The sequence below is a fragment of the Oncorhynchus clarkii genome, chromosome 1 (assembly GCF_045791955.1).
Source record: "Oncorhynchus clarkii lewisi isolate Uvic-CL-2024 chromosome 1, UVic_Ocla_1.0, whole genome shotgun sequence".
NCBI classification, from domain to species: Eukaryota; Metazoa; Chordata; class Actinopteri; order Salmoniformes; family Salmonidae; genus Oncorhynchus; species Oncorhynchus clarkii.
In genome coordinates, this window is record NC_092147.1 from 19,798,095 (window position 1) to 19,942,273 (window position 144,179).

Here is a 144,179-nt window from a genome sequence, read left to right on the forward strand (position 1 = left end):
ACTCTTTAATGGCATCAGACAAAGGCTCTGCATCTATAATTGTGCTCCTAAACCTTACTGTCGCTTGACACCATCAATTACCACATTATTTGGGAGAGATTGGAAACCATAATTGGCCTATGTGGACAAGTTCTTGCCTGGGTTGGATCTTATGTCGGAAAGATAGTCAGTCAGTCTCTGTGAATGGTTTATCCTCTGACAAATCAAATGGTAAATTTGTGTTCCTCAAGGTTCCATTCTCGGACCACTATTGTTTTCACCATATATTCTACCTCTTTGTGATGTCATTGGGAAACACAATGTCAACTTTCACAGCCACACCAATGTGTCAGAGGAAACACCGTTCAACTTACAGGCTCCCAGTCCACCGCAAGGACTACAAGGACTCTCTAGTGCATGATGAGCCATGGAACAACCCCTGGCCAAACCCGTCGCTAACCCGGACAATGCTGGGCTAATTGTGTGCCGCCCTATGGGGCTCCCGGCCACAGCCGGCTGTGATACAGCCTGGGATCGAAAATACTCCAGCCACCCAAGTCAGAATGTTCTCTGCTACCGCATGGTAAGCGGTACTGTTGCACTAAGTCTGGGACCAAAAAGCACCTGAACAGCTTCTACCCCGAAGCCATAATACTACTGAACAGTTAATCAAATGGCTACCAGGACTATTTACACAGCCAGGTTACCCGTGATACAGGCTAGTATTCAACGTCCATCTGTGTCTGGGGACATTGAGAGATAATGTAGAATCCGGCCACTAGGGCAAGTGAGCGCTGTTACCTTCAAATAGGTTTTGGTACGGCTTTGTGGACAGGGATGGCAGATGGGCGTAAGCATCTGCCTATAATAACACAGGGCAAGACCCAGATGCAGACACAGGAGGCAGATGGTTCGAGTCTCTGATATTTATTGAAATACAAGGGACAGGCAGAAGTTTATTAACCAGGTCAGAGTCCAAAAGGTACAGTGGGGGCAGGCAGACTCAAGGTCATGGCAGACTGAATGGTCAGGCAGGTGGGCTCAGTGTCTGGGCAGAATGGGCTAGAAAAACAGAGACTAGGAAAACAAGAGCACGGAAACACACTGGTAAGCTTGACAAGACAATCTGGCAACAGACAAACAGAGAACACAGGTATAAATACACTGGGGATAATGGGTAAGATGGCGGACATGGAGAGGTTGTTGGAGACAACCACAGACAAATTAAACAGATTAAGGTCTGTGATTCCAAAGGTTACAAGTTCAAAGAATCTGCCTCTGATTCCAAAGGTTCGTTTCCAGCGATAGAAAGTTATTTCGATTTTTGTTAAGCCTATCCCAAATTTTATCCATTCAGAGTTACTGCCTAAACTTAAACCTAACCTTAAATGTGTAGTTAATACCTAAACTCGTCGAAATTTGATGTTTGAAAAACATGGATGAATGTCTAATCCGGACGTGAGACTGAGAGCCAGTTGATTTAAAGTGACCTCCTTTATTACTTAATCTTAATTGTTTTGCACTGACCCCCTCCCACTGGCTCTAGGCACACTCACTAGACTCTACCCACACATACCACACTGTCAAGTCAACACACAGACACACTTCATAAATCAAAATCAAATTGTATTTGTCACATACACAGGGTTAGCAGATGTTAATGCGAGTGTAGCGAAATGCTTGTGCTTCTTGTTCCGACAACGCAGTAATAACCAATGAGTAATCTAACCTAACAATTTCACAACCACTACCTTATACACTCAAGTGTAAAGGGATGAAGAATATGTACATAAAGATATATGAATGAGTGATGGTACAGAACGGCATAGGCAAGATGCAGTAAATGGTATCGAGTAAGTATATACAGTGGGGCAAAAAAGTATTTAGTCAGCCACCAATTGTGCAAGTTCTCCCACTTAAAAAGATGAGGCCTGTAATTTATCATAGGTACACTTCAACTATGACAGACAAAATGAGAAGAAAAAAAATCCAGAAAATCACATTGTAGGATTTAATGAATTTGCAAATTATGGTGGAAATAAGTATTTGGTCACCTACAAGCAGGATTTCTGGCTCTCACAGACCTGTAACTTCTTCTTTAAGAGGCTCCTCTGTCCTCCACTCGTTACCTGTATTAATGGCACCTGTTTGAACTTGTTATCCGTATAAAAGACACCTGTCCACAACCTCAAACAGTCACTCTAAAATGTACATATGAGATGAGTAATGTAGGGTATGTAAACATATTAAGTGGCATTGTTTAAAGTGGCTAGTGATACATGTATTACAAGATGCAGTAGATGGCAAGATGCAGTAGATGGTATAGAGTACAGTATATACATATGAGATGAGTAATGTAGGGTAATGTAGTGGCATTGTTTGAAGTGGCTGGTGATATATTTTTTACATCATTTTTTTCATTATTAAAGTGGCTGGAGTTGAGTCAGTATGTTGGCAGCAGCCACTCAATGTTAGTGGTGGCTGTTTAACAGTCTGATGGCTTTGAGATAGAAGCTGTTTCAGTCTCTCGGTCCCAGCTTTGATGCTCCTGGACTGACCTCGCCTTCTGGATGATAGCGGGGTGAACAGGCAGTGGCTCGGGTGGTTGTTGTCCTTGATGATCTTTATGGCCTTCCTGTGACATCGGGTGGTGTAGGTGTCCTGGGTGAACAGGGAGTACAGGAGAGGGCTCAGAACACACCCTTGTGGGGCCCCAGTGTTGAGGATCAGCGGGGTGGAGATGTATTTACCTACCCTCACCACCTGGGGGCTGCCCGTCAGGAAGTCCAGTACCCAGTTGCACAGGGCGGGGTCGAGACCCAGTGTCTCGAGCTTGATGACGAGTTGAGGGTACTATGGTGTTAAATGCTGAGCTGTAGTTGATGAACAACATTCTCACATAGGTATTCCTCTTGTCCAGATGGGTTAGGGCAGTGTGCAGTGTGGTTGCGATTGCGTCGTCTGTGGACCTATTGGGGCGGTAAGCAAATTGGAGTGGGTCTAGGATGCCAGGTAGGGTGGAGGTGATATGGTCCTTGACTGGTCTCTCTGCTGCAGCTCCTCTGTTAATTATACATTCTGATTGCCTAGTCACTTTTACCCTTACTGTCACATTCGTCATAACGAGGAGACCAAGGCACAGCGTGATAAGAATACATTCTTCTTTTAATTAAACAAAGAACACTTACCAAAATAACAAAACGCTACACTAACAAGTGCTAACAGGCAACTACACATAGACAATAACCCACAAGACCAAAATGGCAACCTAAATAGGATCCCCAATCAGAGACAACGATAAACAGCTGTCTCTGATTGGGAACCAATTCAGGCCACCATAGACCTACATATACCTAGACATACTAAAACCCCATAGATATACAAAAAACCCTAGACAGGCCAAAACACCTAGACAGGACAAAAACACCTAGACAATACAAAAACTAAACCACACCCTGACCTAACCAAAATAATAAAGAAAACAAAGATAACTAAGGTCAGGGCGTGACACTTACCCACATGTACATACAGTATTACCTCAACTACCTCATATCCCTGCACATTGACTCGGTACTGTAGTCCTTGTATTTAGCCTCGTTCTATTTTTTATTGTGTTACAATTTCCTTTTTATTTAGCTAATATTTGTCTTATTTTTTAAACTCTGCATTGTTCGGAATGGGCTCATAATTAAGCATTTCACTGTAAAGTCTACACCTGTTGTATTCGGCACATGTGACCAATAAAGTGTGATTTGATTTAAACCTGTTTCAGAGAAATCAGATTGTAAACCTCAGTCACAGAAGCAATGAAATAAGAGGTAGACATCCACTTTCTCCTGGTAATCTCATTCACTACCATCTGATGTGCAGATGAGCATCAGTCTGGAGCTGCCTCTCACAGGGGGAGCCCAAAAGCAAACAACTATTGCATTACAGTTTTTTTCGATTGCTAAACGACAGTGGGCACAACTGGAGTCACATGTGCAAAACTCTAACTACAGTCTGCACTACCAACAGTCACCTGAGCTAAACAGTTCACATCACCTGCAAAACTCATTCCAAGCAACACAACTCTTAACACATGGCTCAAAACACGCTCAGTGCAGCCAAACACTATGCACAACCCTCACTGAGATAACACACACTGTCACTCAGAACACACTGAGAGTAAAAACACTAGCATCAAACACCAATACAGAAAATACAAACTTTTCATCTTTACAGTTTGAACAATTTCAGTGACTTCATACAAAGTAATATTTTCTTCAAAGAAAAGAGTGACATTCTTTCACATGATTTATAAATGTTTTTTAGAACATAACAATTCTTTAAGGTAAATGAAAATTAGCAGTTTGCTTCAATAGTCTGTAGTAATTTACGGAATTACAGTAATGAGAAAAAAAGGTAGAAACTAAAAGTACATACTGTAATTCGAACAAATAATTGAGGGGCTAATCCTGCCTCTCTCTAGCATCAGGCCACAGGTTTTCTTCAACACATCTAATGTTTTCTCTTGCCATGCACCTGGGGAAGAACCTTCTGGAGTGCCTTATCCATCCCTGGCAGTCCTCTGGACTCGTGTCCTCACATCCGGCACGCATGGCTTCCAAAAGAGACATTTGGTCATGTGGGTGGTGACCAAACACTTTCCACCCCCAGGCAGAGAAAAACTCCTCTATTGGGTTGAGGAAGGGTGAATATGCAGGCAGGTACAAAACCATAAATCTGTGATGTGCTGCAAACCAATCTGTGACAGCTGCAGAGTGGTGAAAAGCAACGTTATCGCAAACTATGACAAAAACTTGGGGGTTTCTTACTGGCTCCCGCTGTTCTGCTGGCACTAGCTGAGCATAGAGCTGTTCTATGAAAGCTATAAGCATTTCTGTGTTGTATTGGCCAATGAGTGGTGTGTTGAGAAGCAAACCATCATTGGCCATTGCAGCACACATGGTGATATTTCCCCCCCTTTGGCCTGGAACCTCCACAGTGGCCCTTTGACCTAAAACATTCCTTCCTCTGCGCCGTGTTTTGGCAAGGTTATATCCAGCTTCATCGATAAATACAAATGAATGTGGTCTTTCCAGTGCTTCCACCTCCATTACTCTCTGAAAAACAGTAAGTGCACAGTTTTACTGTAAAAATGCTGGTGTTTTTTTTTACTGTAAATATTTTGTATAGCTGTGTACGTAACCTCAGACGTCTTACCTGGACATATTGGTATCTTTGCTCTTTTACCCGTTCACTGTTTCTCTCGAACGGTACAGTGTACAACTGTTTCATTGTAACTTGGTGTTTCTTTAGGACTCGAGCAATAGTTGTTGTGCTGACAGAATTAACATTTTCAAATATATCATTATCAGCCAGCACTCTATCTTGAATCTCCCGCAGTTTTATTGCATTGTTGACAACAACCATGTCAACAATAGCATTTTCCTGCGCATCTGAAAATATTTTTCCTCTTCCCCCTGTTGGGGGCAGCCTTTGGGTCCTGTTAACTTACTGTAATATATATCTGTGTAAATATTCTATAATTGCAATACAAAATAGATTCCTGTAATGTTTTCATTTACTGTAAGGATGTAACTCTCACCTGTTTGCATGATGGAAAATTTGCATTACAGATGCCACTGTGGATCTTTGCAGATTGGGTTGCACCCTCAACCCTGCCTCTCTCAATGAGAGACCATGGTTCACGACATGGTCTATAAGTGTAGCCCTTATTTCATCTGAAATAACAGCTCTTTGTCTTCTTTGTCTTCCTCCACGCATCCGCCCTCTCCCTGCCACCCTTCTCCCTCCACGAACCCATCTTCCTTGTTCCATTTCCAAAATGAATCGTTCTGAGCTCTACCTATATATACTGTAATATGTGTGTGTGTTCACTAACAAGTCTAAAACAAGACACCTGCTTAGCCTTTCAGCTGAAATTGCAATCAGCAGTGTTTGAAAGGCACAAGGCTGAAATCTATTCCGTTTTGAATGTGTGGTTCACAGTTTTGACAGCAGTGTGTTAGCATTTGAACAAAGTGCTGTAAATCCACAGTGTTGTGCAGGTTGTGGTTAAAGTCATGGGATAAGTGTGTAGAGTTTTGAAAACTGTGTTCAAGCAATGAAAAACGAACTAGAGTTTGGTCCACATGAACTGCTGCTGTGCAGACTGTAGTTAGAGTTTTGCACATGTGACTCCAGTTGTGTCCACTGTCGTTTAGCAATCGTAAAAAACTGTAATCTTCTCCTAACACATTTTGAGTTACTCAATTATTTCACAAGTCATTATTTTGGCACCAGATGTATATTTTTGATCATTTCTCAAATGCGGTTTATTTATTCAATCCGTCCCATTTTCATGAACGTGTTCCTTTTAAATCTATAGGCCTACCACTGTTTAGTGTTTCAATATGGACATTTTCACCAGCACCAATAACATAACATTCCACCTACAGTATTTGGAAAAATATAGTATATTTTTTCAAATCCAGGTTTCTCTGGAGACATACCAAATCAGAGAGTGGACGAGGGGGACCTTATCAGCAACCTGTATCAGTGATTTTGACCAAATGTCACCTGCGGATTGAGCCTCCCATGTAGGCCTACTCGCATAAGGCAGTTTGATGAAACACATACAGTATCTGGTGGGAAAACAGTAACTGTTCTGTACACAGTATTAGGAATTAGAACTCTCTATGCATTGGTAGCTTAAGGGTGTCAAAAGATACAAATAATGACAACCTGCTAATTAAAAGTAATAACGTTACTGCCATGTGCTACAGATGTCTGGTCAAAACACGTGATGGTAGGTAAACTTTGCGTTTCAAAGGAAACAAAGTTAAACTTTTCTTAAGAAAGACATTTTCTAAATGAATATCTTAATGTTACTCTGGTATGTGTTCTTTGAATTTACTATGCACAGTGTTTAAACACGACCAGCAATAGCAGTTAACAAGACCTAGCAATTCATTTGTAGCTAATTTTGCAAACAGTGAATTCATGTGGGGAGGATTAAGGGAAATGTCAAACAACTCGATAGCACAGGTACATCCTCACAGGAGTATCCTAGAATTATATTTTGTTGGTGGGTATTTTATCCTGGAAAATTTGATCAATTTGCTACTTTATAACCCCTACATTCAGGAAAAGGCGGGCCAAACATGCCCCAATTAACATCGACGGGGCTATAGTGGAGCGGGTCGAGAGTTTCAAGTTCCTTGGTGTCCACATCACCAACAAACTATCATGGTCCAAACATACCAAGACAGTCGCAAAGGGGGCACGACAAAACCTTTTCCCCATCAGGAGAATGAAAAGATTTGGCACGGGTCCCCAGATCCTCAAAAGGTTCTACAGCTGCACCATTGAGAGCATCATTACCGGTTGCATCACCGCCTGGTATGGCAACTGCTTAGCCTCTGACTATAAGGCGCTACAGAGGGTAGTGCGAACGGCCCAGTACATCACTGGGGCCAAGCTTCCTGCCATCCAGGACCTATACAATAGGCGGTGTCAGAGGAAAGCCCATAAAATTGTCCGACTCCAGTCACCCAAGTTATAGACTGTTTTCTCTGCTACCGCACGGCAAGCGGTACCGGAGCGCCAAGTCTAGGACCAAAAGGCTCCTCAACAGCTTCTAGCGCCAAGCCATAAGACTGCTGAACAATTAATAAAATCGCCACCGAACAATTTACATTGACCCCCTCCCCCCTTTTTGTACAGTGCTGATACTCACTGTTTATTATCTATGCATAGTCACTTCAACCCACCTACATGTACAAATTACCTAAATTAACCTGTACCCCTGCACACTGACTCGGTACCGGTGCCCCTTGTATATAGCCTCGTTATTGTTATTCTTATTGTGTTACTTTTTATTATTACTTTTTATTTTAGTCTACTTGGTAAATATTTTCTTAACTCTTCTTGAACTGCACTGTTGGTTAAGGCCTTGTACAGTAAGTAAGTATTCACGGTAAAGTCTACACTTGTTGTATTCGGCGCATGTGACAAATAAAGTTTGATTTGATTTGACATTCAAGATAGAAAATGTGTGTTTCTTTCCATCTTTATATATAGTCAGACCTACTGGTCATAGTTAGGACCTCATCATAACCTGGTAATGACCACCTGGCTACAGTTTATTACCTCCCGTATAAAGTATTACAGAGGATAAAGTTGGGTATTGAAAACCTTGTTCATTACATTTCTATGTGTTTCCATAGTAACCAATAAAGTTAAAAGCTGCAACATATTCATGCATTTAAAATATACTGAACAAAAATATAAATGGAACATGCAACAATTTCAACAATTTTGCTGAGTTACAGTTCATATAAGAAATCAGTCAATTGAAATATATTCATTAGGCCCGAATGGATTTCACATGGGTGGGCCTGGGAGGGCATATGTCCACTCACTTGGGAGCCAGGCCCAGCCAATCCGAATGAGTTTTTCCCAACAAAAGGACTTTATTACAGACAGAAATACTCCTCAGTTTCATCAGCTGTCTGGGTGGCTGGTCTCAGACGACCCCCCAGGTGAAGAACCGGATGTGGAGGTCCTGGGCAGACATGGTTACACATTGTCTGGGGTCGTGATGCCGATTGGACATACTGGTAATGTAACGCTCGTCTGTGGTGGAAGAAGAGGAGGACCAATGCGTAGCGTGGTAAGTGTCCATATTGATCATTTATTATCATGAAAACAAAAATAACGAGAACGAACTAAACGAAACAGTCCTGTACGGTGAATACACAAAACAGAAAACAATCACCCACGAAACACAGGTGGGAAAAGGCTACCTAAGTATGATTCTCAATCAGAGACAACTAACGACACCTGCCTCTGAGAACCATACCAGGCCAAACATAAAACACAACATAGAAAAACGATCATAGACAACCCACCCCAACTCACGCCCTGACCAACCTAAAACAAAGACATAACAAAAGAACTAAGGTCAGAACGTGACAGGTAAATTCTCTATAACGACGTTGGTAGTGAAATTATGGTAGAGAAATTAACTCTGCAAGACATCTGTGGCGTTGTGTTGTGTGACAAAATTGCACATTTTAGAGTGGCCATTTATTTTCCCCAGAACAAGGTGGACGGACCTGTGTAATGATCATGTTTAATCAGCTTCTTGATATGCCACACCTGTCAGGTGGATGGATTATCTTGACAACAGAGAAATGCTCACTAACGGGGATGTAAACTCATTTGTACACAAAATTTGAGAAAAATAAACTTTGTGCGTAATGAACATTTCTGGGATCTTCTTTTTCAGCTCATGAAACATGGGATCAACACTTTACATGTTGCGTTTATATTTTTGTTCAGTAAAGATCAAGCAATAGCAAAAACAATTCTACATCACAATATTTTGCACATCTGCGTACAGTAATTGTTTCGTAATTCACCCACAGACATTACATGAATAGAAAGACTGGGACACAGACTATATAAAGGCAGGTTGTTGATTAATAAAAGTGGTGCGATGAGTCAGATCTGCAGTGAAGAGAATCAGTAAATTACAACTTTACCAATTTGAGATTTTAAAAGAAAACTAGAAAAGGACATTCCTGAAGAAACTTTGTGGACGTTGTGGCTAAAAGTATTTCCGAAGAATTTCCATGGTACTAGTTGAAGAAGTTTGTGTCAGTTATAGCTTAGAGATGTCTTCAAAAAAGAGTAACTCCTCCTCCACCCTGGCGGTCAGGGGCATATTTTGGACTTTCAAGAGGGCTTGCAAAAACTACGAAAATAATAAAACGATTTGCATAATGTGTATATACAGGACACGACAGAACAGTAAGGCACAGTAAAATCTACAAAAAATGTCTCATTGTCTATGTCAAATGTCTCAACTGCTCACATTTACTTACCAATTACAATGGAGAACACACGAGTGGTAGCAAAGGCATGTTCACTCCTCTGTCCCTTCATATTGAAGTGGGACATTAATTCATTGATCATCAATCTGAAACATTTTAAGAAAGACGATATCAAAATTAGACAGTAGTAGATGGATAATTAACATTTTTTAACTCATCTCTAAATGGCAAAGTTTCGCTTAATCCTAAAACATGTTGTAATATTCAAACAACTTTGTATAAACACATTGCTCCATAATCCTGAGGACATTGTCCCGGACATTGTCCCAGACAGAGATTTTGCCGAAGATTGTATCACCCCCAAGAAAAGTAAATGCAAAAATATAAGTATGTGTAAAGAGGCATTAAAGAGACAATCAAATATTGTCTTTTTCAAAAGTGATGTCTGTCATATCATTCCTGCAACAATCATTGTTAGAAATGACTGTAATTGGCTAATCTCTTCCTCTTCTCTGCAAATGTGCACACGTGAGTTTGAGTGAACGACATGGAGAATGAGTTAGAGAGAAATGGGAGAAGCTATACATGACTCACCAAGGGTCTGTTGAATCAGGACACATGGGTGTTGCACCTGGGAAAAAAAGGCAAGTTAAAATAATATTTGGTTTGCTTTACAAACGTATGTTAGAACCATTGCTATTTCAATTAGATCTACTTACTTACTCTCAGAAAAAAGGCTTACAAAAGGGTTATTCTGCTATCCCCATAGGAGAACCCTTTTGGGTTCCATGTAGAACCCTCTGTGGAAAGGGTTCTACATGGAAACCAAAATAGTTCTACCTGAACAAAAAAGAGTGTACAAGGATCCCTGATGAATCAAGAAAAACGTAATATTTGGGGGTACACATTTTAAAAAATTAGGCTAACTTAAAATGTCTCTCAAAGGTGGTCTGCAGAAGAGCTGGCATGACCCAGGTTACAACACTGCCTGTGTTCCTCCTAACTGTGGCATGGTACACAGTAGGCTGGAAAATAACTGTGTCCGGGATCCAAACCGCATCACTGTTTGAGGTATTATGAGAAAGTGGTGATGAGGCAAAGGTGATGATTATGAGGAAAAGGTGATAGATTGTGAGGAAGAGGAGGGAGAAGAAAAGGAAGAAGAGGACAGAAGAGGACAAAAGGAAGAGAATGAGGACACTGAGGAAGAGGACACTGAGGAGGAGACCATGCAATCCGTTTTCCGAGCTGGTCACTGGTGCACCTCAGCCACGCTCAAGGTCCTAAACGATATGATAACTAACAATGATAAAAGACAGTACTGCGCAGCTGTCTTCATCAACTTGGCCAAGGCTTTCGACTCTGTCAATCACCGTATTCTTATCGGTAGACTCAACAGCCTTGATTTCTCTAATGACTGCCTCGCCTGGTTCACTAACTACTTCTCAGATAAAGTGCAGTGTGTCATATCGGAGGGCCTGTTGTGCGGACCTCTAGCAGTCTCTATTCGGTGCCACAGGGTTCAATTCTCAGGCCCATTCTTTTCTCTGTATATATCAATGATGTCGCTCTAGCTGTTGGTGATTCTCTGATCCACCTCTACACAGACGACACCATTCGGTATACATCTGGCCTTTCTTTGGACACTGTTTTAAAACTTCTTAGGGCTGCAATCCCGTTAAAGGGATTGATATGACAACAGCCTGTGAAAGTGCAGAGCGCCATATTCAAAACAACAGAAATCTCATAATTAAAATTCCTCAAACATATATGTATTTTGTACCATTTTAAAGGTAATCTTGTTGTTAATCCCACCAAGGTGTCCGATTTCAAATAGGCTTTACAGCGAAAGCACCACAAACGATTATGTTAGGTCAGAGCCAAGCCACAGAAAAAACACAGCCAAAGAGAGGAGTCACAAAAAGCAGAAATATAGATAAAATTCATCACTCAACTTTGATCAAATCAAAATCAAATCAAATTTATTTATATAGCCCTTCGTACATCAGCTGATATCTCAAAGTGCTGTACAGAAACCCAGCCTAAAACCCCAAACAGCAAGCAATGCAGGTGTAGAAGCTCAGTGGCTAGGAAAAACTCCCTAGAAAGAACAAAACCTAGGAAGAAACCTAGAGAGGAACCAGGCTATGTGGGGTGGCCAGTCCTCTTCTGGCTGTGCCGGGTGGAGATTATAACAGAACATGGCCAAGATGTTCAAATGTTCATAAATGACCAGCATGGTCGAATAATAATAAGGCAGAACAGTTGAAACTAGAGCAGCAGCACGGTCAAGGGGAATGGGGACAGCAAGGAGTAATCATGTCAGGTAGTCCTGGGGCATGGTCCTAGGGCTCAGGTCAGTTGAAACTGGAGCAGCAGCACGGCCAGGTGGACTGGGGACAGCAAGGAGTCATCATGTCAGGTAGTCCTGGGGCATGGTCCTAGGGCTCAGGTCCTCCGAGAGAGAGAAAGAAAGAGGAAGGAAGGAGAAGGAGAGAATTAGAGAACACACACTTAGATTCACACAGGACACCGAATAGGACAGGAGAAGTACTCCAGATATAACAAACTGACCCTAGGCCCCCGACGCATAAACTACTGCAGCATAAATACTGGAGGCTGAGACAGGAGGGGTCAGGAGACACTGTGGCCCCATCCAAGGACACCCCCGGACAGGGCCAAACAGGAAGGATATAACCCCACCCACTTTGCCAAAGCACAGCCCCCACACCACTAGAGGGATATCTTCAACCACCAACTTACCATCCTGAGACAAGGCTCAGTATAGCCCACAAAGACCTCCGCCACGGCACAACCTAAGGGAGGGGGGGGGCGTCAACCCAGACAGGATGACCACATCAGTGAATCAACCCACTCAGGTGACGCACCCCCTCCAGGGATGGCATGAGAGAGCCCCAGTAAGCCAGTGACTCAGCCCCTGTAATAGGGTTAGAGGCAGAGAATCCCAGTGGAAAGAGGGGAACCGGCCAGGCAGAGACAGCAAGGGCGGTTCGTTGCTCCAGAGCCTTTCTGTTCACCTTCCCACTCCTGGGCCAGACTACACTCATTCATATGACCCACTGACGAGATGAGTCTTCAGTAAAGACTTAAAGGTTGAGACCGAGTTTGCGTCTCTGACATGGGTAGGCAGACCGTTCCATAAAAATGGAGCTCTATAGGAGAAAGCCCTGCCTCCAGCTGTTTGCTTAGAAATTTTAGGGACAATTAGGAGGCCTGCGTCTTGTGACCGTAGCGTACGTGTAGGTATGTACGGCAGGACCAAATCAGAGAGATAGGTAGGAGCAAGCCCATGTAATGCTTTGTAGGTTAGCAGTAAAACCTTGAAATCAGCCCTTGCTTTGACAGGAAGCCAGTGTAGAGAGGCTAGCACTGGAGTAATATGATCAAATTTTTTGGTTCTAGTCAGGATTCTAGCAGCCGTATTTAGCACTAACTGAAGTTTATTTAGTGCTTTATCCGGGTAGCCGGAAAGTAGAGCATTGCAGTAGTCTAACCTAGAAGTGACAAAAGCATGGATTCATTTTTCTGCATCATTTTTGGACAGAAAGTTTCTGATTTTTGCAATGTTACGTAGATGGAAAAAAGCTGTCCTTGAAATTATTAATTAAGATTAATTGTCAGATTCAACAGAAGATCTCTTTTTTTCTTGGGACCTAGAACAAGCATCTCTGTTTTGTCCGAGTTTAAAAGTAGAAAGTTTGCAGCCATCCACTTCCTTATGTCTGAAACACATGCTTCTAGCAAGGGCAATTTTGGGGCTTCACCATGTTTCATTGAAATGTACAGCTGAGTGTCATCCGCATAGCAGTGGAAGTTAACATTATGTTTTCGAATGACATCCCCAAGAGGTAAAATATATAGTGAAAACAATAGTGGTCCCAAAACGGAACCTTGAGGAACACCGAAATTTACAGTTGATTTGTCAGAGGACAAACCATTCACAGAGACAAACTGATATCTTTCCGACAGATAAGATCTAAACCAGGCCAGAACTTGTCCGTGTAGACCAATTTGGGTTTCCAATCTCTCCAAACGAATGTGGTGATCGATGGTATCAAAAGCAGCACTAAGGTCTAGGAGCACGAGGACAGATGCAGAGCCTCGGTCCGATGCCATTAAAATGTCATTTACCACCTTCACAAGCTTTGATGATGTTCATCAGATGAAACTCATAGGACTTCATGTTACACAATATATGTATGTTTTGTTCGATAAAGTGCATATTTATATAAAAAAATCTTATTTTACATTGGCGCATTACGTTCAGTAGTTCTAAAACATGCAGAGATTTTGCAGAGAGCCTCATCATTTTACAGAAATACTCATTATAAATGTCGATGAAAATACAATTGTTAGACATGGAAATATAGATACACTTCTCCTTAATACAACCGCTGTGTCAGATTTCAAAAAAGCTTTACGGAAAAAGCAAACCATGCAATAATCTGAGAACAGCGATCAGAAAACAAATAGAGATATCCGCCATGTTGGAGTCAACAGAAATCAGAAATAACATTATAAATATTCACTAACCTTTAATGATCTTCATCAGAATGCACTCCAAGGAATCCCAGTTCCACATTAGATGTTTGATTTGTTTGATAATGTCCATCATTTGTGTCCAAAGAGCTACTTTACTTAGCACATTTGGTAAACAAATCCAAAGTCATGAAGCGCGTTCCCTAGTTGCAGACGAAATGTCAAAAAGTTACGTTACTGTCCGTAGAAACAAAACAAAACGAAACGAAACAAAATCAAACAATGTATGGAATCAATCTTTAGGATGTTTTTAACATAAAGCTTCAATAATATTCCAACTGGAGAATTCCTTTGTCTTCAGAAAAGCAAAGGAACGCAGCTACCTCATGTGAAATGGGCATGACCAGCGCGTGACTGCTGGCAGACCTCTGACTCATTCCTCTCTCATTCGGTCCCACTTCACAGTAGAATCCTCAAACATGTTTCTAAAGACGGTTGACATCTAGTGGAAGCCTTAGGAAGTGCAACATAACCAATATCCCACTGTGTATTCAATAGGGGCAGGGAGAAAATCGACCAACCTCAGATTTCCCACTTCCTGTTTGGATTTCTTCTCAGGTTTTTGCCTGCCATATGTGAGTTCTGTTATACTCACAGACATCATTCAAACAGTTTTAGAAACTTCAGAGTGTTTTATATCCAATACTAATAATAATATGCACATATTCGCAACTGGGACTGAGGAGCAGGCAGTTTACTCTGGGCACCTCTGGGCACCTTTTCATCCAAGCTACTTAATACTACCCCTGCAGCCATAAGAAGTTTCAATAAACCTCCAAACAAGGTTTAAATTCATACAACACTCCTTCCTTGGCCTCCAACTGCTCTTAAACGCTAGTAAAACTAAGTGCAAGCTTTTCAACCGATCACTGCCCGCACCCGCCCGCCCGCCTAGCATCACTACTCTGGACGGTTCTGACTTAGAATATGTGGACAACTATAAATACCTAGGTGTCTGGCTAGACTGTAAACTCTCCTTCCAGACTCATATTAAGCATCTCCAATCCGAAATTAAATCTAGAATCGGCTTCCTAGTTTACAACAAAGCCTCCTTCACTCATGCTGCCAAACATACCCTCGTAAAACTGATTATCCTGCCGATCCTTGACTTTGGCGATGTCACTTACAAATTAGCCTCCAACACTCTACTCAGCAAATTGGATGCAGTCTATCACAGGGCCATCGGTTTTGTCACCAAAGCCCATATACTACCCACCATTGCGACCTGTATGCTCTCATTCGCTGGTCCTCGCTACATATTCTTCGCCAAACCCACTGGCTCCAGGTCATCTATAAGTCTTTGCGAGGTAAAGCCCTGCCTTATCTCAGCTCACTGGTCACCATAGCAGCACCCACCTGTAGCACGCGCTCCAGCAGGTATATTTCACTGGTCATCCCAGAAGCCAACACTTTCTTTGGCCGCCTTTCCTTCCAGTTCTCTGCTGCCAATGACTGGAACGAACTGCAAAAATCACTGAAGTTGGAGACTTATATCTCCCTCACTAACTTCAAGCATCAGCTGTCAGAGCAGCTTACCGATCACTGCAGCTATACACAGCCCATCTGTAAATAGCCCTTCCAACCAACTACCTAACTCATCCCCATATTTTTTTCTGCTCTTTTGCACACCACTATTTCTACTTGCACATCATCTGCACATCTATCACTCCAGTGTTAATTGCTAAATTGTAATTATTTTGCCACTATGGCCTATTTATTGCCTTACCTCCTTAGTTTGCACACACTTTATACAGATTTTCTATTGTGTTATTGACTGTACGTTTGTTTATCCCATGTGTAACTTTGTGTTGTTGTTTTTGTCGCACTGCTTTGCTTTATCTTGGCCAGGTCGCAGTTGTAAATGAGAACTTGTTCTCAACTGGCCTACATGGTTAAATAAAGGTGAAATTTAATAAAAGAGAAAAGAATTAGGAAAAATAGGTGGATTATGAAGATTGGTTACAATTGGTTGAAGAGTGGCTTGAAGAGCATGATGATTCTGATGAAGAGGATTATTATGGAGATGACTATTATGATGAAGATTATTATTATTCTGAAGAAGATTATGAAGATGAGGAAGTTGATGAGGAAGATAATAATGAGGAAGAAGAGATGGTATTGAGAGGAGGATGAGGGGTCATGGTAACTGGTGGTGTCTTCGAGGCAGAGGTAACAGTCATGGTAACTGGTGGTGCCTGCCACGTTGAAGGGACAAAAACCACCTGGTGACCCGATCGTTTGTGTCTCTTCCCAAGGTCATCCAGAGGAGCATGGTCCGTGACCAGGGTGAAGTGGGTACCTAACAGGTCATATTTGAGAGTGTCTAGCGCCCACTTCACCGCTAGACACTCCTTCTCAACAATAGAGTCATTTTTCTCTCTGGGTAACAGCTTTCGGCTGATGTACATGATGGGGTGCTCCTCCCCATCGTGTATCTGGGACAGAACGGCACCTAGTCCCGTGTCACATGCATTCGTCTGGCTGAATGCCGCTTCTGTCTTGTCCATCCATTTCACTGTTTTCGGGAGGCGGACCCTGGTTAGATCGGTGAGGGGAGAAGCTATAGCCGCAAAGTTGAGGATAAACCAGCTATAGTATCCTGCCAGTCCCAGGAAGGACTTGACCTGTGTCTTGATGCGTGGAAGGGGCCAGTCACGTACCGCGTGAACCTTCCTCTCCTGGGGCTTGACGTTCCCCCGTCCGATCAAATACCCCAGATACTCCACCTCCTCGAACCCTAGTTTGCATTTCTTGGGGTTCACAGTCAACCCGGCTTGTCTGAGCGTCAGGTGCTCTTCCCACCTTGGCTGTGGATGATGATATCATCCAAATATGCCTCTGCATACTGCTGGTGTGATCGAAGTACTTTGTTCATCAGTTGCTGAAATGTGGGCGGGGCTCCATGGAGACCAAACGGGAGCACCCGGTACTGATACAATCCATCTGGTGTCGAAAACGCTGTCTTCTCCTGGGCTGCCAACGGTACCTGCCAATATCCTTTGGTCAGGTCAAGGGTGCTGATGTACCGGGCCTTTCCCAATCGGTTGATGAGCTCGTCCACCCTCGGCTTGAGGATCTCGTTCGGGATGCCCACCCGGCTAAAGAGGTGGAACAGCTCCCGGGCGATTCCTTTGGATCCCGCCGCCCGTAGGGGAATGGCCTCGGGATACCGGGTGGGATAGTCTACAATTACCAGGATGTACCGGTGTCCTCGTGCTGTTTTTAACAGGCTGGGCTCATCCTCCCGTGGTACCCCAGGGGGGTCGGGTTCCAGCACCCCCTCCGACTCTGACTCCGGACCCGTAGATACAGGTTGATCAACTGTTTGCTTCCGGGACACACAGGTGATGGGTCATCCTCGCTCTTGTCTTTGGATGGCTCGTAACTCCTTCCTCAGCTTGTGTCCCCAAAGGGCTGCAAACAGTGGACAATCTCGTCCCACTAGGAGAGGTACAGGCAACTCAAACTTGTGGCATCACGATGTTGGCCCATATGGTTGGATACCGCTTTGCGTCCCCGTGAACATAGGAAATGAACATCTCCCTACCATGTTTGGTCTCCTGGTTCAGCAGGCTCGTGGTTACGAGGGTAACCATACTTCCGGAGTCTAATAGAGCTTCCGTGTCGTGTTCGTCAACCTTCACCGGGACCATGGGTGCAGTTGATTTGTGGTGTGCCCAACAGGAGGTGAATTAGTTCACTGCGTGACCCACCTCGCTTCTGGGGATTGCTGATGGCATCGACTTCTCTTGAGCCGGGCAATTTCAGGTAATGTGCCCCCGGGCGCCACACTCAAAACACCTCCTTTGGTCTCCATCTACCTGGGGTTGTCGGTAGCGGGTCAGCCCTACCCCATCCGTCTCTCCACGGGTTTGCGGTCCTTTGGCCCTGCCGACTGTCGGTTCGGTGTACCCTGCAGTGGGGCTGTCCTTCCGACTCCTTGAATGGGTTGCCGACTCGGCCCGGCTCCCACTCAGCAGGGCCTGAGTGTTCTGATGCGTCTCCACTGCTTCCAGGAGACACTCCAATGTCTGGGGTATGCATAGACTCGCTGCCCTCTTCATGTCGTGGGGTAGTGCCCATAGGAAGCGATCCAGGTCCACTTTGTCTAGGATGGAGAGGGTGGGTAAGTTGGTTAGGAGCCATCCCCTGGTGATGCGCAGTAGGTCGCTCATCTGGGCTCGGAGGGATGTATCGCTATGAACCTTCAGTTATGGAATAGCTGAGCCCGTTGGGCCAGGCTGTACCCGTAGCGGCTGAGTATCTCCCGTTTGAGTCCGTTGTAGTTAGCCACCTGTTCATCGTTCACTTCTGTCAAATCAAATCAAATCAAATTTTATTTGTCACATACACATGGTTAGCAGATGTTAATGCGAGTGTAGCGAAATGCTTGTGCTTCTAGTTCCGACAATGCAGTAATAACAAGTAATCTAACTAACAATTCCAAAACTACTGTCTTGTACACAGTGTAAGGGGATAAAGAATATGTACATAAGGATATATGAATGAGTGATGGTACAGAGCAGCATAGGCAAGATACAGTAGATGGTATCGAGTACAGTATGTACAAATGAGATGAGTATGTAAACAAAGTGGCATAGTTTAAAAAGATACACTGCTTCTTTATGCAACCGCTTTGTTACATTTATTTTTAACGTTACAGAAATCGCACACTATTCAATATGCTGAGACGGCGCTCAGATACAAGCTACATTTCTCCGTAATGTTGGAGTCAACAGAAACACAGATTTAAGCATAAATATTCCCTTACCTTCGATGGTCTTCGTTCAGAATGTTCTGGAAGGGTTCATACTTACCCAATACATCGTTTGGTTTCAAGTCTTGCGTCTTTGTATTAGCTACTGCTAATAACATCAGCTGAAATGCACCCAAAATGTCCTCTGGTCCGGAAAAGTTGCGCATCAAAACTTCAAAATTACATTATATATTATTATATGTCGACTAAACAGGTCAAACTAAGTGCAAAAGCAAGCTTTATGATGTTTTTAACACACAAAACAAATTTCAATTCAACCGGGCATCGTTTGCTCTTCCCAGGAGTGCTGGAACAAAGGAATGGCTGTGACCAATTCGCGCCCTAACGCACAGGTTTTTTCTCGCGGCACTTACTCAAATCACTCCCATAGGGCCAATTCTCGCGCGATTTGAACGATTAAACGCTCTACAGAATGAGGACATCTAGTGGAAGAGATAGAAAGTGTGGTTGGGAAGCGTGGGGGCGATGACGTCAAAGTTGCTCCAACTTTCATGACCACAAAACTAGTTTGGAAGAATGCATGCCCTGTGAGTTCTGCTATACGTACAGACATAATTCCAACGGTTTTAGAAGCTTTAGAGTGTTTTCTATCCAATAATAATTATTATATGCATATATTAGCAATTTTTGACAAATTTTTTTTCAGTTTACTAGGGGTACCCAATTTCTCCAAAGGGGGCGTAAATCTGCCATGTCCTCAACAGGAGTGGCTAGTGATACATGTATTACATAAGGATACAGTCGATGATATAGAGTACAGTATATACGTATGCATATGAGATGAATAATGTAGGGTAAGTAACATTATATAAGGTAGCATTGTTTAAAGTGGCTAGTGATATATTTACATCATTTCCCATCAATTCCCATTATTAAAGTGGCTGGAGTTGAGTCAGTGTCAGTGTGTTGGCAGCAGCCACTCAGTGTTAGTGGTGGCTGTTTAACAGTCTGATGGCCTTGAGATAGAAGCTGTTTTTCAGTCTCTCGGTCCCAGCTTTGATGCACCTGTACTGACCTCGCCTTCTGGATGATAGCGGGGTGAACAGGCAGTGGCTCGGGTGGTTGATGTCCTTGATGATCTTTATGGCCTTCCTGTGACATCGGGTGGTGTAGGTGTCCTGGAGGGCAGGTAGTTTGCCCCCGGTGATGCGTTGTGCAGACCTCACTACCCTCTGGAGAGCCTTACGGTTGAGGGCGGTGCAGTTGCCATACCAGGCGGTGATACACCCTTCCCGTAGTGCCTTCTGTTCAAATGTACAGAGGTAGGTTTCGATGTCATCATCTTCTGTTAGCTTGATTAAAAACTGGTTTGGATGTGATTCAGTAGACACTCCTTGTAGCTTCCTGATTTCCTCAATGAGGTGGACGTTTTGTAGCCGCTGTTCCTCCGCTGTTCGTTCTTGAACCGTCTGTTGGGCTTGTTAGGCCCGGATGAACTGAGCTCCTCAGAACCGGATCAACTCATCCATGCTGATGCTGCGTAAACGTCAACACTGATCTGACCACGTTGTCAGGATGCCCGCATTCTACACCACTTGTGACAGACCAGGGGGTTGGGTCAAAACATTTACACAGATCAGACACGGACAGAGTATGATTAGCTCAGTTTCAAAGGTGTTTATTAAAATAATAGTTCTCATGGTCTCCCCCATGAGACCATCTCCGGGATACCGTCTTCTGTGCTCCGGGTCCTGCTGTATCCTGTGGGGATCAAAAACTGAACTCCCTCCTGTTACCTCTGGTACCATCCCCAACTATACAGGAGTCCTTTCCTCCCCCAGTCTCTCCCCTGTGTGCTGCCCTTCTGGCAGCTTTATGGGACTTGTATAGCTGGTGAGCAATCAGCCCTTGATTACTCACCAATCCCCAATCAGCCCCAATTAGTCCTGGCCGGAGAGACCTGCCCGTCGAGACCTGGCACATCCAGCAGATGGAGCCATCTTCTCGTGATGTATACTCCATCTGTCACCAGGCCTCGACAAGTCTCCCCTGGTGGCTGACCTGCTGTAGTTGATTAGGGAAAGTAAATCATTACAACAAAACAGGATCCTTGCTGATCACATTCTCTAGAAAAATAAGTATGTTTTTCATGTTTGTTTTTGTTGTCTTTTATTTATTGTTTTTACTGTATGCTGCATCTTCACCTCTGTTTAGGTGTCTATTTTAAATGTTGATTTTGTATTTGTTGATTTCTCTGTAGATGCTTTTGGTTCCGAGTTGTGACGATACCAGTATCGAAAGATTCTTCTCCTGTCCACTTACATCCCCACTTCCATTTCATTTCAGTACAATGATTCACAGCTTGAGACTGACTTCAGAAGGGTTGGTTACCACCACTCACTAAATTGGTTTTACTCTAAATCTCCAATTCACATTTAAAATCCTTTCAATAAACCTGTTTCATAGAAATCGGATTGTGAACCTCAGTCACAGAAGCAATGAAGTAAGTGGTAGAAATCCACTTTCTCCTGGCAATCTCATTCACTACCATCTGATGTTGCCAAAGTGAAATCCTCATCAATCCGATTTCTTGGTTTTGTACGAAATCAATCTTAGATTTTACTTCTCACATTGTGTGTCAAGATGTAGGCCTATTTTTGTACATGCGACAAACGGACCACATTAATCCATCTGATTATGTTCCCATTATAGCTCATCTCTACACTGCCTTTGACTCTAAGAAACAGCATGACAGTATATATTCACAAGACTTGCAAACATTTGAACACTTATCCTGGAAGTAGAAATCCAATCTTAATGAGGTATGTAAATCCAGACTGATTTGTCCACATGACTGTAACACAGAATCTAATAATTGGGAACATGATGTAAGCTATAGAGATCAAAGGATTGTTTAGATCAGAAACACAAGCAGAACCCAGGATTTATACACGTTCAGCAGAGAGGTTTCACAAGATTACACACACACACATACACACACACACACAAGGGGGAAGGGGAGGTGTGCACACTCATCCATGCATTAACAGTTCAGATTAAGGAGAGGACTTTCCAATCATTTCACTCCTTCTTCCACATCGCAGTTTTCCACTCTGTGACCATTCCAGACCACTGTTCTGTATACTGTACAGGAATCCTCATCCAAGCCCAACATGAGCAGGTCAAACTAAATGGCCTGGGCTGAGCACACCACCTCTACAGACAACCTATTACAGACCACTTCAAGACAACATCATCCTCTGCCCAAGTCATTAATGTCAGTCAGGTATGTCAGGGTTAGGGGCAATATCATTTAAATTCAGTCAATGTTCAGTTCAATAATTGAAAAGTGTTATGTGACTGACTGGCAATATCTGTACAATAGCTTCAATGTTTTACACAAGTCACTGTACTGTACACATGGTCACAAGATGCATTGTTTCGTAATGCGACTGGCTGCCGGTAGCTTACAGCCCAGTTTTTCCAATGTGGCATGCAACTAACTGTACTGCACAGCACTACCCAGTTGATGCCTTCTTTCCTTCGCCACAAGTTACAGTAACAAGCTCTGCGGTCAGGGACTTGTATGTGGTGATAAGCGCTGATTGGGCTGCATGGGAGGAGAGGCCCTGAGATAGATGGATCACTTGGAACCCCTTCTCCTGATGGATTGCTCATGTGCTTTTTGATGCGGTAGTTAACTGGGATGGCCGAAGGGTCCTCTGTCACGGGGAACCCTCCACCCTGTAACCCATTCAGGAATAATCGCTCACATTTTCAGCTCATCAGAAGAATAGGAGGATGATTGAAGAAAACAGGGGATGGGGATAGAGTATTATTTTAGGTATGAGTTGAATGATTCTCATTTTGTTATTTTAATGCTGCAGGTTTGTGATATACATGAGGTAATTTCCCTTCTACTATACCAAGAGTGTAGACATGAGGAATTCAGATAACCCTGAGCATTGAGAGCAGTAATGTCTATAAGCAACAGGATGTGCAAGCCACTCATTGAGGACAATGGAAGTTGAATAGAACATGCGTATTTCTAAAAGCCTTCACCAGGGTGCTTGAGCAATGGTATTTTGTGTATAAGGTGACAGTTATATCATTACACACACTTATATGGATGGATGCACGCATGACTATGTCCCCACAGTAGACCACTTAATATCACAGCCTCTCCGGTAGTTACAGATAACCATTCCATCAAATTTAGTCCGTGGGGATATGATATGCTATTCCTTCTTGATTTGTGACAGAAATGTGTATAAAGTGACAGTCACAACATACTTATGGATGCGTACAGTACAAGCTATTTCACCAGAGTACGAATACACCACAAACTCTCTCATAGTCATCATATTCAACCACTCAACCCAACCTTCTTTCTTGTTTGGTTGTGAAAATGGCTCAAGTACAGAAGCTTAGCCTACTGTAAGACCTCTAAGAAACAGATCTGAGGGTCTCTGCTGCTGTGCTAACTCAATTTCAGAGGACAATGTCTTGATTTCTAAAACACAAATTTACATTCAGAGCCATGGCACCTGTCTGGAGGGTTCATCTTTACATTGGCAAGGGGCTGCAGGGGGAGAGGAGAATAGGTCCACATTATGGGAGGCTAAGGCACCGGGATTAGATTGAAAGTGAAACTGTTTGAATTGCATTCAAATGGAAATAGGGAGGGAGCAGCACTTATGGCCTGGGCTTAGAATCCATTGAGACGGATCTCAATTGGATTTGACCAGACAGAGCAGCTGAATAAAGGTGGGGGGACCTGAGAAGGAATCGACCCAGACAATGACGTAGTGGGTGATGGAGGCAGCTCCAGGAACCCCCCTTCACCCAGGACTCCAGTCCTCAGCCCCCAAATCCCCCTCCTCCCACCGTAGTTGTATTATCACCTGCTGGCCTGGCTCTCCTCTCCACAGTCTCCCAATTACAGCGTTGCCTGCCTATGCTGAAGAACAAGCCAAATACCCCCCTGCCGTCCTAACTCCCCCCTCCTCTCCGCAACCCCATAACCTCCACCTCCTCCTCTCTGCCTGCACACAGTGTAGAGAGAAAAATAGTGGGAGAGAGAGAAAGGCAGGTGTCTGGTGCTCCTGTCTGTTACACCATCTGCAAGAGTCAGCACTAATGAGAATGAATTTGCAATTTGGTGATAATTGCGGCAAATATTATTTGGCGGAGTTAAACTAAGCTGCCCTGTTCGGGTGCATAGATGCAGGCAGAGTTGTATTCAGGTGTCTAGACACAGGTAGAGTTGGATTCAGATGTCTAGACACAGGCAGAGGTGAGTTATAAAAATAAAACAAATGTAACCTTTATTTAACTAGGCAAGTCAGTTAAGAACAAATTCTTATTTACAATAACGGCCTACCAAAAGGCCTCCTGCGGTGGCGGGGGCTGTAATTAAAAATTGTAATAAATTAAATAAAAATATAGGACAAAACACACATCACGACAAGAGAGACAACACTACATAAAGAGAGACCTAAGACAACCACATAGCATGGCAGCAACACCTGACGACACAGCATGGCAGCAACGCAACATGACAAGAACATGGTAGCAGCACAAAACATGGTACAAACCAAAAAATTATATATGGCGATGGTTCCAAAAACAGACAAAGCAAATAATAATGTTCATATTTACACATCACCTTTCAATACCCTTGTGTACTACAGAATAATGATGAACTGCTTTTGACCCTGGACTAAAGAATATAAAGTGAAATATACAGATACTGCATAAATATCCTTTGTAATATCAATGGGTTTATGGTTGTATAACTGAAATTCTGCTCTACAGTCAGTATTTAATCACAATCATACATCTTTCAATTTTAACAAAGATACAGAGTACAATAGTAGAGTGATACAGTGTAGCCTTGCATGATAACATAATAACACAGAGTACATAACCTCCATGTATCCATGACTCTACTTCTATCCCTATTATAGTACACCTTCCCCCTCCTATTTGGGTAGGTTTGCAAAATCTTCCATGCATTTTTCCAATCCTGAACCACGGCATTTCCCCCTGAATTGTACAGATTTGCCCACATAAATCCATAGGTGTTAGAGAATTTCATGCCTCAGGTGTTTCTTGCACCTAGCTGTGCCTGGTGTGTGTGGGCATGATTACGACTCACCTTCTTTCCAAGCAGGGTTACACTTCTCAAGGACATGTTGATCAAATGCTATCAAGACATCAACGGCGCTGGGAGTTGCACAGAGGAGAGGAGGAGGAGAGAGTAGAAAAGAAGAGAATGAAGAAATTAGAGGAGGAGAGGATGTAACTAATACCTGCAGAAGATATCTGAAGGTCACAGTCAATGAGAGCTTTACTGTCTCTAAGGGTCTAATGTCTTGTATCTCAGGAAGGGGCTCAGCTCCTCCCTCAATTATCAATGTTAGATGCTCTAACTACCACGGCACAGCAAAGAAACAAGCCTAGGGTTTTGTTGTCTTACCTTACAAGAGGTCATAGGAACTGAGAAATGGACTTTGGGTGTCTGGTGGTATCCATGGCTGATCGTATAAAGACAGTGTGCCTGTGAATAAAGAGAGATATAAAGAGATCATGGTGAATAAGGAGAGGATAAACCATGCTACAGAGGTTGTCCCTGTCTGTAATAATAACACAGGAAAGGGTTAGTTCTTAGCCTCTGTGTCATTCTAGAGTGCCTATGACAGAGGTCGCTTTTCAATTGACTTCAAAGAACTGATTTCCATGCTAAAACTTGCAGGATCAAGCAGTGATCATCATGTTAAATTAGGCTTATACCATAATAACTCATCCGGTTAGTTCCGAATGGATTGATATTGCCAATAAACCCAGGTGCAATTCACCAAGCATGAGATCAATATTACATCCCCATGACCACCTTTATGCCCTAACCATGATGTGACATGCAGCAGATGTAGGTGTACAAGGTATATTTCAGCTATATCCCCAAGTGAGAGCTCCTGTAGAGCTCCTGTCATTACGACTGACCCTATTCCTCCCACAGACATCAGCTGAGGCTAAGGCATGTCCTGTGGGCATCCAACCACATCATGAACAAGTGGGGATTCTTGGCTGCTGGAGCATGAAGTTAGATTAAGAACAGCCATACATTCTGCACATGCATTGCTTTATTCAGGAATAGCACAAGGAATAAAAGTTACTTTTTCACACAAGATGAACCTTTGTCATACTACAGAGTTTTAAAACATTATATTATTAAGCCTTAGGCTTTCCAGTGTAAAGCATAGCTTGGTGCAAGGTCAGTGATTAATACTTCCACTTAATACTTATATATTCTAGTGTTTATGTGAGGGAGGCACTAGGCAGTGACTTGGGATTGACCTTACCGAGTTCATGAATGTACACATACAAAACACAAAGAATCTCAGTTCAGTCTCTACTCCTATAATCTATTGCAGGGATCATCAACTAGATTCAGCCGCGGGACAATTGGCACGCCCTGGCCATAGAGAGGCTTTTTATTCTCTATTTTGGTTAGGCCAGGGTGTGACTAGGGTGGGCATTCTATGTCCTTTTTTCTGTTATGTTTTGTATTTCTATGTCTTGGCCTGGTATGGTTCTCAATCAGGGACAGCTGTCTATCGTTGTCTGATTGAGAACCATACTTAGGTACCCTTTTCCCCCACCTGTTTTGTGGGAAGTTAACGTTGTAGTTGTTCAGGGCACATAACCCAAAGCGTCACGGTTGTTTTTTTGTTCTGTCGGTGTCATTTTTAAATAAAGGTCAAATGTACGCTTACCATGCTGCACCTTGGTCCAGTCCTTCAGCCAGCCGTGACAACAATTTTTTTCTTGAGCGGATGATCAGGAGGCCGGAACTGCAATCTGACTGCAAGAAGCCTAAATAGATATAGTTGACAAAAAAATGATCATTTCAAACCTTGCTTGCACTTGTATACGATCACATATACTGTATCTCTTATATTATGCGTGGGAAAAAATTAAAATCACTTGCAGCTGATTTGCTGATGTTTATACATTCTTCTGTCCACATTTATTGATTTTTTAAAGAAACTTGGGGGGCCAAATCAAATCAGTGGTGGGCCGCCAGTTGGGGAACCCTGATTTATTGCATGGTTCAGAGAGAACATGAGGTAACTCAACATTGCACACTCCACTTGCTCTCCAGCAACCATAATGGCCTGAAATGAGCATTTTGCTTTTCACCTAAGGTGAACTGAGGTACAAGCACCACTGTCAATTTCAAAATAATATTTTGTCTGACTCAGTATCATACACTATGAGATATGAATTAATAAGTGTGTACAGCAGCACCACAGTATTCAGTTGTTCAAGGTCCTCTAAACATTAAGAAACATCTCATCCATGAATACACTTCCAGTTTCATGTATCATTCTTGATTTAGCCATGTTTTGGCATTGTACTCTCTTGTATTGTAGTCCTAAAAAATCATCTTTGTAAACAACAAAAGGCAATTACAGAACACTAGGAGGTTCTTCTGCTGTCTATCATTCTTCTTTGTAATTTAGAATAGTGTAGGCATGCCTGTTCTCCTTTACCCTTGGCCAATAATGAAAGCCTGCTACTCCTCTGAAAAGCAGGAAAAGCTTCCACACAATAAGGCAGACAACGCATGAAAATCCATTGCTTGAAGTTGTAAGCGAATACATTACAAGTGATTGCGATTTATAATGAAGGCAGCAGAGCATATTGTGCAAATGCTTTGCTTCTTAATGGTTTAATTAAGAACCTCACTAAATTGAAGAAGAACATTCTAGTGTTGAGATGAGCGAGTGGCTCTTCCAGATACAGCAGCACAGACTCCACCACAAATGTGACCACAGATGTGACGTACAGTGTTGCCCATTTTCTGCTTATTTAAAAAGAGGGGAGCCTCAGAGCACGGCAAATGTTGTCTAAAGCAAATTATTTACAAATGCATAACATCGTCGTGTCACTCTCATGTCCTTCCCCAATTCAACAAAGGCCTGCGTCTGGGCCTCTGAGCCTCTCAGAAACTGTGTTTTAGTTTAATTAACTAAAAACTAACACAACTGCCAAACTAAAATAAATACATGAGGGGAGGTGCATTACCTTTTCTTTTTGTTTCACAGTGTTTTCAATCCTCGTTAGTCCAGCCTTCACTAATACGCCCATTCCCACATAAGCATTCAGGTTTTCCCTCCTGGCTGACTTTTAACTAGCAGAACTGCAAACAGGGTTAGTTCATTCAACCTGTCAGCTAGTGAGTTCATTTATCATTTACCCAGGCGCTGCAGACCTAAATCTGCTTCCTGCTGCCAGGCAGGGTCCTCTGTCCCTCAGTAAGCAACTGGGATTAATGATCCTCCTCATCAGGACAATCTGCACAAGTGCCCACAGCTCGTAAACCCTGGCTGGGATAGATCAAACCTCAATCCACCCTGTAAGACTTATTTATCTCCCCAGTGACCGGTAAACAGACCCACACTCCTTACTCTTTTCTCTCTATCTACAAGACCATCTCTCAACCATTCTCTCTATTCTCCATCTCTCTCAACCTCTCTCTCTATCCCCCAACAACTGTTTGTTTAGTCCAATACACAGGTTGCAGGGAATAGCATTTAATATAATAGATTTAGATCTCTCATTCTCTATCTCGTTCTCACTCCCTCTTTCACACAGCCCCAGGACATCTTGGCTTGAGCCAGACTGGCATATCATCAATCACCCAACCCCAATCTGGCCACTCACTGTGTTGTTGAATCACTGTGGTGAGGTACAAGGGAAGATGTGAGGAGGACAGTCCCTGCAGTTTTGCTAGTCCAACCCCTATAACCTCCACCCCCCATTGGTGGCAATTGTCATACAGACTTAACTCCATCAGGTTTTGCAATTCAGACTTATTGATTATCTGCAGAGCGGGGAGCACCATGCCAAAATCTCAGCAGGAGGTTCATCTGGGGTGATAATGAGCTCCTATGAAAACACAACATCCTCTATCACCTCTTCTCCTTCTAGGTGTTATTAACCAAGAGACCTATGTAAAGGATATAGCAAGCCCTCAAATCTACTTCATTTAGCTTTAAAAGCTACAAAGCTGGCCTCCAAAGGGTGTATTTAATTATTCGAAATGGCTTTAAAGACATCTTCATTGAATGTGAAATGTGAAATGTCTAAACCTTAGGTCTGCCATAGCAGTTTGTCCCACATCTAAACCTTAGGTCTGCCATAGCAGTTTGTCCCACATCTAAACCTTTCATAATATGATGGAACTGTGTTATCTATTAAAATGGATGCTTGAAGATTGCAATTTTGTTGATCAATGCACCTTGTTTGTGGTTGGTTGGCTTCAGCTCCAATCCCCTTTGATCAATTGTAATTTAGATGACCTTTCATCCATTACCTCAATATCTCTTGGCACCAATGTATTGATGAAATGGTCTGAAGAACGCACTATTTTTAAATGCCATTTTAAACCATTTTACCTCAATTACAGATAGCCTATAAACCATGGTCACATAAAATTGGGATTCATATCTGGCTACAGTAGGCCTATGTGGATCGCCTACGGCACATTGATTCTGAGTTTAAACCTTGGCCTTAAAAGGAGGAATTAGATGCAGTGGAAAACTGAAGTACTAGTGTAACAACATAGGATTAAAAATATAACAAATCTTGCGCTTTCTTTAATAAGGAGGATGCCCTTTAGCGCTGACCTCGTCCATCTTCTGCACTGCATGGAAGAGCAAAACCCCACATGAACCTAATCTTTGGCAAAACGGCAAATAATGTCATGAATGGAATAAGAAAAAAGCCAAGGAACACGATTGCCATCTAGCGGAGAAAGAGGTAATCGTGTTGAATTCCTATGCCAGTACTGTCGTACATCGAAGTGCTTCATCTCTGTTGTAATACGGCAATTTGCCTTCATTTAGGAAATCAGACATGGCTTCCTCAGTGATTTGCAGCGAAACACAGAGCAGGGCAGAAAGCGTGTTATAGTTCGACATTTTAACAGATGTAGGTGCGAGTTAGATGTTTTTACTTTTATATATCATCACATTTGATAAACAGTTCAAAATAAACGTGTGTTGTAGATGTAAAAAATAAAAAGACGTCTGGCATGCAACGCTGAAATCCCCCTTGAACGTTCCACAACAGACCAACGATGTATATAAACCCGGAATTGCTGACGTTATGGCCATTGAGTGGCTTTGAAGCCACCGATCGGCCATATTGGCACTCCCCAGAAGGAACAGTCTATAGGAATGAAGGCAAGTCTACAGTACTTAGATTAAATGTTTCAAGGACAAAATTGCATGCCTTGCAGTCCAAACACAAAGTAGACGGGATGTCGGGCTTAAACCCTCAGCCCTTGAATGACGTTATACATCGTCACATCTTGAGTGTCTCTTGTCCAAGTCAGGGAAAGTGATCGGAGAGGCAACGTCTTTGGTGGAAATCTTGAAATGTATCTTAAAAACAACCAACCTAAAGATATTAATGTATGTGTGTACCAACCCACAAATGTAAATAACTTTGCACAAATGTAAATCACTATCCACAAATGCAATTTACTAGCCACAAACAAGCAGATTTTTTTTATTTTTATATAGCTGCAGATATACAGGTCATTTCCAAGGGCCTTAAGAAAAATCACTGCCATTGAGATTTGCATATAGGAGAGTGAAAGATTATTGTGGGTAGCTGGACAGGTAGGATGACTGACAATAGTCAAGGTGAACAGGTCATGTGACAGAGGAATGGATGAGACTGAGGCAGGAATTCCTTTAACCACAAAGTGGTATATTTACTGGGCAGTTTGCTGCATAACAAAGGAAACAGAATAACATGTATCCAATCAAATTCAAATCATGAAGTCAAATCAGAATCATTCTCATTATTAACCGAATGAGATAATTCAGAAATAAGGTTCCATAGGAATTCAATATGAAGAAGAATGGAGTAATTTAGGATCATATCCATTCATTATAATAATGAGAAGGATAATGCTTATAAATCTATCTGTTATCAGTTATTCAATCTATAATCTCCAGTTGATATCAGAATTTATCAGTTCAGCAAACAATTACATTTAATATTTCATCCTTCCAGCTTAGTCTTTATATGTACATGTAATTTCATTACATTTTAACCATATTTCAATGGCATAATTGGCCTGTGATGATCTGTAGGGCTGTGATCATTTTCCATTTACATAACACAATATGTTTGAAGCGTGCGCTCCAAGCTGCTCTCCGCGGTAATAACTATAAACAATAACTGATGGCCGGCTCTCCCAATCGTAACAGATAGTTCAGATGAAAGGTAACAGATGAAAGGTAACAGATTCGGGGGATTTACGTTAATTCACAGACGCACAGAATGTCTGGATTAAAAAGAGTTGAGGAAGAGAAAGCAGCGAGGTCGGGCGATGGCGATTTCCTCCTTTTTAATGAGTTGAGATCTGTCAGACATTTTCACCTCGCCTAATTAAAGCGCCCCTGGCCCAGCTGAGCATGTGGCCATGAATTAAAGGACGATTCCACCAACTCCATGGGCCTTTCTATAGAGATATATGCGCAAACATGACAGATTTGGAAGCGCTTAGGTCACCTAACTTTGGCGATTTACATAGCAACAGAATCAACTTCCGGTAGACAGGTGTAGTTCTAGTATGCTTAACTGAAAGGATACTGTTCGTTTACAGTATACTAAAATTAACTTATGTAGTGTATATACTCATTAAGTATGTAGTACACAGTATTTTTAGTGTGGGTATTCGAACACAGCTACCGTTCATTTACAGTATACTCAAATTAACTGATTGTGTACAGTATGTTAGTATGGGTATAAGAACATAGCTCTTCACTCGCTCCCTCAAGCTAATTTGCGGGCCGAAGGGGTAACGTTTGTGAATTTTTCATCCACTAAAGATGGCAATCAAACTGCATCCGGCTTTGACGAGGGTAAATGGCTAGCACGAGGGCTGAGGGGGTAAAATGGCTAGCACGAGGGCTGAGGGGGTAAAAGGGCTAGCACGAGGGCTGAGGGGGTAAAATGTCTAGCACGAGGGCTGAGGGGGTAAAATGTCTAGCACGAGGGCTGAGGGGGTAAAATGGCTAGCACGAGGGCTGAGGGGGTAAAATGGCTAGCACGAGGGCTGAGGGGGTAAAATGGCTAGCACGAGGGCTGAGGGGGTAAAATGGCTAGCACGAGGGCTGAGGGGGTAAAATGGCTAGCACGAGGGCTGAGGGGGTAAAATGGCTAGCATGAGGGCTGCAAGGGTAAAATGTCTAGCACGAGGGCTGAGGGGGTAAAATGTCTAGCACGAGGGCTGAGGGGGTAAAATGGCTAGCACGAGGGCTGAGGGGGTAAAATGTATGTGTTTGTACTGCAGCCCCTGTTTCTAGTTTAATAATTTCACTACATCCGCTAGCTAGAACATCTGCTAAACTATGTACACAACCAAAAAACTTTGATTTGAAAATTATACTTTCAGGACAATGTTTTCTAGATGTTTTATTTATTTAAAATGATGCTTAGCATACATAATATAATTTAAAGTATGCATTAAGGTGTCTGTACTAGAATAAATGTGGCAAAAACAAATATAGACATTAGTAAATGCATTTCTATAGCTTTCAAAATATTTTTTACACTGGTGAGGGAGTGCCAAGATGGAGAGGCATGGTGGCTTCAACACAGCGGCCCCTATCAGTCAGCTAGTGTATACAGTATACAGTGCCTTGCGAAAGTATTCGGCCCCCTTGAACTTTGCGACCTTTTGCCACATTTCAGGCTTCAAACATAAAGATATAAAACTGTATTTTTTGTGAAGAATCAACAACAAGTGGGACACAATCATGAAGTGGAACAACATTTATTGGATATTTCAAACTTTTTTAACAAATCAAAAACTGAAAAATTGGGCGTGCAAAATTATTCAGCCCCCTTAAGTTAATACTTTGTAGCGCCACCTATTGCTGCGATTACAGCTGTAAGTCGCTTGGGGTATGTCTCTATCAGTTTTGCACATCGAGAGACTGACATTTTTTCCCATTCCTCCTTGCAAAACAGCTCGAGCTCAGTGAGGTTGGATGGAGAGCATTTGTGAACAGCAGTTTTCAGTTCTTTCCACAGATTCTCGATTGGATTCTGGTCTGGACTTTGACTTGGCCATTCTAACACCTGGATATGTTTATTTTTGAACCATTCCATTGTAGATTTTGCTTTATGTTTTGGATCATTGTCTTGTTGGAAGACAAATCTCCGTCCCAGTCTCAGGTCTTTTGCAGACTCCATCAGGTTTTCTTCCAGAATGGTCCTGTATTTGGCTCCATCCATCTTCCCATCAATTTTAACCATCTTCCCTGTCCCTGCTGAAGAAAAGCAGGCCCAAACCATGATGCTGCCACCACCATGTTTGACAGTGTGGATGGTGTGTTCAGGGTGATGAGCTGTGTTGCTTTTACGCCAAACATAACGTTTTGCATTGTTGCCAAAAAGTTCAATTTTGGTTTCATCTGACCAGAGCACCTTCTTCCACATGTTTGGTGTGTCTCCCAGGTGGCTTGTGGCAAACTTTAAACGACACTTTTTATGGATATCTTTAAGAAATGGCTTTCTTCTTGCCACTCTTCCATAAAGGCCAGATTTGTGCAATATACGACTGATTGTTGTCCTATGGACAGAGTCTCCCACCTCAGCTGTAGATCTCTGCAGTTCATCCAGAGTAATCATGGGCCTCTTGGCTGCATCTCTGATCAGTCTTCTCCTTGTATGATCTGAAAGTTTAGAGGGACGGCCAGGTCTTGGTAGATTTGCAGTGGTCTGATACTCCTTCCATTTCAATATTATCGCTTGCACCGTGCTCCTTGGGATGTTTAAAGCTTGGGAAATATTTTTGTATCCAAATCCGGCTTTAAACTTCTTCACAACAGTATCTCGGACCTGCCTGGTGTGTTCCTTGTTCTTCATGATGCTCTCTGCGCTTTTGACGGACCTCTGAGACTATCACAGTGCAGGTGCATTTATACGGAGACTTGATTACACACAGGTGGATTGTATTTATCATCATTAGTCATTTAGGTCAACATTGGATCATTCAGAGATCCTCACTGAACTTCTGGAGAGAATTTGCTGCACTGAAAGTAAAGGGGCTGAATAATTTTGCAAGCCCAATTTTTCAGTTTTTGATTTGTTAAAAAAGTTTGAAATATCCAATAAATGTCGTTCCACTTCATGATTGTGTCCCACTTGTTGTTGATTCTTCACAAAAAAATACAGTTTTATATCTTTATGTTTGAAGCCTGAAATGTGGCAAAAGGTCGCAAAGTTCAAGGGGGCCGAATACTTTCGCAAGGCACTGTATAAATAATTGGAAAAGATACATAGTCCTTCTGCAGCAGGATGAAGTAATGACTGTAAAATTGCCACAATGTATCTTACAGAGTAAGCTCTGTTCTGAACAGAGATGTTAAGCAATTCGGGAAGAAGTACATGACTCATATGAAGAAGCGTGCTGGAACTCTGACCAGGTAACTATAATTACATGACAGGTGCGCATGCCCTCAAGAGGGACAGTATTGGCGTATGTGTGGCAACAACAATGATGAAAACGTGGGTCCCAATTATTAGACTGGGTGCCAGTCTGTTTCTGCTCTCTTGCCAACTCTTATGGAATTTTTAATGCCAATGTTTTGCTCGACAATAACAATGGAGTAGGCAAAAGTACAAACAGATCTGGGACCAGGGTACCCAATCATCTCTCCTTTCTTCTGAAGTATGCACCACTGCTCTTCATGGATTTGAAAGGAAATTACTGGTATATGGAAACTCCCTTTAGCCCATGCCAAGACCAATCCAATTATTTTACATTTGTGGGAAGTAGTGAAAAGTGTTAAAAATAAAATTACCAGCCTTTCGTGAACTTTTTTCCCCTCTCACAATATCTACTTTTTTGAGGAAAAATGTACTTACTATGACTGATATGTGATTTGTGGTTGTTCCACCTAGCTATCTTAAGATAAATGCAATAACTACACTGAGTGTATAAAACTTTAAGAACACCTTCCTAATATTGAGTTGCAACCCCACCTTTTCCCTCAGAACGGCCTCAATTTGTCGAGGCATGGACAAGGTGTCGAAAGCAATATACGGATGCTGGCCCATGTTTACTCCAATGCTTCCTTCCCACAGTTGTGTCAGGTTGGCTGGATATCCTTTGGGTGGTGGACCATACTTGATACACACAGGAAACTATTGAGCGCGAAAAACTGAGTTCTTGACACAAACCGGTGCGCCTGGCACCTACTACCATTCCCCGCTCAAAGGCACTTACAGTGGGGCAAAAAAGTATTTAGTCAGCCACCAATTGTGCAAGTTCTCCCGCTTAAAAAGATGAGGCCTGTAATTTTCACCATAGGTACACTTCAACTATGACAGACAAAATGAGAAAAAAAATCCAGAAAAATCACATTGTAGGATTTTAAATGAATTAGCTTACAGAGATCACAGAGACACATTGACTGGCACACAGACATTGTGGAGCCAAGAGATACACGCTTGACCTCTCCCCTCTCTCCGGCCCAAGTAACTTAGTCTTGACATAGAACAGATACTGCAACCCCACCACAGTATTATACACAGATAAACATTCTGATGAGAAGTAACTTACAAACATATGATGAATATAAAACATCTTACCTATGTTACCAACTAATTCTGATTATTCCCCAACATTCCCCTCTCAGGGACATTGTCCCTTCTAAAGATTCAGAATATGAATTACATACTCAATATTTAAAAATAAAAATTCAAATACCCTCAATGTCAAATACCTTAGCTTATATGGAAGCTTTCTCCCTTCTGAAACTAAGTTTACAACCTTTATTCTACAAGACAAACTTGCACATGTTTAATTACACAGAATAAACCATTTTGAGGAAAATAAAAACATAACCAATATTTAGAAATGCTCCCTAAGTTACATGAGAACCAGTGTCTAAACACAGGCCTCCTCACAACATATAGGACAGACATCCCTCTAAGTCCTCATGCTCAGAAATATACTCAGGAATAGAGAATAGGTCAGTGAAATCATTCATATTCCAAATCATAAGTAACAACCCAACTATTTATCCAACCAATATTTAGAATAGTATTCCTCAGTGATTCAAATTTGTCTTATCACAAAGTTAAAACCTCAATTTAACACACATCAATATTAGCAGATTTACATACAGTATAATTATCCCATAATTCTACTATTAACTTTTTTAATCATGATTATAATACAGATCAGTATCTCAATGCATTCTTAATCTAAATGACTACAATTTACATGGTGTAGACCTCTTCAATTAACCTGATACCACAAAAGTATAAACAATTTAATAGCACAGTTGACTTGGCCATTCTAACACCTGGATATGTTTATTTTTGAACCATTCCATTGCAGATTTTGCTTTATGTTTTGGATCATTGTCTTGTTGGAAGACAAATCTCCGTCCCAGTCTCAGGTCTTTTGCAGACTCCATCAGGTTTTCTTCCAGAATGGTCCTGTATTTGGCTCCATCCATCTTCCCATCAATTTTAACCATCTTCCCTGTCCCTGCTGAAGAAAAGCAGGCCCAAACCATGATGCTGCCACCACCATGTTTGACAGTGGGGATGGTGTGTTCAGGGTGTTGTTTTTATGCCAAACATAACGTTTTGCATTGTTACCAAAAAGTTCAATTTTGTTTTCATCTGACCAGAGAGCACCTTCTTCCACATGTTTGGTGTGTCTCCCAGGTGGCTTGTGGCAAACTTTAACCGACACTTTTTATGGATATCTTTAAGAAATGGCTTTCTTCTTGCCACTCTTCCATAAAGGCCAGATTTGTGCAATATACGACTGATTGTTGTCCTATGGACAGAGTCTCCCACCTCAGCTGTAGATCTCTGCAGTTCATCCAGAGTGATCATGGGCCTCTTGGCTGCATCTCTGATCAGTCTTCTCCTTGTATGAGCTGAAAGTTTAGAGGGACGGCCAGGTCTTGGTAGATTTGCAGTGGTCTGATACTCCTTCCATTTCAATATTATCGCTTGCACAGTGCTCCTTGGGATGTTTAAAGCTTGGGAAATCTTTTTGTATCCAAATCCGGCCTTAAACTTCTTCACAACAGTATCTCGGACCTGCCTGGTGTGTTCCTTGTTCTTCATGATGCTCTCTGCGCTTTTAACGGACCTCTGAGACTATCACAGTGCAGGTGCATTTATACGGAGACTTGATTACACACAGGTGGATTGTATTTATCATCATTAGTCATTTAGGTCAACATTGGATCATTCAGAGATCCTCACTGAACTTCTGGAGAGAGTTTGCTGCACTGAAAGTAAAGGGGCTGAATAATTTTGCACGCCCAATTTTTCAGTTTTTGATTTGTTAAAAAAGTTTTAAATATCCAATAAATGTCGTTCCACTTCATGATTGTGTCCCACTTGTTGTTGATTCTTCACAAAAAAATACAGTTTTATATCTTTATGTTTGAAGCCTGAAATGTGGCAAAAGGTCGCAAAGTTCAAGGGGGCCGAATACTTTCGCAAGGCACTGTATATATATATATATACACACACACACACCCATAACTCCTTTGGTCAGTGTACCACCATGAAGAACAATTCACATGTGAAATAGGACAAATAAGTACTCACCAAATTATTTATTATTAAGGTATTATTTTCAATGATTCTTTGTCATACTATGCTATAACACGTCATATGTAAAAAAAGAGACAGACTGTCAATGATCCTGAAAAGGCTTTCACTTGTGTTCCCGTCAAGATGCCCAAAAGATGGAGACTTGGCTAAAATCAAGACAGCAGCTCACTACAAATATCCTTCAATGTATTATTAAATGTCTCTAAAATCATACCAGTTCAAATTAGTTGTAGTAAGTCTTGTTCGAGACAGAATGGCCTTGTAATTCAAACGTGAGGCAGCTTGATGTAGAACTACACCGCCTGGACAGGACACTAGTCTTAGTTGTAATAATTGCTTAAATGAGTTGTAATAGTACAGAAAAGTTATGCCTGGACCTAAATACTGTAATAAAGAAATGTTGATTTTAATGCATAGTAGCTACAGAGAAGCTTTCAATTAACATTGTTCTGTGCCGTTCTCTTTCATTACTCCTCTGCTTATCTGGTTCTTAACTCCACACCCCCAGATTTCCCATCCAGGAGGTCCCCACGGTGCACAAGCTACAAATAGTGTTTGAGAACAGTGCCGACTTCTTTGGCAGAATAATTGTTTACTCCTTGGACATCCTGGGGGAAAGAGCTTTGTGACGTTTCTGTTTCTGCGTGAGAGAGGGAGACGTATAGGGAAAGAGAGGGTATAGTGCCATTGAAGAACATGACTGCTGGAAGACTACCACCCCAAATTAATTGTTTTGAATGGGAACCATATCTGACTGCTTTTGGTGAGGACATTTTAAGTTGGTTACCTGCTTGCGCACACAAGCAACAAGGAAAAAGGGAGGATTTGGCTCAGACAAAGAATCTGGATTTTATTGCAGCTTTCCAGGCTTTAAGGTCACGCAACCACCTGCATATTCAAATGCTTGTGCTGTGCATTTGATTTCCCATTCCAAATGAACATCGTAAAATGTGTATGCATTTTGTTTTTGAACATTTGATTTCCCATTCCAAATGAACATCGTAAAATGTGTATGCATTTTGTTTTTGAACATTTGATTTCCCATTCCAAATGAACATCGTAAAATGTGTATGCATTTTGTTTTTGAACATTTGATTTCCCATTCCAAATGAACATCGTAAAATGTGTATGCATTTTGTTTTTGAACATTTGATTTCCCATTCCAAATGAACATTGTAAAATGTGTATGCATTTTGTTTTTGAACATTTGATTTCCCATTCCAAATGAACATCGTAAAATGTGTATGCATTTTGTTTTTGAACATTTGATTTCCCATTCCAAATGAACATCGTAAAATGTGTATGCATTTTGTTTTTGAACATTTGTTTACTATCCATTGGTGCAAAACCTCCAGTTTTTTTAAATAGATATTTAAAGATAGTTTGCCCCCCCCCCTCCCCCCCAAAAAAGAAATATAAGCATTTCCATTATATAAAAAACATGTTGAATAAATGTACAAGATAAGAACCACAGTGTCCCTTAACGTTGGAGCTTCCGTTCCAAGTGTCTTCACTACCAACCGCCTTTTGTGGCTTCAGTGTTTTGGTCAACCACCTCACCACTGATGCCAGCAGGTGATCCTCTGTTCAGCACAACGTCCTCTCTAACCACATCCTGGTGCCCTTAGCTGGTGTCATGCTTTTTTCTTCAGGAGTTTCAGAATATGGTCCTCTAACACCTTTTGGACTGAAACAACACATGATTTACAAAACTTTTTTTACTTGATTACATGATTTACTTTTGCCAGGGAAGTTTAAAAAAAAATGTTGTTGAAGATGACAGATTAGAGAGGGTGCTTACCTTGTTTGTGTCCGAGGGCAACAGCTAAGGCCATTGGACTATACCCAGAATCTGCCTCAATGTTCATGTCTGCCCCTTTATCTGAATTACAATCATAAGACCATCATATGTATTTGTGCCACTTTGAGATGACTACAGTATTTTGGTTTTGGAGATCATTAATTAAAATGACCTGTGTGCAGGGGTATGAGGCAACGTACCTAAGAGGGCCTCAGCACACTTTACATGGTTCCCTCTAACAGCGTAAAGGAGAGGAGTACCACCATTCTTAAACATACAACATCCCATGAATAAAATCACCCAAAAACATATTGAAGACTGATGTGTGATATTTCTGAAGAAATCAAGAATCCTAATTTACACCCTTACCCAGTCATAAGCATTGATATCTACTCCATGTTCAAGAAGACGTTTCACTATGACTGCATAGCCTCCTGAGCTCGCCAGGGTCAAGGCACTCTCCCGTTCCCATGCTATCGTACTAGGATCTGCCCCCTAAGACACAAGGTCATAGCAGCCACACAGGTTACAATCAACCACCACCCTGTTTATGACTAAACATTGAATTCAATGAACAAGGGTCTAGAAATATCACAAACGTTTTCCAGGAGGAAATCCACCATGGCTTTCTCTCCAAACGCTGCTGCCCACATGAGAGGAGTTAAGCCCCGTTCATCCTGGCGGTTTAATAATGAACTGTCTGCAAGGTCAACAAACATTTTAATTTTTACACAGGACACTGCCTACAAGTCATCATGCTGGTTCCACAATACTACACAAGTCAGGCAAGTTCTACTCTTTGCACTATTGGTAAGTGGATATGGACATTTCTCACCTTTGCTCAGGTGTGTGGACACCTGTAAGACCTCCCCCTGGGCAGCTAGCTGGTGGATGGACAGAACTGATGAGACATCAAAGAGTCAGTGTTTTGTACATTTCATTGTCCATATACTAAATGATATGCATAATATACCTTAATCTCCCTCAGTTATATACAAATACAAAGGAATATACATATACAGTGTACATAAAACCACAGAGATATTTTAGGGTCATTCCTGTAACATTCCTGTGCATTATCTAATAGATTATGAATGAGAGTGCATACACAGTAGTGTTTAAGGTAATTTGCCATAAACAAAGAGTTGATTGTGTTTTCTGAGTTCAGACAGACATACTTACTGTCTAAAGTAGCTGGTCTGACTGTGACCTCGTTCCCACGCTGCCTATTCGTGAGGGTGGTGGAGTATTTCAACAGGCTCTCCTCCTCATCCACACCCATGTTCTCTGTAGTCACCATCACACCTGGTAGCAAGGAGCAATACAGATATTTCATCACATTTGCATACCCCAATGCCTATAATCATTTGAGACTTTATGCAAACTGAAAATGGTGTTGACACATTCACTGCAGACAAATGGACAAGTGTGATTACTGTATGAGAAAGCCTATAGACCATGCAAAACCAGCAAAGAGTTGTAGGACTGACAGTCATACCATTTAACCGCTCTCCTCTGGCCTCCCCTGATAGACATGTAGTGGATTCCAATGCTAGGTCATCTGAGAATATGTGTAAACTGGCTGCAAGATCTGGTATCTCAACACCATCTGTGCCATCCATGGTCTATTGAATCAAAGTAGAGATATATATTACTATATTGATTAGCTTTAGCCAACAGAAGTCAATAGAACAAATATGGAACAAATGTCTATGATTATCTCACCATCTCTTACTTTTCAAAGCTGAAATGATGGAAAACCATTCCACATCAGCTCTTGCAAAATAGGAAAGTCTCAATGGAACATTATAAATAGATTCATTTTTACCGTTATGTCGCAAGCAATGGTTTATATGTCCAGCTCACAATATCGGATAAAATAGCAACATCAATGTTTTATTCTTCACTCCAACTTCCTGATATCAAAACTGAAAGTGAGTTTATTTACAAAATCCCATGATGCAATTGATAATGGTAAGCCGCCCGAACTGTCCATCCATTCATTACATTGCTTATAAATAACTTTATCCAATTAAGTGTTTTTGAATGTGTGCATGTGTAATGTATGAAATTGTTTGACTGATTTTATATACGATAATTGTTCAATTCACCAGTAAACGCGAGATATGTCGAGAGAATAAATATCTAGGAGCTCATTTTTTAATTCGTGTTGCATTCCGAACATGATTTGTGATGCGCATGACACTAACACGGAAACTGCATGTTTATTTTTGATAACGCTTTAACACGAATTAAACCCTTGCAAATATTTAATTGTAGACTTAGATACTGTGTATAAGATGGAGGACCAGGAGATGCAACTGAAAGTTAAAAGAGGTAATTAGCGAATACTTTATAGTACAATTGTTTGCTAAAGTCAACAGTCATCACCAACTAGCTAACCTTAGCTAGTAGCTGCATTAGCTAAACAGCTAACGTAGCTATTTCTCGTAACAGTATATATTATATTATTATATGTTTATCTCTGCAGTGACTGACAAATTCACGGAAAACATGTACGTGTTGGCTAACGAGCCATCAGTGGCTCTTTATCGACTGCAAGAACACGTTAGAAGGTCCCTCCCAGAGCTAGTACAACACAAAGTAAGTAACGTTAGTGAATCCAAAGCAGTTTAGCTACATATTAACTTGCTAAGGAGAATACATGTAGTTTTGTTACTTTACAGCAGCTATAATGGGCTGTCCAAAAACACGTCTAAAAACTAAATGTATACCGGTAGCTACTTTTGCAGTAACGTAATTCATAATATTATTCTCTGATCATCTCTTCCAGACAGATATGCAGAGCTGGGAGGAGCAAAGCCAAGGAGCAATCTACACTGTGGAATATGCATGCAGGTAATCTAGCCCAAGATGTACTCTTAAGGAGCCTCAATTGCGATACGGTTCTAGAAACAAAGTCCTTTACTTTCATTTCGCATCACAAATACACTTACTCTACACTGTTTTAACTGGCTTAATCACAGTTGCAGCCAACAGTATTTTTCAGTGACAACATGTTTTTGGTGGCCTTCTTCTGTTACAAACTGGTGTTTGGAGCATGCTAGATAGCTAATTAGCACAGGTGGACCCTCTGTCTGTAGTAAACATGCGCAGTAACATGGAGATATGGCCGTGTGGGAACCATTTAAAGGTGTGTATCAATTTAAGTATTTCTCGCTGATATGAAAGATAAGGTCCTTATGCTTCCAAACCTGTACCGCAAGTGATGTGTGTTAATGTTCAGACCAAGCGTCAGGTGTCTTAACAAAACTCTCTCGTACAGAAAACGCCTTCGTCCAGTGACTTCTGTGTAATTTTAATAGAACTGCGAGTCAACCCCCTTTTGGGTTCTCAGCTGAAGGTATGGACCACAGCTGGCTCCATGTGAACTACAATTCTGACACTTTGTTTTAACGAATAGAAATGTTAATAATCCTCGCTTGTGATACGGTTTTAGAAACAATGAGAGAGAATATACCAATGAGAGAGAATATTTCAAATACGCATTTTAACAAAGTTGCGCCTGGCTGTAGTAAAGCATGGTCTTACTTGGGTCCGACACATAACAAAAAAGACATTACAGACAAAAGACTTTACAATTGACATGCATTTAAAAACAACATGTAGTGTGTGTGTGTGTGTGTGTGTGTCAATCTTAGTTACACATACATATCAGTACATACACACAAGTAGGTCACATGGGGAGAGTTGTTGTGCCGTGATACCAGGTTTGCTGTTCAGTTGTGCTATATAAAATGGAAGGGAGTTCCATGCACTTGTGGCTCTGTATAATACTGTACATTTCCTTTAATTTGTTTTGGTCCTGGGGACTGTGAAAAGACCCCTGGTGGCATGTCTGGTGGGGGAAAGTGTGTGTACCAGACCTGTGTGTAAGTTGACTATGCAAACCATTTGGAATTACCAACACATTAATGTTTGTTATATAAAAAAAAAAGAAGTGACGTGTTCTTTCCTCAACTATTAGCCAAGAGAGCATGAATAGTATTAATATTAGACCTCTGATTACAAAGAGGGGCAAGACGTGCCACTCTGTTCTGGGCCAGCTGCAGCTTAACTAGGTCTTTCTTTGCAGGACTTCATCATATAACTGGACAATAATCAAGATTAGATCAAACTAGAGCCCGCAGGACTTTTTGGAGTGTGGTGTCAAAAAAGCAGAGCATCTCTTTATTACGGACAGACCTCTCCCCATCTTTACAACCATTTAATCTATGTTTTGACCTTGACAGTTTACAATCTAAAGTAACACTAAGTAATTTAGTCTCAACTTGTTCAACAGCTACACCATTCATTACCAGATTCAGCTGAGGTCTAGAACTTAGGGAATTATTTGTACCAAATACAGTGCTTTTAGTTTTGATGTTCAGGACCAGGTTCAGGACCAGTATATTACTGGCCACCCATTCCAAAACAGACTGCAACTCTAAGGTTTTCAGTGACTTCATTAGCTATGGTTGCTGATGTGTATGTGGTTGAATCATCAGCATACATGGGCACACATGCTATGTTTAATGCCAGTGGCAGGTCACTGGTAAAAATAGAAAAGAGTTAGAGGGCCTAAACGCAGGTCGATGTGTTGCAATCCGGATGTTTGCTCATGAACGAAGGCAGGTGCACAAGACGGAAGTACATACTAACAGGTGTTTACAAAGTCGGAAGTTTACATACACCTTAGCCAAAAACATTAAAATCAGTTTTTAACCATTCCTGACATTTAATCCTAGTAAAAATTGGTTAGGATCACCACTTTATTTTAAGAATGTGAAATGTCAGAATAATAGTAGAGAACTATTTATTTCAGCTTTTATTTCTTTCATTTTTTTATTTATTTTACCTTTATTTAGCCAGGCAAGTCAGTTAAGAACAAATTCTTATTTTCAATGACGGCCTGGGAACAGTGGGTTAACTGCCTGTTCAGGGGCAGAACGACAGATTTGTACCTTGTCAGCTCGGGGGTTTGAACTCGCAACCTTCCGGTTACTAGTCCAACGCTCTAACCACTAGGCTACCCTGCCGCCCATCATCACATATCCAGTGGGTCAGAAGTTTACATACATTCAATTAGTATTTGGTAGCATTGCCTTTAAATTGTTTCACTTTGGTCAAGTGTTTCGGGTAGCCTTCCACAAACTTCCCAAAATAAATTGGGTGAATTTTGGCCCATTCCTCCTGACAGAGCTGGTGTAACTGAGTCAGGTTTGTAGGCCTCCTTGCTCGCACATGCTTTCTCAGTTCTGCCCACAAATTTTCTATAGGATTGAGGTCAAAGCTTTGTGATGGCCACTCCAATACCTTGACTTTGTTGTCCTTAAGCCATTTTGCCAAATCTTTGGAAGAATGCTTGGGGTCATTGATCATTTGGAAGACCCATTTGCGACCAAGCTTTAACTTCCTGACTGATGTCTTGAGATGTTGCTTCAATATATCCACATAATTTTCCTGCCTCATGATTCCATCTATTTTGTGAAGTGCACCAGTCTCTCCTGCAGCAAAGCACCCCCACAACATGATGCTGCCACTCCCGTGCTTCACGGTTGGGATGGTGTTCGTTGGCTTGCAAGCCCCCCCCCTTTTCCTCCAAACATAACAATGGTCATTATGGCCAAACAGTTATATTTTTGTATCATCAGACCAGAGGACATTTCTCCAAAAAGTACGATCTTTGTCCCCATGTGCAGTTGCAAACCGTAGTCTGGCTATTTAATGGGGGTTCTGGAGCAGTGGCTTCTTCCTTGCTGAGCGGCCTTTCAGGTTATGTCGATATAGGACTAGTTTTTACTGTGGATATAGATACTTTTGTACCTATTTCCTCCAGCATCTTCACAAGGTCCTTTGCTGTTGTTCTGGGATTGATTTGCACTTTTTCGCACCAAAGTATATTAATCTCTAGGAGACAGAACGTGTCTCCTTCCTGAGCGGTATGATGGCTGCGTGGTTGCATGCTGTTCATACTTGCATATGCATACTTGGTACCTTCAGCCATTTGGAAATTGCTCCCAATGATGAACCAGACTTCTGGAGGTCTACAATTTTTTTATGAGGTCTTGGCTGATTTATTTTGATCTTTCCCATGATGTCAAGCAAAAAGGCACCGAGTTTGAAGGTAGGCCTTGAAATACATCCACAGGTACACCTCCAATTGACTGAAATGATGTCAATTAGCCTATCAGAAGCTTCTAAAGCCATGACATCATTTTCTGGAATTTTCCAAGCTAAAGGCACAGTCAACTTAGTGTATGTAAACTTTTGACCCACTGGAATTGTGATACAGTGATTTATAAGTGAAATATTCTCTGTAAAAAATAAAAAAAAACTTGGAAAAATTAGTTGTAAATGTCCTCCCTGACTTGCCAAAACTATAGTTTGTTAACAAGAAATTTGTGGAGTGGTTGAAAAACTCCAACCTAAGTGTATGTAAACTTCCGACTTCAACTGTACATGGACTTGCGCATGTGCCAGGTGATATAAATTGTGTTGTACCGGTGCCCTAAAAAGTTGGGGAAACAATACTTTTCTGTGGATATTTTGTTTAAAATTTCGAGCAGCTGAAGGACCAACCACACAGACAACCGGTAAAGTTCAAATGTAATTTATTCAACATTCTGGCTTGTCATTAAACTCTACGATTTTGCAGTGCTTTGTTTCAGACTGTATACCAAGAATTGGTATAAAAGTCAGATTTATTAGGCAAGTGTTACTCAACGCAGCCAGGTGCATCGGGCAGTGCCAGGGCATTTCCCACAAGGCTAAAGGGGGCGTCCAATGACCCAAAGTTATGCGATGGAATTGGAGTCATGGTTTAAAGTCTACTGGTTAGGATTTTAATTATATTGAAAACATTGATCGGCAATTCAATGTTGTATTTGTTAACACACATTCATATTTTCATTTCCAGTGCAGTGAAAAGCATGACAAACAGCAGCCTGTACTTCAAAAGCATTGATGGCCTCCTTCGTCAAGCCATCAGCATGAAGGAACAGATCAGCACCTCCCAGGGGCGCAGGTAAGAGGCAGTAAACAACCACTCACTTTGGCTCTGGGAAACCATAATAACACTCCTTTACACAGTAACAACACTGTATCCTTCATTTGTCTGATTACCCATAACCCACTCATCACTGCTGAGGAGAAAAAACACAATCTCCCTGCTCAAGGGTGGAGTTGATGAGGCTTATGAACTCCTTTTGAGTGAAAGCCAAGGTAACTTTTTCATAGACGTGGGCCACCATTTCTTGTTTGTAGTTATTTTCCTTTGCAATCATCCTTTCTTTGCATTATTTTCTTTGCCATTTTTGTGTCTCAGTTCTGTTTACTTTATTATTTCCCTCCATTGGCACATGCATGCAGCGCACATGAAGCGACCCCCTCTCCCATTCCCCCTGCCACTCCACCACATCCACCATCCACTTCCTCCTGACCTCTGGAAGACACTGTCCAAGGTTAGTCGTTCCTCAGGCATCACTCAAAGCTATACTTGGACTCAAGGACTTCTAGGCACTCTCTTGACTTTCAAGTAAGTGCACTAGAATGAAGCTGAATGTGCTAATACTGGTTTACTTAAAATGCTCCACTTTATTTTTTACACAGTGTTTTGTATCAACATACTCACAACCTTTATTCAAAGTTATGACTTATGTTTGTTTCACAGTATGCAGACTAAACACTACCAAATTTATCTACACATTGTGTAATATACAGTTTTGGCAATATATTTCAAAGACCACCTTTGGTCTTTACCAAACAACTTTGAAAATATAAAGCATTTCTCTGCCACTTGTTAAATAGTATAATCACGTAGCAACTATAGCATTAGCTGTAGCTATAAGTTACTAACATTTTCCATTGGAATACCAGTAAGTAAACATTCTAGAGGGTTTAATAGTGATGGTTTCTGTGTAAAAAGTCAATACAAAGGCAATAAGGGAACGAGATGTTAGGAAAGGTGTATTAAAATGACAGTTTCACTGTATGTCTGTATTGAAATGTACAGTAATAGTATTAGTGGTGCTTGGATCATGAAGGGATAGCTCAGAGCTTTTAAATAGCTTCAGATATTTTCTATCCATACTGTATTCTTCGGAACGTTTGATGGTTGGTTAGGAATGTACTAACTGCTAAGATTTTGTAGGTCAGGTCACACCAGAGTAGAGTCTTTACTGGAGGCTCCTGACTTGCGGGCCAGCACGCTCCGCATCTCATTGTTAATGCCATTCCAGGGCTTAGATGGAGACTGCAGCAGCCCTGACTCTGTTGACGGGGTCCTGTGCATTCTAGAACCACTTCCACCACTACTGTAGCCCTCCTTGTCACTGCTGTGGCTCTGAGGGCTATGGGATGGGGAGTACTGATGCTGGTGATGCTGCTTAGGGTCGGTGCAGGGAGGGGGGTAGGACAAATGCCGGTGGAGTTGGGAGTTGTTGCGGTGCCTCCTGGGTTTTTCCCCGTCTTGGAGCTTGCCTTGCCGGGCAGCAGGGGTGCTCCCACCGTGCTGGTTCTGGTACAAGGTGTCAGTGTGTTCCCCATCGCGGTAGTGTTGGGCGGTACGGGCGGCTTTGACCAGGGAGTGAATCACGATCATCAGCAGAATCAGGATGCCCGAGGCCAGTACGCATGCGCTCGCTATGCCTGTCTCTACCTCAAACACCAGCAGCATGTAGATGGACATAGCTGCAGCAGAGAGAGAGGGATAGAGAGAGAAAGATAAACAGAGTAAGAGGGGGAGATGGACACAGTGACAGGTACAGAAAGATGAGTCTATACACTGTAAGAAAGATCACTTTTCAGATCCCTTTTTCTCCCTGGGGTGGATAACTAATGTAGTGCATTGCCACGGTTGTGTTTTTGACCTATTTTACTATATTGGACATCTCTCAGCAGGAGAAGAACCACAGACCCAAGAGTGCTGAAGGAAGGAGGAGAAAAACACAGCTCTGGGACATGATGATGATGACGACATTGTGGCATTGCAGTGAGGCTCTGGCTAAGTTCCCTCTGAAAAGGAGCTGTGGGGTCAGGAGGTCATTCACCCTACCATCACAATGGTGCCCTGCCCCCACCACCTCAACAAGAGACTCAATGGAATGGAAAGCCAGCAGCTTTGCTTTGCCAGCACATGCATTAACATGTCAAAGTCATTATTTTGGGCCTTGTGTATGAATCAATTGGAGGGACTCTGAAAGTAGTGACTTTTGCCTCTGCTGCAAATTAACTGGAATATATCTGTAGGAATCTAAAATAAGTTTTCCTTTCTAGGGTCACAACTATTTGGTAGAAGCTGTTAATTGTTTAGCCGTTGGTCTAAACATATGTAATGTCTGATAATTTAGCTAAAGCAGATTAATTTAAAAGCTTGCACGTGAGGTTCATTTGTATTTATTATGGAACCCCATTAGCTGCTGCCAAAGCAACAGCTACACTTCTTGGGATCCAGCAAAAATGAATGCAGTAATATATATTAGAATATAATTTTAAACAAAAATAAATGTTACAACATATTAACTGTCTCTCTGCAGGCCACTACTCTAATGCAACACACTATCCAGGTGTGTGCATATGTGTGTGTCAGGTACCTGTGTGTGTACATATGTACCCATGTGTGTGTGACCCTTCAGTCCTCACTGTTCCATAAGGTGTATTTGTCTTTTTTAAATCTGATTTTATTGCTTTTGGGAGTTACTTTATGTGGAATAGAGTTATGTGGGCTGACTACTGTGTACATAACGCTACCAAATATGTAGCAGTTTGTTACTTTTGATTTTGCCAATGAGTTTGGGGTGTTAAGACCAGCTGGATGCAGATTGCTTTGGTCCACAATATGTTCTGGTCATTAACTAGGCCTTACTGTTGTTGGTCTTACCTGCTAAGTATACTGAAACTCCAAGGCAAAATAGTCCGATGGCCACATGTCGGACAGCTCGGCTATCCAATAGGAACCAGTCTGCTCTGTGGGCGGAAATGAAGCAAATGCAATCAGTTACATGACCATACTATTTGTGGAAAGTGCTAAATTATGTATTTAGACCAAAATAAATAAATTCAAGTTTGCAATTAGGCCTTCTGTCCATAATTGTTCTATCATGTGGGATACTTTTCTGCTCAAAATCGATCGTTTTAAACAGAATGCTTTGTCATTACTTGCACTGGAGTGCACAGAAGCTAAATTAAAGTACATTCATAAGCCAAAGTGGGAAAGAGCAGGGCCACTGAGGCCAGGGGCCGTGCACTGGGTGCATAATGAGGAAATGCTATTGTTTGTCCAGGATTCATACCAAGTTTAGAGATAGGGGTCGGTCATTTAAGCAGCCTCTGCACACACTGAAAGTTATGAATGTATAAGAATGTAGTATTCTTTAATTTCTATCAATGTCAAACATTAATATAGGCTAATTAAAGCACATTATTCAACCAAATAAACTACTGGTGTATCACTGATGTTAGCCTACAACAAATAGCATCCTAAGTATAGGTGTGTTGATGGATTTACCTTTCAGTATCATCTTCTCCTTTGCATATCTCGGTTGTAAAGTAGCTGTGCAGAAGGCAGACCACGGCAGAGCTCAAATTGAGCGTGAGAGACAGAGCAGAAAGCACTGTAGACACTGGCTTCAGCACTGCCCAAACATTAGTTGGCACGATGGAGATGGTGGGGGGAGATTCCTTCACAGCAATCTGTTGTGTTTGTAAATGGAAAATCAGATTGACCGATAGCAGAGACATAATCCCTGATAGGATCCCTAATAAAGCAAGGACCATCAAAGACCGCTGGCTGTAAACCGTCATATTTGGGTAATAAATCACGGACTGACGTCGACGCACTTGTCTTCCTTGGAAAAAGTTATCGCGGTGGGAATCCACTTTATCCTCCGGATCCTTCTTGCGGTCCTCTTTTCCAAAGGCTTCAAACTAACATAAAATGTCGTTTTAAGTGTAGAAAAATGTTTTGAATAGGAAAAGGTAAGAAACCTGTGATTTAGAGTCCGATCGTGGAATTAGAGTGTTATTTGCGTATTGTGCGCGAGCACCCACTCCCCCAGCCGAGCATGTGATGTTCTTTAAATCCCCAGATTAAAAACTTCGCAACAACAATGGACTTTTCACTTGGATTCTCCGGAACAATGCGTTGATGTGCTCGTCCGAAGCAGTCCACAGCCGGGGGGAAACTATACAAATTTATACAAGTTAGAAACTATTCACTTTCCCTTCCAAAACATGAATTACACCGGCATGAAGGCATTTTGGGAACGTTAACACAATTGCAGTAGTGCGCATTGAATTTAAACCTCAAATACATTTTACATATGAAGAAACCATGCTCCAGAAAACAAATATTTTTATTTGTATATTATGACTTGGTTTTTATTTATGTTGGGTTGACTTGGCCACAGTCATATTTGTGGTGCAGACATGCTATTAAAATGAATAAGGATCCATCAAGATACATTCTTTAGTTCTCAATAGCTCTTTAATTAAGCATTGTTTGTTTAATTAATCAATAGTAGCCTCCTGAAAATAATCAAACTAAAAGTGTCTACATTAGTTATTGTTTCGCTTATCATGCACGAGCGTCTGAAATTGCCAAAATATGACGCAATGCCATCAGCTCGCGATTGTGCAACGCCCCAAGAGGTCCTGGGAATTTGAAATGGGGTGTCCTGCCCTCTCATTCATTCTCCCCGAAATCTCCCTCTTTGAATCCAATTAACTTTTCAGTGGTTGCCTTGGAAACACACACTGTTTACCCAGAGAGCGCACTGCTGTTGCTCTGTTGATTTGAGGCTAATGCCCTGTGCATTCACTCACCCACCTTTCATGTTTGGCTTTAGGAAACGTAATTCATTTCACCATTGACCTGTTATTGTACACTGAATCAAAATATCAATGCAACATGTAAAGTGTTGATTTCATGAGCTGAATTAAACTATCCTAGAAATGTTATATACTGCACAAAAATATTATTTATCTCAAATGTTGTGCACAAATTTGTTTACATCCCTGTTAGTGAGCATTACTCCTTTGCCAAGATAACTAATCCACCTGACAGGTGTGGCATATCAAGAAGCTGATTAAACAGCATGATCATTACACAGGTGTACCTTTTTCACTTTTGTTACAACACAATGCCACAGATGTCTTACGTTTTGAGGTAGCTAACTAACTGCAGGAATGTCCACCAGAGCTATTGGCAGATAATTTAATGTTAATTTCTATACCATAAGCCGCCTCAAATGTCGTTTAAGAGAATTTGGCAGTATGCCCAACCGGCCTCACAACCACAGACCACATGCCAGCCAGCCCAGGACCTCCACATCCAGCTTTTTCATCTGTGGGAGCATCTTGAGACCAGCCACCCGGACAGTTGATGAAACTGTGGGTTTTCACAAACAAAGAATTTCTGCACAAACTGTCAGAAGCCGTCTCAGGGTAGCTCATCTGCGAAGTCGTCGTCCTCACCAGGGTCTTGACCTGACTGCAGTTTGGCGTCTTAACGACCTCAGTGGGCAAATACTCACCTTCAATGGCCGCTGGCACGCTGGAGAAGTGTGCTCTTCAAGGATGAATCCTGGGCCTCCCGGGTGGCGCAGTGGTTAAGGGCGCTGTACTGCAGCGCCAGCTGGGTTCGCGCCCAGGCTCTGTCGTAACCGGCCGCGACCGGGAGGTCCGTGGGGCGACGCACAATTGGCCTAGCGTCGCCCGGGTTAGGGGAGGGCTTGGTCGGTAGGGGTGTCCTTGTCTCATCGCGCACCAGCGACTCCTGTGGCGGGCCGGGCGCAGTGCGCGCTAACCAAGGTTGCCAGGTGCACGGTGTAGCCTCCGACACATTGGTGTGGCTGGCTTCCGGGTTGGATGCGCGCTGTGTTAAGAAGCAGTGCGGCTGGTTGGGTTGTGTATCGGAGGACGCATTACTTTCAACCTTCATCTCTCCCGAGCCCTTACGGGAGTTGTAGCGATGAGACAAGATAGTAACTACTACAACAATTGGATACCACGAAATTGGGGAGAAAAAGGGGTAAAAATAAAACAAATTAAAAAAGGATGAATCCCAGGTTTCAACTGTACCGGGTAGATGTGAGCGAGGGATTTGAGCATGTTTGGGATGCTCTGAATTTACGTGTATGACAGCGTGTTCCAGTTCCAGCCAATATCCAGCAACTTCGCACAGCCATTGAAGAGGAGTGGGACCACAAGCCACAATCAACAGCCTGGTCAACTCTATGCGAAGGAGATATGTCACGCTGCATGAGGGAAATGGTGGTCACACCAGATACTGATTGGTTTTCTGATCTCTGATCTCTGATCTCCCCTACCTTTTTTTTAAGCTATATGTGCCCAACAGATACATATCTGTATTCCATGTCATGTGAAATCCATAGATTAGGGCCTAATGGATTTATTTAAATTGACTGATTTCTATATATGAACTGTAATTGTTGCATGTTGCGTTAATACTTTTGTTCAGTTTACAGTATATTGAATTTCAGAAAATACTTGATTGACAGTAAATGTGTCCTATTGGTGATCATTGTGACCTCTATGGATTGCACCACTTAACAAAAAAACAATGCCTACAGTTTGATGAATTAATATTCCTACTATTTATTTCCATCATCCATATTTAGACTATGCCTATGTCTCCATTTTCTGAAGTTACTTTAATTACATGGATACCTCCCTAGTATGCAAATAGAATACCTTTTTGATTTCATGCAAACAAGCATGGTTGTATTTGATCCATTCTGAAGTGTATAGCACATGTTAAAACCCTACAACAACAAAAGTTCCAAGAAAACCCAAGCTTAATTAGGTATAATTCTATATGTGTATGTACTGATGCTGATCTCTAGTAATAAGGGGTAAGGGAAATGTTATCTGCATGTGATTGTCTTGAAGACAGCAGGACACCTGTAGTGCAGCTAAAGCTGTTCTGATGGAGATAAGCTTGCAGCTATAAAAGTACACACATGAAGAATTGCTCTCACATATGCACACTGACCATGGAGTCTATTTCTGAATTTGACAGCCTCACCACACATACTAAAATGGCAGCATCTGATGTTGTCGAAAGCAGAAGTGAGCAGTTTCAGGAAAACAAAAAATAAGTCTAAATGTGAACACTTTCCAAAGGCTCCTTCATCTGACTTAGAATATACTCTCTTCATGTGATTCATAAGGCTTTTGGGGAAACATACTTTGGCATGTCTGGCCTCAGAGGCATGCAAAATATATTTTACTTATTTCTGAACACCTCCAAGATGTATGATACCTACTGATGGTCTAGTTTAGGGAGGTTTGTCAGTGAGGATGGGTGGGTGAAATCCGCAACAGTCTAGCAATCCAAAGGTTGCATGTTTGAGGGGTGTCAGGGACAACTGTAGTATTTTAGCTAACCCTGATACTAAACTTAACCCAATTCACTAACCTGCTACGTAAATTCATCTAACCATTTTATTTTTAGTTCTCCTAACCTTTGTCTTTAGGTTCCCTAACCGCCAATGTAAATTCTCCCCCTAATTATCTTATGTTGTTACAGCGCAAGAAGCAACCTGGTCTCAGATAAAGACGTGCAATACTATACGTCATCCAAGTTGTATGCTATTGGATGCTATTGGACAACCGTGTAAGATGTATGATACTATACATGCATTAATTCACATGATAATGTCGACCACTATTCCATTTATAATGTAACTGAATGTAACATAACAGATCTCCTCTGCCCTGTCTTTGAACCTAAACCTCCATAATGAATAACTTTTAGACAAAAGGTCAACACAGCTTCTATGATTCTTAGCAGGTGGTTTACTCTTTTATTTAAAGGTGATGGTGTTGTGTGTTTTCTCCACTGATTTGGTGAATCCAGCTGCACACAGGGATGTAGCCTATCGCCAGGGTGGAAGCGGCCTTCTGGGATGTTGCTAACTCTTGCATCATGAAAGGCCTCCTTGGAGATCAGTGTGGGTGTGTGTTTCTGTGATTGTTCGATGTTAATAACACTGGTCCTTAAATACTTTTTAGGAGTGTCCAAAGCAATGTGCCACCTCCCAAAATAGTCAAGAATAGTGTAGCTCACATAAATAATTGAGTAATTACCTCTAAATATACCGTATCTATTAAGATAGTATGTGGACTAACTTTTGACATCTTTGAACTGACAAATGCATGCTATATATAATAAACCATGACAGTACTATGTTTGGCCTAAGGGATGTGGCTAGATTATTGAAGAGTAATAAGCCTTGATTAGCTGTGTGAGTTCAGTAAAACGGTGAAAAATATATTGTAGATCTAACAAAAGCAAGCACAACCAATGTAAGTAATACTAGCTGGAAAAGTATGCAGTGAGATTCAATGCAGATTGTGAGAAAGTGAGACATTAAGGACAGAGGTATTGGATATTTGATGCTCTTAGTGCCAATCTATACACTCACCAATTGAGTTACCTATCAAATTGTTTTATGTACAGTAGTGTACCTCTGTTTGGAGCATGTTATTATATTTTTTTGTAATTTTATCCACCACTATCCCCTTCTGTTCTTAGGCTGTATTATTGACATCATTCATCTTGAATTACCTTTTTACTGACACACAGCCAATGTACGTGAGTTAGCAAGCAAGTCAGCAAATAGGGAGCTCCTAGAATTTGCTCTGAACCAAAATGAAAGGATTATTTCACTTTTCATCATGGAAAGAAAATGGGTCATTTTTATCCACAATCCAACTTGAGTTGAACTCTTGTCATACAGTGCCTTGCGAAAGTATTCGGCCCCCTTGAACTTTGCGACCTTTTGCCACATTTCAGGCTTCAAACATAAAGATATAAACATTTATTTTTTTGTGAAGAATCAACAACAAGTGGGACACAATCATGAAGTGGAACGACATTTATTGGATATTTCAAACTTTTTTAACAAATCAAAAACTGAAAAATTGGGCGTGCAAAATTATTCAGCCCCTTTACTTTCAGTGCAGCAAACTCTCTCCAGAAGATCAGTGAGGATCTCTGAATGATCCAATGTTGACCTAAATGACTAATGATAATAAATACAATCCACCTGTGTGTAATCAAGTCTCCGTATAAATGCACCTGCACTGTGATAGTCTCAGAGGTCCGTTAAAAGCGCAGAGAGCATCATGAAGAACAAGGAACACACCAGGCAGGTCCGAGATACTGTTGTGAAGAAGTTTAAAGCCGGATTTGGATACAAAAATATTTCCCAAGCTTTAAACATCCCAAGGAGCACTGTGCAAGCGATAATATTGAAATGGAAGGAGTATCAGACCACTGCAAATCTACCAAGACCTGGCCGTCCCTCTAAACTTTCAGCTCATACAAGGAGAAGACTGATCAGAGATGCAGCCAAGAGGCCCATGATCACTCTGGATGAACTGCAGAGATCTACAGCTGAGGTGGGAGACTCTGTCCATAGGACAACAATCAGTCGTATATTGCACAAATCTGGCCTTTATGGAAGAGTGGCAAGAAGAAAGCCATTTCTTAAAGATATCCATAAAAAGTGTTGTTTAAAGTTTGCCACAAGCCACCTGGGAGACACACCAAACATGTGGAAGAAGGTGCTCTGGTCAGATGAAACCAAAATTTAACTTTTTGGCAACTATGCAAAACGTTATGTTTGGCGTAAAAGCAACACAGCTGAACACACCATCCACACTGTCAAACATGGTGGTGGCAGCATCATGGTTTGGGCCTGCTTTTCTTCAGCAGGGACAGGGAAGATGGTTAAAATTGATGGGAAGATGGATGGAGCCAAATACAGGACCATTCTGGAAGAAAACCTGATGGAGTCTGCAAAAGACCTGAGACTGTACATACAGTGCCTTCAGAAGTATTCACACCCCTTGACGTTTTCCGCATTTTCTTGTGTTACAAAGTGGTATTAAAATGTATTTAATTGTCTTTTTTTGTCAACGATCTACACAAAATACTCAAATGTCAAAGTGGAATTTTTTGGGGAACATTTGTATTTTTAAAAAAATATGAAAAGTAAAACTAATAAATCTTGATTAGATAAGTATTCAACCCTCTGAGTCGATACATGTTAGGATCATCTTTGGCAGCGATTACAGCTGTCTTTCTGGGAAAAACTCTCCAGTCCTTAACGATTCCAAGCATACCCATAACATGATGCAGCCACCACCACAATGCTTGAAAATATGGAGTGTGTGAAATGTTACTTGGTGCAACACCAGCCTAAGCTGTTAATATGCAACTTAAATAAGGCGTTGAACTCATTAATATTATTTACAATACAAAAATGTTGTGAAGTTGAAACGTAACTGTATATTACAGCATCAAAGGCCTACAGTTAAATCCTGTGTGATAAGTGTTTGCGAAGTTAGGTATATCTTGCACAATAGATTCTTAATCAATTACAGTGTCCAGGTCTAGCATCTCTCTGTCACACTTGCATCACCACATTTTTTGTCAGAGAAATTGCTTTATACCATTGCATCATTTGGTATGGCCACCAATAGCTTGAGTAAAATGGAATAAGTGTCCAACAATTTTAAAAGGGAACTACACCTGCTGATTTTGCCTAGTTTTTTGGCTTGCTCCTCAAGACATGCTGGCGGCCATGACAGAATCAATACGTGAGTTGGCTTGGGGGTATGTCAGTGTTTCTTGGGTGTGTCCTTGCCACCGCCAAGCCCATCTGTCAGAACCTTGCCCGCAGCTGTTTCCCAGCCGATAGAGATACTGTGCCTATCTGCATTTTGTCTGGCGGTAATCAGGATAACTTGGCAAACATGTCAGAGTTGGCTAACCTTGGTAAACATCTTCCTGTGTGGTGTCCTGTATACAACTGTCACGATCATCATAATAAGTGGACCAAAGCGCAGCGTGATCTGGGTTCCACATCTTTTTATTACTAAGTGAAACTCACAACAAAACAAAACAATAACCTCAACCGAAACGTGCCGCTAACATTCAAGTATCCATAGTCAAGATCCCACCAAACACCAAGAAGGAAATGGCTGCCTAAATATGATCCCCAATCAGAGACAACGATAAACAGCTGCCTCTGATTGAAAACCATACCAGGCCAACTTAGAAATATAAATCACCTAGATGGCACACCCTAGTCACACCCCGACCTAACCAACATAGAGAATAAAAAGCTCTCCATGATCAGGGCGTGACAACAACAGGAGTTCCCTGATCCTGGTACAGAATACACAGGGTTTCTCCCACCTCATATTGACTGATACTATTTAATTCAATAATTTAAAAAAGACAACACAAGTAAAAGTTGTGTCTAGTATCATTTTAATGTACAGTCGTGGCCAAAAGTTTTGAGAATGACACAAATATTCATTTCCACCAAGTTTGCTGCCTCAGTGTCTTTAGATATTTTTGTCAGATGTTACTATGGAATACTGAAGTATAATTACAAGCATTTCATAAGTGTCAAAGGCTTTTATTGACAATTACATGAAGTTGATGCAAAGAGTCAATATTTGAAGTGTTGACCCTTCTTTTTCAAGACCTCTGCAATCCGCCCTGGCATGCTGTCAATTAACTTTTGGGCCACATTCTGACTGATGGCAGCCCATTCTTGCATAATCAATGCTTGGAGTTTGTCAGAGTTTTTGTTTGTTCACCCGCCTCTTGAGGATTGACCACAAGTTCTCAATGGGATTAAGGTCTGGGGAGTTTCCTGGCCATGGACCCAAAATATCGATGTTTTGTTCCCCGAACCACTTAGTTATCACTTTTGCCTTATGGCAAGGTGCTCCATCATGCTGTAAAAGGCCTTGTTCGTCACCAAACTGTTCCTGGATGGTTCCTGGATGGGAGAAGTTGCTCTCAGAGGATGTGTTGGTACCATTCTTTATTCATGGCTGTGTTCTTAGGCAAAATTGTGAGTGAGCTGAGAAGCAACCCCACACATGAAAGGTCTCAGGATGCTTTACTGTTGGCATGACACAGGACTGATGGTAGCGCTCACCTTGTAATCTCTGGACAAGCTTTTTTCTGGATGCCCCAAACAATCGAAAGGGGATTCATCAGAGAAAATGACTTTACCCCAGTCCTCAGCAGTCAAATCCCTGTACCTTTTGCAGAATATCAGTCTGTCCCTGATGTTTTTTTCTGGAGAGAAGTGGCTTCTTTGCTGCCCTTCTTGACACCAGGCCATCCTCCAAAAGTCTTCGTCTCACTGTGCGTGCAGATGCACTCACACCTGCCTGCTGCCATTCCTGAGCAAGCTCTGTACTGGTGGTGCCGTGATCTCGCAGCTGAATCAACTAGGAGACGTTCCTGGTGCTTGCTAAACTTTCTTAGGTGCCCTGAAGCCTTCTTCACAACAATTGAACCGCTCTCCTTGAAGTTCTTGATGATAAATGGTTGATTTAGGTGCAATCTTACTGGAAGCAATATCCTTGCCTGTGAAGCCCTTTTTGTGCAAATCAATGATGACGACACGTGTTTCCTTGCAGGTAACCATGGTTGACAGAAGAAGAACAATGATTCCAAGCACCACCCTCCTTTTGAAGCTTCCAGTCTGTTATTCAAACTCAATCAGCATGACAGAGTGATCTCCAGTCTTGTCCTCGTCAACACTCACACCTGTGTTAACGAGAGAATCACTGACATGATGTCAGCTGGTCCTTTTGTGGCAGGGCTGAAATGCAGTGGAAATGTTTTTGGGGGATTCAGTTAATTTGCATGGCAAAGAGGGAATTTGCAATTAATTGCAATTCATCTGATCACTCTTCATAACATTCTGGAGTATATGCTAATTGCCATCATTCAAACTGAGGCAGCAGACTTTGCGAAAATTTATATTTGTGTCATTCTCAAAACTTTTGGCCACGACTGTAGAGTGCCAAGTCTCTCTCCATTCAGAGACATCAGTATCAAGCCCGTCTGTCAGTCTGGACTTCCTCACCAACCTAATTGCTGCGTTCACCTTTCTATTTCACTTCAGATATCATAAATTGGAAGTGAAATATAATGGTGAACACAGTGATCAGGCTGGTTCCATCAGACCAGGTTATGCACTGGACGTTATATGCATCTAAGAAGTAGAAAATAAGCAACAAATTATGTCAGTGTACATAAATTATGTTTCACAATTGGGTTATCAAAGTAATGAAGTGGGTTAACTTCTGTATTTGTACAAATTATGAGCCTGTGAAAGCTGTTGCTGCTGACTGGTGAAGGCTGCTGGCCAGATACAGCCAACATGTGGCTGACTGTTTCATTCATAGGAGTGCTCACAGCGAAGGCATGTCCGCATGATGCTGATAAGGTCCCCCTTGCTGGCCTTCTCTATGCTGCGTGTTCGGCTGCAAACTGGAATCCTCTTGAACAACTGCAGCAGGCAATCTTATGAGGTGGTGTTGAATGGAAGGGTCTGTGACAGGATTATATAATAGACAGCCAAGTGGTAAATTGCATTTTGTTCTAAAGAAAGGACAAAGCTTTTTGCTAATGCACTTCACAACCAAAATGACTCTACTGGTTGTATCTGCTTGGCTGGGGAATTAGCCAACTAGTTTATCAAGCAAGGTATTTTTGAATATAACTTTTGAATATAACTTTTCACATAATACACATTACCTGTCATTGTTGATGAAGCCACTGTGTCATTAAGGCAGTAACTCGGGTCACTATTAGAGGCCACATGATGGCGTATCCTTTTCATAGTAGTCGAGGGGGACTGGCAACAACATAGGAGGTGTAACAAGGGTACTTGTGTCGCATAAACCACTTTCATTCTGAGGTCTTCCCTGACAAACTGTGAAAATAGCAAGTGAACAGTGAGTGAAATTATTTTGGAGGTCTAAACCATTGCAATCATATTGCTGGACATGTTATGATACCCACCTTTGTATATTTACAGTGGGGCAAAAAAGTATTTAGTCAGCCACCAATTGTGCAAGCTCTCCCACTTAAAAAGATGAGAGAGGCCTGTAATTTTCAGCATAGGTACACTTCAACTATGACAGACAAAATGAGAGAAAAAAAAATCCAGAAAATCACATTGTAGGATTTTTAATGAATTTATTTGCAAATTATGCTGGAAAATAAGTATTTGGTCAATAACAAAAGTTTATCTCAATACTTTGTTATATACCCTTTGTTGGCAATGACAGAGGTCAAACGTTTTCTGTAAGTCTTCACAAGGTTTTCACACACTGTTGCTGGTGTTTTGGCCCATTCCTCCATGCAGATCTCCTCTAGAGCAGTGATGTTTTGGGGGTGTTGCTGGGCAACATGGACTTTCAACTCCCTCCAAAGAGTTTCTATGGGGTTGAGATCTGGAGACTGGCTAGGCAACTCTAGGACCTTGAAATGCTTCTTACGAAGCCTTACGAAGCCACCTCCTTCGTGTGTTTGGGATCATTGTCATGCTGAAAGACCCAGCCACGTTTCATCTTCCATGTCCTTGCTGATGGAAGGAGGTTTTCACTCAAAATCTCACAATACATGGCCCCATTCATTCTTTCCTTTATACGGATCAGTCGTCCTGGTCCCTTTGCAGAAAAACAGCCCCAAAGCACGATGTTTCCACCCCCATGCTTCACAGTAGGTATGGTGTTCTTTGGATGCAACTCAGCATTCTTTATCCTCCAAACACGACGAGTTGGGTTTTTACCAAAAAGTTAGATTTTGGTTTCAACTGACATTCTCCCAATCTTCTTCTGGATCATCCAAATGCTCTCTAACAAACTTCAGACGGGCCTGGACATGTACTGGCTTAAGCAGGGTGACACATCTGGCACTGCAGGATTTGAGTCCCTGGCGGCGTAGTGTGTTACTGATGGTAGGCTTTGTTACTTTGGTCCCAGCTCTCTGCAGGTCATTCACTAGGTCCCCCCCGTGTGGTTCTGGGATTTTTGCTCACTGTTCTTGTGTAAATTCATCATTTTGTCTGTCATAGTTGAAGTGTACCTATGATGAAAATTACAGGCCTCTCTCATCTTTTTAAGTGGGAGAACTTGCACAATTGGTGACTGACTAAATACTTTTTTGCCCCACTGTAAAACCAAATACTTTTAGACTTTTACTCAAGTCGTTTTTACTGGGTGACTTTCACTTTTAATTTTCCATTAAGGTATCTTTACTTTTACTCAAATATGACAATTGGGTACTTTTTCCACCACTGGTCCTTTGGCAGGGCATGCAAACCAGTTAGCTGTGCATCCTGCTGGAAGCATGCATGCATGGTCAATCCGTATAGGGCTTTCAGTCTAAAACGGTCATGATCCTTTGAACGCATTGCAGGTGATGAAACAATGGAGCCCCATTCAATGAAGGGAAGCATAGTGGTCTGAGAGGCGATTTGCAGGAGGAGTTTGGCAAAGGGGGGCATTATTTGATGACATAATTGTAATCCAAACCCAACCTTAATTTAGGCCTACTTGTGACGCACTGAGGTTCCAAACTCCGTTTTAGACGAGACTGACTTTATGACCAAAATTATCCTATTTACACTTTTTAGTACATTTTGACACTAGAATACATGTTTCTGACTAATTTTGATGCCAATTGGGCTGTTTTCAAAATGATTAGTTGGGTTTTAGTGCCAGTTGCTCTTTAATCTCATAATACATTTCCCTAATTTATTCCCATGTGTTATAATATAACATGTCCATGTCTTGTCATGTACAGTAATGTGTATGATGAAAATATCACATCTAACAATAACATAAAAACTAAGAAGCAAGCATGTCATATTGACACACACTATTTGGGGCATCAGTTGTGACAGCCTTCATTGAATTGTAGCCTTCTTCTGTAGTCTCTCGTCAACTGAAATGTTGGCTAGCGGAGGCGGATGAGTGTATCAGCGCTAAGCCAATGGGCACAGCCGAGGGGGCGGTATATATGGTAATTTACAAATGGGCTGCAGCCAGCTGTTGCTGCCGGAGATGTGCGCGATGTTGGAAGGAGCGCCCCAGAATCATCATCCTCGAGCATCAAGTGGACACCTCTAGCCACGGAACTGCGTATTCTATTCACTTCAACGAGGACGAAGAGCTCTTGAATCATTTTGAGACAGGAAACAAACTAGTAATATACTCTGCTGTCGTATTTCTCAGTAAATACCGGGTCAAACGCAGAGCCTACAGGAAAGAAAAAGGGAAAAACGTGACACTGGAGAAACATCAAAGAATAGGTGAGCTGAGCGCATACCTTTGTTGTTTTCCTCTGTCAAAACAACATTTAACACAGTTACTCTCCGAGTTGCCTAAAATACATGTTATATTCTGAGGATACTGTAAGTTGTTGCATAGTCACATGCTATTACTATGTAAGTAACTTAGATAGATACTTAGGAATGCCTAACTCTGGGACAGGGCTATTATTAACCGAGTATTTTTGAATGACGTCAGCAATTCAGTCATTATTTGGCAGTCTTATTTATTATTAGCAACAACACACGCAGGCCTCACAGCTGTATTTATAGTGCTGTTGCCCAGTTGTATAACTACGTAAGACTGTCATGTGCCTGCGTATGCTGTGCTTGACACAGTATTTCACTTGATACATTTAATGGGCAATCACCAGTAGGTCTGTTTTTATTGATGGTTTCATTTTGGTGGAAAGAGATAGATAGTTATAACCCCCTGATAGGATCAAATATATGATTTTTCAAAATGTTAGCAAGAAGCTAATAGTAGTGTTCGAGCAGTTGAAAAGTGAGATGTCACCCAATGAAGTAAAAGTAATGGAAAAAGTAGGCCTAGGCTAATGCTTGCATGATAAATAGTAATACATGTTCATTCTATAGCTGTATCCCACTGAGTCATACCTCAGTCAGATCATATTTGTGTTAGAATTGAAGATGAAAGGAAAGGGATAGCAAGAGTAATGCCCCAAGTATACCCAACAAGACATGACACTTTCAGCTAATTTATCTACACATCATAATAATGACTGACAAATATAACATTTATAGTGTGCATAAATAATGGATATTTGGGGTGAGGGGTGTATTGTGTGTGTTGTTATTTAATTCCCATTGCATGTACAACATTTTGTTAAGTAATGCATATGTTATGGTGCATTTTTAAATGCTAGAGAACATTTATACACTGTTTTTTGTAAGCACTACATCTATTGTAGATGATGCCAGTGGCTTAGTGGGTGTAAATGATACTGTCACAATAGGGAGGCAAGCTTTTCTATCCTGATGGAAAGATTCTCTGTGCTGCAAATATATTAAGTGGAATCTTGTCCAGTGGCTGTTTAAATGCATTTTCTTAATCCTTACACTTTAATCTCATTCCGTTTTGCAAAACTCTTAACTTGCATCCAAGCATTGCCAACAGAGAGTGTGCAAACAACAATAGAAAGGCACACATTATGTGGTTAGGATCCATAAAGAAAAACATGTATTCAAAGTAGAATATTTAAGAATCAACAGTTTTCTGTAAAATACTGAAATATTTCCTATGCTCAATTGCAACAAATATGTGTTTATTGCATACTGAACAGTTCAAATTATTTGCATGACTTGACAACCTCTGTGTTTGTTATTCTTGTGGTCAAATTGCTTTTCCATGGACAGCAATATGTTTGTTCTGAAAGAGAGCATTTTTTACCTCTTTGTTTCATAATAAAACCACAAAACTTGGTCACTCAGTATTGAACCTGTTGCCCCTTGTGCAGTCATCATGAGTACCTCACTGTCTCTCTCTGAAGTTTTCTAAGCTGAGACATGACAGTATAGTCTTGACATGACACTACTGTGGTCATCAAAAATCCCAAAGCCAGTCCAGAAAAATTAGTTGTCCTACCCATAGTGTGTTTCTATTCTGTCTCAATCCAAAATATCCAGGAAATGTAATTATCTCCTGTTAAAATTAGCCAAATATTTTCACACCTCAGTTTTGCAAAGGTCCAGCCAGGGAGTGATTGAATATGACGAAGCGTATGAACTTTCTGACCCTGCTATATCACTAGATTTTAAATACACATGGGGTAAAATGTCGATTTTTCAACCATAAATCAGTCTCACAAATTTATACTGTATAAAAAAAATATATTTCTGTCTTTATCCCAGATTTCATGCAAACCTTAATGTGTGATACATTCAGCAATAAATTAAGTGTTATCTTCATGCATCACAAGTATTTTTTTACATTTCAAATTTTGATAATTGAGGTTTGTTGTTGATAATTGTGTAGAGTCAATAAATGTTTGCGTCGGCATGGTTGCCTTGGCTTAGGGGCTTTATGTATTGGGTTATGCAAATAGGATTCCTGCCTTCTATTTTGAGACCTGGTTTCTCATCTTGACATTGAGCTGAAATGACTGGCAGAAGCATCAACAACTAATACCGAAAAAATGTGTTGGGCTTTGGCCTGGTCAGGTGCCATATGCTCTGCTTGTATGCTTATTTCCAGCTAATATTGTATGGATCATACTGTAACCTAAACCTATGCTTCTCTATTCAAAGTTATAAGCCTAAACGGGTAAATATATAGTTATTGCAAAGAGTAAACATTAGCACAAAACATATTTATTTTTAATGGAAGGTGCATGACACAGTTATTATCGTTGTGTAAAGATACAGTAAGTATCAGTGTTCATGAGTAAGTTCCCATTTAACATTCAGTGGAATTAACATTCAGTGTGTTAGTGAGAAGTAATGCCTCTGTATCAAGTCCCCCACTCATGAAGTAGTGCTACAGCTTTGACTGGTAATGACACAACAGTGTGTTGTTGGTGTTCACCCTGTGTTGTCTCAGTGAGACCCTCAGCAATTAGTCTTTACCTGTCTCCAGGGACTGCAGGGTGTCTTTGGGAGAGAGAGCCTGACTGTGTTAGAGGCCTGCTCTGTTAGTGTGTAATGGTCTCGTTTCCACTGTCTGGCCTCCGGGAAGATGTCAGAGGAAGCTGCTCACGGTCCCTAGGAGCTGTAGACCCTGTATGTGTGCAATTATTGCACTATTCCCTCAGAACAGCCTCAATTCATCGGGGCATGGACTCTACAAGGTGTCGAAACTGTTCCACGGGGATGCTGGCCCATGTTGACTCCAATGCTTCCTATAGTTGTGTGAAGTTGGCTGGATGTCCTTTGGGTGGTGGACCATTCTTGATACACACAGGAAACTGTTGAGTATGAAAAATCCAGCTGCGTTGCAGTTCTTGCGTCTGGCACCCACTACCATAACCTGTTCAAGGATACTTACATCTTTTGTCTTGCCCATTCACCCTCTGAATGGCACATATACACAATCCATGTCTGAATTGTCTCAAGGCTTACAAATCCTTCATTAACCTGTCTCCTCCCCTTCATCTACACTGATTGACGTGGATTGAATTCAATAAAGGATCATAGCTGGTCCTGGTCGTAGATACCAGGATCTCTGGAGTGTAAAAAAGTGTATGTATAGGGTCATCGGAAATTAAGACCATAAAATGTGGTCATTAGCTCCCAAGGCAGCCAAATGTATATTCTCATCAACACTCCAATGATTTTACAGACAGTGAAACTCTTGCTGACAGCTACATTGCTGTCTTACTTGGCTGTTTTTAGCCTTTTTGAGACCTTGAGCAGCAGTTGTCATACAGACTGCATTATCCAGAATTAGATGACATTAGGCGTGTGCGGATTTGCTGGCAGTAGTGGTTTGAGAAACATTCAAAACCACTCTGAGAAGGCCAAGTCCTCACCGTTAGGGGAGGTAAATGCTATATTTGCCTGGCTGTGTGAGAGGGGAGGTTGTCTGTGGTGAGAAGTTATATCTGAGAGAAAGGAACTTTTTGTAAACCCCTATGTGATAAAGATCTCTGGCTTCTCTTTAGCTCAGATCGCCCACTTCCCTCTATTCTCTTAATTTACATCTGAGGTGAGATACTATCTTCTGCAGAAGAAAATGTAGGCCTGCTACATTCCAAAAAAACGCTGGTTTGTTTGGTTGACCCAACTGCTGGTTTGTTTGGTTGACCCAACTGCTGGGTTGCAGGCGTTGGTTCTCTTAGTTGGGTTCTTTTCTATAAAAACTGCTTGGTTGTTAGTGCTGGGTTATTGAGATATGACCCAGCGGGTCAGATCAGTAGGCTCGAGGCGTAGTTTAGTAGGGGCGTGGCATTCAGACAGTTCTTTTTAACCACCCATGAGGGTAAATGTCATTCCTGTTCATCTGTTCTGTTGCATAGTTGTCAAATCAAATCAAATGTATTTATATAACCCTTCGTACATCAGCTGATATCTCAAAGTGCTGTACAGAAACCCAGCCTAAAACCCCAAACAGCAAGCAATGCAGGTGTAGAAGCACGGTGGCTAGGAAAAACTCCCTAGAAAGGCCAAAACCTAGGAAGAAACCTAGAGAGGAACCAGGCTATGTGGGGTGGCCAGTCCTCTTCTGGCTGTGCCGGGTGGAGATTATAACAGAACATGGCCAAGATGTTCAAATGTTCATAAATGACCAGCATGGTCAAATAATAATAATCACAGGCAGAACAGTTGAAACTGGAGCAGCAGCACGGCAAGGTGGACTGGGGACAGCAAGGAGTCATCATGCCAGGTAGTCCTGAGGCATGGTCCTAGGGCTCAGGTCCTCCGAGAGAGAGAGAGAAAGAAAGAGAGGAAGAGATAATTAGAGAGAGCATACTTAAATTCACACAGGACACCGGATAGGACAGAAGAAGTACTCCAGATTTAACAAACTGACCCTAGCCCCCCGACACATAAACTACTGCAGCATAAATATTGGAGGCTGAGACAGGAGGGGTCAGGAGACACTGTGGCCCCATCCAATGATACAGGGCCAAACAGGAAGGATATAACCCCACCCACTTTGCCAAAGCACAGCCCCCACACCACTAGAGGGATATCTTCAACCACCAACTTACCATCCTCAGACAAGGCCGAGTATAGCCCACAAAGATCTCTCAAGGGGGGGGCGCCAACCCAGGGGGGGGGCTCCAACCCAGACAGGAAGATCACGTCAGTGACTCAACCCACTCAAGTGACGCACCCCTCCTAGGGACGGCATGAAAGAGCACCAGTAAGCCAGTGACTCAGCCCCTGTAATTGGGTTAGAGGCAGAGAATCCCAGTGGAAAGAGGGGAACCGTTGCTCCAGAGCCTTTCCGTTCACCTTCACACTCCTGGGCCAGACTACACTCAAACATATGACCCACTGAAGAGATGAGTTTTCAGTAAAGACTTAAAGGTTGAGACCGAGTTTGCGATTCTCTAATGGGTAGGCAGACCATTCCATAAAAATTGAGCTCTATAGGAGAAAGCCCTGCCTCCAGCTGTTTGCTTAGAAATTCTAGGGACAATTAGGAGGCCTGCGTCTTGTGACCGTAGTGTACGTGTAGGTATGTACGGCAGGACCAAATCTGAGAGATAGGTAGGAGCAAGCCCATGTAATGCTTTGTAGGTTAGCAGTAAAACCTTGAAATCAGACCTTGCCTTGACAGGAAGCCAGTGTAGGGAGGCTAGCACTGGAGTAATATGGTCAAATATTTTGGTTCTAGTCAGGATTCTAGCAGCCGTATTTAGCACTAACTGAAGTTTATTTAGTGCTTTATCCGGGTAGCCGGAAAGTAGAATATTGCAGTAGTCTAACCTAGAAGTAACAAAAGCATGGATTAATTTTTCTGCATAATTTTTGAACAGAAAGTTTCTGATTTTTGCAATGTTACGTAGATGAAAAAAAGCTGTCCTTGAAACAGTCTTGATATGTTCGTCAAAAGAGAGATCAGGGTCCAGAGTAACGCCGAGGTCCTTCAGTTTTATTTGAGACGACTGTACAACCATTAAGATTAATTGTCAGATTCAACAGAAGATCTCTTTGTTTCTTGGGATCTAGAACAAGCATCTCTGTTTTGTCCGAGTTTAAAAGTAGAACGTTTGCAGCCATCCACTTCCTTATGTCTGAAACACAGGCTTCTAGCGAGGGCAATTTTCATATTTCATGTTTCATTGAAATGTACAGCTGTGTGTCATCCACATAGCAGTGAAAGTTAACATTATGTTTTCGAATGACATCCCCAAGAGGTAAAATATATAGTGAAAACAATAGTGGTCCCAAAACGGAACCTTGAGGAACACCGAAATTTACAGTTGATTTGTCAGCCTTTTCAAAACATTTTGAGAGGAATGGAAGATTCGATATAGGTCGATAGTTTTTTATATTTTCTGGGTCAAGGTTTGGCTTTTTCAAGAGAGGTTTTATTACTGCCACTTTTAGTGAGTTTGGTACACATCCGGTGGATAGAGAGCCGTTTATTATGTTCAACATAGGAGGGCAAAGCACAGGAAGCAGCTCTTTGAGTAGTTTAGTTGGAATAGGGTCCAGTATGCAGCTTGAAGGTTTAGAGGCCATTATTATTTTCATCATTGTGTCAAGAGATATAGTACTAAAACACTTGAGTGTCTCTCTTGATCCTAGGTCCTGGCAGAGTTGTGCAGACTCAGGACAACTGAGCTTTGAAGGAATAAGCAGATTTAAAGAGGAGTCTGTAATTTGCTTTCTAATAATCATGAATTTTTCCTCAAAGAAGTTCATGAATTTATTACTGCTGAAGTGAAAGCCATCTTCTCTTGGGAAATCTTGTCACATGTGAAGGTTGGATATTACAATTTTTGTAGTTTCAATGATGCTTACAGAAGTGTATGAGCTTCCTGAAAGTCTATGTAAATCCCTTTGTTGGGATGCAATAAGGTGGTATATCTTAATACGTAATAAATAATCAAAATATTAAAGAAGAATGTGTAAAAAAAAAAAAAATGGAAAAATGGACTTTGCATTATGCAAACTTAACCTACATTTATTATTATTGGTTGCCAATAAGAGCTTGCTAAAAGCCACGCCACTACAAGCCACACCTCATGAAAATACACTAAAGATTGCATTAAAAAAGAAACAGCTGCTAGGTCAACCTAGCATGAGAGTAAAAAATATCCAAATGATGCTTAAATTAACCCATGTTTGGGTAATCCCAACATCCCAACATGTTGGGTTATTCACGCAACCCAACTAGCTATGTCAAAATAAGCTGTGTTCTGTCCACTATTTAACCAGTGCTGGATTACCAAATAACTCAAATTGGGTTGTTTTTAGCCCATCATTTTTATAGAGTGTATTCATGTACAGTGTTATGGCCTGGCTCATAGTTCGTAACAACAAAAATAAACCACGCCTGACTTAAATGTTAAAAGTAATACATGTATTAAACTAAATAATGCTAAATAGAAAAATATAACATAAACAATGTAGGATCAGTAGTGTATGCAGGGTGTTGTATGGTGAAAACAAACTAAAAACCCAGAAGGTGGTGGAAGCCAACCTGCCAGTCAGGGAAGAGAGAGTGTTGGCTGATGTGCTCACCCTTAATAGCCTGTAGGCCAAGCCTTCCCAGGTGCGCCACATCAACTGACAATCCTCCCAGCTCTGCCCACTGGGCTCCTGCAAAACGCATCCCAGCAGACAGGGTGGGAGGTATGTCACTACAGTTGGTTGTATAGTGTAATGGCGCCACAGTTATTTTCATTCAGTACAATGCAAGGTGATGCAATCATAAATGGTGCAGTCATTTGGTGTGTTATTGGTGGACGTCTTGCTTTTATGCAATCCAATATCAGAGCAGTTACTACTAATTTGGCCCAGTATCTGTTACTAGTACGCTGCACTATAGATTTATGAGACTTGTCTTCTTTCTAATTTTGTCAGTCTTAATAAAGCGGTATTATTCGTAAAGAGTTTTCATTCATAGAACATTTTGTGAGTGCCAACGATTTATGAATGAAAACATTGATTCTGTTGTGTTTTACAGTTTGATAGGTGAGAGTGTCTTGTCTTAGAGGCTGACTCCAGTGGATACTTTATAAGGTAATGATAGGTGCACAGGGGTGGATTCCTCAGAAATGCCCATAGTGCCTGTGTGCCAAGCATGGGCGAGGGGGCAGCGGGCACTCTGGGGGACTCTGGGGGTCGTGGGAACACCGGCACCATATCCGTTCACTCACAATTTGGATGTGACCTCTAAATATAGAGAAGGTCATACATGCCCAATTTGAGAGGAAAACGAGGGGAATACTCCTCTGGGCTTTGTATCAGTAGAGACAGTACAGTTCAGTCAGCTGCTTAGACAGCCTGCAGCTACGGCCAATCCAGCTGAGGATAGGGATGCAGAGAGCTGCAATAGGCCTCACTTTCTGATCTCAACAATCAACTTATCTCAATCAATAAAACACAAACATTTTGTGTGATATACGACCGGTATTGTTATCACTTACTTTGCAGTAAGGTGCTGAATGTGATTTCTTGATCTTGATCTGTAACTTATTGGTGTGCTAACAATACAAGCATATACTGTACCTTAAAGGGCAACTCCGCAACTTTTCAACCTCAAACTCATTATCTTCAGCACCATACCACTGTCTATAATACAGTGCATTAGGAAAGTAGTCAGACCCCTTCCATTTTTCCACATTTTGTTACATTACAGCCTTATTTTAAAATGGATGAAATATATAATTTTCCTCATCAATCTGCACACAATACCCCAATAATGACAAAGCGAAAACAGGTTTTTATACAGTTTTTGCAAATGTATTAAAACTAAATAACAGAAATACCTTATTTACATAAGTATTCTGACCCTTTCCTATGAGACTCGAAATTGAGCTCAGGTGCATCCTTTCCCTTGAGCATCCTTGAGATGTTTATACAACTTGGTTGGAGTCAACCTGTGGTAAATTCAATTGATTGGACATGATTTGGAAAGGCACACAACTGTCTAAGGTTCCACAGTTGAAAGTGCATGTCAGAGCAAAAACAAAACCATGCGGTCAAAGGAAAAAAATCGAATCAAACTTTATTTGTCACATGCGCCGAATACAACAAGTGTAGCCCTTACTGTGAAATGCTTACTTACAAGCCCTTAACCAACAGTGCAGATGTAGGTAGGGGTGAAGTGACTGTGCAAAGATAAACAGTGAGTAGCAGCAGTGTACAAAACAAATGGAGGGGAGCGGGTGATGTCAATGTAAATAGTCCGGTGGCCATTTGATTAATTGTTAAGCAGTCTTATGGCTTGGGGGTAGAAGTTGTTAAGGAGCCTTTCGGTCCTAGACTTGGCGCTCTGGTACCGCTGTATGTGAAAACGGCGTGTTTCTATGATCTGTGGTTAAAACGGGGAAAAAAGGTCTTACATTTTTTTTCTCTGTGACATCTGCCTGAAAATGGGAGAAGAGGGGGTGGTTTGCAACTTTTCCTGTTCTAAAACACACTTTATTTTCCTTTGCTGTATTCGACCTTACAGGGAGCTGGCTGGTGTACACTGGTCCCGGGGTAACCCAGACTAGGGGAGTGCCAGCCCTGCTCTAACTTTAGCCCCTATCGCCTCATCAGTGTATAAATAAATAGGCTGCCATGACGAGGGGGAAGGGTTAAAGAAAACAGATGACATTTTCCCATACTGTATGGTGGTTGGTGCTCTTATTTTGATACGGTTGAGTGACAGCACTGTGTATGGGCCTACCCTGCACAGAGACTGTTCTCTTGCTTTGTTTGCTCTTTTACATATTATGTCTATCTCTAATAAGCTACCCATGAAAGGGCTGAAAATAATATAATTAGCCTTAGAAATAAGGTTCTGTTACGTTGTTCGTAATAATGATGGTCGGACCAAGGCGCAGCGTACGTAGAGTTCCACATAATTTTAATGAAACAAGTGAAACTTAAGAAAATACAAAACAAATAAAGAATAAACGAACCATGATGACAATGCACTGCTAATAGGCAACTAACATGAACAATATCCCATAACCCACAGGTGGAAAAATGCTACTTAAGTATAATCCCCAATCAGAGACAACGATAACCAGCTGCCTCTAATTGGGAATCATACAAATCATCAACATAGAAAATCAAACCTAGAACCCCACATAGAAAGTATAAACTAGAACAAAAAACCCTAATCACGCCCTGACCTACTCTACCATAGAAAATACAGGTTTACTATGGTCAGGACATGACAGGTTCATGAAATCAATAACTTGCTGACATCAGATAATATGAATATATTAGCCATTTCTGAGACTCAGTTAGATAATTCATTTGATGATACAGCAGAAGCAATATAAGGATATAACATCTATAGAAGAGACAGAAATGCTTATGGGGGAGGTGTTGCTGTATATATTCAGAGCCATATCCCTGTAATGCTTAGAGAGGATCTAATGTCAAGTGTTATTGAAGTGTTGTGGTTGCAGGACTCTCGGCATATCTAAAGCCTTTTCTTTTGGAGTGTTGCTATATTGTTCAGGTTATTAATCCACCTACCAAGGTGTTTACAAACACTACAGGAACGAGATTATCCACATGTATCGATCACATTCTTACTAATTCTGTAGAACTTTGTTCTAAAGCTGTATCTGTACCCATTGGATGCAGTGATCACAATATAGTGGCTATATCCAGGAAAGCCAAAGTTCCAACAGCTGGGCCTAAAATAGAGTATAGAGATCATACAAAAGATTTTGCTGTGACTTATGTGGATGATGTTAAAAATATTTGTTGGTCTGATAAGGAGTATCCAGATCCTGCACTTGATGAATTTATGAAATTGCTTCTTCCAATTGTTGATAAACATGGACCTGTTAAGAAACTGACTGTTAGAACTGTTAAGGCTCCATGGATTGATGAGGAATTTAAAAACTGTATGGTTAAAAAAAAATTGGGCAAAAGAAGTGGCTAATAAGACTGGCTGCACACCTGACTGGTTGACTTACTGCAAATTGAGAAATTATGTGACTAAACTCAACAAAAAGAAGAAACTGTATTATGAAGCCAAAAAATTATGGAAAAAAACATTGTACTTTAAATAAAATTATGGGCAGAAAGACAAGTTCAACTCCATCTTTCATCAAATCAGATGGCTTATTCATCACAAAACCATTTAATTATTATTTTATTGGCAAAGTGGGCAAACTTAGGCAGGAAATGCAATTAACGAACAGTGAGCCATGGTATTCATACATAAAGAAACGAATAATGAAAGAAAAGCATTACAAGTTTGAATTTTGTAAAGTTAGTGTGGGAGAGGTGGGAAAAGGATTGTTATCAATCAATAATGACAAACCTCCTGGCATTGACAACTTAGATGGAAATCTAGTGAGGATAGTAGCTGACTCTATAGCCACTCCTCTCTGTCATATCTTTAATCTGATCCTAGAGGAATGTCTTTGTCCTCAGGCCTGGAGGGAGGCAAAAGTAATTCCACTGCCCAAGAGTGGTAAAGCGGCCTTTGCAGGTTCTTGCTGCCAGCTCTTAGCAAACTGTTGGAAAAAATGGTGTTTGACCAAATACAATGCTATTTCTCTGTAAACAAATTAACAACAGACTTTCAGCATGCTTATAGAAAAAGGTACTCAACATGTACTGCACTGACGCAAATTACTGATGATTGGTTGAAAGAAATTGATAATAAGAAGATTGTGGGAGCTGTAATGTTAGATTTAAGTGTAGTATTTGATATTATTGACCATAACCTGTTGTTGAAAACCTTGTGTTATGGCTTTTCAACCTAAAAGATCTTGGATGCAGAGCTATCTATCTAATAGAACTCAAAGGGTTTTATTTAATGAAAGCTTCTCTAATGTCAAATGTAAAGTGTGTTGTACCACAGGGCAGCTCTCTAGGCCCTCTACTATTTTCAATTTTAACAATGACCTGCCACTGGCATGTGTGTCCATGTACCCTGATGATTCAACCATATACACATCAGCAACCACAGCTAATGAAGTCACTGAAACCCTTAACTTCTTACGGCTGAAATCCCGTAAACTGGATTGATTTGACAACAGCCAGTGAAAGTGCAAGGCGCCAAATTCAAACAACAGAAATCTCATATTTAAAATTCCTCAAACATACAAGTATTATACACCATTTTAAAGATAAACGTGTTGTTAATCCCACCACAGTGTCCGATTTCAAAAAGGCGAAAGCACACCATCTGATTATGCTAGGTTAGCGCCTAGTCACAAAAAAAACATTCTAGTCACAGAAAACCATTTTCCAGCCAAAGACAGGAGTCACAAAAAGCAGAAATAGAGAAAAAATGTATCACTAACCTTTGATGATCTTCATCAGATGGCACTCATAGGACTTCATGTTACACAATACATGTATGTTTTGTTCGATAAAGTTCATATTTATATCCAAAAATCTCAGTTTACATTGGCACGTTATGTTCAGTAATGTTTTGCCTCTAAAACATCTGATGATTTTGCAGAGAGCCACATCAATTTACAGGAATACTCATCATAAACGTTGGTAAAAGATACAAGTGTTATGCATAGAATTATAGATATACTTCTCTTTAATGCAACCGCTGTGTCAGATTTCAAAAAAGCTTATTGGCAAAAGCACACCATGCGATAATCTGAGTACAGCGCTCGGCCACCATACAGATACCCGTCATGTTGTGGAGTCAACAAAAGTCAGAAATAGCATTATAAATATTCACTTACCTTTGATTATCTTCATCGGAATGCACTCCCATGAATCTCAGTTCCACAATAAATGTTTGTTTTGTTCGATAAAGTCCATAATTGATGTCCAAATACCTCCTTTTTGTCCGCGCATTTAGTTCAGTACTCCAAATGCACAACGCGAGCACAAAGTCCAGACAAAAAATCTAAAAAGTTCTATTACAGTTCGTAGAAACATGTCAAACGATGTATAGAATCAATCTTTAGGATGTTTTTATCATAAATCTTCAGTAATGTTTCAACCGGACAATTCCTTTGTCTTTAGAAATGAAAAGGAACAGAGCTAGCTCTCACGGCCACACGAGACTTAGCGCATGGCATTCTGCCAGAACCCTGGTTCAAACAGCTCTTATTCGCTCCCCCTTCATAGTAGAAGCCTGAAACAAGGTTCTAAAGACTATTGACATCTAGTGGAAGCCTTAGGAAGTGCAATCGGATCAAATGTACACTGTATCTTGGATAGGCAAAGACTTGAAAACCTACAAACCTCAGATTTCTCAGGTTTTTGCCTGACAAATGAGTTCTGTTATACTCACAGACATCATTCAAACAGTTTTAGAAACTTCAGAGTGTTTTCTATTCAAATCTACTAATACTATGCATATCTTAGCTTCTGGGCCTGAGTAGCATGCCGTTTACTCTGGGCACCTTATTCATCCAAGCTACTCAATACTGCTCCCCAGCCATAAGAAGTTAACAAAGAGTTGCAGTCTGTTTTCAAATGGGTGGCCAGTAATAAACTGCTCCTGAACATTTCTAAAACTAAGAGCATTGTATTTGGTACAAATCATTCCCTAAGTTCTAGACCTCAGTTGAATCTGGTAATGAATGATGTGGCTATTGAACAAGTTGAGGAGACTAAATTACTTGGTGTTACCTTGTAAACGGTCATTGTCAAAACATATAGATTAAATGGGTGAAAAGATTGGGAGAGGTCTGTCCATAATAAAGAGATGCTCTGCTTATTTGACACCACACTCCAAAAAGCAAGTCCTGCAGGCTCTTGTTTTGTCTTATCTTGATTATTGTCCAGTCTTGGGGTTGAGTGCTGCAAGGAAAGACCTAGTTAAGCTGCAGCTGGCCCAGAACAGAGCGGCACGTCTTGCTCTTCATTGCTGATATAAATACTATGCTTCCAGTCTCCCTTGGCTAAGAGTTGAGGAGAGACTGACTGCATCACTTCTTCTTTTTGTAAGAAACATTAATGTGTTGAAAATCCCAAATTGTTTGCATGGTCAACTTACAGCTCTGACACACACACTTACCCCACAAGAGGGGCTATTTACACAGTCCCCAAATCCAGAACAAATTCAAGAAAGCGTAGAGTATTACATAGAGCCATTATTGCATGGAACTCCGTTCCATCTCATATTGCTCAAATAAACAGCAAACCTGGTTTAAAGAATTACGGCACAACGCCTCTCCCCTATTTGACCTAGATAGTTTGTGTGTATGTATTGATATGTAGGCTACGTGTGCCTTTTTTATGTGTATGTAGTTCTGTCCTTGAGCTGTTCTTGTCTATTAATGTTCTTTATTATGTCATGTTTCATGTTTTGTGTGGACCCCAGGAGGAGTAGCTGCTGTTTTTGAACAGCTAATGGGGATCCTAATAAAATACCAAAGTGCAGTGGTCTCAACCATATGGTTTGCTTTTTGAAAGTTTGTCAGGTTTGATTGTGTAATTGTTTGTTGATGTTGCCATGAGATCTACAAGAGATTATTTATCGCAATGGGATATCCTGGTGAAATGTTCTCTCTATTATGTGATGAAAAGGTGATGAGTTAAAATGATTGAGTTTTGATGAAAATGTGATATTTTTTCACAGTGTAAAGCCACCTGTCAGACTGCGATCACAATGGGAAGGAAAAAAATACAAATCTCTCGTATCCTGGACCAGCGGAATAGACAGGTACAACTCTTTGATTATTTCTATCACTTTCCATCATTATTGTATTTGCCATGGTTTAGTTAAACAGTCCCACATGATAAATAATACATTGAACCAATATGTTTCTGTCCCCAGGTTACTTTCACCAAGCGTAAGTTTGGCCTGATGAAGAAGGCGTATGAGCTGAGTGTGTTGTGTGACTGTGAGATTGCCCTCATCATCTTCAACAGCACCAACCGTCTGTTCCAGTACGCCAGCACTGACATGGACAAGGTCCTACTCAAGTACACAGAGTACAGCGAGCCTCACGAGAGTAGGACCAACGCAGACATAATGGAGGTAAGCCTATGACATTACTAGGTCCACACATTACTCAACATGTTCTCCTATACAGTATGTATGTTTAGTCATTTGTTATGTCCAAGGTTCCAATTACATTAATTTGTTAGCTTTGATGTTTAAATGCTTAAGCTTATGAAATGCTTACTTGGGCAACCCTATAACGCATTGAAAAAACAATGTTGGTACAGCCCACTTCTGTATCATTAGGTCATCCCAAAGAGGCAATAGTATAAACAGGCTGTGATATCCTTGAGGTAATGTCTGTGTGCTGCTCTTTTCTCTGTCCTGTTGCTGTAGACTCTGCGGAGAAAAGGCCTGGGTCTGGACGGGACAGAGCTGCTGGACACTGAGGAGCACATGCAGGTTGCAGCAGAGAAGTTCGGTCCACTAAGCGAGGGCATGGACCTCTCCCTGGCCCGCCAGCGCTACTATGTAACTACTCACACTTGTCTTATGAGACACATGCTGTCTGAGCCAAAGGCTGTAAATGGACTAAAGCTGTTTCATTGATTTGTTGTATTCAGTGAAGAATGCCAGTTTGAGAAAATGATTCTATTGAACGGTCAAACCATTAATTTGACTCAGTGAGCACATTTTGTACTTAAAGAGATACTTTAGCAGTACAATGCAGCTGCAATATACCTAACTTTCTGATCTCAACTGAAACAGACACTCTCCCATATTTCTCCTCAGGCCCCCTCCCTGCTCTCACCCGAGGCCCAGTTCCTTGTGACTGCTGGCTGTGAGAATGGATACCCCAACTCGTCCAACCCCAGCCTGAGCTCCCACAGACCCCCTGCCTTCAAGCCACTGGGCCCCAGACCAGGCTCAGTCAGCCCTGCAGGGCCCCACAGCCACGCTGCCTTCATGTCTCCACACTCAGGTAAGACCTGGCCCCCTAGTTCTTCTTTGCAAACATTCCTAGAGGGTTAGAGGTACCATTCTTGTCATTGATTGCCTACAGACTGTGAGGCCACCTCAGTGCTGTGCAGCTGGCTGTTCAAACAGGAAGTGTGTGTGTGTGTGTGTGTGTGTGTGTGTGTGTGTGTGTGTGTGTGTGTGTGTGTGTGTGTGTGTGTGTGTGTGTGTGTGTGTGTGTGTGTGTGTGTGCGTGTGTGCATGTGTGTGTGTGTGTGTGTGCATGCTTACGTGCTGTGTGAAACAGTCCCCCCCCACGAGTGAAACAGCGTCTGGAGGCTGATCTTTGGTTTCTGAGCAGTGAGTGTGTTGCACCTGCTGGTCATCTCAGTTGAGCTCAACTCCACTTTTCATACTCTATAGTTAGTAGTAGGGATGCCACTCAATGGTTTGCCATCGCAGCTGAACTATGTAGTCAATTAACGCTGCATTTTGAAATGCTTTACACTGTATGATGTTTGTAATTTTCCCTTTTTATCAATACATATCAGACCAAAACATATGTAAAAAAAGAATGCTTATGCTTACTGACTTAATGTAGTAATTATCAAGGAGTGAATACATTTTTCATCATGAGGTTAACATTAACAATGTATGTTTTGGTAATCTGAAGTGCCACATGTCTACAAGAGATAAAGTTTAATCCTAAAAAATAACTTCTGTTTTACAGGTGGAGTGAGTGAGAGAGATTGAGAGAGAGTGAATGAGTGTACTGTCTGTGAGTGAAACATTATTCTACCCACATCTTGTTTCTCACTTCCTATTTCTTTTCTCTCTGTAAAGGTATTGGCTACTCCATGTTCTCCCATGGCAACCTGAGCCGGGCCTTGGAGATGAAGACTCCTCCCCCTTTGAACCTGGGCAATGACAACCGGCGGGCAGAGACCTACCCTGGTATTGGTGGCATTCGCGCCAACCTCAACAGTGCTGTAAGGATCTCTTAAATCCTACTTGTCAGTCATAACAAGAGGTTAGCAGGAGGTTTTGCAGTACTGCAGGCTATAGAATATAGTTTCACTATCACTCATGGTCCTTATCAAGGACCAATCAGAGAGCAGGGTTATGACAATGTCATTACAAAGGGACCAATCAGAGAGCAGGGTTATGAGGATGTTATTATGAAGGGACCAATAACAAATACATTTTTATTTGTATTATTAGGATCAATAGTAGTCTACCAAACTTGATAACTGCCTGGTACTCAGCACTCTATTGTCCCTCTAGTCACTCTGACATCAATGAAAATGTATTCGAAAATCAAATCAAACACTTAATGAGAGCCCATGAGCTCATGTTGCGCAACATTTCTGTAGGCTATGCAATTGCGTAAGAAAACAGAGTTTTGATGGCCTCTATTAAGGAGGATCCCATCAGTTTATTTCTCAACTTTCTCAACTCCTAATATTAAGCACATTGCTTTGCTTTACAGCAGGAGAATAGCTTATCTGGCTGGCATGAAAAGGAACCATGGAATAAGCGTCCTACATTTGCTATTTACAGTGTATTTGGAAAGTATTCAGACCCCTTCTCCTTTTCCACGTTTTGTTACGTTACAGCCTTATTCTAAAATGGATAGAATACATTTTTTTCCATTTGCAAACAATACCCCATAATGACAAAGTGAAAACCGGTTTTTAGACATTTTTGCAAATGAATAAAAATAAATAAATGGAAATACCTTATTAACATAAGTATTCAGACCCTTTGCTCTGAGACTTGAAATTGAGCTCAGGGGCATGTTTCTACAACTTGATTGGAGTCCACCTGTGGTAAATTCAATTGATTGGACATGGTTCTGAATACTCATGTTAATGCTATATTTCATTATTAATTTTTTTATACATTTGCTGAAATTTCTAAAGACCTGTTTTTGGTTTGTCATTATGGGGTATTGTGTTTAGATTTTAGAATAAGGCTGAAACTTAACAAAATGTGGAAAAAGTCAAGAGGTCTGAATACCGAATGCACTGTAAGGTCATAGGTGACATGTCTTTTTTCCCCTGCCCCTGTTCCGAGACAGGTGCATGATAATGGTCCATTCTAAATCAAAACTAATTCCACACAAATATTATTTTGTATATGTAAAGACAAGATTAAATCAAGAATAGTCTGATGGGTGACAGTGTTAGCCTATCACTTGTTGATGATGTATTATAATTTGTGAATAATGCCCAGCTTGTGTGCAGTAAGGCAATACATCATAGTCCCACACCACAGGTAGCCTAGCCCATGGGCCTATATGTTTTGATATGGTTTGTATCACAACTAAAGTGGCCATATAACTTCTTAAAATTAAGCACATTCATCCGCTCACAACTGGTGTTGCTGCGCTTATAATGTGAAGAAATAGCCTAATATTTTATCAGCATTGTAAGATTCATGTTCTAATCTGTTGCATCAGCCTCTTTTAAAAGGTTTTTGATGTGAGTGGTTGTATTAATTTGGGATCTATCGCATCCCACTGTCACGCCTGCCTCCACTTCCCCTCTCTGGCGCCAGGCTGCCCTTCATTACGTACACCTGTCACCATCATTACGCACATCAGCACTCATTGGACTCACCTGAACTCCTTTACTTTGTTGATTGCCCCACTACATCTTTCTGCTCCTCAGTTTGTTACCCGCGTCAGCATTATTGTCATTTTGTTTTCCCCTGTCCAGATGCTGTCCATATTCTGTTCCTGTCCGTGTTTCATTAAATGTTCACTCCCTGCACTTGCTTTTTGTCTCCAGCGTCTGTCCTTACACCCACAACTGCCCCAGAAAATGTTTGGAATATTTATTTCTCGCACAGAAGGACAAGTTGACCAATAGAAAATGTCAACTGTTGTACTATGGTGGATAGTAGATTGACATAGGCTAATGCTTTTGCTGTTCGTTAGGCCTACTCATCTTGTTGGCTGACGAAAAGTAAATGTGTAGAGTTCTTCTAACATCTTAAATATGCGCCTTGGAATTCGATAAGAAGAACGCTCACAGTTGCGTCCCCGATGTGTCTGTCTTCACTTGTAGCCTACTTTGGAGCTGTGGAGCCTGTGAGAAGAACCCGATAATGTGACGGGCATTGGCTTATAAGAATTTTGATATCTGAGAGAGCCATGTGAGTGAGAGGTGCATCGGAACATGTAGCCAGGAGAAGTGAATTATAATTATTATATTCAGCCCAAGGGCACAACGGCCACTGGCCGCATAAGGCATTTATTATTTTAGGGGGCATTACAGCCACACCAGGGGGTTTCTGTCAAGACATTTGAGGCATTATCAAGTGCTTGACAACTTGTGAATGAGAGACTGATGAAGTGTGTGCAGCCTGTGCAAGAAACAATGCAGAGCTCATGCCTTTCATGCAACTTTTATCATCATTAGAGTCGCTTCATGTAGCCTTGGAACGTATTCAAAATCTAAACATATAGCTCAATGTTTGTATGACAACTAAAGTTGCATAAATAGCTCTAAATTAAGCTTATAGAGGGACCTATTTCTTTGTTAACTACTCAATACAGAATAGCCGCATGTGCGCACGCCATCAGAAATCGTTTGGAGAAAACATCCTTTCTATTTTATTCAGCTATATTCAATTGTATTCTTCATACTATAAAATAATGCCACGTAATTCTAAGCAATTCTTGTCTGATAAATGAACTAGTGAAGCCCACAGCCATATGGCATAGCCAGATCAGGACCTAACATAAGGACAATTCCGAGTATGCTATTCTGTTTTTTTGAAATATACAACATTTTCTTCATACCATGTTTCTTTAGACCTGTCTAAAATAAATAAAGGATTCATTGTGAAGGTGTTGGCTATATTACATGGATTTATTTGACTTATTCAAATGTAGATGTTCCAAAGATCTGCATCAGTGGCTTGTAGGCTATGAGTGGAAGCCAGGAGATGCTAAATGTGTTTATGTTAATTAAAGGTCAATTACCATGAGACCGGCAGTTATTTGCTTGACAATCACCGGCTGACAAAATTGAATGACCTCCACAGCCCCAGTTATGATGACGTCCTAATGATAATGTCATAATGAAGGGACCGATCAGAGAGCAGAGTGATGACGATGTCATTATGAGGATGTCATTATGAAGAGACCAATCAGAGATTAGGGTAATGACGATGTCATTACGAAAGGCCAATCAGAGGACCAACCACACTCACGCTTGTACACTTTAATTCTCACTCTCACACTTACTCACATGGCCTGTATTTAAGCAATAAGGGGTGTGGTATATGGCCTGAGGGGGTGTGGTATATGGCCAATATACCACAGCCAAGGGTTGTTCTTACGTAAGATGCAACGCAGAGTGCTAGGTCACAGCCCTTTGCAATGGTATATTGGCCATATATCACAAACCCCTGAGGTGCCTTATTGCTATTATAAACTGATTACCAACATAATAAGAGAAGTAGAAATAAATTGTTTGTCATACCCATGATATAGGGTCTGATATACCACGGCTTTTAGCCAATCAGCATTCAAGGCTGGAACCACCCAGCTTATAATGTTTTGAACTGAGTAACTGCTTCTCTCTCCATGTAATGTTAAGAGAGGCATACTGTACCAGGGCATGCACCCAGGGAACCACATGCTGACCATGGGGAAGGCAGGTCTGCTGGGCCAGAGTCTTGGGGGCTACGGCCTCTCTGCTGGACCATCTGGTAAGACTGCAGCTCTGCTCATCTGACATCTGTATGTGCTTCTTAGTTAGTGATATAAAATAATCATTCTCCTCTGTCCCAGACTACAGCCACCCAGGTTTTTCCCATGCTGTGAGTCTACAGCGTGGTACAGTGAACCCGTGGCAGACGGCACAACAGCAGGAGCAACATGTACCCCACCTCAGCCCAGCGTAAGACCACTGATATGAAACGTTACTCAATTACTAAGTGTTAAACATTGAACAAGGATGGACCATGATACTGTTGTGATGAGTCTTTTAGTGCCCTTTATAGGAAAAATAGCATGTGGGGATTTATTTCATGCTCTATGTCCCTCAAACTCAACTTTTGACCTCAAAGCCAGTTCCACTGCGTTTTTTCAGTGTTCCCCTCTAATCAGGGACTAATTTAGACCTGGGTGCAATTCATTATCAGGTAGAACAGAAAACCAGCAGGCCTCGGACTTCGTAGGGTATGAGTTGAATACCCCCGCTCTATGTGATGCATATTCTCTTCCCTTTTCTCTGTCTGCTTGCTGTGTACCAGGATGTCCAGCGGAGGGTGCTCTTTTCCCTCTCAGGCCTCCACCCCCACCACTCCTCCTCACCCCTCCCTCAACCTCAGCATCAAATCAGAGCGAGCCTCCCCGGAGCGCATCTGCTCTGCGACCTCTCCGCCGCTGCAACATCTGAGGCAGCACTCTCCAATGAGCACCCCCGATTCTGCTCGCCACACCCCCCAGGAACCTTACCCAGCCAATGAGAGAGAGGAATTCCCCAAAGGAGGTTTTCCCTACCCGGCTCAGCAAGGGGCAGCGGAGAAAGGGGGGCTAGCCCTGAGGCAATTAGAAATTAGCGATGGGTGGCAGAGATAGTTGGCAGCGACTACCACACACCACCCACCCTCCTTCAAGCCAAAGCAAGCTTGCCACATGGTTGCCCACTCACAGAGAGAGGAGGATGGGGAGATGAGGTTCATTAATTCACATCATCGAAGAGGAAAGAAAGACCCCCCTTAGAGCTGGGCTGGACTCTCCCTTGTGGGTGATGAACATGTGTCACTGCCTCTCTGATCCTGATATATTGCTGGGTGTGTTGTTGGGTTTTGTTGGTTTGTCTGTGTGTTGGGGTCAGAGGGTATGTCAAACCACATATCAGTGTGGTTCTCTCATCCTGTTTGAGCTACAGAGCAGAGGGTAAGGGAGATTCAGTCATTTAGCCATGTTCTTAGAGCACTGTGTTTCAGAGTAGTACTTTACATTCAGGTCCCCAATTACAGTGCCTTCGGAAAGTATTCAGACCCCTTGACTTTTTCCACATTTTGTTAGATTACAGTCTTATTCTAAAATTGAATAAATTGTTTTTTTTCATCAATCTACACACAATACCCCATAATGACAAAGCAAAAACAGGTTTTTAGCCATTTTTAACATGAATTCAGACCCTTTACTCATTACTTTGTTGAATCACCTTTGGCAGTGATTACAGCCTCAAGTCTTTTTGGGTATGACGCAACAAGCTTGACACACCTGTATTTGGGGAGATTCTCCCATTCTTCTCTACAGATCCCCTCAATATCTGTCAGGTTGGATGGGAAGCGTTGCTGCACAGCTATTTTCAGGTCTCTCCAAAGATGTTAGATCAGGTTCAAGTTCGGGCTCTGGCTCGGCCACTCAAGGACATTCAGAGACTTGTCCAAAAACACTCCTGCATTGTGTTGGCTGTCTGCTTAGGATCGTTATCCTGTTGGAAAGTGAATCTTCACCCCAGTCTGAGGTCCTGAGTGCTCTGGAGCAGGTTTTCATCAAGGATATCGCTGTACTTTGCTCCGTTCATCTTTGCCTTGATCCTGACTCGTCTCTCAGTCAATGCCGCTGAGAAACATCCCCACTGCATTATTCTGCCACCACCATGCTTCACCATAGGAATGGTGCTAGGTTTTCTCCAGACGTGACGCTTGGCATTCAGGCCAAAGTGTTCAATCTTGTTTTCATCAGACCAGAGAATCTTGTTTCTCATGGTCTGAGAGTCTTTGGGTGCCTTTTGGCCTTTTAACTCCAAGCAGACTGTCATGTGCATTTTACTGGGGAGTGGCTTCCATCTGGCCACTCTACCATAAAGGCCTGATGGTGGAGTGCTGCAGAGATGGTTGTCCTCCTTGAAGGTTCTCCCATCTCCAGAGGAACTCTCTAGCTCTATCAGAGTGATTATCGGGTTCTTGGTCACCTCCCTGACCAAGGCCCTTCTCCCCCAATTGCTCAGTTTGGCCAGGCGGCCAGCTCAAGGAAGAGTGTTGGTGGTTCCAAACTTCTTCCACTGAAGAATGATAGAGGCCACTGTGTTCTTGGGGACCTTTAACGCTGCAAACATTTTTTGGTACCCTTCCCCAGATCTGTGCCTCGACACAATCCTGTCTCGGAGATCTACCGACAATTCCTTTGACCTCATGGCTTGGTTTGTAAATAAGGTATATACAGTGCCTTGCGAAAGTATTCGGCCCCCTTGAACTTTGCGACCTTTTGCCACATTCCAGGCTTCAAACATAAAGATATAAAACTGTATTTTTTTGTGAAGAATCAACAACAAGTGAGACACAATTATGAAGTGGAACGACATTTATTGGTTATTTCAAACTTTTTTAACAAATCAAAAACTGAAAAATTGGGCGTGCAAAATTATTCAGCCCCCTTAAGTTAATACTTTGTAGCGCCACCTTTTGCTGCGATTACAGCTGTAAGTCGCTTGGGGTATGTCTCTATCAGTTTTGCACATCGAGAGACTGACATTTTTTCCCATTCCTCCTTGCAAAACAGCTCGAGCTCAGTGAGGTTGGATGGAGAGCATTTGTGAACAGCAGTTTTCAGTTCTTTCCACAGATTCTCGATTGGATTCAGGTCTGGACTTTGACTTGGCCATTCTAACACCTGGATATGTTTATTTTTTAACCATTCCATTGTAAATTTTGCTTTATGTTTTGGATCATTGTCTTGTTGGAAGACAAATCTCCGTCCCAGTCTTAGGTCTTTTGCAGACTCCATCAGGTTTTCTTCCAGAATGGTCCTGTATTTGGCTCCATCCATCTTCCCATCAATTTTAACCATCTTCCCTGTCCCTGCTGAAGAAAAGCAGGCCCAAACCATGATGCTGTCACCACCATGTTTGACAGTGGGGATGGTGTGTTCAGATGTGTTGCTTTTACGCCAAACATAACGTTTTGCATTGTTGCCAAAAAGTTCAATTTTGGTTTCATCTGACCAGAGCACCTTCTTCCACATGTTTGGTGTGTCTCCCAGGTGGCTTGTGGCAAACTTTAAACGACACTTTTTATGGATATCTTTAAGAAATGGCTTTCTTCTTGCCACTCTTCCATAAAGGCCAGATTTGTGCAATATACGACTGATTGTTGTCCTATGGACAGAGTCTCCCACCTCAGTTGTAGATCTCTGCAGTTCATCCAGAGTGATCATGGGCCTCTTGGCTGCATCTCTGATCAGTCTTCTCCTTGTATGAGCTGAAAGTTTAGAGGGACGGCCAGGTCTTGGTAGATTTGCAGTGGTCTGATACTCCTTCCATTTCAATATTATCGCTTGCACAGTGCTCCTTGGGATGTTTAAAGCTTGGGAAATCTTTTTGTATCCAAATCCGGCTTTAAACCTCTTCACAACAGTATCTCGGACCTGCCTGGTGTGTTCCTTGTTCTTCATGATGCTCTCTGCGCTTTTAACGGACCTCTAAGACTATCACAGTGCAGGTGCATTTATACGGAGACTTGATTACACACAGGTGGATTGTATTTATCATCATTAGTCATTTAGGTCAACATTGGATCATTCAGAGATCCTCACTGAACTTCTGGAGAGAGTTTGCTGCACTGAAAGTAAAGGGGGCTGAATAATTTTGCACGCCCAATTTTTCAGTTTTTGATTTGTTAAAAAAAGTTTGAAATATCCAATAAATGTCGTTCCACTTCATGATTGTGTCCCACTTGTTGTTGATTCTTCACAAAAAAATACAGTTTTATATCTTTATGTTTGAAGCCTGAAATGTGGCAAAAGGTCGCAAAGTTCAAGGGGGCCGAATACTTTCGCAAGGCACTGTATGTTTTGTCATGATGAGGTATTGTGTGTAGATTGCTGAGGATTTTTTCTATTTAATACATTTTAGAATAAGGCTGTAATGTAACAAAATGTGGAAAAAGTCAAGGGGTCTGAATACTTTTTGGAGGCACTGTATATAACTTTAGCCCAAAATCAATGAAGTGGTCAGCTCATAGGAGACCGATTAGGGAGCACCAAGGTTCTACTCATCTATCATAGTGGCACGCCCTCTGTGATAGTGAGTGGGAAGTTAGTCTGGATAGGAATTGATTAAAGAAAAACAAAGATGCAATCTGCACTTATGGATTTAAAATCTGTGCATCAATAAGTCTCTCAGGGATTTGGATCATTGGTTCCATTATACAGGGTTAGTGTTGCTTTTTAAGGCTAGAAAATTACTGAGCAAAGCTGTTTGTTTTTGCACTATATACTACATAGTTAAAGTCTTTATTTTTGGACACTGGCCTTAGTAATGCAAAATTCTGACAAATTTAAGACTAAAGGGAATGTAACATGTGCTTTATTTCTTATAAATGGATATTGTGTTCAATTTAATTATTTGTGAAGCAATATCCAAAACAAGCCAACATTTAGCATATAATGGTGTATAAGAATCATTACTAGTCATCATCATACATCTTCAATCTATTCCTGCTTGTGATGCTCAAGGTCCATATTCACTATAACCATTTTATAAAGTTGAGCTTTACTACTTTCAGCACTGTTGTATTTTGTTGAAATAAATTCCAGTTATTTATTCATTCCTGAAAAGGAAACACATTTTCAGTGGGTCAATGGGAATAGGGTATGTTGACAATCAGACACCTATCAAATAAACTGCATAAATTAACTTTTGTCTATGGAAAGAAAACATTAAGACACATTTTATTGCTCGTAATGATTTTTGTGTTTTATGCAGATCATTTGTGGCGTGTTATTGTTTCATTTATAAATTTAATGTTTAAAAAGTCACATGAAAATAGTTCATGTAAAATTATCTTGTATCCGTTTAGTTTCTTGTGGGTTTGTGTGTAGATTGAAGTGAACTCCTTAGTCCACAAGAGGTCAACGTATTTCACACTATCACTCTGAAGGCAAGACAATGCAGAAAGAATCAGCCATTAGTGCTTCTACTGGCAATTAATTATCTGATTTTCCATGGCAAAAGTGACAAGTTAATGCAGTGCAATGTGATGGTATTCAGATAAAACTGCATAATTAGTGTATTGAAGACATACAGAGGGTATATGGGCAGGTTCTGATTGACAACATGGAATTATTGCCAGGAGAAATGTTTATGTGTCTGACACAAACTATTTCAACTGTGGATAAATGTAGAAAGGTAAAAACAGTAACTTCAGTTACAAACAGTATTCTCACAGACACATTCAAGTTATTTTGACATATTTTTGAATATAAGCACGTGTCAGCGCTGGCAGTATTTATCAAAACAACCCATGGCTTTATACTTATTTTAATGATGTGGCTGCCTTTCAATTAGCAATATTTGATTTGTAAGTTATTTTGACCCGAAGGCTGTACATATAATTGACTAATTTAAAAAACGTTGATTCAGAAGTCACAGCATTTCCTTTGATGTATATTTATCTGAAGACTGATAAAATGCTATCTACTACGTGTATCTTTCATGTGTCCATTTATCTAGATTGTTCCACTGAATACATCTTGTCACTCACTATCATGTCAAACCACTAGGTTCCAACTAAGGGGGGAACAAGAATGAAGGAACACTAAAACCAGACAAGCTTTATATAGTGTGCATACAATACAAAATGCCTTACAATAACAGCTGGACATCACATACAGTGAATATGTTCTTCCCTCTAGAGCATTTCCCTACAATTTAGAATAACCAGAATGAAATTGGCTAGAATTATCCCTCTCCCACCCGTCAGCATGGCCTCTGCTCCCCAAATGAAAAGAGTCACAGGGGTGGTGTCTGGGCAGCTCCCCTGAGGATAGGGCCAGTCTGCAGGGCATGACTGAAACCTCCGTTGTCTGGTCGCTGCCTGGTCCCTATAGCAACAGCCATGGTGGCTGCAGGCTGCAGACTGGGGGCCTCCAAACACATGCACATAATTAATGTGATTATATAGATATGTCAACCCTGTCACCTTCCAGTTCATTAAGCCAGACACTCTCCCAGACCTGTCAGAGGCTAGTAAAGGCCTGAATCTGCCTGGCCTTAAGAGCAGAGCAACCCCCGCCACATACATTTTATATAGGCCTTATACCAGGAGGAGCAATAGAGGGTTAGGTAGAAAATTCTCAGAAGGATGTCAAAGTACTCATAATAGCGGTTTTGACATCATTGTAAAATGCTCCGTGATCTGAAAAGTATTTTTTCAGAAATTTCACTCAAATTATTTAAAAAAAATGTTGTCAAACAGAAAAAGATTGTTAGTGAAACAGACATTCAAGATCAGAATCTCAGCCATCCATAACAAAGTTCCAATGTGTTATCTGGTCCCATCTAGTTCTGTGCTCGAGCACTATCGATATCCTCCAATGAAACATTCCCACCTCACCAGCACGTGAAGGCTCAGATAAGTCAGTCCCTCCCGAAATCTTCAATAAATCATTGGGGCGGCAGGGTAGCCTAGTGGTTAGAGCGTTGGACTAGTAACCGGAAGGTTGCAAGCTGACAAGGTACAAATCTGTCGTTCTGCCCCTGAACAGGCAGTTAAGCCGTCATTGAAAATAAGAATTTGTTCTCAACTGACTTGCCTAGTTAAATAAAGCTAAAAAAAAATAATGTTTTAAAAAAAAGGGCCTTTCTGGCTGTGTCTGAGGGAAGGTCCTGTTCCTTAGCACTGTACAAGCTGGTTTTACCAATATTATTTCACAGTAAGTGATATCCACAAAAATATGTCAAATTTCTCAAATTGTATAAGTTAGCATCACATTGCTACAAAGCTATATGATATTGAACAGACTACGATCTAAAAATCTAAATATACTTACAAATATTTGTCTATATCAGATTGTTGAGACACAATAAGTGCAAGGCAATTATCAATAATTAAGGTCAGAGGTGAATGCCCAATTCAGCAGCTATACTCACCGTTGTCATGCATGGTCTTTTGTCAAATGATTAACTTTGAAGGACCCCCATCTTTTATCACCCTTATCTCCTATGCTTTATAAGAACGAAAAAGGTGTCATTGGGAGAAAATAAAATCTGAAATGTACAATTTGCTGGGATAATCAAAACATGTGATTTTGGCATACTAAAAACTAAAGATTGAAAAGAATCATAACAATATTCAATTATTGTTTTATTAAGCCACACAACCAAATAAAAACACTTGTACACAACTAAAGTTACCGCCATGCATTCAGAAGTCTCTTAATTGTAAAAACAGCATCTTCATACAAACCACACACACCGTGAAATGATTAGCGAACATTCAATCAAATAAATCACGTGCCATAAACCATGACCCAAACGTACAGCAGCACGACACCTGTACCTTTCCAACACAATATGACCAGGGGCAATAGAGTAGAAATAAATACATTAAAAAACAAAACGTTGACACTACAATCAGCAACGCATTTCAGACCTAGGTTTAAGTTAAGTGAGATTTGTTCTAAGCCTACATCTGTAAATTATAGTTTGGCAGCAATAAAAGACAAAGTACCTTGTTCAAACAACAAACTTTGCTGAGACTGAAAGATGGTTGATAACAGGTAAATTTGGCCAAATCCAGTCTGGAGTGTTATCAAATGATACAGATAAATGTCTATCACCAGTCTACCATTTTACAGAGAAAAAAACATTTCATGAAAAAAGATCATATCATTGACTTAAAATCCCTGAGTTTCCAGGCACTTGGAATTCCTCTTTGAATACCTTCATTAAATAAACACAGTAACTGATCCTCTGTGCTTCGTTTTAAAAGGTGGATATAAATGATTAAGGAGAATGAACAGGCGAGGCCCGAGTTTGATCAATCAATACACAAGTGGTGATGACTGCTACATAGACTGAACTCCATGGGTTCATGACAATCGGTACGGTATTAGCAGAACTATAGGACGACAATTTTAAAAACCATCAAGAGCTTCTGAATCTGTCTAATAGAAAACTAGGCTGTAGTGTAGTGGTACCTTTTTCCTAATAGTAAAGTCTCATTTGCAGCATTTAACAATATTATGTGATGAAAAATGAATAAGGTTAACACTGGCATAAGAGAAATGTGTTAAGTAGCAAGGGACAGAGTTGACCCATTATACTGCATCTCCATCATAGTCCCCAGGCAGTCACAGGCAACATGATCTGTGTCCCACAGGACAACAAAGTAGTAGTGTGTCAGAAGAAAGCCTCGTGTCTTTTTTTCTTCTTTTTACATCCATGACACCTTAGTTACAGTAAGACAAGAGCACCCATCCTGTCCTTCTGTTGTGTTAAAAGAGTTTTACCTGCCTACATCACACTGGGCTTGTGTTAGCTAGGTATTGTGGATAGTGTAGTTCTGTGTATTCTTCCTCAGTTCTGCATGAGGTACTGGTGGAAGTAGATGCCAAACAGGCTGCTGATGACCTGGCAGGCGGCCACCCACCAGGTAAGGAAGGCAAAGAGGCCTCTGAAGAAGAGTGGGGTGAGGACGGAGCGCAGGGCTGAGAAGCCCTCTGTCAGACGAGCCACCGTGGCCTGGATGTCCTCCTCCATGTACTCCACCCCATCCTCGTCCTCCTCCAGCCCTGGCAGGACAGGAGTGACCGTTGGCATTACCAGGGCAGGAGTCACCCCCGGAGCCTGCTCCGCACCACTCCATGAGAAGTCACCTGACATACAGAACAAAAACACAGCAGAAGGCCGTTACCACATGAGACATTCTAAATGAACAACTTACAGGCTACAAATACAGGTAACTGCCAAAATATAGGAAACACCAACATAAAGTGTCTTAATAAGGTGTTGGGCCACCATGAGGCAGAACAGCTTCAATACACCTTGTCATAGATTCTACAAGGGTCTGGAACTCTTGGAGGGATGCGACAATTCTTTCATGAGAAATACCACCATTTGGCGTTTTGTTGATAGTGGTGGAAAACTACGTGTCAGGCACCGCTCTAGAATCTCGCAAAAGTGTTCAATTGGGTAGAGTTCCTGCTTACTGACACACACCATGTCTGAAATGTCTTGCCTACTTCTAACAGCATTTGCCCACAACAAAAACATTTTAAAAAACGCAACAATTAAAAAAAAAAATTTAAAGTTACAACTCAAATAAGGAAATCAATCAACTGAAATAAATTAGGCCCTAATCTATGGATTTCAAGACTGGTAATACAGACTGCATCTGTTGGTCAGATGCCTTCAAAAGAAAAGGGTGTGGATAAGAAAACCAGTCAGTATCTGGTGTGACCACCATTGCCTCATGCAGCGCAACACATCTCTTCAATGGCTGTGCGAAGTTGCTGGATATTGGCAGGAACTGGAACACGCTGTCATACATGTCAATCCAGAGCATCCCAAACATGATCAATGGGTAACATGTCTGGTGAATATACAACAGGGAAATTTTCAGCTTCCAGGAAATGTATACAGATACTTGCAACATGGGGCCATGCATTATCATGCTGAAAGATGAGGTGATGGCGGTGGATGAATGGCAAGACGATGTTCCCCAGGATTTGTTCACGGTATCTCTGTGCATTCAAATTGCCATCAATAAACTGCAATTGTGTTCGTTGTCCATAGCTTATGCCTGCTTATACCATGACCCCCCCATGGGGCACTCTATTCACTTTGTTGACGTCAGCAAACTGCTTGCCTACACAACGCCATGCATTTGCCCGGTACAGTTGAAATCGTGATTCATCCATGAAGAGTACACTTCTCCAGCGTGCCAGTGACCATCGAAGGTGAGCATTTGCCCACTGAAGACCCTGGTCAAGACGATCAGCACACAGAAGAACTTCACTGAGACAGTTTGAGCAGAAACTCTTTGGTTGTGCAAACCCAGCTTCATCAGCTGTCCGGGCAGCTGGTCTCAGACAATCCTGCTGGTGAAGAAGCCGGACGTGGAGGTCTTGAGCTGGCATTTTTACGTGGTCAGCGGCTGTTAGGCCAGTTGGACGTACTGCCAAATTCTCTAAAACAAATGTTGAGGCGTTGAGAAATTAAAACACTCAATTCTCTAGCAACAGCTCTGGTGGACATTCCTGCAGGCAGCATTCCAATTGCACGCTCCCTCAAGACAACTGTGGCATTGTGTTGTAACAAAACTGCACATTTTAGAGTGGCCTTTAATCGTTTCGAGCACAAGATGCAACTGTGTAATGATCATGCTGGGGATCTTTTATTTCAGCTCACGAAACATGGGACCAACACTTTACATGGTGTTTATATTTTTGTTCTGTATATACTTACGGTCAAAAGTTTTAGAACACCTACTCATTCAAGGGTTTTTCTTTATTTTTTACATTGTATAATAACTGTGAAGACATCAAAACTATGAAATAACATATGGACTCATGTAGTAGCCAAGAAAAGTGTTAAACAAAATATTTCTTCAAATAGCCACCCTTTGCCTTGATGACAGCTTTGCACACTCTTGGCATTCTCTCAACCAGCTTCACCTGGAATTATTTTCTGACAGTCTTGAAGGAGTTCCCACATATGCTGAGCACTTGTTGGCTGCTTTTCCTTCACTCTGCGGTCTAACTAATCCCAAACCATCTGAATTGTGTTGAGGCCAGGTGATTGTGGGGGGCCAGGTCAACTGATGCAGCACTCCATCACTCTCCTTCTTGGTCAAATAGTCCTTACACAGCCTGGAGGTGTGTTGGGTCATTGTCCTGTTGAAAAACAAATGATTGTCGCACTAAGCACAAACCAGATGGGATGGCATATCGCTGCTGAATGCTGTGGTAGCCATGCTGGTTAAGTGCGCCTTGAATTCTAAATAAACCAAAGAGTGTCACCAGAAAAGCACCCCCAACTCCATGCTTCACGGTGGGAAATACACATGCAGAAATCCTCCGTTCACCCACACCGCATCTCACAAAGACCCAGCGGTTAGAACCAAAAATCTCCAATTTGGAGTTCAGACCAAAGGACAAATTTCCACCGGTCTAACGTCCATTTCTCTTGTTTCTTGGCCAAAGCAAGTCTCTTATTATTATTAAGTCCTTTAGTAATGGTTTCTTTGCAGCAATTTGACCATGAAGGCCTGATTCACACAGTCTCCTGAACAGTTGATCTTGTAATGTGTCTTACTTGAACTCAAACATTTATTTGGGCTGCAATTTCTGAGGCTGGTAAGTAACTCGCCGTCTTCCATTCCTGTGGCGGTCCTCATGAGAGCCAGTTCCATAGCGCTTGATGGTTGTTACGACTGCACTTGAAGAAACTTTCAAAGTTCTTGAAATGTTCCGTATTGACAGATCTTCATGTCTTAAAGTAGTGATGGACTGTAGTTTCTCCTTGCTTATTTGAGCTGTTCTTGCCATAATATGGACTTATCCCTATTTGGTAAAAGGCCATCTTCTGTACACCACCCCTACCTTGTCACAACACAATTGTCTCAAACACATTAAGAAGGAAAGAAGTATCGCAAATTAACCTTTTAACAAGGCACACCTGTTAAATGAAATGCATTCCAGGTGACTACATCATGAAGCTTGTTGAGAGAATGCGTGTGCAAAGATGTCATCAAGGCAAAGGGTGGCTATTTGAAGAATCTCAAATACATTTTGATTTGTTTAACACTTTTTTTGGTTACAACTTGATTATTAACTTGTTATATCATAGTTTTGATGTCTTCACTACTATTCTACAATGTAGAAAATAGTAAAAATAAAATCCCTTGAATGAGTAGGTGTTCTAAAACTTTTGACCAGTAGCGTATACTGTGTACTAATCGTACTATACACACACACACACACACACACACACACACCTCTTCAGAACGTACTGTTTAGTCAAAATGAACACAGTAACCAAGAAATATCAACAAAATAGGCTCACCAATCCTGAGAATGTATCATCTAACGCACAATTGCGTTGATTCCCGCCATTTGTTCATTTGGGTACAGCGGGTCCCTTTTTCTCTTTATCAACGGATTATCAAACAAGCGTGAGTCTGGAAAGATAATTCTCTTCCTCAAAATGTCACATTCTATAAAAAACAACACCTATGCTCCTTTGAGATGCCTCTTTCAGTCACTGAGATCTCTTCTTCTAGCCATGGTATCCCAAATAATGGCCAACTAGCCATCTCTATACATGACCCTAAGCATGATAGGATGTTAATTGCTTAATTAACTCAGGAATCACACCTGTGTGGAAGCACCTGCTTTCAATATACTTTGTATCCCTCATTTACACACGTATTTCCTTTATTTTGGCAGTTACCTATAACATCAGGCATTATGGTGAAGCGGTTGGTAAATTATCATGACTCCCCATTTTTAAATTGTAGAATGCAGATTCTCAGCAGTCACTGAAGGCCTCACTGAGATTAGAGTTGTTGCTTATGTTGTTAGGTGCTGTACATGTCTTACCCAGGACCTTCAGAGCCAGGGTAGAGAAGAGGAGGAGTAGAACAGGGATCACGTACTGCAGGGTGACTATGGTCAGGTAGCAGAACACTCGGGTCACCTGGAAGGACAACAAAGACTCATGGATACAGGTTTCCTCTGTCAACTAAGGTTGGGCAGTACCTATATTTTCAAACCATTTCTGTACCATACCAGGGTATACGGTATTACCGGAAGTGCACACAAGGGGCGCTATTTCTAAAACAATTTAGGCAACAGGGATCTTGAGCCAACAGAGATTGTATGTCTCTGCTGTAAGCAAGAAGCTTGATCTTGCCACTTAGCTAGAAATCTAGCCAATTAGCTAGAAAGTTAGCAAAGCAAATGCATAGCTGGAGCCCTGAGCTGGAGATAGATTTCTTAAGGTGTCGAATTATAGTTATACTTACCTTATAGTTTAAGCAGTGGCGTAAAACGCCCCAGCCCAACCCCTCTGCCCCCCCAAAAAGTGTATGTATGCATGCATAACTTTTTTTTTAAAACAGTATTGAAAATCATATTGTTGGTAATTCGAAAAACAAAATGGCTGGTTTAGAGGTTTAGGCATCTTTACCTTCCTCTGGATGTCGATGGCAGCGATGCGTCCTGCCTCCTTCTTCATCTGGTCCACCCACTTCTGGGACAGGTTGAGGTAGGCCTGCATGTGGTAGCGGGTCAGGGCCAGCCTCAGGCAGCACAGCACCACCACCGTCCACAGACGAACACTGTCAAACATCGCGCTTGACATACTGGGATGACACACAGAGACGTCAACACTAGGAGTAGAGCTGTTGCGGTGACTGCAATACCGCCACACTGGCAGTCATGACCACAGTCAAATTCCACATGACCATTGAGTCACGTTAATCTCCTCTTATGCATTCTGGACATGTGTTGTTAGTACCCAACTGCTAATGGCAGTGTACTCCGATCTCTATAGTCCCTCTAACCACTGACATCAATGCAAATTGGATCTCAAATCATAGCAAACACTTATCAGAACAGTTTTTAAAACCCACCTCACTGATCCATCAATTTAAAGAAAAATTCAATAACAGGTTGAATCGGAGTGGAAAACATGGTCATTGTGGATGTTGTTTCAAAGCCAAACAATGAAGTGGACAGTGCTTTCTAAGGTGATGATCAATTCAAAACACCCATACACATATTAGACCTTATGGATACATATAGGCTTGAGCCCAAGCCCGAAAAAACCCTGAATGAAAATTATTTTTCCTTATACAATACATAGCTAATAGCCTACCGCTTACGACACACGACAGATTTCTTTATATATATATATTTTTTTTTTATACATATTTAAGATTTTTTTGGTATATAATTGGTCTAGCCAATACTCTAAAATTAAACACATTATACTAGTCACCTTTGAGAGTGGACTATATACACTTATGGATACTGGATGGACTGGTTACCTTATGCTATCCACGAGTCTGGGAAAGTACACATAGGCAATACTGTTGGTTCATTGATTGTGTAAGGCGGCTTACAGTTAAATACAAATTCACAAATTGTAGGCCGTTATATTTTCATAATGAATAGGCTGACACTTCCTTTAGCTACACAATCTCACCACTGTGCGTTTCCATCTCCTCGCTCTCTCCTTAATTCCTTTCGAGAGCGCAGAGATCGGGACTGTCAGTTTAATTAAATATGTTTCATTGTAAAAACATTTTACTACCTATATTCCTTAACAGATTTAACTTGCCTTATCAAATTAAGCACTAGAGAGCTGCAAGAACATGGTTGGAGAGCCCATGGCATACAAAGTGTGGGCGCAATATCACCTGTCACACAGCAAGAGGCTGCATGCTCCTCAAATAGTGGCTGTTGCTTGGAGTGAAATAAGTGTTATAAGCCCAGACATCTCTATATGCAATCTTGTGTGAAAGCAGAGTTGAGATGGTTGCCACTAAAAAGACGATCCAAGCTGCTACTATATTTATTTCTCAGCTGCTTATATTAAGCACATGCGCTGCTATAAAACCAGAGTAGCTAGCTGGTCTGGTTACAAAACAAACCGCGGGAAAGTGGCCTTCATTCGCTATTCGAGTGCCCATTTGATAATGGGCCATTCCAAATCTAAACAAATGTGACATACTAGTTAATTGAGACTATCATCAATAGTCTATAGGTCGCATCATGCAGCTCATAAATGTTAGTATTGTTTGACATTCTAAGATTCGTATCATTCACAACTAGATTAACTCTAAATCAAGCGTATAGGACCTTTCAAATGATCACTTGTACACTCAGCTCCAGAATGGGAAAAATATCCTTTATTTTTACTATAAAATCATATAATATAAAATGGCACAGGACTAAAAAGCATATCTTGTCTGCTAAATTAACTATCCTAGAACCTACGCATGGCCAGATAACATACAGTAGGCCCACTCATAAAATCGGTTCTTCTGAAATACTGTACATTCTCTTCATATGTTTCTTTAGACCTACCCAAAATAAATCATGGATTTATTGAGATGGTGTATATTAAATGGATTTGTTAAACTTCTTTAAAAATGTACTGTAATGTTCCAAAGGCTAGCATCAGCGGCTTGTATGTGTGGAGACGCTAAACGTGCTGATGTTAATTAACGGTCAATTACCGTGAGACCGGCAGTCAATTGCATGACAATAACCAGCTGACTAAGTTTCATGACCGCCACAGCCCTAAGAAGGAATGAGCACAAGGGTGCCAAACAGTCATAATTGTAATATTTCATAATTGAAGTATAGGAAATCAGGGGATGCACAAGAGTGGAATACAGCAAGTATATACATATACTACATGACCAAAAATATGTGGACACCTTCTTGTCAAACATCTCATTCCAAAATCATGGGCATGAACATGGAGTTGGTCCCCCTTTGCTGCAAAAACAGCCTCCACTCTTCTGGGAACGTTCCATTAGATGTTAGAACATTGCTGCGGGGACTGGCTTCCATTCAGCCACAAGACCATTAGTGAGGTCGGGCACTGATGTTGGGCGATTAGGCCTGGCTTGTAGTCGGCGTTCCAATTAATTCCAAAGGTGTTCGATGGGGTTGAGGTCAGGGCGTTGTGCAGACCAGTCAAGTTCTTCCACACCGATCGACATTTCTCTATGGACATTGCTTTATGCATGGGGACATTGTAATGCTGAAACAGGAAAGGGCCTTCCCAAACTGTTGCCACAAAGTTAAAAGCACAGAATCGTCTAGAATGTCATTGTATGCTGCAGCGATATGATTTCCGTTCACTGGAACTAAGGCGCGTAGCCCGAACTATGAAAAACAGCCCCAGACATTACAGTTGGCACTATGCATTGAGGCAGGTAGTGTTCTCCTGGCATCCACCAAACCCAGATTCATCAGTCAGACTGTCAGATGGTGAAGCGTGACTCATCACTCCAGAGAACACATTTCCACTGCTCCAGAGTCCAATGGCAGCAAGCTTTACACTACTCCTGCTGATGCTTGCCATTACGCATGGTGATCTTAGGTTTGTGTGCAGCTGCTCGGCCATGGAAACCCATTTCATGAAGCTCCAGACAAAGTTATTGTGCTGACGTTGCTTCCAGAGGCAATTTAGAGCTTGGTAGCGAGTGTTGCAACCAAGGACAGACGATTAAGCACTTCAGCACTCGGTGGTCCTGTTCCGTGAGCTTGTGTGGCCTACCACTTCGCGGCTGAGCTGTTGTTGCTCCTAGACGTTTCCACTTCACAATAAAAGCACGTACAGTTGACCGAACTGACTTGTTGGAAGAGTGGCATTCTTTGGCGGTGCCACGTTAAGTCACTGAGCTCTTCAGTACGTGACATTCTACTGCCATTGTTCAGCTATGATTATTGCATGCCGTGTGCTCGATTTTATACACGTCAGCAACGAGTGCGACTGAAATAGCCAAATCAACTAATTTGAAGGGGTGTCCACATACTTTTGTACATATAGAGTACCAAGACACACACTTACAGCGTGACCGAGGTCTTCCCCATGGGAGCGTTCCCCAGGAAGTCCCTAGCGATGGGTTTGATCCACAACACGATCACCACCACTGGAGCCAGAAAACTAATGTGCAACAGAATCCTACAGGAAGCAGATAACACCGAACAGGAAGACATCACTAGTGGAGCCAAGTGGTTATTTGGTTTCACAGCTAAATCTGTGTTAGTGTTCTTACTGGATGAATGGGCGGTCTGAGTTCATCTGAACTGCGTCCAGGTGGGTCTGGGCTAGGCGGAGGCCAGGGAAGGCCAGCAAAGCACCAATAAAAGCACAGATGGCAGCCAGACCCAACTTCACAGTCAGCTTGGTCACCGGGACTCTGATGGGAGTTCAAATATAATAAACATTAGAGAGAACATTTGCCAACACACAGATCACTAAAAGCATATCATCAGTCCATTAATGACTATTCTATGGACCCAAGTTGTGATTTACATATTTATTTTAAATAAATTTAAGCTGTTCAATGAAAAGATACTTACGACCACTCAGCAAAGCCTTGCTGTTTTGCGAAAACTTCAAGGTTGTCAAAAAGACTGTTAAAACCTGCAATACAAAAGCAGAAAAATTATAAAATGAACTAAACAAATCACTGTTGTGTGTTATATATATTTGTTTTTTTATTACAAACACACACTGTACAGAACATTAGGAACACCTGCATGGGATCAATATCATGCCAAATGTATTGTGAACACACAGCATGCATTTTGTATTCGTGTATCATGATCTGTACCAACCCACAAATGTAAATCACTATCCACAAACAAACACCTTTTGATTTGGTATTTGTAAATCTATATATTGCATTATAATTTTTTTTTAGAACAGCAGATATGCAGGTCATTTCCAAGGACCTTAAGGAAAATGACTGCCATAAAGATTTGCACATAGAGATATGCGCAAACATGACAGATACGGCAAACCTGCAACTCCATATTTGGAAGAGCTTAGGTCACCTGAATTTTGTCAGGGATTTGACAAGAAAAATACAAAAAGTTATCAAGCTTAAAAAGCGATTTGTAGTCGTATGGGGGGGGGGGGGGGGGGGGAAGGCTTTGTACCCGTAGAAAGAGATTTCTATAAAATCGCTGGCAGCCTCTCGTTCGGCCATGTTGATGCCTGCCTTTCAAGGCTGCAGAAATGATAGTATGGTAACCATAATGTTAACCATATGTGTACAATGTAAAGAATCGAAACCCTAGATTACTCTATATTTGCAACACTATTGCAGTGTACACCCGTTTGTAAAGCTCACCGCAAAAGTAGTCAATGCCATATTTGGGCGATGAACACACAATACATTTGGCATGATCCCATACAATTGCTATTTCCATGACAGAGTCACCTGGTCAGTCAATGATCCCTTATTGATGCCACAATTCCACTTCAAAATCAGAGTAGACGAAGGGGAGGAGACAGGTTAAAGAACACATACATTTTAAGCCTTGAGACATGGATTGTGTCAGAAGTTTACATACACCTTAGCCAAATGCATTTAAACTCAGGTTTTTCCCAATTCCTGACATTTAATCCTAGTAAAAATGTGTCTTAGGTCAGTTAAGATCACCACTTTATTTTAGAGAGAATGATTTAGTTCAGCTTTAACTTCTTTCATCACATTCCCAGTGGGTCAGAAGTCTACATTCACTCAATTAGTATTTGGTAGCATTGCCTTTAAAATTATTTAACTTTGGGCAAACATTTCAGGTAGCCTTCCACAAGTTTCCCACAATTTTTGCCCATTCCTCCTGACAGAGCTGGTGTAACCGAGTCAGGTTTGTAGGCTTCCTTGCTCACACGCTTTTTCAGTTCTGCCCACACATTTTCTATAGGATTGAGGTCAGGGTTTGTGATGGCCACTCCAATACCTTGACTTTGTTGTCCTTAAGCAATTTTGCCACAACTTTGGAAGTATGCTTGGGGTCATTGTCCATTTGGAAGACCCATTTGCGACCAAGCTTTAACTTCCTGACTGATGTCTTGAGATGTTGCTTCAATATATCCACATCATTTTTCTGCCTCATGATGCCATCTATTTTGTGAAGTGCACCAGTCCCTCCTGCAGCAAAGCATCCCCACAACATGCTGCAGCCACCCCCGTGCTTCACGGTTGGGATGGTGTTCTTCGGCTTGCAAGCTTCCCCCCTTTTCCTCCAAACATAACGATGGTCATTATGACAAAACAGTTCTATTTGTTTCATCAGACCAGAGGACATTTCTCCAAAAAGTCCCCATGTGCAGTTGCAAACTGTAGTCTGGCTTTTTTATGGCGGTTTTGGAGCAATGGCTTCTTCCTTGCTGAGCGGCCTTTCGGGTTATGTTGATATAGGACTCATTTTACTGTGGATAGATACTTTTGTACTCGTTTCCTCCAGCATATCCAAGAAGTCCTTTGCTGTTGTTCTGGGATTGATTTGCACTTTTCACACCAAAGTACATTCATCTCTAGGAGACAGAACGTGTCTCCTTCCTGAGCGGTATGACGGCTGCGTGGTCCCATGGTGTTTATACTTGCGTACTATTGTTTGTACAGATGAACGTGGTACCTTCAGGCGTTTGGAAATTGCTCCCAAGGATGAACCAGACTTGGAGGTCTAAAATAAATTCTGAGGTCTTGGCTGATTTCTTTTGATTTTCCCATGATGTCAAGCAAAGAGGCACTGAGTTTGAAGGTAGGTCTTGAAATACATCCACAGGTACTCAAATGATGTCAATTAGCCTATCAGAAGCTTCTAAAGCCATGACATCATTTCTGGAAAGATTCTAAGCTGTTTAAAGGCAGTCAACTTAGTGTATGCATGTAAACTTCTGACCCACTGGAATTGTGATACAGTAAATAATCTTTCTGTAAACAATTGTTGTAAAAATGACTTGTGTCATGCACAAAGTAGATGTCCTAACCGACTTGCCAAAACTATATAGTTTGTTAACAAGAAATCTGTGGAGTGGTTGAAAAACGAGTTTTAATGACTCCAACCTAAGTGTATGTAAACTTCCAACTTCAACTGTACATGTGCCATTCAGAGGGTGAATGGGAAAGACAAGATATTTCTTCCCACAACTGTGGGAAGCATTGGAGTCAACATGGGCTAGCATCCCTGTGGAACGCTTTCGACACCTTGTAGAGTTCATGCCCTGACGAATTGAGGCTGTTTTGAGGGGGGAAAGGGGGTGTAACTCAATATTATTAAAGTGTTAAATGTTTTGTACACACAGTGTATATCCCCATGGGACTGCTGTAGTACGGGTTAGTGTCGTGGACATACCAGGCTCCAGGCCAAACTCCAGGTAGTCTTCTCTGACCACTAGCACCAACATGGCCACCAGCAGAGATAGGAAACCAAAGGCCAAGCACACTGAACGCTCACCCCCCTCATCAGACCGGAAATAGTGGCCCATCAGGGAGTGGAGGGTTTTCCTGTGAGAGAGGGTTAAGGGCAACACAGGGACAATCGGGCAGTCCCTCAACAAACAACTCCAATCAAGGAGGAGCACAACAGGTGCATTTGAGTGTTTTTTTGGCAACCGTGCATGTTTAATAGCAAGAACCCCCTCTTCAGTTTAGAAAATGCTGTCATAATGCTGTGCTGATAAACATTTGCAATACATGTTAACACGCTATACTTCCTGTTGCAAGTTTCATACTGTTTTTGAATGGGCGTCAAGCTTATATCATCAAATTCATGAAAACTTGCTCACTTAAGATACATGTCAAATTATATTTGTGGATTAATTTACTTCTACCTGATGCCTTTCATGAAGGTTTGACTGAATTTTTATTTTTCCATAATCAAAAAGCAAATTAATTCAAAAATACAAATATCATTTCACATACTGTATCTTAAAATGACCACGTTTATGATTTTGATTATAAGCTTGAAGCCCATTCAAAAACAGTACGGGACTTGCAACAGGAAGTAGGCGGGACTTTCATAGGGTTATTGATGTATACAAGGAGCCCACTTTGTAGAAATTGACACCAACAGTTTTTACATGGTGATAACACTGACAAGTACAGTGAGTACAACTTAAGTCTTAAGAATAAGTTAAATTCCATTTTCAAGTTAAAATTGTAATACAACTATGGGATCTCAGAGAAGGTGAACTGAAGGATACAGGCAGCAGAGAACAGTCAGCACACACCAGACGGCCCCAATGTGGACCTCCATGGCAGGGTCAACTACACAGAAGTAGCCCTCAGTGAAAAGGTAGATGCCCATCGCATACACTGCAAAGTCAATCAACCACTGGTACTCCAGGAAGAATCGCAGTACTGAGAATGGGAAAGGAGAGACAAAGCAAAAATATTGTAAGGAAAAGATAATGCAAGGGCTTGGAGGGCTTTTCAGTCAGCAGTAGTGGTCATGCTTTTGTTTTATTTACCAAGGGCATCAAGGACACCAATTGGAGCTTTTTCTAAGTTAAGGTCGATGTCCTTCGGCACTGTGAGAGGCTTGCTGTCCCCATTCTGTCTCCTACAAAGAAGAAGTCAGCAAACCTTCCCTGTAACAGCACAGTCTACTATCATAACAGTGATACAAAATAAAAGACACCACTTATACTGTATCATCATGCCCCCTCCTCAGCTCACACCTGTCTCTCCTGCTGGGCTTGCTGGGCATCTGTTTGCCTGCCAGGGCGCACAGCTCTCCTTCAGAGGGGTGTTTGAACCGGAATAGACTGAAAGGATCAAGTTATATTTGTTTTAAACATATATACATTGCAAGTAGTTGGCTAGTAGTATGACTGTTGTTTTACTCAAATCTATTCACTATGATTAGGCAATTTCTCATACCATCATGATCTAACAAGGAATAACTCCAAACCACTATCAGGATGTCTCTACAACCAACCTCCAAATCCACTTCTGCATGACATTTGTGTACATTACTTTACCTGCCATTGCATAGAAGCCAGCGGGCAAAAGAACAGTGTGGAGTCATTCTCTGCATGATGCTAGCAGCCAGCAAGCTGACCACCAGCTGCACTCCAATTAGCGCCTGTTCAGACAGACAGACACACACCTTGTTAATCAAAGTAGCTACAGTACAAAAAGGGGTCAACCGAACGTTTGTAGACAACCAACATGGAGTTTCCTGAGAATTGTTTCAGCCGACACAACTGCTGCGTGTCTCAAAGGTGTCGCTACTACACGTGTCGAGAGTGGGGGGTGCCCTCTTACAACTGTCAGTCATTCAGCTTTTCCAGGAAGGAACCAAGTCCTCATAAGCCAATGAAAAAAATGACCCAAGATAGCCATGACATGGGGAAGTGCTAGCTTTGAAGGTTACCATCCATGCTAGCAGCCCAAGTAAGCTAGCTAACGGTGTGCAACGTGTCCATGGCTAATATAATGCAATAGCAATTTATGCTAACTTCAAACTGACATATAGCCAGCTCTCAATTTGAAGATAACCTGAAGCAGTAACTGTGACCAGTAGCGACATTTTACCGGTAGCTGACATTTCTAAGCTAGCTACCTAGCTATTTTGTAGCCAAAAAGTACCTGCCGCAGAGGCTAAACGCTATAGCTACAAGCATTTGAATTAGCTAGCGAAGCATTACATACTGGTTGCAAGTGGACACAGATGAAACATCTAGCTACTCACCATCTCTCTTCAACGAACTGAAGTATATGTTCGTAGTGTTAGCGACACACATGTGTAGTTTAAGTGTCTTGACAACTGATCAAAGATGGCAGATAAATTAAGATTGTTTACCATTGAACATAAATTGTAAGTTCAGGTCTCCTTAACTGACACCAATGCAATAGCAGATGGGTCTGGTCTTCTTAGTTCATTGCCTTTAATTTAACTAGGGGGGGACGCTTCCTTTTCCGTCTCTGAGCTGATGACATTATGCTACTGTAGGCAGGCCTGGATTTGGGTTCCACAAACCGCAGAAAACAAGCGGTTTCATTGGCTCGAATAGATGTCTGTTCACGATTTCTTTGGATCCCGTTACAAACTATGCCAAAAGTGGTGGAAGACGCCTAGTAAGAAAATATACCTCAATCACAATAATAATGTATTTTCTAATGTAGAAAATAAATAGTTGAACCTGCTTAGCAATAAAAAAAAGCCTAGTTTTATAGATACTGTATCATAAAGCCAAGTATACGTAGACTACTTTCACAGCTGTCCAAACCAATCACACTGGGCTTATTATTGTGGGAGTTGTAGTTTCTCATACAAAGTGATGAGACGCTTAGTCTTTTCGCTATATTTTGCAGTTTTAGCAAAGATAATTTACAAACTTTGGTTGTATAAATACACCTAGTACGATTTTATTGAGAAAGCACGCCACTTTTGTCAAAATTGAACATATGCAGCAGATTATGAAAATGAACGCATCAAGTTAGGTGAATGAGAATGAAGTTAGGAAAAGGGTTAGCTAAAATGCAAGAAGAAAAAAATCTACTTTTGACATCAATTTGACCGAAGCTGTATCGCTTCTAGACATGACCAGCTAGTACCCATACCAAACCACATTTGCTAGTACTGCAGGTGAGACTTATGAACACTGAAAAAATATATAAACGCAACATGTAAATTGCGTCCCATGTTTTATGAGCTGAAATAAACGATCACAGAAATTTTCCATACGCACCAAAAGTGTATTTCTCTCAAATTGTATGCACACATTTGTTTACATCCCTGTTAGTGAGCTTTTATCCTTTGTTAAAATAATCCAGCCACCTGGTAGGTGTGGCATATTAAGAAGCTGATTAAACAGCATGCTCATTACACAGTTTCACCTTGTGCTGGGGACAATAAAAGGCCACTCTAAAATGTGCTGTTTTGTCACACAACACAATGCCACAGATGTCTCAATTTCTGAGGGAGTGTGCAGTTGGCATGCTGACTGCAGGAATGTCCACCAGAGCTGTTTTTAATTTCTACCATAAGCCACCTCCAAATTCGTTTTAGAGAATTTGGCCGTACGTCTAATCGGCCTCACAACCGCAGACCACGTGTATGGTGTTGTGTGGGTGAGCGGTTTGCTGATGTCAATGTTGTGAACAGAGTGCCCCATGGTGGCGGTGGAGTTATGGTATAGGCAGGCATAACCTACAGACAAGGAACACTATTGCATTATCGATGGCCATTTGAATGCACAGAGATACTGTGATGAGATCCTGAGGCCCATTGTAGTGCCATTCATTCACCACCATCAACTCATGTTTCAGAATGATAATGCATGGCCCCGTATCACAAGGATCTGTACACAATTCCTGGAAGCTGAAAACGTCCCAAGTTCTTCCATGGCCTGCATACTGCCTTAATTTTTTAACTGCCTTAGTTTTGCTAACTGCCTTAACTTTGCTGAACAACAGGAAGAGTAGCAGCTGCTTTGACAGCAGCTAATGGGTATCCATAAGAAATACAAATACGCAATAGACATGTCATCCGTTGAGCATGTTTGGGATGCTCTGGACTGATGTGCACGACAGCATGTTCCAGTTCCCGCCAAAATCCAGCAACTACGCACAGCCATTGAAAAGAAGTGGGACAACATCAGCCTGATCAACTCTATGCAAAGGTGATGTGTCACGCTGCATGAGGCAAATGGTGGTCATACCAGAAACTGACTGGTTTTCCGATCCACGCCCCTACCTTTTTTGTAAGGTATCCGTGACCAACAGATGCATATCTGTATTCCCAGTCATGTAAAATCAATAGATTAGGGCCAAATTAATTCATTTCAATAGACTGATTTCCTTGTATGAACTGTAATCTTTGCATGTTACGTTTATATTTTTGTTCAATATACTTAAGGGTTATTTGTGTGTTTAGGGATGTGTTGTTGCTGTGCTAGTAATTTGTTTGAAAGCCATTTGAGGACCACCAATGTTTGGGGTGTGGTCAATTGTACTCAAATGTACAGTGCCTTGCGAAAGTATTCGGCCCCCTTGAACTTTGCGACCTTTTGCCACATTTCAGGCTTCAAACATAAAGATATAAAACTGTATTTTTTTGTGAAGAATCAACAACAAGTGGGACACAATCATGAAGTGGAACAACATTTATTGGATATTTCAAACTTTTTTAACAAATCAAAAACTGAAAAATTGGGCGTGCAAAATTATTCAGCCCCCTTAAGTTAATACTTTGTAGCGCCACCTTTTGCTGCGATTACAGCTGTAAGTCGCTTGGGGTATGTCTCTATCAGTTTTGCACATCGAGAGACTGACATTTTTTCCCATTCCTCCTTGCAAAACAGCTCAAGCTCAGTGAGGTTGGATGGAGAGCATTTGTGAACAGCAGTTTTCAGTTCTTTCCACAGATTCTCGATTGGATTCAGGTCTGGACTTTGACTTGGCCATTCTAACACCTGGATATGTTTATTTTTGAACCATTCCATTGTAGATTTTGCTTTATGTTTTGGATCATTGTCTTGTTGGAAGACAAATCTCCGTCCCAGTCTCAGGTCTTTTGCAGACTCCATCAGGTTTTCTTCCAGAATGGTCCTGTATTTGGCTCCATCCATCTTCCCATCAATTTTAACCATCTTCCCTGTCCCTGCTGAAGAAAAGCAGGCCCAAACCATGATGCTGCCACCACCATGTTTGACAGTGGGGATGGTGTGTTCAGCTGTGTTGCTTTTACGCCAAACATAACGTTTTGCATTGTTGCCAAAAAGTTCAATTTTGGTTTCATCTGACCAGAGCACCTTCTTCCACATGTTTGGTGTGTCTCCCAGGTGGCTTGTGGTAAACTTTAAACAACACTTTTTATGGATATCTTTAAGAAATGGCTTTCTTCTTGCCACTCTTCCATAAAGGCCAGATTTGTGCAATATACGAATGATTGTTGTCCTATGGACAGAGTCTCCCACCTCAGCTGTAGATCTCTGCAGTTCATCCAGAGTGATCATGGGCCTCTTGGCTGCATCTCTGATCAGTCTTCTTCTTGTATGAGCTGAAAGTTTAGAGGGACGGCCAGGTCTTGGTAGATTTGCAGTGGTCTGATACTCCTTCCATTTCAATATTATCGCTTGCACAGTGCTCCTTGGGATGTTTAAAGCTTGGGAAATCTTTTTGTATCCAAATCCGGCTTTAAACTTCTTCACAACAGTATCTCGGACCTGCCTGGTGTGTTCCTTGTTCTTCATGATGCTCTCTGCACTTTTAATGGACCTCTGAGACTATCACAGTGCAGGTGCATTTATACGGAGACTTGATTACACACAGGTGGATTGTATTTATCATCATTAGTCATTTAGGTCAACATTGGATCATTCAGAGATCCTCACTGAACTTCTGGAGAGAGTTTGCTGCACTGAAAGTAAAGGGGCTGAATAATTTTGCACGTCCAATTTTTCAGTTTTTGATTTGTTAAAAAAGTTTGAAATATCCAATAAATGTCGTTCCACTTCATGATTGTGTCCCACTTGTTGTTGATTCTTCACAAAAAAATACAGTTTTATATCTTTATGTTTGAAGCCTGAAATGTGGCAAAAGGTCGCAAAGTTCAAGGGGGCCGAATACTTTCGCAAGGCACTGTATGTGTTTGTTTATTCAAGTGTGACATTGAAAGTGTTAAGTTATTCCACAGTAATGATGTATTTTATTGAAAGTTTATTTCATGAGTTTGGAGAGTGTCAGAAGGGAGTGTTTTGACTCAAATTCTTTCTTTCTTCAGAGGTTTTGTCACTGTTTTTGGTCCTACACATACAGTTGAAGTCAGAAGTTTACATACACCTCAGCCAAATACATTTAAAATCAGGTTTTTCACAATTCCTGACATTTAATCCTGGTAAGAATTCCCTGTCTTAGGTCAGTTAGGATCACCACTTTATTTAAGAATGTGAAATGTCAGAATAATAGCAGAGAGAATGATTTATTTCAGCTTTAATTTCTTTCATCACATTCCCAGGGGGTCAGAAGTTTACATACACTCAATTAGTATTTGGTAGCATTGCCTTTAAATTGTTTAACTTGGGTAAAACGTTTAATTAAGGTAGCCTTCTTCAAGCTTCCCACAATAAGTTGGGTGAAGTTGGGTGTAACTGAGTCAGGTTCGTAGGTCACCTTGCTCGCACACGCTTTTTCAGTTCTGCCCACAAATTGTCTATAGGATTGAGGTCAGGGCTTTGTGATAGCCACTCCAAGACCTTGACTTTGTTGTCCTTAAACGATTTTGCCACAACTTTGGAAGTATGCTTGGGGTCATTGTCCATTTGGAACAGCCTACCTGATTAAATAATAGTGAAATAAAAAAAGAAATGCTTGGATTCATTGTCCATTTGGAAGACCCCATTTGCGACCAAGCTTTAACTTCCTGACTGATGTCTTGAGATGATGCTTCAATATATCCACATAATTTCCCTCCCTCATGATGCCATCTATTTTGTGAAATGCACCAGTCCATCCTGCAGCAAAGCACCCCCACAACATGATGCTGTCAACCCTGTGCTTCACGGTTGGAATGGTGTTCTCGGCTTGGCAGCTTCCCCCTTTTTCCTCCAAACATAATGATGGCTATTATGGCCAAACAGTTCTATTTTTGTTTCATCAGAACAGAGGACATTTCTGCAAGAAGTACAATCTTTGTCCCCATGTGCAGTTGCAAACCGTAGTCTGGCTTTTTTATGGCGGTTTTGGAGCAGTGGCTTCTTCATTGCTGAGCGGCCTTTCGGGTTAAGTCGATATAGGACTCTGCATTTGGAAATTGCTCCCAAGGATGAACCAGACTTGTGGAGGTCTACATTTTGTTTCTGTGGTCTTGGCTGATTTCTTTTGATTGTCCCATGATGTCAAGCAAAGAGGCACTGAGTTTGAAGGTAGACCTTGAAATGCATCCACAGGTACACCTCCAATCGACTCAAATTATGTCAATTAGCCTTCACAGAAGCTTGTGAAGCCATACATAATTTTCTGGAATGTTCCAAGCTGTTTAAAGGCACAGTCAACTTAGTGTATGTAAACTTCTGACCCACTGGAATTGTGATACAATGAATTATAAGTGAAAAGATCTGTCTGTAAACAATTGTTGTAAAAATGACTTGTGTAATGCACAAAGTAGATGTCCTAACCGACTTGCCAAAACTATAGTTTGTTAACAAGAAATTTGTGGAGTGGTTGAAAAACGAGTTTTAATGACTCCAACCTAAGTGAATGTAACCTTCCGACTTACAACTGTAGTTGTATGGACTTGGTCAGACTTGGTCTAAAGTCTATGAAGGCACTGTTGTATTGGCAGTGATGAACCATCCAGAAGCTATAGAACTGAGAACACCCTGTATTCTCCAGAAGCTGTAGAAATGAGAACACCCTGTATTCTCCAGAAGCTATAGAACTGAGAACACCCTGTATTCTCCAGAAGCTGTAGAAATGAGAACACCCTGTATTCTCCAGAAGCTGTAGAACTGAGTACACCCTATATTCTCCAGAAGCTGTAGAACTGAGTACACTGTGTATTCTCCAGAAGCTGAAGAACTGAGTACACCCTGCATTCTCCAGAAGCTGTAGAACTGAGTACACCCTATATTCTCCAGAAGCTGTAGTACTGAGTACACCCTGTATTTTCCAGAAGTTGTAGTTTGGCGGGAGTGACCCCAAAAGTCTCCTGCAAGGCAGAGTTCAGTGCAAAGCGAAATTCAGGAAGATGCTGATCCCACCTTGTGTGCTGATCCCCCTCTAATGAAGCAATCATCCCCTTCAGGGTTCGGTTTACCCTCTCGGTCAGGTTGGTCTGAGGATGGTAAGCTGTGGTCAGCTTGGCAATTACACCCCAGTAGGTACAGAGCTCTTTGTATATTCCTGATATGAACTGCGGACCTCGGTCAGAGAGGATTTGGTCTGGAATTCCGAATCTGGTAAAGACCTCCCGTCGCAGAATTAGAGCAATGGCTGATGCAGTGGCTTTGCGGAGGGGAAACAACTCCACCCACTGTGTGTAGTAGTCCAATACCACCAATAAAAATCCATGAGGTCAATTCCCAACATTTCATTTGGATGGTTCACCACGGTCTGCTGCATTTTCCCGGCAGGTCTGCCAATGTCTGGTTTGTATTTCTGGCAGACTTTACACTGCTGTACAAACTTCCGGGTATCAACCCGCATGCCTGGACAGTAAACCACCTCTTGCAGTCTTCGGTAAGTCTTAAAAACTCCAAGATGGCCATTCATGGGATTAGCATGATAAACTTGGATTATCTGGTCACTCAATGTAGAAGGAATGAAGACGCGATAATGGGTGCTGTGTATTCCATCTCCTCTTGGAGTTTTTCGATACACTTTATCCTGAATTATGCTATACTTATCATTGAAGAGACTCTTTGAGTCTTCTTCAGACAGACTCTTGTGGATCGCCATGATGGCAGCATCCTTCTGCTGTGCTCTCCATACACTCTCATCATCCAGAGGAAAGGAATCATCCAGACACTTAGCGGTAGTGTAAGTGCTGCACAAGGGAGGACAAACATTGGCAGTCTCTGTAATCCGAGAAAGGGCATCTGGTACAACATTCAATTTTCCTTTGCGATACTCAATGATGAAGTCAAACTTCTGCAGTCTGATAGACCAGCGAATAAGACGGCTGTTGGTCTTGCCTGATGCCAGAACCCACTGCAGAGCAGCGTGGTCTGTGACAACGGTGAAGATCTTCGCCTCCAAGTAGTAGCTCCATTTCTCCAAAGCCCAGACCACAGCGAGGCACTTCCTTTCAGTTGTTGAATAATTCCACTCGGCTGAATTAAGGGTGCGACTTGCGTAGGCAAGAACTTCTTCTGTTCCAAGTCCCTGTTTAGGCGGCAATTCTGTAGCGGTATTTATTAGAGAGGGGTTAAGAAAGATTTTGTTCGGGCGTCGGCCTAGAGTGTAGCCTGTTTACCAGATAGCCAATGGAGAGAAAAGAGAATACACACCCTATAAAACCCACATCACAGCACAGGGGTAACCCCACCAAAAATACCTCATACAATAATAATAATACTACTACTAATAATAATGGCAGAGCAATTGAATAGCAACTTCATACAAGAAAGAACCCAGTCATCAACAGAGGATTTGCAATAACCTGTATTATCTTCCAGTGGAGGAGTGCAGAGGGTATGAATGTGGGGGGTGTTCATAGACACAAAGGCCTTAAAAATGTCCACAATCTTCTCGGCCACATGTCTTTATTACACCCCACCTCAATACAGTTCAAATAACAATACACAACTTACAAACAACCTCACTTTTAACTAAAATGTCCACCCAAATACTTCTGGCAGGGCAATAATAGTCCAGCTCTAATGAACTTCAATGGGAAGTGCATTTGAGAAATAGAAAGTCTGGCTGCAGGGTAAAGCACTGGAACAATAGCGGGAAGAGAAAGAGAACAAGAGAGATCTTAGCTGTGGTCTTCAGTCTTGCCGGTGTACTGCCTGACCGTCCAATGGTTTGTTGGTTTGTATGTCAAAGCTTCGCAACAATGTTGCTACTAATCCATGCGATCCATAACCTGCGCGGTCCCAAACGATAACAACCACGACCTAGACCTGTCACACTGATGATTGAGTTATATACTTTATAAACTACACACGCTGAAAATAAACCAAACTTCCCTGCTGGAAGATGGCACCGACAGAGCCCCCTCTAGGCGTCCGCGGGTGACCAGCAGGTTATCCAACCGGATGGACAAATCCACCAGTTGGTCGAAGGAGATGTTGGCCTCCCTGCAGGCCAGCTCACGTCGAATGTCCTCACGCAGGCTGCACCGATAGTGGTCGATGAGGGTCCTATCGTTCCAGCCTGCTCCAGGCGGCCAAGGTCCGGAATTACAGGGTGAATTCCTGGGCGCTCCTCGTCCCCTGCCTCAAATGGAAGAGCCGTTCTCCCGCCACTCTCTCTTTGGGCGGATGGTCGAAGACGGCCCGGAAGCGACGGGTGAACTCCTCGAAGTGGTCCAACGCCGCGTCATCTTCTCCCCACACGGCGTTTGCCCACTCCAGAGCTCTCCCTGAGAGGCATGAGACGAGGGCAGACACTCTCTCCCTTCCCGAGGGAGCTGGGTGCACAATGGCCAGGTAAAGGTCCAGTTGTAATAGGAATGCCTGGCACTGTGTGGCCGTCCCATCATACTCCCTGGGAAGGGAGAGACGCATCCCACTGGGACTGGCTCCAGATAGGACGGGTAGAGGCAACCCCGGTTGCGCTGGTCGAGGCACTGGAGAGACTTCCTGTCTCTCCCAGCGGTCCATAGTCTGGAGAACGCGATCCATCATGGCACCAAGATGTTGTAACATAGCTGAATGTTCCTGGACGCGCTCCTCGACTTCTCTAACCGGGGTACCTGCTCCTGCTGACTCCATCGTTGGTGTGTAATTCTGTTAAGGCGCATGTGCAGGAGAGCAGAGTAGAGTAAACAGGCGCACTTTTATTCCGGTCAAAAACTAGGCACAACATGACATCTAAGTGCCCAAAAAACACGGAACATGAAATCTTAAGTATAGCGTGTGAACATACACCATTAATAATAAACAATTACACACAAAGACATGGAAGGGAACAGAGGACTAAATACATGCAGTGTGATTATGGAATGAAAACCAGGTGTGTATGAAACAAGACAAAACAAATGGATATATGAAAAATGGAGCGGCGATGACTAGAAAGCCGGCGACGTCGATCGCCGAACGTCGCCCGAACAAGGAGAGGAGCCGACTTCGGCGGAAGTCGTGACAAGTTTACTGATTCTTTACAAGGAAACCTTAGCTATAGTATTTTCATTAACTATTATTATTATTATTTAGCCTCCTGACTGTTTCCCTAAAAATGTGCCTAGAACATGTAGTTTGATTTTTACATTTGGTTGTAGGTGGTCAATCATGTTGCATAATAATGCAACTGCCTGATTCTTGAGTTCTGTCAGTATCTTTCTGCCCATGTCTTCTAATTGTCTTTAGATCTGTCTGTCCTTGGCTAATTTTCACATTCTTTGTCTGTGCTTAGTTTCATCCCTGTCTTAGTTCCGCCCCATGCCTTCTGAAGACCCTGAATGCCTCACTTATAGGCTCTGCCTAATGATAATCTCCTTGTTGCATGCTTTGGACACGGCGGGTCTTACATCTGATTGCCCGAAGATAAATATTTTGCAGATCATGAGGATTAAAACTTTAAATATGCATGTCTCACTCTCTGCTCTTGGCTGTGAGTCACACTAATGCAGTGTCACTTTTAGGAGAAGTCTTACTTTTAAGTTAAACATTTCTCGATGTATTGAAATAAATGGTGAATAGAAACAATGGTAATGGAGTCTTGTACGTGAAGGAAAATGGATGCCTGCCTCCTGAGCTGCACCACCTCCTGTGCTTTTTGTTTCCTTGGTATGTTATACATTGCTTGGTTTGTGAAATGTGTGAAATTGTGAAACCATGCCTTAATTCATTAAATGTTTGTCAACTGTTCTTGTTATTGTCTGCCTCTACGTCACTCTGCCTGCTCAACCCAGATCCAAAGAACCTGTCACATTTTTCCATCTTAGGACATTTAGATTATTTGTATCAGTGTTCAAGTTTGACAATATTTAAAATGTTTTTGTTAAGTTATGCCACTGCAGTAATGTATTTTGTGTGTTGAATTCAACCTCAAAGGGAACAGACAGTAGACAGATCAACAACAAACAGAAAAATGTAGGTTTGCTTGTTTGAAACTGGCTGCAGTAGAACACACTGACACTATTTGCACAGGATGGCTCTAGTGTTACAGTGATACAGTGATACAATGCTACAGTGATTCAGTGCTACAGTATACAGTGCTACAGTGATACAGTGCTACAGTATACAGTGCTACAGTGCTACAGTGCTACAGTGATACAATGCTCCAGTGATACAGTGATACAGTGATACAATGCTACAGTGATACAGTGCTACAGTGCTACAGTACTACAGTGCTACAGTGATACAGTACTACAGTGCTACAGTGATACAGTGCTTGCAGACTTAACTTAATTAACCAAGTTCACATAAACAACCAAAAAAAGTGTCAAACGTGATAGTTAGCAACTCCATTTTAACATAAACAGTAAATATGAATTGCAGTAGAAAAGACAAAGACATTCGGTTTAGAATCTGTGATTTGATTAGATGTTAGTTGTAGGGTTTTAAAGATATTGTCTGAGCTTGTGTAAGACAGTGCTGGGGTAATATTTTGGCAACAAGGACCTTTGTACGTGCCTCTTAAACATCCAGTGTGGTGTGCTTGATCGCACATGATACACACATACACAGGTCCAGGCCATGCATAGAAATTACAGATAATCCTCTATAAAGAAGTCGCCTCCATTCTGCCACTGGAGCACACAGAGCAAAACCTCCAAGATCTTTTGCCAAAAAGCCAATAATGGCATTCAAATCTGAATTTAGCATGTACGTTCACTTGGTGGTGTAACGGTTTTCTGTATGTGAAGGAGAGTCGGACCAAAATGCAGCGTGTCGATTGCGATCCATGTTTTAATAAACACACGTAAAACACGAATCAATACAAACACTACAAAATAAAGAACGTAACGAAAACCTAAACAGCCTATCTGGTGAAAACACATAGACAGGAACAATCACCCACAAACACACAGTGAAACCCAGGCTACCTAAATATGGTTCCCAATCAGAGACAATGACGAACACCTGCCTCTGATTGAGAACCATATCAGGCCGAACATAGAACTAGACAAACTAGACATGTAACATAGAATGCCCACTCAGATCACACCCTGACCAACCACAACATAGAAATATACAAAGTAAACTATGGTCAGGGTGTGACAGGTGGGGGTCTACAATTTACACATTCTTCTGATTGGCAGCACCCCTCTAGCTGGATTTGTGTTAGATGTTGTGCCCACAGAATTTGTGCACAAGAGCGTGTGATTTCAATCAGAATGGTGAGTGAAATTAAACGAAGCATTGTGAACGATGGTAACATCGCACTTATGCAAGTATGCACCACCAAGCCTACTTCTTCACCTGTAAATCCTGAAAGGGCTGTCCAGTTTGTTTGTATATGAAAACTATTTCCTTTGGAGAATTCAGTGCGAAATTGTGTTTGATTGACTAGTGTTGTAGAATCGGTGGAGAAAGCGGGTAGACTATCTGGTCTGTAGACCTAGATATGATGGTAGGCACAGTGTGCTGCTGTCAGCGGTGGCTGCTGAGGGGAGGACGTCTCATAATGTATTGAATGGAATCAATGGAATGGTATCAAACAGATCAGATGTGATTTCCATGTGGTTGACTCCATTCCAGCCATTATTAGAAGCGGCTGTCCCTTCAGCAGCCTCCACTGGGTGCTGTATAGATCAAATCTAAATCTACTGTAGGTCTATGTGTGTTTAAAAGATTTTGTGTGACACAATACACATAATATTACCTGCACTGGTCTTTTCCTTCTGCCACTGACTTTGCTGTATCAGTACAACTGATATGTGGTTGTCTCACCTAGCTATCTTAAGGTGAATGCATTGACTGTAAGTCGCTCTAGATAAGAGTGTCTGCTAAATGACTAGAATGTAAAATATCTCTGGATACATATGGTTGGATCCATAACATCTTTCTGATAGCACATTGAAGACACAGTCAAGTATAAAAGAAAAATAGCACCTTAAAAACACTTCCATCACTACCATCTTTGATACAAATGGTAATTCCTCAGCCACATTAACCATCTGTGTCCAGAAATTACTGGGAAGTGGGCACAAATGAAATGCTAATATTCTGGGGGCCACAAGTGTCTCCCCCCTGCACTGCTGAGGGGCCTCTCTGTTCCCACACCACTTCCCTGTCTCTGTCCCAGTGTGCTGCTGTGAATACTGTGGGCTTGTGGGCTGGTAGAATAGAGGCCATCCTATTGGTCCGTCTTTGTTTGCAGCGTGGATGTTATTCATGCCTTATTTGAATACATGCAAATGTGGCAGCGGTGGCCCTGTCAGTGGACCCTCCCACCTCCTGCACCTCTCCCTCCACTCACAGGCTGCATCCTCCTCTCTGTTTGATGCATGGATATTGGTAAGGTAACCAAGGAGATTGGGACTGATTTGTCAGAGGGATGTAAAAGAGGAGTGAGATTCATGACTATGACATTTCAGACACCGCCATATCTCATGGGGGAGCCTCGGACAGGGATGGACTGGAAACACAATGCAGAGAAAGAGCCCCTGTGGAGACACTGCGCACAGTGCACAGCCCCTCCCTATAACACCGGCATTCACCGTTTGTACTGTACTGAATTGAACAAATTAAAATGATCCGAATGCCAGATGTGGTGATGGCAAGATATAAGGCTTTTCAAAGACGATTGATTAACCAGTTGGCATGTGACTAACACTGCTAGAGTGACATGTGTGAAGCAGCACATGAAAGTGTCAAGCCTGTCCTGTATTACCACACTTTAACAGATCATGGATTCTCTCTTTCTTGTTGGTGTCGTCATTGCTCATGCAGACTGGTGTCTTAAGTCATTTAGACAATAACAAAATACCAAGTGATCATTGTGCATAACATGGGATTGAAGAAAGAAAATCCAGCTACAGTCTCAGTTATGATAGCTGTAGCATTTTGTATATCATTTGTGTGGTCCACCCTCAGTCTAAATAGGCCTAATAACATTGGAATTGTTAAGTAATAACATTTCTGCATGTTCAGGCATGTATTCATAGTCTAATGGAGGTATATACAGTACCTTTGGTTATCCTGGATGACCATCCATCCATCCACCTCATTTGATTTAGACTGGTTCTAAGCAAGAACAAACATCTGCATTGCGTGCACTAGGCCTAGAGTAGTTCTCCATTCTTTCTCCTTACTTTATGAGACAAAAAGGAAGTCCAAAGGGCCAATGCCACACCTGCAATAGGATGAAATTCAATGAAACCATCATATTCACTTGTTTAGATCATCCCGTAGTATCCCTGATTAGGGGTTTAGGCTACATAAATGCAGATAATTCAGCTGAACCAAGCCAAATTGGATTAGCATGACTCTGTGTGTAGCACATTTGCTACAGTTTGTCATCATACTGATTCAGGATTCTGACTTCATGAATGTGTGCACGTGTGTACTTGCATAATTACTGAAATGTACAGAGGTAATTATATTACACTACGTGGCTCTTGGTCTTCATAGAATCCTGTAGTATTATTTTGGCCAGCATGGACAAGTGTGTGTGTGTATATGTGTGTGTGTGTGTGTGTGTGTGTGTGTGTGTGTGTGTGTGTGTGTGTGTGTGTGTGTGTGTGTGTGTGTGTGTGTGTGTGTGCGTGCGTGCATAAACATCTGTGTTCTGTGATGGAGTAATTGGAATTGCTGTACAAAGAATTATCTGACTTAAAAGATGAGCTGTACATCTCTCAAGCTTTTCTTAACAAATCGAAATTACAATTTATAATTTATTTTTTAAATGTCATTTCCAAGCCATTTTCCAGCAGATCTGCAATATATACAGTACCAGTCAAAAGTTTGGACACACCTACTCATTCCAGGTTTTCTATTTTCTATTTTCTACATTGTGGAATAGTAGTGAAGACATCAAAACTATGAAATAACACATATGGAATCATATAGTAACCAAAAAAGATTTTAGATTCTTCAAAGTAGCCACCCTTTGCCTTGATGACAGCTTTGCACACTCGTGCCATTCTCTCAACCAGCTTCATGAGGTAGTCACCTGGAATGCATTTCAATGAACAGGTGTGCATTGTTAAAAGTTTCTTCAAGTGCAGTCGCAAAAACCATCAAGCGCTACGATGAAATTGTCTCTCATGAGGACCGCCACAGGAAAGGAAGACCCAGACTTACCTCTGCTGCAGAGGATGATGCTATAATGTTCATTAGAGTTAACAGCCTCAGACATTGCAGCGCAAATAAATGCTTCACAGTGTTCAAGCAACAGATACATCTCAACATCAACTGTTCAGAGGAGACTGCATGAATCAGGCCTTCATAGTTGAATTACTACAAAGAAACCCCTACTAAAGGACACCAATAATAAGAAGAGACTTGTTTGGGCCAAGAAACATAAGCAATGGACATTAGACTGGTGGAAATCTCTCCTTTGGTCTGATGAGTCCAAATTTGAGATTTTTGGTTCCAACTTCGTGTCTTTGTGAGACGCAGAGTAGGTGAACGGTTGATCTCTGCGTGTGTGGTTCCCACCATGAAGCAGGAGGAGGAGGTGAGATGGTGTGGGGGTGCTTTGCTGGTGACACTGTCAGTGATTTATTTAGAATTCAAGGCAAACAACCAGCATGGCTACCACAGCATTCTGCAGCGATATGCCATCCCTTCTGGTTTGCGCTTAGTGGTGCTATAATTTGTTTTTCAACAGGACAATGACCCAAAGCACACCTCCAGGCTGTGTAAGGACTATTTGACCAAGAAGGAGAGCGATGGAGTGCTACATCAGATGACCTGGCCTCCACAATCACCCGACATCAACCCAATTGAGATGGTTTGGGATGAGTTGGACCGCAGAGTGAATGAAAAGCAGCCAACAAGTGCTCAGCATATGTGGGAACTCCTTTAAGACTGTTGGAAAAGCATTCCTCATGAAGCTGGTTGAGAGAATACCAAGAGTGTTCAGAGCTGTTATCAAGGCAAAGGGTGGCTACTTTGAAGTGTCTAAAATATAAAATATATTTTGATTTGTTTAACATTATTTTGGTTACTACATGATTCCATATGTGTTATTTCATAGTTGTGATGTCTTCATTAAATTAATATTCTACAATGTAGAAAATAATAAAAATAAAGAAAATCCCTTGAATGAGTAGGTGTGTCCAAACTTTTGACTGGTACTGTATACACCCTTTGCATCTTAAATCTTCTCATGTTTGTCTTTGTTATTTCTCTTCTGTTACCCCACCATTAACTTTACTGACCATATAATAATAGGCCTACTGTATTTTGAGACAGTGAAACTGAATGCAAATTTTTGTTACAATATGATGGTTGTTTTTTAAGGAGGAATGTTTGGAGAAGAAATAATACATTGAGAAAGGTTTCATTGTATTTCCTACTCTACGTTTACATATCATTCCAGTTGCATTTGATGAGAATTGTATCTAAATTGTATCTAAATGTAGACCTCCCTCTGAATTCAAATATTCACCGATGATTAGAAAATTAAATTGAGCCAAATTTCACATCATTGATTCAAATTTGACTAATGATTATTTTCGAGGTACCTTAATTTCATCTCCACATTCCACAAGTAGCCTAGTTATAGCAAAATGGCTGGCCCTACCAAAATGCCTAAATGGTAAAAATATTTGAGGTCTATGTCCCTCAACGAATTTTGCATATGTCCCTATACACATACGTGTTTTGAATGACAATTGTCCCAAAAATCTTTGTGCTTGAACTTGACCGTCGAAATTGCATGGGAAAGGAGAGGAGAATTTGCCCCTTGCCCCCTTCCTTTATGCTGCGCAAATGGTTGAGACTGATGTCACTGCTCATTAACATAAAATCCAGCTTGTTTTGTAATTAAAGAGGGGTGGCAGATAGAATCGAGTCTTTTTTCTCAAGGTAGGGAACGAATAAGCATCTTTCTCTGCAGGAACTCTCCAGGAAACACACTGTAAGTTTATAAACTTTCATACAGTTATTTGATTAGTTATTCTAGTTGCACATATAGGCCTCAAAGCTGGCTACTTTGCATCCCTTCATTTGGAAGAAAAAAAATGCATTATGCATGTGCATTAGGCTATCGGTTATCATTTCTGTTTTTGCAACAATTACACTAAGTTAATACAATTCTATGGGTATAATGTTGAGTCGTGCATAACGATAATAGAGAATGTAATTATTTGGAATTTATATTTCCTTCTCACATTTTATGTTGTTAGGCATAAAATATGGGATTCATTCTATGTGTCTTTGCTGTGGAAAGACAGAGCTAATAACCTTACCTATCAAGTTACGATTATTAGCTAATAATCTTAACTTGATAGATGCTATCTATCACATGGAATTCTTGTGACATGATAGGTCTACTCAAGCTCAGAGCAGTGCAAGTTGAGGTTGTTTTTACCTCACACTTAACATCCTTATTGGCGTGTTATTGATGTATTCACATTCACACATGATTTCTTGTCAGAATTTCTTTAACATGTGTGTAGACAGAATCCAGAATGTGCTTATTCCAGTATCATATTTCCTCCTAATCTTCCCTTCACCGATGATATAGAAGATATACGTATTGATGATACAGATAGATGTTATCCCTATGAGAGCCTCTGCATTGAGTCAGTGGACATTTCCGCTGACACTTTCCACAGATACAGTATACTGTACATTGCAGGTCATAAGGCATGACATCAGTGCAAACACTGCTCTCCTGACTCACTTGTGTTGCTTGGACAATGACTGTTGGTGTTAGATTTGCCTCCGGTTCTCCTTACTCACCAGCTTATGTGGAGGTTGGTGTAGTAGCTGCATGGTAGAGAAGGCTGCATAGTAAAGGTTACTAGACATAGGCCCTGGCAGGATTAGTATTTATGTGTGCTGTCTATGCATGTATTTCTTCTGGTTTATATGACATTGCAAAACATCAGAGTGGTTATGCACTTAATGTTTTGAGAGAGCACTGATGACCAAATTCAATGAACTCAGTGTAAATCAAACTATATCTTATGAATCTCCAGTGGATGGAAGGGGCACTTGCTATTCCCTCTGCTCTGTAGATTTTTTGACTGATGTCAGCCTACACCCCTAAACTTTGGCCTTTCTGTGGGGACACCTTCAAAATGTCTCCCCCCTAAATAGCATGCAGGGACAAGTTGAGTTGATGATAGGGCTAAGTATTTGTGAGCATTACTTAGCTATTAGACAGGTTCTACTGTTTCCCATTTTATTCTCATTTTACCAAACAGTTAAGTTCATCTTTTGATAATCTAGATCCAATAAAAACGTGATCGTCTTCATTTCCGATTAAGCTAACTTGGATTTTAAATTAGTCCTATCATGACATAGCTCACAATAGGTCATAGGCATGTTAGGTCAGTACTAATTGGTGGAGGGCTTGCGTGCTTGAGGGAGGTATCCCACCACCCCAAATATTTGCTCTCTCTTTGGCTTGATGCATGACCCCCATGCCCTTATGTGGGGTCAAGCCCTTTGAAGTATGGCTATTACAATTCCCTAAAGTGGGACCCTTTATTTGGTCACTTGTAAACCATTGAACTTGATGCTGGTAATTCTGTGATTTTGTGTGGGTGTATGTGTAGTAATTCTGATGCATATTCAAAGCAATTATTTATGGGCTATATATATTGTTATTTAATATGATTCATTCTGAAGCTATTGATTTGGAATTTTATTTTTGTCTATCAATGGCTGATCAGATCACAGGCTTGTTGTGAGTGACAGACACAAATGTACTAATCTTTGTGCATGATTCTCTATAACGTTAGATTTGGCTCAGATTCTTCTCACTCACTTGGTTAGGTTGGGCAATATTGCATTGATTCTGCTATTATGCATTAGATTACAATATTTACATTATGCTGCTTATCTATGTAAATTACAGGATAATTAAAATGTGCATATATGATGGAAATAAATTAATATGATTATAGTAATTTACAGTCTAATGCAGCGGTCTGGCAGTAGACTGATTCTGTATGTTGTTCTCTATCTCCTCACCCCCCACACTCACATCAGAGGGAAAAAGATGAAAGAATGTTTTCTGAAATGAATCACCAATTAGAAGACTCAGAGAGCCGTCTCTATTAGAATATGGTGAAATATACATAGTGTACATTTGGGACAATATAGCATCTAGTATGAATCCCATTTATCTACAGTCGGTAAGATGTATTAGAGGTATTTCACCAGTGTCCTCCTCAGGCAGAAATCCAGTTATGGCAAGGTAATTATTGCATTTACAGTTATATTACAGATATATACGAGTTTAATATATATCAAAGCTCCAAACTGTCATGCAATGGTTATTGAATAGCTGTGCATGGAGGCAGTAAGGACAATGACAATGACAATGATTTTCTTTTCAACACTGTGATTACCTTCTTTTACAAAACCTCTTTGGTATCAAAGATATTATGACTTTGTCAAAATACATATTTATTTATAAACAAATATATATTGTGCATTAAGAAGACACTGCAACTATCAGTTAGATTATATCTGGGTCACAAATATATACACACTTCAATATGTTACATGTTATATTCAGACATTTGGGTGTTTTATTTCCATCCTTTTCTAAATGATCCATGCGATTCCTGCTCTTCTGTCCAAATCAATCCTAATAATTGTATGCTCACACCAAAGTACTTAAGTGGATTCTACCCTTGAAGGATCTTTTGCTGTGAGTTTATATGTCCCATCATATTGACTGTTCAGAGAATGATAACTACCAGTATTTTATATTAGATTGAGCATACTGTATGTTTCACTTCATTGGAAAAATGGATACATGATTGTGTTCTTTGACCAATAGAATTAAAATGATCAGGTGTTCCACACAGAGATGACATATACAACAAATTTCTAGGATACAGTAGCCGATTTTTACTGTAGCTGGGCAGCAAGTGTCTATGTGGCTGTCATAGGTTTTACCACCTTCTTTTTCAGCGATAAGTAATATGGCTTAAGACCAGGTTGAAACATAAAAAATATGAAAAACTAAAATTCAATAGAATACAACAAGAATGTGCGTTCAGTGTATAAGCATTGCACTGCACAATACTGTATGAATGTTAATCTCAGATTTAAAAAAAAAAATCTAATTTAGCACGAAATTGATACAATGTACTAAAAATTATTCTTCAACATATTAAATAAAAGTCAACCCAGAATCATATTACGTTATTTTATGTAGCCTATCAAAATGTACATTGGGCTATACTTTTTTTTATTAACGTCAAAAAATATCAGCATGACATTCAATTCAGTGTTGTTGGCTTCATTTGATTCACTTTCGGTAAATGTATAGATTTCCTCACCAAATATCTCGATAGAATTTCATTGTGTTCGGTATCAGTACAGGTTTTTCAACCGTTTTCATTAATCTTACTGTATGCAACACATGGGTCATTCCAGCCACCTCTCCCATCCACACCTATGAATATATAACGACACACCATTAATGATTTAACATAATCTATGCATTGTGTGGAATACATGAAATCATGTGTTGAGTGGGGAGACTATATACATTTACGTGTTTTAGGGGTCTAGTGTTAATTCACGATAGTGATGGCTTTATTTTCTTATTTTTATTTTCTTGGAATAGCTATTTGACACTTAAACTGAATGTGTTGTTATGGGGATTTCTTTATATTTAATACAACATGATAACTCCAATAATTGTTTTCTTTATATTTAAAATACCAAGGACAATCAAATTATGGATCTACGTTTAATGAGTGATATCTGAGTTTTAGAGTACCTAACCTCTAATCTATCACATGGAGTCTTTTACGAGCATACTTTTTTATCTTTAATTTTGGATTTTTCTTATTTCCATTTTTATGTCATCCACATTATTAATGAAAAATGTTTATTGACTGCAATTTTAAACAATTACCAAATGTGATAGGCCTATAGCACCTAAAATATATGCAATATGATGTGGCTCAAACGGTTTATAAACTGCTACAACCATGTTACTTAATTGCCACGACTAATGATTATAATTTCCTTACAATATAATAAAAGTGTGAACAATAGCTTTTTCATTTTGTACAACAGGCAGTTCATCAATGTTTGTCATAAGATACCGTGCATTCTATGACTACTGCTACTTTCGTCCAATGGGGGTCGCTCTTTCTGCAGTGGCTTCAGTCCTTTCTCTTGACGTGGTTTAGGATTTGAACAAAATTACCACAGATTCGAGATACATGCTGAAATTTGTGAATCTCAAAACTATAATGTAGGTTCATTTTATCAGCTTATATTCACACGAATTTTGCAATGTCTAAAAGTACTCTCTATTTTCATTTTAGATTTATGTGTATTGTTGTGAATTGTTAGATATTACTGCACTGTTTAAGCTAGAAACACAAGCATTTCGCTACACCCGCAAAAATATCTGCTAAATATGTGTATGTGACCAATAACATTTTATTTTATTTGGTAAGAGCTATTAAAGCCAAATGATGTACCAAATAGTTGTTTCGCTCATGTATGCCACTTAGACATAGCCTACATTTCACATAATCACAACGCCTGGAATAATCTTAATACTACATATCAAACATATTAGGATCTGTTATGATTATTATTATATTCGCAACTTATTTATATTGCATAATAGGTGCAATATTTTGTATAAATCTGACATGAACTGTTAATTTATGAAAATTAAATACCAGCATTTCACCTAGCTTAAATGGTATCAGCTAGCCTACTGCAATGCAGTTACAGGTATGTTACAGACCTTACAGTGAGATACTCCATTGCAGTAGGCTAGCTACCACGCGAAGCCATTGAGGCTAGGTGAAATGCTGTTGATGTCAGTTTTATACGAAATATTGCACCTATTTTGCAATATAAATAAGTTGCGAATATAATCATAATAATCATAATAGATCCTAATATGTTTTATATGTAATATTAAGAATATTCCAGACGTTGTGGTTATGTGAAGTGTAGGCATCCCTGAGCAAGATCAACAACAACCAAGGTCTTTAATATCCTTAATGGATAAAGTATAGGTTAGATTCAGGAGTTCCATTTTATAGCCTACTGATAATTAAATACATAATGTGTGGATGTACATATGTTCATAAAAGTTGCCTATATTCTTAAAAATAAAATAAACTATTCCCTTGGCCCAATTTACTGCTTATACTATATAGGTTTACACTGGGAATAAAGCCCTGTTATAACGTAGAGGCCCGAGTTAGGGGCCAGCTAATTCAAAAAAGCTCTGCTGCCCTTGACGTTAAAGATTGAGGTTGTTATATCAAAATAAACATGTTTCTCAAATTGACATTGCAGTTTTTAATTAAGATGCATCGAAAGATAAATTACATTACTGTTATTATTATTGTTGGGTTACTTTTTACACTTTTATTTCCATGGTTTTATCTCTGGTCAGATGAGCTGCGAGAAAGACTGTAAAGATAGTACATCGAACGAAACGCTGGTGGGTATTAATATTATCTCTGTTAATTGACTAGTAGCCTATGCCTATGCTACATTATGCTAAATATAGGCCATGCAGGTGTCTATACACAGTAATTCATCTCACCAGGAGTATTTTTTGTCAGGAGCCTTCAAACCTTGCAAAGGTTGTCATTTTTGGGGGGGTAGCCTAATTGATACATTTGATGCCCATTATATTCAGATATTCAACAGAGATAAATTATTATTTTGAAATATGGATTGTTATTTGCCAGTATCAAGCTTATATACCAAACCCTTTAACAATCCCATGAAATTGTGACTCAGGAGGGTAACCTATCCCTGAGCCTGACGTAAGCACGTATTCACTCACGTAGTAAAATATAAGAAGCTTGGATTTAGCACGTATCTTTCAACCCAACGCTGAATCCATCCGCAACCAGATCATCCATCGTTTTTTGAAATGTGGTATCTGCTAATTTATTACAGGCGTTAAGTCGGTTATTGCATGTGAAAATACTATTGATCAGAGCACGGTTACGCCCGGTCAGAGGATGGAGACGTAGTCACCGAGCCTTTTCTCTTAGTGGTAGAGGAGGCTGCAGAGCTTCGTTCTTGTGCTCGGCTGTTAGAATAGGAACGGTGTCTTATCCACCTCTAGTCATTGCGCTTGCATGTTCCGTGCTTTGTTCTGGAAGGGACTGAAGGCTTGGTGCGTATTCTCTGTCTCTCGCGCTGTGACTCCGTGACTAGGCAAGCAGTTGACGCAAGTTTAGGCTACTTCAAGCAACAGGCGCAGCACCAGTAGTTGCAGTGACAGGTCACTCCCTCTCCGCTGGTGCTATGGTGCTGAAATGGGTGCCGGCATTTATTTTAATCACCTCATTAGAACTGTGCAATCCCGCCTTTCTACGAGGATTGAATGAGAGTCGACTTCAAATAAATTGGAGCTGGAAGATGGAGTTGTACTTTTATGTTTTGTGAAAATATGTAAAACGTATCTAAAGGGTAAAGGTTTGGTTTCAATGAGAAGTAGCTGTCAGACAGTGTTCTGGTGTATTGCGTCTTGCACAAGCATTTCGCTATACTCGCAATAACATCTGCTAATCACGTGTATGTGACCAATAAAATTTGATTTGATATGACACCAAGTGATGGGCAAAAGCTTTCAAGCATTATATTTCTCTGCTCATGCATCCAAGTCGTGTTGGGTCCCTTCTATAGGTCTCTCTACTTCATCCCTCCCACCACTCCTCTCCCATCTCAACCACACTATAGCCTACCCATCTATCTGTCTCTTGCTTATGTCTAGCGAATGATTCAGAAAAAGATAATGGGCGTAACTAAAAAGGGAAAAGGACCATTCACGCTGAGTTGGAACAATAGACAGCAACTCACAATGGACAATGCATAGAGGAGCAGAACTGTTTGGGTTTCTGGACACGTCCACACCAGGCGGGCCTGTGAGGGGGACCAATGACAGATATGTGCAGCTTCCCTCCGAAGCGGTGAGAAAATGTGGTGCGGGACTGACTGGCAGACTGATTACTTGCACATATCAGAGTCGTCTCTGCTAGTTGGCTTGTCTCAGGCCACTCAAGCAAAAGTAAAGTCAGTGTTTGGCATAAACTGCTCCGGGGTGGATTGACTCATTGTATAGCTAAAGTGCATCCAGATAGTTCCGGGTTTTTTCTCTCTATGGGATTGGTTCAATATCGTATAGCTGCAGCAAACTCTACACTGCTACTGCAGAGCTAGAGTTTTTCTATAACTGAAACTCAGTTTGGACATCAGTAAGGCCTATTTTAATGGATTACCCCAAGTTGACGGTATGTAAGTATGCATTAGATTTATTCCAACGGGTTGTCAATCTTATTTCAGTTGGATATAAGATCAATAAACTGTAAACTTTGGTATTGCGTAGTTATTACCCATTTTTTTGTACTTCTTACAAAAGTATAATAATAATAAAAATAACAATAATACTAATAATAATAATAACAGCATTATAAATTATATACATCATTATACATTGTTTGTTTTTGTTGCTTATTAAAGTAGACTAAGTTTGAAATGATAGATACATTTTGACTTCCACTTAAAAGTAAGAAAACATTAGTAGTATGTCGGCTTTAATACCCTATGTAATGTCATGTCTTAACGGAATCGTCCATTGTGCAGTCCGCGGAGTAATGATGGGGTGAACCGAGTGGCCCCAGCGCTGGCGTTTAAAGCAAACAGTTGTGCGATTGTTAGGAGAGCCTGGGAAAATGTTCAGGGGTCTGGGAGGTGGAGTGTCCTGACGCCAGACCCTCTTGTTAAGAAGACCTCTGTGCGCCCAGACATCATTGTCATGCTAATGAGCGCCTGCACGTTGTTGAACTTGATTTTGACTTCTTTCTTTGCGGCTACATTTTTCTCGGTCACTTGTTTGTGGGAAAATCTTCTCTGGAGCTACAGTGTGAAATTAATTAATCAGGCCTTTGCAACGGACAACAATAGACCCCAGAGAATCTTGGCAACACACAAAATGCTTGTATTATTTTAGATAAACGTTATTTTACCAAGCCTTGAGATCACTGAGGAAAATACTAACTGCACACTCTCCGTTTAGATTTTTTGAGGACATTTGTGACCAGTTGAAATACAGATTCTTCTTATGTTATGTGATTATAGGCCTGGACTTGTTTTATTATGAACCTTATTGGTGGATCGAAAGTAAATGCGTTTTCAATGGGCAGAAGTTTTGCAATTGAAGAGTAGCAAGTGTGTGTGTGTGTGTGTGTGTGTGTGTGTGTGTGTGTGTGTGTGTGTGTGTGTGTGTGTGTGTGTGTGTGTGTGTGTGTGTGTGTGTGTGTGTGTGTGTGTGTGCGCGCGCGTGTGTGCGCGAGCTCTTCTCTTTCCCTTTACCCACTGGGTGATGTACAGTAGGCTATATCTTGTTACTGTAATTTTCATATTAAAAACCAGAGACTATTTCTAAGTAGACTAAGCTTGTTATGCTGCCAGTTCCTCTTCAAAAATAGCTTTTTTTGTTTAAAATTTGCTGCTAAAATAGGCTTTTGTCAGCTTCGGTGAATTTTGTGATGTGCACCATCTGAAATATAACACTTTTTCTGATAATAATATTTTGTCCTTGCATAATTACATATGTTTATGTATAACACCAACTTGTTGTTTTCTATAGTTGACATTGAATTTGATGGATATCTTCAACAGGCAACAGGTGCTGAAATCAGAGAGAGACTTTCATCCATAAGCAATTGCCTTAAGGTAAATCATTTCCATGCTCTTTTTTGCTATGAGTGTGTCAGCTTTACACTAGTAACATTGCTTTAGCTGTGATATTTAGGGTTTATACATTTCATAAGGAAGTCGGGAAAGAAATCTGTCATTTTGTATTTTGTCCACCTATGGGAACATGACATTAGCCATCGCTACCATGCACTTATTGTATTGATGTGATATTTCCACCGAAAAGTTAAAGGGTGTGAAGGTCAAAAGGTGTGGACAATGTTAAATAAATAGCTATTTTATTCTCTATATGCGATAAAGAGAGTTGTAGGCTATGCTATTTAATAGCCTATTGACTCGCCTATATTTATAATAGCCTACTCTTCATGCTAGGCTACACATTCTTGTGAAGCGAGATACTGATATAAGACTACTCAAAACTCCCAATCTATCCCTAGACCTATGTTATCATTGTATCAATGACAAAGATGTATGGGGTGTGTTTACGATAGTGCACTATTCGTACTTTCAAGTTGAAAGTGCTATCAGCAAAAGCAGCATCAAAGTAAAGGAGGCGGATTCGTTTCAGCTCCAAGGACAGGGCCTCTATAGCCGCGTTCATTCTAACAGCTCTTTTTATACTTTATATTCTAGCTATTTATCTGATTTCCTCTGGGAAAATGGTCTTTAGCACTGTTTCTCACCATATTAATATTTATAACTATAGATTTAATTATAGGTGAGAGCAGCAGGTTATTCGCTGATAGGACGAAATAGGCTAAACTCTAGAAAAACTCCTACTTCATCATGACCAATGAATGAGCAATAGACTAGAACACAATATTATAACTATTAACATTTGAAAGTTAAAGCCTAGATATTACCGTAACATTATTGATTGAAAATATGGCGCAAAATACTTTCAATCGTTGTAAAAATGAATGCAACCTTAATCGACTTACTCCTATTAATGTTAGGCTACTGAATGGGGATGTCATGCACATGATTAAAATAATAGGGAACGTGTAAGGCACTGTAGAAAATAGTTTCATTTATAAAGGTATATATGCTACCAGAACTTCATAGTCATAGGCTACAGTATAGGCCTAGGTTACTGAACTCTTAACCTACGAGTTCCGGAGCTTGCTGGTTTTCTGTTCTACCTGATAATTAATTGCTCACACCTTGTGTCCCAGGTCTAAATCAGTCTCTGATTAGAGGCGGAAATGAAAAGATCCAGAGTTGAGTTTGAGGGGTGTAGGGTATGCCATGTGGACAGTGCGCCTATGATGGAACCTTATAAAACAGGACATGACGCAGGGAGGGGGCGTGTCTGGCACTGTGATAGTCCAAATGAATTCACTTGACACTGTTTACTCATATGTCTACTGTATATGTATACTACTCGTCACCTGTACAGAATTAGGAAGGTAAGACAAAAAACAAAAACAAAGAAGGGATATGAAACTATTGTCACAACGCTCATTAACGGTTTATCTGACATTTACAGATGCAAATATTGCTTCTAAATGTTTAGAATGCCTAAATAAGGCCACCAAGCCATACGACTGCTAAATAGTTAGTTAAATTGTTAACCAAATAGTTACCGGGACTATCTGCATTGACCTCTTTTGCACCAACCTTTTTTCACTGTTTAGTATCTATCTTGTTGCCTAGTCACTTTATTCATAGTTATATGTACATATCTATCTCAATTACCTCGTACCCCTGCACATCGACTCAGTACTCTTACCCGTGTATAGCCAAGTTATCATTACTTATTGTGTATCTATTATTACTTGTATTATTACGTGCTATACCTTATTATTTCAACATTTCCTTTCTCTCTTCTTTGCTGGGAGGGTCCGGGCCGTCGGTAATCATTTAACTGTTAGTCTACACCTGTTGTTTACGAAGCATGTGACGAATACAATTCCATTGTTTGATTACATGACAATTATAATACACACACTCGAGAAAACACATTTGACCATTTGTCATCTATTTACCATTGTCCTTAATTCCCCTATAGTTATAGGTATCATGTTAGTCACATTACTCATCTTGTTTAAGAAAGGCGATTCATAAGCCTATCTTCACTGGTGAACAGGCTTCGATCTATTTGCTCATTCATGTCTTTAAAAAATTCCACTGAAACTACGATCTCATCTAGTGGGGTTGCTTTGTTTCAATGGTTAATAGGCCTATGACTTTTAAACATATTTACAAAAATATCTGAGAAACTACAACTCATGCAAAAAACAGATTTAATCAGAATATCCCAAATAATAAAAAACCGAGCGCGCGAGCTATCATTGGCTAAAGTCAGCGCCTGTCCATCATATTCATCTGTGTCATGAGGTGAGGAGTATGTAATGGGTGTCATGAATATTAGCTTTTTATGAGGAGAGGCGGTAAGGTCTGTCCCGGTATAGGCCTAATTTACGTTAGCGAGGAAGGTCATCTGATGCGTATGGGCTTATAGGTTATGGAGCCAAATAGCATCACGTAGTTTTACATACATTTTAGGATAGGCACCAATTTCTACTGTGAATTAGGAACCGTGTTTCTGTCCCCCCCCCCCTCTCTCTCTCTTTGTGTGTGTGTGTGTGTGTGTGTGCGTGCGTGCGTGCGTGCGTGCGTGCGTGCGTGCGTGCGTGTGTGGTGTAGGAGTTATAGGAGTTGATATAATTTATACTTAAGCCAATTACTCACTAAAGATAATTATCTGCAACAGATCTATTTAGATAGGCGAGTCGGATAGATAACATTCCTACCGTGAGAGATTCATGTTGTAGCCTGTTAATGTATTTTCTCAGTTTACTATAGGTAATAATGTAGTAACTAGTTCATTTCACACCATTCATTACACGTAAAGGTCTTTTATATATTTACTGAGGTTTTTGTGAATATTTAAATCATTAAATGTTTTCATGAACTTCTAACTGTTATAGTTAGATTGCTAACTATAACAATGTCTATGCTCACATTTATTAATAGCATGTGACTAAGAAATATGAAGTGACTTTAGGCTATATATATATATATATATATATATGCGAAAATATTTAGGCTAACAACACATCATTGTGAAAATCCAGGAATTGTTCCCTAAAAATGGCTACATGATAAGTTTACTCTAATGATATTTTAACTTTCCAATTATAAAACGAAGAGAAATGTTTCAGGATAGATTGATGACAGGGGTAGTATCCTCTGACAGAAAACTTTGGGTTTTCGAATGCGTGAATAAAAATCTAATTTCGGTAACAGTAGGCCTAATAATGCATAAAGCTTTGTAGCCTATGCGTTATGAAATTTCACATGACATTTACATTGTCATGTCATTAGATAAGGTATTGGTTTCCCTTACCGTCACACATGAGAGAGCTTCGAGGTTTAAAGTAACATTTCATGTGTAATATCAATAGTGGGAAATTGGTTGTCTTTAGGCTAAGGTGTCGCCTCAAAATATTAAAATCGATAGATATTTACTATTTAAATAGCCTACACACTATTATTAATCTGAATGAAACAAGGTTGTACAGTAACTTCAGCCTTGTTCCATGTACTCGTTATAATGTTTTGTAATTTTGATCCAGTGAAATGGTTCATTCCATTGTCTGGTCTCAGTTTTACATCTCGCATATGGGAAATTCCATTTTCTCATGAATAGGGGATGTCTCGGCAGAAGAGTCAAACATCGTCCATTGGTGGCCTATTAGCATACTATTTTATGAGTAATGCTTAGTAATAATAGTAGTAACAATTGCACTATTGCACTTTCACCTAATTGATATTACACTTTCACTTCATTGATAGACCTATATTTATTTTATAAATGTAATTATTGTGTGTGTGTGTGTGTGTGTGTGTGTGTGTGTGTGTGTGTGTGTGTGTGTGTGTGTGTGTGTGTGTGTGTGTGTGTGTGTGTGTGTGTGTGTGTGAGTGAGCGTGTCAGTAAGTGTGTCAGTGTGTGTGTGTGTGTGGAGGAGGGAGGGTGCAGTATGTGTGTGTGTATGTGCGCGCGCGTGTGTGTGTGTGTGTGTGTGTGTGTGTGTGTGTGTGTGTGTGTGTGTGTGTGTGTGTGTGTGTGTGTGTGTGTGTGTGAGAGAGAGAGAGAGAGAGAGAGAGAGAGAGAGAGAGAGAGAGAGAGAGAGAGAGAGAGAGAGAGAGAGTGTGTGAATGTGGCTGTTTGTGCGCGCGTAGTTGTAACCATGGTGGTTATTCATAACGGATTACTAAGCCTATAAAGTAGGCCTACTCTCTGCAGGCCAACTATGTAATCATCTCTCATAAACGCAAATACACACCGCTCAATATATATATATATTTTTAGGTCTAATTCATTTCAATCTTAATATTAAATTCATGAATTGAGGAATTAACATAAAGGCCCTATTTCATATAGCTTACCATTTTAACTACAATGACAGCTATCAGCTTAACTGATTTAAGTGCACATTGTGTGTGATGATTTATGTAAAGCATGCAACCAGTAGGCTAAAAGGGCAGTAATTTCGTGGTATTAGATTATTATTCAAAAACAGAAATTATGTTTATTTGGCTCCAAATGCTCCAAAGTTGGTAAAATTATGAAAAATTATATATGATTAAGAAACGATTAATAACATGTTCAGTCTTTATTACACATGTATACAAAAAAAATGCACGGCCTATGTCTTCAACTCTGTAACAAGATGCAATAGGCCTATAGGTCTATTATGTCGTTATACTGGTGAGCGTTGCCTATAAACTCGAGCGACATATAGGCTTTCTTATCCATATTCAACAAGAATGGGTGTGGCAAAGCAGTATGGTCACCTCCGTAGCGGAAAGTGGCATAGGCCTTATGATGTTATTGAATGGCAACTCGTTGTCAATGGATATTCATGATCATGTGTATCTGTTTGCAAAGCTGTTCCTACCTCGAATAATCAGATAAAAGTACACTTGTGGGTTGACCTCATTCGCAAATAGGCGTAAGTATTCTCTCTGCCTTGTACAATAATAACATAGTAATATTTCAGCATTAGCGTTAGTCATTTAGGTTTTTACATGGCAACAGGAGCTACATACTGGCCTAGTTTGTTAAGATATTATTTTAAAAAGTAATTCATTTGAGGGGAATTATTATTTTTGTTAAAGTATTGATTTTTAGCCAGCTTTAGCCTTTAGGCTTATTCAGTGAGCTGCAATGCATCAAAGATACAATCGTTATTTTTTCACTGATGCCTGTGCACGGTGAATCGGAGAGGGAAGTTATATGCTATTATGGACTCTGAGGCTATTGCAGAGCGCTTGGTCACGGCCGTGTCCACCACAGTGTCCCAGGGTTTCTCAGCCATGTGTGTCAATGCATGCCTAATGCTGGTGACATCACATTTCTATAGGCCGTGTGACCCCCGTGGCCTGTGCGAGTTTCTCTCTGCTCCAGCCAAGCTCCCGGTACCTCTGACCATGACAGTTGCGTCGTTTTCTCTTCTCCTCGTTTTGTGGTATCACTCGGTGCATTTTTCGATAATGTGTTATGACCGGTATGCATAGTGCTCCCGGAGACAGTGTGAGTAAAAGGCTTTGTTTGATGAATGTACCGGCAACGTATGGAACATATTTTGACGCTTGTGTGGATCCGTGGCTCTTACTCTACTGACCAAATAGCTTTCTATCAGGAGTTTAATATGAATTCATGACTTGCTTGTTTGCCTATTTGAGCCGTTACGATTTTTTAATGTAAGCCTTTAGTGTACCATTTGATTACAAAAGCTGCATCCCTACAACGGAAGGACTGTATTATCATGATTTAAATGTGAGTATTACATATTTTGGGGAATCATTTATATGCCTTGTCTATTGGTCTGTGTTGTTTTGGGTGTCAGAAGTGGCTTTGTGTTCTTCATCAAATCATCAACAAGACAATGTTGTAAATGAAGAACAGTCTGAATAGAGTCTGTAGACTATGTGTAGAAATCAAGAGTTATGTTTTTGATTAAAACATCATCAATAGTCTTTTGCTCCTTCGTCATATATAACAAAGTATTTATATGAGTTTTTGTTTATTTGTATCAGTTGTTGTTGAATGTTTTCAGATATTATCTATAGGTTTCCATCTATTGTATTGAATTTGATTGAATCCAGGGCCAATGCCAGATTATAGCCTATAATGCTTGGCCTTTTATTCCATTCTACTCCGTATCCATTCCAGAGCAAATTGTTAACACTATGTGCTTTTACTGAAGTTCAGTGCAAGATTATCTGTACTCTCTATCAACGATGTTGTTGACATTTACTTGTAAAGTCGTTATAGCAGGCTGTAGCTCATGTTGTTATAGTTTGTCATGCTTTAAACCCATTTATTTCTTAATTTACTCAATATTGAAGCTAGTCTGGTTTGAATGGGTCGATGGGAGCTGCCATTTAAAACAAAAGTATACTGTGGTTGTTTGGGGTGCATTACGATATTAAAGGGATTTTGTGGAAGCAGTGTTACTTGTGTTACCCATCCCTGACATTGTTGTTGCAGACTTGGCACTGTTGATATGGTGTTGATATGGCTTGGCATTGGTGAGGAAAAAGTTTGGTTTGTGAAGGACTTGTAGGCTGCTAGGCTACAGTACTGGGCCTATATAACTAAGAACAAGTGATTGAACTTGAGGTGGTAGTTTTGAAAGCATGTGCATATAGGGAAGCTTTTTATTTGATGACTTCTAGTTTACACATGATACTGTTGTGTATACACTATTCGCCATGCTAATTTCATCCTCTTCAAACATTACAATCAGACGTATAACATGCATGCATTGCAGGGTCGTATCATAAGTATAATCAATATGTATTCAAATGTGTCATAAATACATAATACATCCTGGTATATATAAGCACGCTCTTGAAATCGTGCCCCATAGCTTATTACGCACGCACGCTTGCAAGTGCGTAAGTGCGTGTGTGTGTCTGTGTGTGTTTGATAGCAAGAGCTCGAGCCTGCATACAAGCGAATGTAATGGCACCATGTGACCACAACAGAAGCACTAAAGCAGCACCCGGCACGCGGCGGTCCCTTTAAGAGACGTGGGTTAGTTTCTCTCTTTGGTTATCTAGCTGAATGAGTTTATGTGATATCATAAAGCTAGAGAACCGAATGTATAAACTAATTCTTCAGACTTCAGGAACCGCCAATGGAGCGCGGCAAATCTGGACCAGGGTCTGTCGGAGAAAGACAGCGAGCCCTGGAACTGAGATTAGGTTGTGCCCGCCGAAAGCACCGTAAAACGCAGCGGTGGACGTTCCGGCGAACCAGTGGGCTATAGATGGAATAAATGTTGGCTCAAATCGGATTTATAACCCCAAATGGCATTACGAGGAAATGTATGGGGAGACAGTGGTCAGAATCGCAACATCGTTTCAGCCGGAGAATGGAGATAGCCTCCATTCAAAAACACAGTGATGTGGGGTGGTCGTGACAGTGGTACCCGGAATCTATAGATGCGGATAATGTTGCCTAATGAGGATTAATTGAAGGGACTTGCAGTGGCATATACATTTTGCATGATGTTTAGGCTATTTCATTAATTATGTAGGCCTCATTGGGGTTCGATGTATGACCCGGAGGTGAGAAGAAACGTTTATCGACATAACTGTTTCAACTGATTGGTCCGTTCTAGTGAGTCACGTGCACTGCGGGCTGCTATCAAGCTATATGGAATATAACAATCAGACATAAGACCCATATGGCAGGCCTGTAGCTACAGTATGTTGGCAAGCTGCTGTGCCTCGCCCAGATCAGAGAGCAATGTGTTTGCACGCGCTTTTTATTTTGTCTCTAAAAGTTGATAATAGGGGGCCACAGTGGAATGTCTAGCCATATAAAATAGTTTATTTTAATTTCAACCAACAGGAATGAGGTTATTGAGGCAGTGGTACTGCTGATGGAACTGCTGTTGGGGGAGGCTAACATATTGCCAAGCAGTACCATCATCACCAGCATATTTTTGTGCATATAGCAGGTTTGTTCAAGTTAGTTGGCCTATGTCAAATGGGACATTGTAGTTATTTGTATCATCATAACTTGGTCTTGTGTATAACGCTGTCATTAGAACAAGCCAGAGACTTTAGAGGTGAAAACAAAATGCCAGTGTACTGTGTGCCTTGCTCCCAGGCATAGCATCTAGCCCTAAAGAAAGCCTACAGACAGATACATAATACACAATGATGATGATGATGACTCATAAGTAGATCTACTCAAACCACCATACACAGGGCAGTCCAATCAGAATGTTCTAGGAGGTGTGGAGAGAAAGAGCGGCACATAAATGTGTGTTAATATGGCCGTATAAAGCTAAAGCTTCCTTTATCATTGGGTAACTCCCTGTACTTTGAGTTGTGTGTGATTTGCTTTAGCCATATACCTTAACAGGCTGGTAACTGTCACTGACAGCTGTTTATCTGATTAAAGATCATAATGACAGAGAGGCCTGCACGGCAGTAAATACACTGAGGACTATATCATTGACAGGCAGGCTGTGGGTGCTCTCCGGACTCAAAACGTGGACCGCTGAGTGAATCCAAGGCGATTGTGAGGGCGAGATAAGGCCTGCATGGTTGGCTGGGTGGTGAGAGATGACCCGATTGCAGGGCCTATTTATGCCAACCTGTTTTGGATGGACAAGTGTCCATCTATCTCACTGATGCTCTATCCAGTCCAGTCCCATGCACTCTCTGGTCGGGAGATGGGATTTACTTTTGGATTTACTGTTGAATTTTAAACAAGCTAACTACATCGACTGTGGTTCATTCACTCCTAGTCCCCATGTACAGGGGTGGCGAGGAAAGAAGACAGAGGGGACTGCACCACAGGTCAGAGTGATATAGCTAGGCCTGCCTGCCTGGCCTAGCCTGCTGCAGTATACCTATGGCTTGGCTCAGCGTTCGGCCGGAGAGTAATCTAGGATACTCCAGGATGTTTTACTGGCCATTGTTTATGAGGCCATGGGGGCTGTTCATGAAGGTGGTATAGGCCCAGAGTGGAACTATATTTTGGACATTCCGTGCCTCAGTGTAATTGACTTGTGACTGTCTGATTTAGCCTCACTATGTTGACATGTTTACTCACTATGTTCAGATTAGGATAGATTGATCTGTGTATTTTGTAGATTAGAATATATTTTGGGAGCCTTTTGCTATGGTTCATCCACTGTTCACTATTCCACGTATGAGCAAAGGTGGCAAAACAATATAAGCAAGGCACAAGCCCTGTTTTTTATCTATCTGAATTATAGGCCTATATTCAAGCTTTATGACTGCGTAATTTACAGAGAGATTGTTACATTGCTGGCTGATGCAACATCTTGTCAATTTAGGAGGTTTAGATTCCGATTTTAGGTATGATTTCTTTGTCTGTAATATTGCACATTTGAGAACACTATTTCCGCCTAACAAATGGTAGCCTATAAAATAAGCCATCTATTTCAATGTGTATGAGTATAATATAAATCACTCAGCGGCATACCACTCCAGATACAACCCAACTCATCACCATAACATTTAATCCCATATTTTCCTTTTATCAGTTTAATACTATTTCCTTCCTGCTTCCAGCCCTGCATACTCATCTGATCTGGTGATGGAGGCCCTAGTAGTCTTTGATTCAAGGCCTACCTAACCTGTACTGTGCCACCTACAGCCAAATCATAGCGACTTTTCATGTAGTGCTGAGGCCTAATAAATTAGGGATCTAGGCAGGACCCTTTGAGATTGAAATGCAGTGTGTGGTGTGTGTGTCTGAGACATTGCTACCCGTTTTCCCACAGTGATATGTATCTGTCTGGTCTGTCTGCCTGGCTGCCACCAGGGCCCCCAGCAGATGGAGGCTTGTCTCTGTCTCAGCACCTGGCATAAGCAGCCAAAACACCATTGTATTTTTTATACAATCACTTGTTTTTTAATCTAGATGAAAATACATTTTTACTGCCCCAAATCCATGCTGCATTTCATTACACTGGAGAAACAAAAAGTAGACAAGAGGGTTTCAGACAAAACGTTAGATGGAGACGAAGATGGTTGTGTGTACATGCTGTGCATTTCTAACCAAACTGTCATGTCAGTCTCTGTTGTGGAGGGGCAATTTGGCTATTGCATTTTGTCTGCCTGTGTGCAGCCTTACAGGACATTGATAACACAATTAATTTGGTGTGGCCAGTATCTTGCTGTATGTGTGTTTACTTTCTGCAGAAATATATTTGTATTAATTTTATTTAAGCTTTATTTAACTAGGAAAGTCAGTTCAGAACAAATTCTTATTTACAATGACGGCCTACCCCAGCCAAACCCGGACGAGGCTGGGCCAATTGTGTGCCGCCATATGGGAGCCCGAATGGCGATTACTGTTTTTCAATGTATGTATGTGCCATACATTGTATGCTCTATCATATTTAGAGTGTGGTACCATTGTTTTAGGTTTACATTAGGATGTACAGCCATGTTGCCATCTTGAAATAACCCCTTATTGTGTGGATACTATCAGTAGGCCTATAGTGCTATCATACATGCTATAGTGTTATTCAACCGGGGGTCCATGGCCCCCATGGGTCCAAGGAGGTACTGCAGGGGGTCTGCGATTTGTAGCGATGAGACAAGATAGTAGCTACTAAACAATTGGATACCATGAAATTGGGGAGAAAAAGGGGTAAAATAAAAAAATGGGGGGGAATAAATAAATAAGGAAAATCTGAAACCTGGAAAAACAAAACCGCCAAAGCTGAGAAAAAAAATGGAATTAGGCCAATTTTAGAAAAACACGGAAACTGATTATTTTTGTATAGTAATTGAATTCCCTGAAACGTGTCCCTTTGACTTCTGCTTATTATTGCTACCCTCAAACCCTTGTACTGTAAGGCTACTCTGTGTCCATACCCTTCATGCCCTGAGCATCATCTTTACCCTGTGCTGTAGGCCTACATCAAGGAAGCAATGCAATTTAGCACAAGTACAGCTGATCATTTATATTATTGTTGTTAAGCTTATTATGAATATTATTGTTATTATTATTATTGTTATTATTATTCATTATGCCCCTTTTTCATTGTGTGCACTGTTGATTGACACCAGCCTGAGGTTCACATTGATGCTGTCTTGAATTTACAAACTCAATGTCTATTTTTGTTTTCACCTCAAGAAGCAAATGGCCTATTATCTTTCTCTCTAAACTTACGAATTCTGAGTTTGGTAGCTTAGCAACAGCCTCTGACCCATGTAACGAAATGAAGAAAAAAAAATGAAAGTCTGATATGCGGGTTCTACTCACATTGTTAAGGATGATGCCGAACATTTTGAGTGGCGGCACAATGTTTGAACGCTGGGTGCATTGTTATCTTTCAGAATTTTATGTTGGATTCACAAAAATAACGAACACTATTGCATGTGTGTGTGTGTGTGTGTGTGTGTGTGTGTGTGTGTGTGTGTGTGTGTGTGTGTGTGTGTGTGTGGAACTTGAAGATGACCATTATTTTAATATCTATGCCAGGAACTTGCCTATACTGCCTAAACTCAAATGCATATTGATACGAAGCCTATATACGCCATATTTCACACATTACTGTACATAGACCTGATACTACATTTTCATTTACTATTTGCAATCACACTATGAAATCGGAAACGTAGGTTATTATAATATGTTTACTGGTACGGCACAATTGATGACACTTGGGTCTATTTTAGGTCCGTGTTTTCAGGAAAACGTATATCACATCTGACCTGCTGTACGAAAATATAAGTATAGAACATTTCTCTTTGTGATTGAACAGGCTACTGCAAATGTGAGCATCCATTTTAGTATTCCCATCACAATGTAATGTGTTGTGTGTTGCATGCCTGTGGGCGAGCGCGCTCTCGACAGAAATACGCGCGTGTCTATGATGGAGGAACGTTAAGTAACCGAAAGTTTGGAACACGCACGTGGTTTCATTTTTAACACAGCATTATCGCATCGTTCGTTATCAGTTCTGAGATTACTTCATCATGGCTGATTGGAAGTTAGTACTTTTTGTAATGTTTATTGAGACCCATCCACACTCGCATGACCTGATAAAGAATGTATTGAATATGCCTATTTTAACACACTTTAACATTTCAGTTGCTTGTGTGTTCAAAGGTATGAGTGAGTTAATGATTTCCCCCAAAATATATACAACATCTTGTGACAGTAGTAAAAAATGTACTCAAGCAAATACTGTATATTTTGAAGTAACTCTTCTTCTAATTTATATATTTGGAGTTCTTTCAACTCTATTTTGATTTATGTCAAATCATTGACATTTCTTGTTTTTCTCGCCACAATAGCATTTTGTGTCGCATTATGCTTTAGTTATAATGTTTTCTTCTGATCGTCGATTTTGCAAAATATAATTCGGTATTTCCATCATGAGATTTACATGTTTTAACAAACAACAAAATGCTTTAATTAAACGGAGAATCTCGTTACCAAATGTAACACATGCATTTGTTTATTTGATGACATTTGATTTAAGTAGCCTAATGGAAGACAATTGTAAGGTTATTTTGTAAACGTGAAATATGTTTTATTATTTTGTTCTGAGAATAATAACACTTTTTTATTTAATACTATTATTTGATTTGATTTGATTAATATTACATGAACACAATAGTATTGTGAATATATTATGTTTGGTAATACTAGGCTAGAACAAAGCAGTGGAGATGATTACTGGTCCTGCATGTAAAATTGAGGCTACATTGACATGGAAACACCACAGTTATTAAGCATCATGTGTTCATAGAGATGCCCTCTATGGCTACTCATAGAGTATTGAGTCCATGTTCCAGAGGTAGGTCATCTGATGACTGAAGGCTCGGTGTCATTAAGCAGTGTGTGTGTGTGTGTATTACACAGTAACAAACCCATGTTGCACTGTGGAGGAGTAGTGAGGGGGTTGGGATCGCAGGGCACCAGAGGCATTCTATTATATGGGTTTAATCCCAATGTTCTGACTCCAGTACTGCTACCCCAAGGCCTGAGAATATGCCTGCTGTAGCATACAACAAAACTACAGAAGCAATTTGACTACGATGCATAATTCACCATATTTTTGCCACACATATCAACTGAATTCAGGATCCAGGACCTCGGGCAGAAACATCTTCTTTAGCTAGGAAAAAAATAAATAAAACACAGAACAGAAAGTGATTGAGAGAGAGAACAGTAGCTTGTGTGGAAATGAGATAGAAAGAACAGGTGAGAGTTCTACCAGTCTCTTAAGCTTGAAGAGTGTAGCCACAATCCTATTTTAGCATTCATAATGGGTTTTTTTGGTAGTTGGGGGAAGGGGGTGAAAACTTTTGTCTATTCTGAAGAGACTCTGTACATCTCATTCATGTGCAAATGAACCGACAACATTTGGGAACATTTCATACTGTGTCAGAAAACGTATCTCAGAAACAATAACAAAAAAGTTACTTTGTATTCTTAGCAAATCCTGTACTGGCACATTTGACATTTTCCGTATGATTTGGAAAATTGCCAAATTGTAATGCCAGAGAAAGGCTGTGTGTATTAGTAATGATACCGTATAGCAGAGATTGAACACACCAGATCATAGGCTTCTTAGACCCATGGAGGCTGAGGATGTTAAAGACTGTAGACCCAAAGTAACTCATACACTCTCCGAAAAAGGGTTCCAAAAGCTTTTTGCGGCTGTCCCCATAGTATAACCTTTTATTGGTTCCAGGTAGAACTCTTTTGGGTTTTATGTATGTATAACCCTCTGTGGAAAGGGCTTCTGCATGGCACACAAAAGGGTTCTTTCTACCTGAAGCAAAAGGGGATCTTCAAAAGGTTTTCCCATGGGGACAGCCAAAGAACTGTATAAGTTAGGCCTGAGTCTGAGCTCCAAAACAATTTTTCTATTCTCTGATTACCGATTCATTTAGTCTTGGATAACTTTTGTTTGACCATCATCTTCCCATGAGTTGAGTGATATCAACAATATTTTTAACCAGGCCCACTCACTGATTGATCCCTTGCATGTGTTGCATGTACATGTGCATTTTACACTTCAATTTCTCTACCCTCTCTCACGTTTACCCCTCTTTTAAATGGTCTGATCCAATTTGTCAGATTGTTGGGTTTTGGCAGAGGCGTAGGGTGGCCTGGTTGTGTAATCTATATTTTAATTCCATTGTCCATGATTCTTATCCCTTTAAGATACTTTAGGGACCTTGGCACAGTGTGTGTGCAAGGTGTGCTCATGTGGAATGGCTGTGAGGGTGGCTAAGTCCCTCACCCCTCTAATTCCCCCACT

General features: G+C 41.0%; 5 protein-coding genes and 1 pseudogene across 13 annotated transcripts; 3 read left to right on the plus strand and 3 right to left on the minus strand.

Annotated features, from left to right (window-relative positions):
- The first annotated feature begins 30,006 nt into the window (after positions 1 to 30,006).
- LOC139420854 (nuclear receptor 2C2-associated protein-like) lies at positions 30,007 to 38,426 on the plus strand (annotated as a pseudogene).
- LOC139381005 (regulatory factor X-associated ankyrin-containing protein) lies at positions 37,702 to 41,504 on the minus strand. Its single transcript, XM_071124265.1, has 9 exons — positions 41,397 to 41,504; positions 41,067 to 41,193; positions 40,751 to 40,873; positions 40,404 to 40,469; positions 40,168 to 40,268; positions 39,938 to 40,063; positions 39,769 to 39,835; positions 39,569 to 39,649; positions 37,702 to 39,454 (listed from the first exon to the last, which is right to left on the minus strand). The coding sequence occupies exons 2-9, from the start codon at positions 41,188 to 41,190 to the stop codon at positions 39,402 to 39,404; spliced, it is 741 nt and encodes a 246-aa protein (XP_070980366.1). The 5' UTR covers positions 41,191 to 41,193; positions 41,397 to 41,504; the 3' UTR covers positions 37,702 to 39,401.
- Positions 41,505 to 41,737: 233 nt separating this feature from the next.
- LOC139381138 (BLOC-1 related complex subunit 8) lies at positions 41,738 to 49,639 on the plus strand. 6 transcript variants are annotated; one of them, XR_011628540.1, is made up of 6 exons: positions 41,738 to 41,905; positions 42,060 to 42,172; positions 42,363 to 42,427; positions 46,488 to 46,595; positions 46,940 to 47,105; positions 48,467 to 49,639. XR_011628540.1 is itself a non-coding variant. In XM_071124512.1 (6 exons), exons 1-5 carry the CDS (start codon positions 41,869 to 41,871, stop codon positions 47,007 to 47,009), a joined length of 393 nt encoding a protein of 130 aa, XP_070980613.1. In that variant the 5' UTR covers positions 41,738 to 41,868; the 3' UTR covers positions 47,010 to 47,031; positions 48,467 to 49,639. The 6 variants fall into 6 exon arrangements, 4 of the variants coding, with proteins under 4 accessions (XP_070980613.1, XP_070980706.1, XP_070980847.1 ...); XR_011628542.1 differs by having other exon boundaries at positions 48,470 to 48,527; XM_071124512.1 differs by having other exon boundaries at positions 46,940 to 47,031.
- Positions 47,727 to 50,578, minus strand: LOC139381085 (transmembrane protein 221). Its single transcript, XM_071124381.1, has 3 exons — positions 50,076 to 50,578; positions 49,449 to 49,534; positions 47,727 to 48,259 (listed from the first exon to the last, which is right to left on the minus strand). The coding sequence occupies exons 1-3, from the start codon at positions 50,369 to 50,371 to the stop codon at positions 47,727 to 47,729; spliced, it is 915 nt and encodes a 304-aa protein (XP_070980482.1). The 5' UTR covers positions 50,372 to 50,578.
- Positions 50,579 to 62,475: 11,897 nt separating this feature from the next.
- LOC139381398 (myocyte-specific enhancer factor 2B-like) lies at positions 62,476 to 88,630 on the plus strand. 2 transcript variants are annotated; one of them, XM_071125023.1, is made up of 10 exons: positions 62,476 to 62,736; positions 76,910 to 76,993; positions 77,108 to 77,311; positions 77,612 to 77,746; positions 78,008 to 78,197; positions 79,016 to 79,161; positions 82,783 to 82,894; positions 82,977 to 83,085; positions 83,441 to 84,125; positions 87,118 to 88,630. In XM_071125023.1, exons 2-9 carry the CDS (start codon positions 76,940 to 76,942, stop codon positions 83,766 to 83,768), a joined length of 1,278 nt encoding a protein of 425 aa, XP_070981124.1. In that variant the 5' UTR covers positions 62,476 to 62,736; positions 76,910 to 76,939; the 3' UTR covers positions 83,769 to 84,125; positions 87,118 to 88,630. The 2 variants fall into 2 exon arrangements, with proteins under 2 accessions (XP_070981124.1, XP_070981038.1); XM_071124937.1 differs by having other exon boundaries at positions 62,479 to 62,736; positions 83,441 to 85,360; positions 86,985 to 88,630.
- Positions 88,631 to 88,742: 112 nt separating this feature from the next.
- LOC139381508 (transmembrane protein 161A-like) lies at positions 88,743 to 105,423 on the minus strand. Of its 3 annotated transcripts, none has more exons than XM_071125150.1 (12): positions 105,165 to 105,423; positions 104,452 to 104,555; positions 104,149 to 104,235; positions 103,939 to 104,030; positions 103,672 to 103,828; positions 102,822 to 102,973; positions 100,035 to 100,098; positions 99,728 to 99,871; positions 99,520 to 99,633; positions 96,118 to 96,292; positions 95,529 to 95,625; positions 88,743 to 91,802 (listed from the first exon to the last, which is right to left on the minus strand). In XM_071125150.1, the coding sequence occupies exons 1-12, from the start codon at positions 105,165 to 105,167 to the stop codon at positions 91,504 to 91,506; spliced, it is 1,488 nt and encodes a 495-aa protein (XP_070981251.1). In that variant the 5' UTR covers positions 105,168 to 105,423; the 3' UTR covers positions 88,743 to 91,503. The 3 variants fall into 3 exon arrangements, with proteins under 3 accessions (XP_070981251.1, XP_070981327.1, XP_070981409.1); XM_071125226.1 differs by having other exon boundaries at positions 90,271 to 91,802; positions 105,276 to 105,413; XM_071125308.1 differs by lacking the exon at positions 99,520 to 99,633 and having other exon boundaries at positions 90,273 to 91,802; positions 105,165 to 105,402.
- Positions 105,424 to 144,179: the final 38,756 nt, after the last annotated feature.

What these genes read in the sequence shown, in the direction of transcription:
- LOC139381138 (XM_071124512.1), top strand. Translation starts at nt 41,869, where the DNA reads ATGGAGGACCAGGAGATGCAACTGAAAGTTAAAAGAG. An exon ending in GCAACTGAAAGTTAAAAGAG is followed by an intron (nt 41,906 to 42,059) that starts GTAATTAGCGAA and finishes TTATCTCTGCAG; the next exon opens with TGACTGACAAATTCACGGAA. An exon ending in CAGAGCTAGTACAACACAAA is followed by an intron (nt 42,173 to 42,362) that starts GTAAGTAACGTT and finishes CATCTCTTCCAG; the next exon opens with ACAGATATGCAGAGCTGGGA.
- LOC139381005 (XM_071124265.1), bottom strand. Translation starts at nt 41,190, where the DNA reads ATGGATGGCACAGATGGTGTTGAGATACCAGATCTTGCAGCCAGTTTA. An exon ending in GTCCACACACCTGAGCAAAG is followed by an intron (nt 40,269 to 40,403) that starts GTGAGAAATGTC and finishes TTGACCTTGCAG; the next exon opens with ACAGTTCATTATTAAACCGC. An exon ending in TGGATTTCCTCCTGGAAAAC is followed by an intron (nt 40,064 to 40,167) that starts GTTTGTGATATT and finishes CTTGTGTCTTAG; the next exon opens with GGGGCAGATCCTAGTACGAT.
- LOC139381508 (XM_071125150.1), bottom strand. An exon ending in AAGCCCAGCAGGAGAGACAG is followed by an intron (nt 104,031 to 104,148) that starts GTGTGAGCTGAG and finishes TCTTCTTTGTAG; the next exon opens with GAGACAGAATGGGGACAGCA. An exon ending in CTGACTGTTCTCTGCTGCCT is followed by an intron (nt 102,974 to 103,671) that starts GTATCCTTCAGT and finishes CCTCTCTCACAG; the next exon opens with GAAAACCCTCCACTCCCTGA.
- LOC139381085 (XM_071124381.1), bottom strand. Translation starts at nt 50,371, where the DNA reads ATGACGGTTTACAGCCAGCGGTCTTTGATGGTCCTTGCTTTATTAGGG. An exon ending in GGAGAAGATGATACTGAAAG is followed by an intron (nt 49,535 to 50,075) that starts GTAAATCCATCA and finishes TTCCGCCCACAG; the next exon opens with AGCAGACTGGTTCCTATTGG. An exon ending in AGTTTCAGTATACTTAGCAG is followed by an intron (nt 48,260 to 49,448) that starts GTAAGACCAACA and finishes TCTCTGCTGCAG; the next exon opens with CTATGTCCATCTACATGCTG.
- LOC139381398 (XM_071125023.1), top strand. Translation starts at nt 76,940, where the DNA reads ATGGGAAGGAAAAAAATACAAATCTCTCGTATCCTGGACCAGCGGAAT. An exon ending in TGGACCAGCGGAATAGACAG is followed by an intron (nt 76,994 to 77,107) that starts GTACAACTCTTT and finishes TTCTGTCCCCAG; the next exon opens with GTTACTTTCACCAAGCGTAA. An exon ending in CTTCATGTCTCCACACTCAG is followed by an intron (nt 78,198 to 79,015) that starts GTAAGACCTGGC and finishes CTCTCTGTAAAG; the next exon opens with GTATTGGCTACTCCATGTTC.